The sequence below is a fragment of the Eretmochelys imbricata genome, chromosome 4, assembly GCF_965152235.1.
Source record: "Eretmochelys imbricata isolate rEreImb1 chromosome 4, rEreImb1.hap1, whole genome shotgun sequence".
Lineage (NCBI taxonomy): Eukaryota > Metazoa > Chordata > Testudines > Cheloniidae > Eretmochelys > Eretmochelys imbricata.
This window is the reverse complement of record NC_135575.1, coordinates 82753488-82897666: the sequence shown is the minus strand read 5'-3', so window position 1 is coordinate 82897666 and position 144179 is coordinate 82753488. Positions and strand designations below refer to the sequence as shown.

Sequence of the window (144179 nt, the reverse complement as noted above, 5' to 3'; positions counted from 1 at the left end):
GGGGAATTGAACCTGGTCTCCCCTAGATCATGTGCGTGCTCTAACCATTAGGATTCAAGTTAGAAGGTGGGCAGAGGCAGTACCTCTTCTGCCTGCTTGATTTTGAATGGGACCCAATCCAGTAGGGTTGCTCAGAGGCTGCCTACCAGATCAGGCCTCACATATGATTTAGGTGCCCCAAACACCTGTGTTGCCCCAGTTCATGAATTGCTCTGGGGCTTAGGTGGCAGATACATGTCCAGATGCCTAGAGGCAGGCAGCAGTCTCTCCTGAGGCACCCAGAGGACTTTTATCCTGAAAACATAGGCACCAGGTTCATCAGTTTTGTGGCTCATGGTGGAATCAAAACTGGGATTTAGGTGCCTAAAGTCGAGGTTTAGGTATCTAAGTCTGAGGTTTAGGTGCCTAAGTACCTTTGTGGATCTGGGCCTCCTACTTTCTGTCTCCCTCCCTTTACTTGCCTCGTTTAACATTTAATAGTTTCCTAAGCTATAAAATAGCTAAATAATCACCAAATGCTAACAATGGCAATAAATCTGTAGCTATGAGAACATGTAATACTCTTCACTCCTCTTAGCTGAAGCTTGTAAATTTCTCCATATCTTAGGACTGTATCACCTGGTGTCTCCCAGTCCTCCTTCCATCCCATCATCTGGTTATCCCAACACACTCCACATTATTTCCAGTGCCTTTAGGTCTCCCTTCCATATCAAGCTTCCCCAACAGACTCCACTGGTCTCATGAATTCCTCTCCATAATTTGAGTCTAAGAACAAAACATATCTGGACACTGAAAGCCTTTTAGAGAGCTCAGCTACCACAAGGGCTTGGGGCCTGCTCCTGCAAATCCTTATTATGTCATGCTAGTAGTTCTTACACAAGTCGTACCACTGAAGTCAAGGGAACTATTCATACGCGAACAGCTTGTAGGATTCGTTTGCATTAGTATTAACTATTTGAAATCCAATTTCTCCCCTATTTTGCCTTATTTTTTTCAATAAGACCCTTCAGGCCTTCCAAGCCAGGACTTCACTGGCAAAAGCACTGTGTGTGAGAATTCACCAGTTAATGTTTGTAGAGCTTTTGAAAATACAAACTGTGTTGTAGTTTCTAAATATTGATACAGTATTTCTTCCGGAATCCACTCCTCTTTCTTTGGGGGGGTGGGTGTGAGGGAAGATAGTACAATTCTTTACTCATGAAAGTAGCCTTCTTTTGCAGGAACAGTCCCACTGCCATCAGTGAATGAGGGTTGCAGTACTGGACTCGTGCCAAGCACCTTTTCTATTTTAGATCCAATGTACATTTATCAGAGGAAACATCTCTTTCTCTCTCTCTCTCTCTATATATAGAGAGTATAGGAGTAACACTTCTGATACTAGAGCATTTCTAACTGCCCTGTCCTTGCCCTCCCATGTATTGCAGATGAGGTCATAAAAGGTCAGTTTGGAGCTGATTGTAAATATCTGAAGAGGAAAGTGTTTCTGTAAATCTTGAATACCAGCTTGGAAGTTTTCTGTATTCCAGTCTCACCAGGAGACTCATGTGATCCCGAGTTCCCTGTGAAAACCAAGATCTTCCCCAATTGCTGCTGGCTTCTACGACTGATGGTAATGACTGCCACTTAAATGTGAAGCAAAGGTTTCATACATCAACTCAGTAAATAAACTCAACCTCAAAACCTGCTGTACCCTTAGGGAGAAAAGGGGGAGGGGAGAAGAGCTTGCTTTCTTATCATTTGTCTCCCTGATGTAATCTATTATGTCTGGGGATTGTTGCCATGTGCAGACATCTGGAATTCATCATGTATCTTCTGCTGCAGAAGAGAAGTTTTCTGGATACTAAACTAACATGGGGGTACCCTGCAGATTTTAAAAGAGAACAAATAGCATGTTTTTACATGTACTGTAGGAGTTTAGAAAGTTTTCATTCCTGGATGAAATGAGTGTCCTCAGGGCTTCCAGAAGCTTGATGAATATAAACCCCATGTGTTTGCAGGGAAAAAGAGGTTAGAGGGAACAATTTTCACTTGCAGAGGGGAAGAATGCTGAGAGCTCCAAATTTTTCATTGCTTTTGCAAGCTGGGACTAGTTCCAGGCTACAACGTTCAGAATGACAAAACGTTCCAGATCAAGGTTAACCAAAGACAGAGAGGACTGTCATTCCTTCAAAGTAAAGCATGGCTGGCAATTTTTATTTCTCTTTTTTATAAATGTTATCCCCACAGTCCGACTAATAATCAGCCTGACATTTTGAACTAACAAACTGAAGAGCTCCATTTCATCTTGGGTTTACCCTGCTGCTCAGTTGGTACCTGTAGCTATCAGTCTGATCTCAGAAGGCATGCTTCTCATCTTCAACTTCCCAGGAAACAAATATTTCATTTTCATGCATTAAAATATATGCAAAGATATAATTATGTCTAGTATGTTTGGGGCTTATTTTGTCAATTTTAACGTTGCAAGCTTTTAAATAAATAAAGTTCTATCTCCAAGTTACAGCTGTTCATCAGAGATCAATTACCAAAAAGAATCTGGTTTTATTGTTGCTTTGACCCACGTGGGTATTTGAACGATTAATCTGTCCCTGCTAAATCAGGACATTCCTTATGTCTAAAATTCAGCAACGGTCTAAGCAGTTTTACCTGATACCCTTTTATTACAATTTCTGGTTCAATGAAAGTACATTTCACTACAGGAGAACACTTTAAAAACCAGAGGAGGAATACTTTTGAAACTATTTATCATTCTACAAGGCTTTAGTTTTCTGTTGGCTCTTACTTCTACCACAGAAAGTAGAGCCTCTCTCCTTTTTATAAAGGCATTTTTGAACAATTTGTGATTTGGTGCAGCTGCTATCTGCTGCATATCACTGATGTACGAGAACATTTTTTTCCTATATACCAGGTTATTGGTAATAGTAAAACAATTGCAGAAGAAAGAGATGGCAAATATATTAAGCTACATTATGTCTGAGGGTTCCCAGGTTTCTTCATTAAAAATGAATAATAAATCCGAGTCCCCCAGAGCCTAGTTTAAAGGGACACTCAAGTAGTTGAAAGACACTAGCTATTTAAAAAAAAAAAAAAAAAGAGAAGGAAAGTGAATGCTGTGTGTGTTGGGGGAAGGATTTTACAAAACATAATGGATGTAACTCACTCCGGTGCACAGCCCGCAAGGCTCACTTCCCCAGTTAAGTTCTGCCTTGCAGCTGTGTGAGGAGAGCGGCCAATAGGACAACTTTGGGACAAATCTGTGAATATAGGCTGGTGTGGAACACATGGGAAAGAGAACAGAACCCAGTTACACCGGTGGCCCCACCAACAGGTGACCAGAAAGAGGTAACGTCTGTGGGACATGGGCTGAAGGTGGGCTACAGCACAGGACACCAGTTTCAAGTGATGTATGCCTTCCCCCAGACTTCACTTGGAAAAAGCCCAATTACTTTGCCTTTGTGAGAGTGAAGTGAATTTAATTTAGTACAAACATTATTATTAGCATTATGTTAGCACCCAAAGACTGAGGTCAGGACTGGGGCTTGACTGGGCTAGATGTTATACAAGCATAAGCACGCGCGCACACAGTTTCTCCCCGGAGGCTACAGTGTAACGACAAGTAACATATGGAGGGGTGGGAGAGGGATATATTCAAAATGTGTTCCATTCGTATTTTAGGCTGCAGAAGTGGAGCTGTCTATAGTTTTCAATTGCTTATAACTTTGCAAACAAACTATTGGGGCTGAAATTTTCCATGCCAGTTGTCTGCTTGAGGATGAAAAATTTTTTGGCCAAGTTTCAGCTGAAATGGTTCAGCTCTTTCTTAAAATATTAGGGAGAAATACACCGTGTTGCCAATTTAAAAAAAAAATCTTTCAACTGTTTTGATGAGAAGCTCCAGCACTTCCATAAGTTGGAGTAGGGACTTGAAATTTGGCGGGGAGGGGGAGTCAGGGAACGGGGAGTAGGGAGGGTGTCCTCAGGGTTTTTTGCCATTCCTGTGAAAATCTAGTCAAGGTAAGAGCACCTGAAAATCTGCACATGCTCAGTAGGGGCTTGTTAGAATTTGGCATTTGAATTCTTAGAAGATTCTGTCTTACACTAAGCATGCTCCAGCCTGAGGTTGCCGGGGCTGAACAGGACTTTCTTGTAATTGCTGCTCCGGTACTGGGCACAGAAAAGGTCAGGGGAGACTGTCTCTTCCAAATGCTCTGAAGCCCAGACACTGTGAAGGAGGAAGCAGCTCCCTGAATGGAATGCAGAAGGGTGAGGAACAGGGGCGGGGGAAGTGATGCAGGACAGAGGCTTGGGAGGGAAAGTAGTTAGGAACCTGGAGTTAAGAACAGAAGGGGTCAGAAGGCAGAGGGGAGTAAGAGTAAGAACAAGAGGGAGGGGAGAGATAGGCAGGGCCTGGGGGTAGGGGAATTTAAGAGCAGGGAACAGCGGGGAGGGAGCTGGAGACAGAAGCAGGCGCAGAGGAAGGGGACAGGATGCAGGAGCTAGGCAGGGTGGGGACAAGCAGGAGCTGGGGAGGGTGTATCAGAGCAGAAGGAGACATAAAACTGCTAGGGGGTGGGGCAGAACCTTATTTTTAGCCTTTGGACAAACCAGATTCGTAACCACTAGAGAATACTCCCCCAACCACCCCACTCCCAGAAGCTGGCATTAAACCCACTAGTCCTGAGTCTCAACATACTTTTGCTTTCTGGCAAGCAGCTTTGAAACCCACTAGCAAAGATTGTTTCTCCATCCCTCGCTAGTGCCTGATCCACATAGCAGCAGAAGAGAGTTATCTTCTAACAGTTACTTCACTAACTCAAGTGGAACAGGACTTGCTATGGAGCTGAAGATCCCAACCATGCTGATGACCCATATTAAGAGTCTATATGGTTCCACATGTTGGAAATATTCTTTTTTCAATTTAATTAAATATCCTTTTTTTCAGCCAGGGCCAGCACATTTTTTAATTAGGAGATTACATTGAAAAAACTAGATTAAAAGAACATCATTAAGGTTGCAAAGTCAAGCTCTCAAAATGTTAGGGAATGACAGGATTAAAATTACCCATGCAACCTTAAGTCAGTGACATGACTACAAATCTTTTTTTCCACAGGACCCCTGTCTCATTCAAGATGGATTTGCTCAGGAGATGCATCAGGGCTGTGTGGTAAAGGAGGCTGTTGTCTGTAGTGCTTCTGCCTTATTTGCTGCAGAAGCTGGAAGGTGTGCAGTGAATGAGGCAGGGGATTGCTGGAAGGGAAAGGAGGATCTCATGGGTAAGGTAACTGAATGCCATTCTGGAGAAGTGGATTCTTTCCCTGCCTCTGCCACAGAGTTCATGTATGATACTGGGCAGGTCACTTAAACTAACCTTTTTACAGGTAGTCACTAACTGTGTGATCCTCATTTTCTGGATACCTGATTTGAGATCCTCTGGTCTGATTTGCAGAAGTGCTGAGCACACACAATGGCAACTGAAGCCAAAAGAAGCTATTCTTTAAACATATGAAGTGCTATATATTACTAAGTACTTTGAAAAATTGGGACCTCTGTATCTCAAATTAGGCAGCCAAAATTAGTGGATACTTTTGTCCTTACTCTCTTTGTGCCTCCATTCTCCATCTGTAAAATGGAAGCCTTACAGGATGTTGTGAAAACAAATTGATGTTTGTGAAGTACTCGTACAATATAGTGATGGGCACCATTGAAAAGCTTATGAGGAAATTAATAATTCTATCTTCAGAGCAGAATTTGAGTAGTGTGCAGTAAACAAAGTATCAGAACACAAAATAAACAAACTGAAATAAACAAGCTGAAAACAAAATATCGAACAGCTGCTCATTAAGTGAGCACTATCTATTGTTTGTGTGTAATGACGTAAGGGTCCTGTGGAAAAAACAGTGTGATCATGTAATTAGAGAGACAAGCTGGGTGAGGTAATATCTTTTATTGGACCAACTTTCCCAAATCTGAAGAGCAGCTCTGTGTAAGCTCAAAAGTTTGTCTCTCTCGCCAACAGTGAAGTTGGCTCAATAAAAGATATTACCTCACGTAGCTTATCTCCCTAATATCCTGGGACAGACAACTACAACAAGCACTGCATGCCTGTACTGTAATCAAAGACAATCTCATAATGCAAATCCACACAGGGGTTACTTAGGCAACCTTAATTCTGGCTTTTCCAAACTTTTGGGGTCTTGACTTTGCAATTTCAATCATGTTTTTTTAAACAGTGTGTGTGTGTGTGTGTGTGTGTGTAAAATACATGAGAGACATTGTTGCAACCTACAGCCTAGCAATTAATGATCCCAGGTATTCAGGGAGCTGCTTCAGATACAAGATCCTTCCATTCATTGGTAGCCCTGCAGGTTCAGATACACTGGATCATATTTCCCAACAAGCTGACTAATAGGACCCAGAAGGCACAGAAGGAGCAGGATGCTTAAAAACTAGATTTATGAGTCTCATAGGCTGAGGCGCTGTCTGTGTAGGAGGGAGCCTGAACATAAGTGAGGCTGGGCAGCCAGTTCTTTCCAAGAGCAATTCAGCAGGTATCTGGCAGGCACAATAGGGCACCAGCACACTCATCAAATGTAATCAAGTTTGAGGGATAGCACTCATTTTGTCCCAAGGTTCCCTACATACCACACTAATTTAATGTCCCCTCACATTTATTTAAGAAAATGAAGAAAAAGAATCATGAAACTGAGTTTATAGAGAGTGATTGACACTTAAGGAATGAACCCCACAGCATTTTAAGTTTCTTGCATGACTAATTTGCATGCCCCTTGTTGGATTTTGTCCCACATTTGGGCCTTAGCAGGCTGACTGGCATTGACACCAGGGAGGATGTTAGGGGCCCTAAGAAGTCTTTATGGTGCTACAACATTGGAGACCCACAGACACAGCAGCTAAAAGTGAAAGTGGTAGCAGGCTATTGAGATGTAGAGACCTCTGCTGTGAAGAGAGACAGAGGCAGAAAAAGGCACAAAAGAAAATTGAGGGAAACCTGACATTGAGGAGAAAGCTAGGGAAGGAAGTAATTAGCCTCACCCCACCATTGACAGCTGTACAGAAGTTCCTGATAATGAACCCTGAGCCAAGGTAGGAATCTTAGAGAAACCTGCCTCTAAGAAATGGGGCTGGTGAGAGAAGAATCCCACACAGTGACAGGATATGAAAAGAAGCTCCTGTTGAACAAAAAGGCCTGCACTTGCTGCTTTGCAGCGTTTTCCCCAGGAATTGAAATAAGAGGGGGTAGAGGGTGTTCAAAAATACAGGGGTGGGGTGAGGACTGATGAGGGGTGAGACCATTAGGGCAAAGATGGGCTGTATGGCACCATAGTAAAAACTGAAAAATGTTTCACAACCATTTTATTAGATTTAAATCATCACACAAATTTAAGTTGGCTACACAAGCCTATTATGAAGCACTATATCTACATTCTTCTTGGTTTCTTGTAATTTTGCACAACTCCATGAACTTCTCCAAAGCAGTGCATTCATTTTTGGTGACTTCTCATGTGTCCAGTACTTCCAGTCCTTCATGATATGCTCATGATCACGCAGAAGGTGAGTTCTTTCAGAACACAAAATTCTATTCAGTGAGGAAAAAACGCTCAACTGTAGCTGTTGTGACTGGGGCCTGAAAGAGATGAATTCCTACTTCGTTCATCCTAGGAAAGATAGCACAAAAATTGGGTCAAATCACAACTGATGATAAAGAAGAAGTTGAAGCCAAATCTTCATTTCTTTATCAGATGATATTCCACTCTGTGTTCAAATTCTCTATTCTGTCCTAATCACATGGCAGCCCCGTTGGTGGCAGTACTTCACTCCACTCAACTGTCGGTGTTTTCTAAGACAGGCATCTGTAAAAGTTCCATAGAGGTTGACAGAATCCGGAAGTTGGTGTTGTAGAGATGTAAGAATCAAGTCTGTGTACATTACTTTTTCAGCTGGCTTAACAAAAACTTTTTGTCCTCTTCATTTAAGGAGTCAATATAAGTGCCCTAATTAGTCAACTTCTGAACTCAAGTCTTTGCGTCTTCCAGTACGTTTTCAATGGATATCTCTCTGATTGATCCAAGTGTAGCTTCCATTGCTAGACAGAGATCTACTACTCTTGTAGCAGATGCCCGGATGGCATTGTTTAATGACCCAAGTGGTTTCAACAGTAGACTTACAAGAGAGAATGGTGATTGTCTTCTTTGAACTTAGTAGCAAAAGTAGTCCACCAGCCTCACTACTTAGATCCATCCCATCTCAGGAGATACTTTCCAAGGCCCATAATAATGGTTGCAGTAATTTTAAGACAATAGCCAAGGATCACTTATGAGAAAGCCAGTGGGTTTTCCCAGGTTGGATTAATTTGAACTTTAGTCCCAGTGTATCTTCTATATTTTCCAAGATGTTCTGTCCTTTTGGACTCTTATTGAAAAAAGAGTATAATGAAGACATTAAATTTATGGCTTTTTAAATGGCCTCTGAAGATTCTGCAGCTTGTACTAGCGCTAGTTGGAATAGATGACATCTGCAGTGCGTATAGGAGAAATTAGTTACACTTTTCTCTGAGCAAAGCTTGTACTCCACTATGTCTTCCAGAGAAGTCTGCAGCTTCATCAGATGCACAAGCAGCTGTCTATTTGGGGTTCAGTTTACAAGCATTTGACTCTTCTAAGATGCAGGTTGTCAGAGATGCAGTTGATGTGTCTTCTATAACCTGAACATCTAGAAATTCATCTATTGGCCTACCACTGACATCGATAATGTACACAATGACTTAATACTTGACACCCATTTGTATCAGTTCATTCGTCAGCCATGTATGCACATTTTTCTGAATGTGGTGAGAGAGTTCTTCACTTTTTCACCTGCTGAGACTTTCACTGTTGCACCGCATGCTTCTAACCAGTCAGTTGAGTTTCTTACAGAAAAATAGTGAGCATTTGTTTGTCTTGCTCGGAACTAGTGCTCAACTTCAGGATTAACAAATGATAGTGCACTTCATATTGGCCTCCAGTGTAGTGTGTGGTGTGTGTTGCTTAAAGAGAAAGTACGATGCGATAGCCATGTTTGTTGAATAAACTGTGTCTCCAGCATTTTTAACAGCCTCATTAAGTACTTCTAAAATTGGTTTTGACAATGACTGGCTAATAAGGCTTTCTGCATGTCCATGAAGTCCAGAGGATTGGTGTTTTGCAGCTGTTTTGCATAATTTGTCAACATTGGTTTTGCTGATTGGTCTGGCAAACCAAGCTCCTTCACTTTTATTATATAAATCTATGCTATACTCACATCTCGAATACTGTGTGTAGTTCTGGTCACCCCATCTCAAAAAAAGATATATTGGAGTTGGAAAAGATACAGAGAAGGGCAACTAAAATGATTAGGGGTATGGAACATCTTCCCTTTGCGGAGAGATTAAAAAGACAGAGACTTTTCGGCTTGGAAAGAGAGGACTAGGAGGGGATATGATACAGGTCTATAAAATCTTGACTGGTATGGAGAAAGTGAATAAGCTCCTTCACATAACACAAGAACTAGGGATCACCCAGTGAAATTAATAGGCAGCAAGTTTAAAAACAAACAAAAGGAAGTACTTCACACAACACATAGTCAACCTGTGGAACTTTTTGCCAGGCGGTGTTGTGAAGGCCAAAACTATAACAGGGTTCAAAAAAGAACGAGATAAGTTCATGGAGGATATGTCTATCAATGGCTATTAGCCATGATGGGCAGGGATGCAACACTGTACTCGGAGAGCCTCTGCTTGTCAGAAGCTGGGGGTGGACAACAGGGGATGGATCACTTTATAATTGCCCTGTTCTGTTAATTCCCTTTGAAGCACCTGGCACTGACCACTGTCAGAAGACAGGGTACTGGGCTAGATGGACCGTTGGTCTGACCCAATATGGCTGTTCTTATGTAAAAATAAATGATAATGTAATAAAAAAGTTTAGTACAGAAACTCCCCAAGATAACAACCTCTTGAGATAGCAAAAATGTGAGATAACGACCTTGGCAAATAATGCGTTTAAAAAATAATCTTGGCCTACTAGGAAATGTATATTTATATAAGTTTCTGTGTCACAAATCTAGCATTCTGGAGCAAAGTCACTAAAACATAGTCCAACAAACAAATGGTCCTTTAATGTGTCCCTCCCTTCTCCCTCCACCGTACCCCACTCAGTTGTTGTCCTTGGTCAGTGAAGACCCAGAGTTCAGAGGTGCTTTCGCCTGAGTTCACCTCCCACCCTGGGGAGTGCGGGGGAGAAGTCACCTTTCTTGTTCTTCCAGCTGCTTGCCACTCGCTCTGGCCGCTCACTCTGGCTGCTGCTGTTTGTTGTGCCACCGTTCACTCCACCACTCCATTGCTGATGGCCCTGTGCCATCACCTTCTGCTGTCACCTGCCACTGTGACCTCTGTGGGTCGGTTTCTTGAGGTTCCACTCAGGTCTCAGTGATTTCAGCTCGCAGTGGGGGAACCTCACAGCGAGTGCAGGCCGGGCTGTCTCTTCCACAGAAATGCTGTCCTGCAGCAGGTCTAAGCACTTAGACCTGATTATTAGTGATTTCAGCTCTAGTGGTCACTTAACAAAACAAAAGACTCTCTATGGAGCCTAATAAGCTCTATCTTTAAATAGGAGAGAGGGGGCAAGTCAAATAGTGCCTGTGACTCCTAGGCACAGCCCACACCACCAACCAAAACCCCTGTCCATCCCCCTTCCCCCCACTTCTGTCCATTGGGATCTGCCATCCAAACCCCTTGCTTAGCAAGTGCAGTTCAGTTGAGGGTGACCAGTGCTTAATTTGTAATGAAAGAGGTACCGGGACTCAAGCAAGTTTTTTACTTTCATAACTGACGTGGAAAACCCGATGTCCCGGGGCTATGAACTGCCAAGCCCTGGCAAAATTTAGCATTGAGGGTGACCCCCTCATTCAGGCAGGCTAAGTACAGTTCCGCTGCCCTTTACTCCCACAATAAGGATAACAATATTGTATGACTCCCCGCATTCAATACTAAAATGATTTGTAAAAACCCAGCACCAGCCAAAATTGATCACTTGCACAGCACAGCTCTGTCTGCTGGATACCGAGGCAGAGCAGGTATGTTCATGTAAATACAGTCTGGTCCTGAAGCCTTTTCTCCCACCCCCGGCTCATCACTAGGTGTCAGGGGACAGCTCATTCAGATCTTGCTTACAAATCATAATTTGAAATTATAAGGTTGGCCAACATTGCCAAAACGAATGCACCAACATTGCCAGAAAAAACAAGAGCAGTGTGATGACGCTTGTCTTTGTTCATACTTTTCAAACCTATTATACTTTTTCAAGTACAAGTATTTTATCATACACTATATATGCTTTTAAAGTGTGTATTAATATTTCAATTTCAATTCAAATTTCCAACCAGTGACTAAATTGGCAACACTGTGTAACTACTAGTTGACCACTGGTGGGTACTGGGGAAATTCAGGCAGGGTTTACACCCCCACTGGGTGTGTGTGCAGGGAAATCCCTGTTGGTGAGTGAGGGTAACAGAAACAGGGTCCAGCACACGTTTGCAAGAGATAAGGGGAAGACAAGTGTCTGAGCACAGCACTGTAGCCCCTGAAGAACTGAAATCAACTAACATATCCAGCCCCACAGGTGAAAGCTAGGCTACAGCCCCAGGTCCAACACGTACATTTTAATCATAGTCCCAACAAAGCCCAGACCAGGGAGTTACAGTCATGGTTATTGGGATAGCACCACAGGCAGATGAGATTGAGCATTGTGTATTACACTGGGAGCCTGCTGAGGGAGTGAAGAGTATACTCATAGGCCTCTGTGCCGAATGAAGAAAATGCCTATTTTTAAATGTGACGTGGCTTCCTCGTTCAGTTTTGTATTGCTGCCTGCCTGATGTATAGCATAAATCAAAGGAGGTTGTAAAGAGGTTGTTAAAGAACTGAGCAGGAGAGGTAAAACAATGACATAAGCCAGCCTTTCAAATACACAACTTCAAAGGAGTTAAGATAACAAGGATTGGGGCAAAGAAGTTACCTATCTGGCTCCACCCAGGCTACCATGGGGTACTCTTTCCCAAGACTAAGCCTGGGATCAAAGGGAATTCTAACACCTTAAAGACCCTAGGAAAGAGAGGGGGTTTGGGTGAGCTGGGAGAGGCTACCCGCTATATCAGTGAAAAAGCTGATAGGCTGGGGAGACTCACTTAGCAACAGAGGGAGCATGCTGCAAAGCAGTGCAGGCTGTTTTTACCAACTCAGAAATGGGGAATAAGATAGACCTGCCTGAGAGATGGCTACAGAGATTAAGTTTAGATAAGGCAATGTGTTTGTAGAACTCGTTTGATACCTCAGCCCTACGTGCTTGGCCAAAGAGGATGGTCTTGCAATAAGTCCTGATGGTGGTCAGACTATGGCTTAGCCTAGGCTCCTCTGGAAGTTAGTTCCACCAATGAACACCCTCAATTCAAGAATGCTTTATCTTTGGATCTTATGCACTTCACCCTGGGCTTTGTAAACTTCTATGTCCCCAAGGAGCACACTTGCCTGGATGGATTACAGGTGGAAATGTGATCACTGATGTAGCTGTGTCTTGATCAAGACCAAGGCTATGACCGGGAACTGGTAGACAGCGCACAGGAGTGATGTGCTCATGGAGGAACAACTCATTCAGGAGAGGGGTGTGTTGCACAAGTTGGAGCCTCTGCATTGCTTCCACACTCTCCTGCAAAAAAAAACCTTTTACACTTCACATAGAGGGCACAGGAGTCATTCTACAACAAATTGCTTGTTACAATCATCACCTCTGAAATCCACCAGGCTATGTAGATGGGGCTCAACATATCACAGAAGTATAGATAGCATTAAACTGGAGAACAGAATGGGATCTGTCTACAGAAGACTAGATTAATATGTCATACCTGCTTAACATTAGAAAATGATATTTATCAAGTATTTTTCAGATTTATCAGATTGTGTTTTTATGCAGCATCTTATTTCTTCTAGCCCATCCCTCTGCCAGGACGAGATTGTTGGCGTCAGTCTTTGTTAACTTTTAAAATGAAAAATTATGAATCTGCTTTAATCTTTTGCTTTTGGTGAATATAAACGTTAAAAACTCAAACATGATATTCTCTTTTGTTTCTAAATAAACTTGTGTTGTGTTGCTGTGCACTGTTAAACAATTACCTTGTTTCACTCACCTGGTTATCTTCACCCCAATGTTGGGCAAAGTGATGCATTTATGTATCTAGTAGGGTTGTCAAGCGATTAAAAAAATCAATCATGCTTAATCACGCTGTTAAATAACAATAAAATACCATTTATTTTAAATATTTTTGGATGTTTACTACATTTTCAAATATATTAAATTTCAATTACAACACAGAATACAAAGTGTACAATGCTCACTTTTAATTACAAATATTAGCACCGTAACAAAAAGTATTTTTCATTTCACTTCATACAAGTACTCTTTGTCATGAAAGTGGAACTTACAAATGTAGAATTATGTACAAAAAAACTCATTTAAAAGTAAAACAATGTAAAACTTTAGAACCTACAAGTCCACTCAGTCCCACTTCTTGGTCAGCTAGTCACTAAGACAAACAAGGTTGGTTTCAATGTGCAGGAGATAATGCTGCCTGATTTTTGTTTACAATGTCACCTGGAAGTGAGAACAGGCGTTCGCATGGCACTGTTATAACTGGCGTTGCAAGATATTTAGGTGCCAGATGCACTTAAGATTCATATGGCATTTCATGCTTCAACCACCATTCCAGAGGACATGCTTCTATGCTGATGATGGGTTCTTCTTGAGAACGATCCAAAGCAGTGTGGACTGACGCATGTTCATTTTCTTCATCTGAGTCAGATGCCACCAGCAGAAGGTTTTTGGTGGTTTGGGTTCTGTAACTTCTGCATCAGAGTGTTGCTCTTTTAAGACTTCTAAAAGCATGCGCTACACCTCGACCCTCTCAGATTTTGGACGGCACTTCAGATTCTTAAACCTTGGGTTGAGTGCTGTAGCTACTTTTAGAAATCTCACATCGGTACCTTCTGTGCATTTTGTCAAATCTGCTGTGAAAGTGTTCTTAAAACAACCAACATGAGCTGGGTCATCATCCAAGATTGCTATAACATGAAATATATGGCAGAATGGGGTAAAACAGAGCAGGAGACATACAATTCTCCCCCCAAGGAGTACAGTCAGATTTAATTGATGGGTTTTTTTGTTTTTTTTTTAAATAACGAGCATCATCAGCATGGAAGCATGTCCTCTGGAATGGTGGCCAAAGCATGAAGCAGCATACGAATGTTTAGCATATCTGGCATGTAAATACCTTGCAATGCTGGCTACAAAAGTTCCATGCAAACACCTGTTCTCACTTTTAGGTGACATTATAAATAAGAAACAGGCAGCAGTATCTCCCATCAATGTAAACAAACTTGTTTGTCTTAGCGATTGGCAGAATAAGGACTGAGTGGACTTGTAGGCTCTAATGTTTTACACTGTTTTGTTTTTGAGTGCAGTTATGTAACCAAAAAAAATCTGCATCTGTAAGTTACACTTTCACGATAAAGAGATTGCACTTCAGTACTTGTATGAGGTGAATTGAAAAATACTATTTCTTTTGTTTATCATTTTTACAGTGCATATGTTTGTAACAAAAAATAATATAAAGTGAGCACTGTGCACTTTGTATTTTGTGTTGTAATTGAAATCAATATTGAAAATATAGAAAATCATCAAAAATATTTAATAAATTTCAATTGGTATTCTAATGTTATAAGTGTGATTAATCGTGATTACTTTTTTTAATCACGATTAATTTTTTTGAGTTAATCGCATGAGTTAACTGCGATTAATTGACATCCCTAATATATAGCCAAACTCTGCTCTCAATTACATCTGTGCAGCTCCCAGGAAGACAAGTTGTGTGGCTGTAAATGAAAGCAGGATTTGTCCAATAGACAAGAGACACTACACTTTAGAGTAAGATTGCCATCATTAGCATCACGAAGTCATAATTTTTCTTCGGATAAAAACATATGAGGCCAAAGGTAGCTGGAAATAAATGTGACTCTTTCTGGAATTCTTAAAAAAATGCTTTGGAAACTAAAGTAAGTATTGCACTTAGGCATACTTTATCACTGCGATAACCAAGGAAAGTTGTAAATTTCAAATATCAGCAAACAAAAATATAGAATTGAAAGGATATATAGGCAAGAAACGGTCTCTTCAGAACCATATTCAAGTCCCAAAAGAAAATGTATCACTTGAAATAAAGGGGAATCTCACAATGACCTAAAAAAATTATTAAGAAACTGGTCATCCCTGGTGACTCCTACTCAGACCAAGCCAGAAAAAACAATATGACCTCCCCCAGGGCATTCTTTCTTTCTGATCTTAATTCTTCAATTTGATTTAACTTTGCTTGTGGTCTTCAGCATGGTACCAATGAGTTTTTCTGACAATCCTAAACAATTAAGGGCCTATACTGAAGAAAAACAAGTGCTTAGGTGAAGTTCCCTGAAATTACTAAGGAGAATGAACTGCCAGGCTTGTATGTAGGTCCAGCAGACTCCATGGAGGAAAGGGTGGTCCCATTGTCAGAAGGAGCAGTTCTGACTACTCTACAGCATAAAGCCAAGAGCACAGTTTTTCTTTTATTTCACCAGAGAATTTGGAAGTTATGTAGAAAGGGGTGTGTACAAACCCAAGCTTATTCACCTTGGCATGAAGGTCCTGACCACCAAAGCTCCTGGATCATTGAGATTGCTGCAAGACTTTCTGTACCTTGATGCTATCAGTTGTACCAAGCAAGTAGATCTGAATTGTGAGCTCCCCATATCATAGTTCAGAAAATTTGGTAAGAGACCAGCATCCAGGTAGCAATTTTTGAAACACAACTGGACTTAAACAAAACAACAAAACCCACTTACCTTCCTGCCAGGTGGCTTGCCCTATTGCACAGAGGAAGGCGATGTGGTATAAATATCCCAAAGCTCTTCAGAGACTGGAATTTTAGTCATCGTTACTCAGCTATAAATATACACCGAGAAGTTTGGCAGAAGAACGTATTGCAGGAATACAAGGGTAGTGAGGGAAATGAGGGGGAGGATATAAATGACAGTGCTGATGAAAGGCTGGGGGTATTTAGACACCTTCACATTTTTTAAATCTCAAATCCCGAGCGGCATTTCACAAGACACCTAATGGCAGGAGCTCCTTTCCTGAAGCTATGGTTCAGTTCACCTCAACTGAGTTATTTCAAATTAGCAGGAGGAGTGAAAAAGAGAAAGGGATTGAAGAAAGAGGAAGTTTGTACAAAAAGGATGAGATTTTGAGAGAGGGCAAAGGAGAAAAAATTCAATTTAAAGGGGGAAGTAGGGAACATCTAGAGTCAAGGAAAAGTAATAAAAGAAAATACTAATGGGGAAAATAAGATGCTAAAGGGAAGCAGAATCAGGAGATAATTTGGAAGAGTGAGGAAAAATGGAAGAGATACATTATAGAAAAATCAGTTTGTAGGAAAACTCAGAAACTGAAAATGGTAAAGAGACTCAGATACGGGGGGAACGTGGAGAGAAGGAAGGGCTCACTGTACATTTTAAAAAAGTTACTGGGTTGAAACCACTGTGGCCAGATAAATTGGTTCTGAACCAGGTTAACTGAAACCATGTTTAGACAGAGACCAAGTCTCCTGATGAGATGCCAGCCAGAGTCTGCTCTCTTTAGCAGCTGTCCACATTTAAGCTCCTAGGCAGAAGTAATCTCCTGATATGGAGAGCTAGGGAGACACTCCATGCTATGTCTCTATGCTAAGGGCCATCCCAGGTAGGAAATCTATGCTTAAGAATCCAGGGCTCCAATTAAAGAGCAAGAGAACATAGTTGCTCAGCCCACCCATGGCCATAGGCTAGGAGCTATTGTTAAAGTGACATTGGGCTATCTGTGCATAGCCACATGGATGGGCATTAACCAGGGATCAGTGGCCAGAACCCTCTTTATCCCCACAACACTCCACTTGCCTCACCCTCTGCCCCCTTGCTCCAAACAGGCAGGGGCAGCCAAGCAAGGAACAGCCAGAGCTAGGCACCCAGCTTCAGGCTAACCAGAGCAGCCCCCATCAAATTGCAGGAAGTTGTCAGATGGCCCTTCCAGTCCAGGCCAAGCAGCAGCCAGCAAGACAACTGAACCACATCCCTCCACCCACTCCAGCAGGAGCAGCAGCCAGCGGCAGAGCCTCAAGCTGCCACCGAGTTCTCACAACGCCACTCCAGGGAGATGGCAGAGCACAGCAATCCCTTTGCTTCTAAAGCTCATTCCATGCTGCATCCTTGTCAGGTTTACAGTTCTGCTAATCGGGACACTGGCCACCATATCTGTAAAGTAAAGCATATTCACATATGCAAATTAAAACATGAAGATATTTGCATGAAGTCTCCAGATTTCTGAACCTTCAGCCTGAACAGGTATGAAGCAAGTTCAAACACGGGTTTCCAAATATAGTTCTAGGATGTGTGTATAAAGGGCCTGGGAACACAATCTAGGTTTCCTCCTAGACAATGGCAGGTGAAATCACAGACTAAGAGGTGAAAAGCTATCCCGTGAAGTTCTCCAACACTACAGAAACCAAACCAAACCAAAGAAAAACCAGAAGAGAGGTACTTCAGAAAAAACAAAACAAACCCCCCCCCCCAACACACCTGGGCCAAATTACTGCTGCGTAACAGTAATGGGGCTACCTACTAGACTGTAGGACTGATGATTGGTGGAGCGATTACTGAGGTTGCTTTGCCTACAGGCCACTCAGAACATGGCTCGATGTAGGGCATATCTATATACCCTTTTTTGGAGAAAGGATCAGCATTAGATGAGGGTTAATTAAAATGTATCAGCCAACCCCTGCTGAAATATGACCACTTTTCCTAGTCTAAAAATATTCTTAGGGATGAGATTATGAAAAGCAATAGGGAACAGATGGATGGGTGAAAGGGTGCAGTTTTTCTGGCACTATAGAAAAGAGTATTTGTAGTATTTATAGTTGTATGCATCACAGAGAATTGACAAGTCAAGGAACAGGGTGCCAGAACCCATTTCAAATAGAAACTCTTACTTGATATCCAAAACATTAATACGTATTGCTTTATACGTGACCTTGGGGCATATATGAACATTACATCAGGCAAATGGTGGTTGTTTTGGTAGTCAAGACAAGATTCCAGAGCCAACCCAAAACATTTGGGGTCAAAATCTCTCCATAACCCTTCCTCCTGCCTTTCCTGGGAGGGCAGGAAAATGGCATATGTAAATCTTGCTTATGATTTGTCAAGTCTGTTTCCATGCACAATGTCATCTGCACTTCACCAAAACAATCACCTTGCTAGTGGTTCTTCCTCTCCACTGTCTGTGTACCATGACCTTCTCTGGCCCACACAGATGGCGAAGGGGAAAAAAAGGAAAATTGAAATTTGTCTCCAGTTGACTTTACAATGCTTTAAAGGATTTTGCATTTCATAGAAGTCTGATCCACCTTAACTATATTCTTGTAAATTCAATTATAAATATGTTCACTCTAGTTGCATTAGCCTGTATGTCCAATTCAAATTGGGAGTTTTAAATCCTATACTTATGTTTAGTTTTCACCCTTGCTTCTCTATTACTAGAAATGATCATAGGGATTTCATTCAGTATCCATGAAAATATCAAGCTACAATTACCTTTGTTTTTTGAGATGGCAAATTTGTTATGCACATTTTACTAAATGAGGGCGAGAAACACGGGATGAAACTTAAGAATACATGTGCCCTCCACATCCCTTGAAGGTGCAAAAAAACCCACTGAAAACATATAACCAAATGTTATTTAATATCTTAAAAAGTAACACAATCCAAAATGGATATTTCACACAACACTACGTAAACAACATGTACACAATATTACCATATGGAGGGACTTTCAAATATATAGACTTACAAAAATCCCTGTCCTTTTCTCCTTTAAATTATTACACTAAGCATGACAAGTAATCATCATTTACAGTATGGTACACTGACACAATAAAAACCATGTTACAAATGTGCTGTTATAAATCAGTAACATTAGGGAAGACATTTTATGAACTGTAATTATTTCATATGAAATATTATACAATATAAACAGAACATCCATCTTGGATGACCTTTACAGCAACCAGAGACCAAGTAATTTTTAAAATTTATTTTCAGTGCAAACACATTTATACAAGGCAGTCTTGGCTGCAAAACTCCCTTCTAATATACAGTAAGTCCCACTTGCATTTATTAACTCATTTAAACCTAAAGTGACGGTCACATTCAGTCACTCACAGAAAGTTACCTGCAGAATTATGATCCCTTTAAACATAAGTCTCCTCTATGTATAAAAGTAACGTCTGTGCCAATTACTCTAAGAGCCCTGTTCAGACCTTTCATACTTTCACATGGGCATCCTTTGGGTGGCTCTTATCCACTGTACAGCTTGATGAGTGCATTATACTGAACAGAGATTTGCCCTTCCATTGTGCAAAACAGATGGTTGTGCATTAGCATCCAGGCCGGGGGGGTGGGGGCAGGAGGTTTGCTGACTGTGCATTTCTCTACAGATTTCATATACAGTCATGGGAGAAACACCTGTTTATTCGACCAAAGTCCTATTTTCAAATCCAAGTGTGAGTGGCCTTCTGCCTCTTCTACATATTCTTCCCAGGGAAGGGAAACAAAAACCCTCAGCTCAGAACAAAGCTTCAATGGAGTTAAGGATGGAGTTTGAGCTTAGTTACCTCAGTGTAAATCAGTAAAGTTATTCCAGATATACGCCTGTGTAACTGAAGTAAAAATTTGAAATGCTGCTACCAAAAAAAAAAAAAAAAAAAAAAAAAGTGATAATCCCATTCTCCTTTTACACGAGTGGCACTTCAATAATTCCAGCTGGGCATGTTGTATATAAACAGGAAATCCTGATGCCTTAATAAACTACAGACTAATTAAATTATGTGCATTATTATGGGTAACATTTAAGTATATATGTTTAAAGGAATTAAGTAAAAAATTGCAGCATTTCTCTTTAATACTATACTGTCTTCTTCAGAGGAGCAGAGAGGATTGTCAACTATGGTGTGCCACTAGATTAAAAGAAGATTCTTACTCAGTATAGCAATTTGAAGTATCACCTTGGGGAAAGCCCTGTAAAATGTATTTGAAAAACAAGTTTTTGTTAAAATTGACTTTTCTGAAACCACTATTGGCAGCAGCCCTATTGCTGAAATGTGAACATTTTTGGCACTTCCAATATCAAAGTCCAGTGCAGGACTATAGTTTCTCTCCTACTTTAATAACTGTAACACCTCCGAAGAATATCTTTATAGTATAAACATTAAGCACTTTGGTTAAATATTAAAACATTAAACCTACTGTCATGACTCAAATGAAATAAAGAAACTATTTGATAATCACATTGTTGACTCTGTGTGATCTTGGACATGTCACTTAACGTTTCAATATGTCAGTGAGTTAAATAGGGATAACAAAATTTGCCTACCTCACAAGCTTGTGAGGCTTAATTAATGGTTTGCAAACAGCTTTGAGATCCTCAGGTAAAAGGCATGAAATATAAGTGCAAAATATTATTATAGTTTATTATGGGCTCCAAATACTGTTTATGATCCGACTTTTTCGAAAAATAAACTACCATCACCAGCAATAAGATCGAGGTTTTCATCAAAAACGTTGTTTTCAAATAGATTTTACTGTTTGAACGGGGGTGAGGATTGCTTTCTACCATGTGGGTGTTTACATTGCTCTGCTGAGTCAAATGGATACTATTCTCATTTTTTAAAAAAAATTAAAATATGTACACAGGAAAATTGGCTCATCTAGTGATATTAATTTACATCCGAGTATTGGGATTCTGTATGCTTGAATAAATTCAGGGTTTGTACATAAATTAGAGCTGCTAAGGTGAAGCTTACACTTATTTTCCTTGGTTTTTGAAATTTTCTAGTTTTAAAAAAGGCAACTTGTAATTGGCTATTACTCTACAGCTAACCCCCTTTTTATTGGAAGTCTGCCCAGGTTCTTTGCAGGATGGGCACCTCTGTATACACCTTACTTAGGGACCCAGATACTAATCTCAATAAAATCAATTAAAGTTTCATCACTAATTTCAATGGAAGCAAGCATCTGAGATACATGGGATTAGAAAATGAAGTGTGCATTCTTTAAATGAGAGCTGGATAGCACACAGGTCCTGCCATTTAAGAGAAGTTCTGATTTGATATGTTGGCATAACTGAAGGCAGAATAGGGCCCAAAGTGTTTGAAGGTTGGCAAAAAAATACCTGGTATGTCTTCTGTAAAACTCCAAACTGCCAATCATATTTCATATACTGTAGGTGTTAATAATCTGCTAAATTACAACTATCATTTTCAGAAGGGTAGCCGTGTTAGTCTGTATCAGCAAAAACAATGAGGAGTCCTTTGTGACACCTTAGAGACTAAGGCCTGGTCTACACTGGGGACGGAGGGGGAATCGATTTAAGTTACGCAACTTCAGCTACATGAACAACATAGGTCTACTTATCGCGGTGTCTTCACTGTGGTAAGTCTACGGCTGACGCTCCCCCATCGACTCCGCCTGCACCTCTCACTCTGGTGGAGTACCGGAATCAATGGGGGAGCACTTGGCGGTTGATTTATCGCAACTAGACTAGATGCGATAAATCGACCCCTGCTGGATCGATAGCTGCCCGTCGATCCAGCGGGTAATGTAGACAAGCCCTAAGACTCTAAGGTGCCACAAGAACTCCTCGTTGTTTTAACTATCGTTTTGACTTTCTACTTGATGGCAAGACAACGGAAGGTATTAGGCTTCCATTCACTCTTAACAAAATTATGTGGCCTCATCAAAATCTCAAATTATTAAACTGAAAGCCAAATTTAATACAGGAAAAGGAAATCATGGCAATGAAAACATAATAACTTTGTATGCAAGCACTGATACACAAGAGAACACCATGACCTAATGATACCGAATTTTTTTAACCTTGCTTTTTACAAAACACTTTTTTCATGTTGCTGCATTTCATCAAATTCATGGAGGTAGTTATATATGTAAAAAAAATTACCATAAAAGTAACATGTTGTATTATAATAATACATATTAAAAGTGTGCAAAATGCCAACAGATTTGTGTTGACCCTTTAAAGTTGACACAACACAGAGATTCAACCTAATCTAATTCTGTAAACCTTTAAATTGTAAGAAGAATGATAGATAAGCAACCATGTAATACAAGGCTATGATTTCATTGAAGGAGTAAGGTGACACAAAGCACTCAAGCTCCACTCCCATGGTTTTGTTACCAGAACCTCACAACGGAATTTCTTTATATTTCCCCTGTTGATTTTTTTTTAAAAAAATTCAAGATCAGAATATTCCTATTTGAAACTTCTGCTTACATTCCATATTCTGAGAGTCACATTAATACCAGTAGTATGCCATGTTAACATTAATATGACATTTTATTTTGTCTGCTGGACTATGGGAACTTTCAGAAATCAGAAACTATCCAGTTTTTAAGTAGATACTATGATATTTCTCTGGAAAGATGTCTTCTGTACAGTCAACTACCTGTATAAATTTTAGTAAGTTTATAACAAAGAAAATGTTTTCCCCAAAAAGGTAAAGTTTGTCTTTTCTGTTCACATTTTAATACTGCAATTTGTACTTTCAGATAATCAGCTATAAGTTAAGATATTGTTCAAACATTTTTATTTACTGAATTGATACATACTACTAACATCAGAGCATATCTCAGAAACAAAAATCACAGTCAGCCACTGTATCATATATAACGACGCCTCACAAAAAAGACTCAAGTCTGCATGTAATAAGCAATCCTGAAGTTACATATTTAAGCAATAAGATGGGACAGGCAAAGTATTATTGGGTCACGACATGGCTTGGAAGGCATGATAAGGCAGGAGGCTAAGGGCCAAGTGACTTTAACCAACCAAGAAGCACAATGATTTCCCTTATGTGCACTGAAAGGTCTTATTGCTCTTATGAAATGGAATGTAGGCATAGAAATAAGGAAAACAGTTAGAATATAGACATAGGTTCTGTATGATATACCTGACAGAATCAGAAACCAATTGTGTCCAGAGTTATAAAGCCATTTCATAAATATGTAAGCTATATCCAACTGTGTAATATACAGCTATATCTTTACTAAAGAATTCTGATGACAATACAGAACATGAGTGAAGCTCAAATGGTTTATACAAGTTATACATGTCACCAGAAACTGAAGAAAATGTTGGTTTTTAATATGTGCTGTTGGGTGTAATATCTTGGGTACCAATAAAAGGCAATGTAAGTATTTACATTGCTGAACATCCTTCTTAATGTTTTCGTTTTTCTTCCAGTTCTGATAAAATAGCAAATGTGGGCACTTTTGGAGACAGTTTGCTGCAGTAAATGTTTGCATGTGTAACAGAGCAGAACTTGGCCCTTTATACCTAAAAATTACTTGTGGAGTTTGCCTATCTGTAAGAGTTACTCTGGAGTAATCAAGTTAGCATAAATTACTTTGGAATAACAATTTAAGGGAGTACAAATAAGATACACCACGCCTGCAGAATTAGGATTTCTCGATCAACCATATGAACACATTTAATTTCAAATCATATATAATTTTAAAAGCTATACATGTCCATAAAATGCTGAATTGTAAATAACGCCCATTGACTAAAAGGCCTGAAGTTTATAATTCTCTAAATTTCTCCTTTGATAACCACTGCAATGCACGCTATTTTCAACAGCCTAATTTAGGCACTCTACTTAAAAGCTATATAAAATAGAATTATGTCCTTCCATTAGAAAGAAATCAGCTCTTCAGGCCATGCTTGTCATTTGTATCACAAAGAACTTCTCTTTTGTTCAAATAAATTTGTTATTCTGATTTTTATATTAACAGCACGTTGGAATATCAGACGTGCCACACCAATGAGATCACCTTCCTTAAACATTTGATTTATACTAAAAAAAACCTGTTACGCCTTTTCTGTCACTATTTGCTTTGCCTCAACCCATAGTTAGACTTCCCCTCCTTCCACCTGGATTCAAAGGCCTTCAACTCTGTTTGCAATTATGGAAGGTTAACATAGTAAGTTTTAGACAAGCATCTCATATACTTTTGAAACAAAAAAATAAAATACAGCAATTCTCCCTTACCCACCCCACATACTTAAAACATGCCCTCTTTTGACTTGCTTTTATAGATTCCTGCAAAATCGTGTCATGAAAACTCACAGTGAAAATGACTGATGTATAAATAATTCACAGATAGAGCTGAGGTCTTTACTAGTCATGTTTGGCTTTGTTTTCCCTCAAGGTGACCTAGCTGTTTATTTTTAGTGGTGGCTCAATTTTTGAAATAAAATGATCAACTCTGTCCGAGTTTAACCACTCACAGGGGGCATCACGCATCTGTGGCATTTTTAAATGGAGTTGGCAACTGCATGGACATTGAAAATGCAGATTACACTTACAGTGTCTAGACTTTCATATATGTGCTCAGTTACAATTAAGTGAAGCAAAGGTGTACACATTATTCCTACTGCTATTCTGTTGCTACAGAGCTGCAGGTGTGGAAAGCAATACCTTGAAATACAAGATTTCTTTGTTGTCCCTACATAGCAGCACAGTTTAAGTAAACACCAAAACTGTGGATGAGATGCTCGTTTTTTCCAAAGATGTAAACATCAGTCCCAGTGTCGTAAACTTTGCTGTATAGGATGAGACAGAAGAGCCGAGGCAGAAGGACTATCAAACACTAGTAACAGAAGCTTGTAGGCAGTTAGCAGGTTTCTGCAGTTTTTCAGCTTCACTTGTTGGAGGGTCTGCAATTGCTCGGAAGTTGAACATTGGACCTGCGCCACCATGTGCAGGACTCAGGGCTGGGTTCTGACGTCTGTTACTCTCAACAATACTTGAAGTGTTGGAAGCCAAGCTCTCGCGAGTACTATAAAGCAAAATAAATGAAATAAACAAAACAAAACAAAACACCGCCACCCCCCGTATATCTACCAAAGAGGAAAACTGACTGGGGTGTTTTAAAATGGGCTTCCTGTGTTTGCATGCAGTGTCACATCAATGAAGCATATCAGTTTGATTATTCACATGTTGCTCCAAAAGGGATTGCAAACGTACTCACTGGTTACAGGTTATTGCACAGGTATAGTACTAAACAGACCTGAAGTTGTTCCACAAAGTTTGTACATCTGAGCCAATATCAAACATCTGGATTTTTCATTCAGGCAAAACTTCCATGTGAAATAGATCACCTTTCTTTCCAGGCTGGTGCACTGAATCACAGAATAGTTTCACTAAATCAGCCATGTGGCTGAACTGAGCTATGAGAATTCTCCTTTGGCCAGTATTTTTATGCCTCCCCATTATTGTATATGTTTGCACACAGAACATTTCTGGTAGTTCTGACCAAACTGAAGACACTATTTTCCATTAAAGCTGTAATACTTCCAATTATGACACATTTCTTGGAATGTTTTCTAGTTGCTGGCATCAAAGCCTTGAGATTCTGAGTGCCCACCACTATAAGGACTATCACGATGCAGGATTGGGTCCTTAAACAGCATTAGTGTTGTAATTTCACTTTATCTAATATAGAAAGTTCTTTTAATGCAAGTAAATTGCTCATCTGTGGGAGTGGCTGTGTGCTCAGCCCTTCTGAAAATCAGGCCATTTAATGAGGTATCTAAATAAGGACAGAGAAGCCTAAACTTGAGCCACCAATTTTTGAAAATAGTGGCCATTGTATTTAAAGTGAGTTCTACTCCTTTTATATTATACCACTTCTTTTATGTTCTACCCGTAAGGACCTTTGGATGAAGACAGACTTTATTTTTAATGAATCATTTGCTCCTGCTATTTATTCTCCACCTATAGCCATAATCCTTTGTTAACAACAATTATTTCTGTGGAGATGAGTACAAAACCACGCACAGAGGAATGAATTCAGGTGTGGAATAAACAGAAACAGAACAACTAAGAATCACTGATGCCTTGTGGAAAACTTGTTATAATAGGTATAGTTCTGCTCACCACTGGCCCTCTTCTGCCTTGAGTATTACCCATTTGCTTCAATGGACAATTTACATACCACTCAAGGAGCGTATGACAGGCAGAAACATACCCCCCTTCTCATTTTCTGACTTCTCTTCCTAAACTTTTAGCTGGGGATGGACAGATGACTGAAAAACAGCCTCTGTGTTTACAATTCATGAGTTCCTGCTGTTTATTTCTCACATGAAGTCATATTCAATTTGTAACCATCATTTCCAGATTTTCAATCATTTTCAATTTTGATGTCACAAACCGAGCATGACAACATGTATATCCTGAGATTGCCGTCATCCTGCAATGCGAGCTGTGTGTGCAGATTGATGGCAGGGTTGGGTATGACTCCAGGGGAGGGAAAAGCAGCAGGACTGCATGACCTCTTAAAAAAAAAAAAAAAAAAAAATGTACCTGGAGCCAACTTCAGTAGCCGCATCATCAAAATGTAACAGGAGTCTGACAGAAATTTTTCCAATATAGATGTGTTCAAGAATTCTACAGATAAAATACCTTCGGTGCCTTTTGACTTTAGAAGGAATTCTTTCATTATCAAGATCCTGTTAAAGTGTGTTTTCTTCCAATTTGGCATCCTTTTAAAATATAATTTTCCTTTTATACTGCTGAAATGGTAATTTTGGTTACTCAGGTGTACTAAACACTCCTGCTTCCTAGAAAGGAACTCTAAAAACGAATTTTTTTATTGTAAAGTGGGAAGGGAATAATAGTATTTTAATTACAATTAAAGGGCCACATTTAGTCTTAACTCCATTTACTTTAACTGGAGTTACACTGGGTATGAAATTGACCAGAAGTACCCATTTTAGTCATCTCACAATAAAACTCACTCCTTGGGTACATGAAAGCCCTTGAAATATTCAGAGTACATCCTGACTTTAAAAATAGCTTCCTGAACGTTGTATGTTACTCTTGGCTCATTTTAATGGCTCTTGCCAAAAAGAGATGTTAAAAAGTGGGTAATAAAGGCAGACAAAAAGAGGGATTATACAAGAAACCTAATTTTAAAAACTGCCATTTCTATTTCCCATTTGACTTTATATAAAACTAGTACAGCAGTACAATACATTAAACTTATCTGTTTCATTATCAAGCTAAAAGAAAAGGAGTACTTGTGGCACCTTAGAGACTAACAAATTTATTTGAGCATAAGCTTTTGTGAGCTACAGCTCACTTCATCCAATCCACTTCATTGTTAGTCTCTAAGGTGCCACAAGTACTCCTTCTCCTTTTGTGGATACAGACTAACACGACTGCTACTCTGAAACCTGTCATATCAAGCTAGTTAAACTTTACGATGGACAGAAATAGAGGTTTCAGCTTCAGTGCAAAGAATGAAGGCAGACAGAATATCTCCTTGAACTAACTGAACTGCAAATCTGAGGTAGACAATCACATGCGTGAATCCTGTAAGCTAGCCAAACAGTAGTATAAGAACTGGCTCATATGCAACCAACCCAGAGGAAAAAAAAGCTCTGTATGCCAAATAAGATCAAATTGTTTGGGTGGGAGGTGCAGAGTGCTATATGGGCAACAGTAAGAATAAGCAGAAGTGTACTTCCATTTAAAAAATAAAAGATTAATTTGTAAGAATACAATGCAAGTGGACATACTGCTGTTATAGTGGAAAGATGCTAAGCATCTGCACAACACATGTGATCAATAAAATGGATCAATTCCTAAACCTTCCAAAGTTATATGACCTTGGTTAGCTGCAACAGGTAAAAGAAACAGACACTTACTGTAAACTATGGTTATTTGAGATGTGATGCAGACATGTATTCCACTTAGGTGTGTGTACCTCAGCGTGTCAGAGCTGGAGAATTTTGCCTAACAGGACACACAGAGGGTGGGGCTTGCACCTCATGGCGTAGCTCCTCTCCCTTCAGTTCCTTAGCACCAAACACCCAGAGACCAGACTCTGGTGCAGAGGGGAAGGAGGGTGTGGGCCGTGGAAAACACTTTGGCATCACATCTCAAAGAACCACAGTTTTTCAAAGAAACCACATATCAAATAACCACAGTCATTTCTTCTTCTTCAAGTAGATGCAGCTGTGTATTCCACTTAGGTGACTCACAATCAGTACCCACCCCAGGAGGAGGGTCTCAGAGTCTGCCTATACAAGAATTGCAGGACCACCCTACCAAAACTTGCATCCACTCTGGAAGATGTGATGATGGCATAATCGTTAGGAAACGTATGTGTGGACAACCATGTAGCAGCCCTGCAAATGTCCAATATTGAGACATCATTGAGGAAAGATATAGATATTGCTTGCACTCTTGTAGAATGAGATCGCGCTGCTGAGGAGGTGTCGCCGAAGTTATCTCATATGCAGTCTTGATACAGGATGTTATCCATTTAGAGAGAGTCTGTGAAGAGGAACTACAGGCTAGTCAGCCTCACCTCAGTCCCTGAAAAATCATGCAGCAGGTCCTCAAGGAATCAATTCTGAAGCACTTGGAGGAGAGGAAAGTGATCAGGAACGGTTAGCATGGATTCACCAAGGGCAAGTCATGCCTGACTAACTTAATTGCCTTCTATGACGAGATAACTGGCTCTGTGGATGAGGGGAAAGCAGCAGATGTGTTATTCCTTGACTTTAGCAAAGCTTTTCATACGGTCTCCCACAATATCCTTGCCAGCAAGTTAAAGAAGTATCGGCTGGATGAATGGAATATAAGGTGGATAGAAAGCTGGCTAGATCATCGGGCCCAACAGGTAGTGATCAATGGCTCCATGTCTAGCTGGCAGCTGGTATCAAGCGGGGAGCTCCAAGGGTCGGTCCTGAGGCCGGTTTTCTTCAGATGACACTAAACTGGGAGGAGTGGTAGATACACTGGAGGGTAGGGCTAGGATACAGTGGGACCTAGACAAATTAGAGGATTGGGCCAAAAGAAATCTGATGAGGTTCAACAAGGACAAGTGCAGAGTCCTGCACTTAGGATGCAACAATCCCATGCACTGCTACAGACTAGGGACCGAATGGCTAGGCAGCAGTTCTGCAGAAAAGGACCTAGAGGTTACATTGGACGAGAAGCTGGATATGAGTCAACAGTGTGCCCTTGTTGCCAAGAAGGCTAACAGCATTTTGGGCCGTATAAGTAGGGGCATTGCCAGCAGATTGAGGGACATGATCATTCGACATTGGTGAGGCCTCATCTGGAGTACCGTGTCCAGTTTTGGGCCCCACGCTACAAGAAGGATGTAGAAAAATCAGAAAGCATCCAGCGGAGGGCAACAAAAATGATTAGGGGGCTGGAGCACATGACTTATGAGGAGAGGCTGAGGGAACTGGGATTGTTTAGTCTGCAGAAGAGAAGAATGAGGGGGGATTTGATAGCTGCTTTCAACTACCCGAAGGGGGTTCCAAAGAGGATGGATCTAGACTGTTCTCAGTGGTACCAAATGACAGAACAAGGAGTAATGGTCTCAAGTTGAAGTGGGGGAGGTTTAGGTTGGATGTTAGGAAAAACTTTTTCACTAGGAGGGTGGTGAAGCACTAGAATGGGTTACCTAGGGAGGTGGTGGAATCTCCTTCCTTAGAGGATTTCAAGGTCAGGCTTGACAAAGCCCTTTCTGGGATGATTTAGTTGGTGATTGGTCCTGCTTTGAGCAGGGGGTTGGACTAGATGGCCTCCTGAAGTCCCTTCCAACCCTGATATTCTATGATAAAAGACTGCTTTTATCAAAGATATTCTATGATAAAAGACTGCCCTGAAAACTATCTGCATATGACACAAATGAGGTGAAGCAAAAAACAGTTTAGTCCTGTCCAGACAGCTGGCTAGATGTCACTTGATGTCTGCTTCTCCGGAAATGAATGTGGCTTAGGAAAGAACACAGGTAAATATACTGCATAGTTCAAATGAAACTGAGAAACTACTTTAGACAAAAATTTTGGGCGCGGTAGTAAAGTTACTTTGTCCTTAGAGAACTGTATATAAGGGGGCTCTGCCATCAGAGCCAACATCTCACAGACTCTCCTTGTGGATGTTATTGCTAGTTGGAACCAGTGGCTCCGGAACAGGGGAAGGGGGGGGGCAGAGGAGGGACCCAGCAGGGCCACAGGCCTCCCACTTTTTGAAAGTGGACAGGTCTGGCCCATCCACTTTCCACCAGGGTGCCCTTCCCCCCGAGGCCCCACCTCCTGGCCAGCATGGAGCCTGGCCAGAGAGCCCAGTTGCCCACGATGTGGGGGAACTGAGAGCAGCCCCGTCCTGTGTCATTGCCACCCCCGACCACAGCTCTCCACCCGGCCCAGGGCAGGTGGACATGGAAGGTTCACGATTCTGCACCAGCTTACCGCAGCTGCTCGCGCAGCTCTCCCCGAACCGGCTCCTGCTGTCGTGGGGGGACAGAGTGGGGAAGGAGGGGACCTTGGACCCGGCCATGGTAAGAGCCGCACAGGCAGATGTGGGGAGCCGCAGACCCTCCATCTGCCCTGGACGGGGACATGGTTGGGGGTCTACTCTCAACAGGCCCCTGACACCATGGACAGATGGAGGATCTGCTGCAGCTCCCCACAGCTGCCCGTGTGGCTCTCATCATGGATGGGTTGTGGCTCCGAGGCCCTGCACCCTGGCTAGAGCCACACAGGCAGCTGTGGGGAGCCTGGGTCCCTGCATCTCCCCTTGATGGAAGAGGCAGGGATGCAGGCAGGGGGCTGCTTTTGCCCCCCTCCCCCTGGGCAAGGGTGGGGCCTTGGGAAGGCAGGGGCCTCTGCGCTCCCCCCCCCGCCTTTTGCTAGGAACACAGTTTCATGACACAAAAGTGGAAAGGGACAAGATGTGAGGGGTTCAAGTGGAGGTCCCACTAAAGCCACTAGGACTGTATTAAGGTCCCACAGAGGAACCAGCTCTTGGACTGGAGGATGGAGGCAAAGAAGCCATTTTAAGAATCTTGCTACCACGGCATTGGAGAAGATTGATCTTCTCTGAAGGGGCCAGGGATGAAATGCCGATATCTCTGCCAAATCCACTTCCAATGAAGTCAGCATAAGTCCAACGACTGAAGGTGCAGCAAGTTCACCAAGATATCCTGGATAGAGGCCAGCATTGGTTTTATTCTGCAGGCCCATGACCACATCAAAAACCGTTTTCATTTCATCGCATAGGCTATTCTGGTAGACGGCTTTCTACTGTTGAATAGGATCTGTTATACAGCCACCAAACTCTGCTATTCCTCCTCATTTAGCCGCAAAGCAACCAGTCCGTGAGATGCAGGAAACTGAGCATGGGATCCAATGCGTGACCACGATTCTAAGAGAGTTGGTCAGGATGGAGAGGAAGGGGTATGGGAGGCTGAACTGACAGCGCGAGAAGGTTGGAAAACCAGCACTGTCTCAGATGGGCTGGGACAGTGAGAATGAGCTTGGCTCAATCCACTTTCAGATTGAGGCTGACCTGTGGGATGATCTGGGGAAAAGCATATAGGACAGCCAACTGCTAGCTGAGAAGGAAAGTGTCAGACAGGGAGCCCAGATTGAGGCTCCCTCGAGAGCAGAACAGGTGACATTTCCTGTTGTCTCTCATAGCAAATAGGGAGATCGTCAGAATGCCCCAAGTTGCAAAGGTGACCTGGAGGATGTTTGTCTTCAGAGACCACTTGTGACACAGTGAAAAATTCCTGCAGAGATGGTTTGCGAGATGATTTTGGACTCCAGGCGCATAGTCAGCTATCTGAGTAATGCTTTCCTCAACGCGGAACTGCCACAACCTGATTGCCTCTTGGCAAAGCATCCTGAAGTGTGTTCCTCTTTGCTTAGTCACATAATACATTGTGGTGGTATTGTCGGTAAATATGTGAACCACTGAGCATCTGATATGGTCCAGAGAAGTGTGACATGCATCGTAGATGGCTCGAAGCTCCAGCATGTTGATATACAATGTGGACTCCTGCTCTGACCATAGACCTCGAACTTTCAGCAACCCTAGATGTACTCCCAAACCCATCAGGAAGGCATCGGAGACCACAGACCTGGTTGGCAAAGGCTGGATGAAGGGAACGCCCTGGCAAACGTCTCTGGAGACGTCCACCACTGCAAGGAATCCAGGACCAGGTGAAGACAACAGACCAATCTGCCCAGTGGGTGAAGAGTAGCAAGCCATTCATTTTGAAACAACATGGGAGGATAGCTGACAAGAGTGATCATTTGGAACCTCATGTATCTGATATATTGGTTGAGGCTGCAAAGGTCGAGATTGAGTCTTACCCTGTAAGTGTATTGAAGCCATTGTGCTCCAGAAGACCTTAGCAGGCCTAAGTAGCCCATTGTTAATGGGGAAGGCAACTCTCCGAGGGGCAGATGACTGTGGGATATCCACTAACTTGTGGGTGTTCTCCTGCAGGAACTCCACATGGATATCTAGGGAAGCGGCTACATGCCACAAAAGGTCCTGGTACACCTTGAAATCCTCTAGTACCGAAGGGGAGAAAGGGACAGGCACTGTGGAACTGTCCAGGGACAAAGATGGAGTGGTTAACTGTGCCAGAGCTGGATCCTGCTCCAGAACTGACGGGCCTGGGTGGAATGACTCTGGAGGCTCCACAAGGGGAAGGCTCACTGGTACCTGGGCCTGTGGAGAATGGACAGTCCCCGTCACAGACCTTGTCGGCGAGATGAGGGGTGGGACCTATGTGACCGACCATGGAAACCCACGGGTATGGATAGGGCAGTGGTGACAGTAGGCACTGGGCCAGAGGCGCCCGTCCGAACTGCAAAACAAATGCCAATCTTGGTACCCAGAGAGCTCCATGAATGGCCACCGATGTGGGTCGGATGGTGGGACAGTCAGGATGAAAATCCTGACTCAGATTCCAAAAAGTCCCAGACTTCAGGGGATAAAGGAGGAACCAGCCCTGAGGGTGTGAGCAACCGGTCCAACTCACCCATAGCCTAGAATGACGAGGAAGCTGGCGCCGACGGTTGAAACAGTACAGGTTGTTTCTGGGGATGGAAGCGGTGTCGACCCTGAAGTCGGCTGCAATTCCAAAGTAACTGATGGTGCTGAAATGGAGGGCAGTGAGTGCCAGTCACAATTCACAGGGCTGGAGAGGTCCATTGCACAGAGTCTGGTACTGATCCCAATTCTTCTGACCATGAAAGGGAAACCTCAGGGTATAGTGCCAACAGACTCCCAGGTTCAGTGGGCCGCTCAGCCTACGGGGCTATAAAAGATGCAGCATTAGCTAAGTCCTGGATCAAGGGTGAGCTCAGGACAGAAAGGCAGAAGAGGTCCTGATACACTCCTAGCATGGGAAGAGTCTGTGCTGGCATCGCCCTCATTGGTGTCGGACTCAATGGATGCCCCAGGGCCCCAGAGTCAATGGTATGGGTCTCTGACCTCCTTGCATGGTACTGGGAAGTGGTTGATGGCCTTGCTTCATCCCACACACCGTCATTCACCCTGTGCCAATACACACTCCTTCTGGAAGAGGGATATGAGTCCCACTGGGACCTGGAGCAGGCTTGGTCAGTCTTATGCTATCTTTTCCTCGGCACACTTGACGGGAAAACAACTCCTCCATCTCTTCAGAGAGGCGCCAGTTTCAGGATGTGATGTGGCAGCACTCTCAGAACCAGAGGGTAACTTCTGATCTGACGAGGGCCTCAGTGCCGAAGCAGGCCTCCTGGCCTGCTTGAGCAGGCGTTGCTTCAGATGAAGATCCCTTGCCACGTTAGTCCGTTTGGTGAACTATCTGCAAATAGAACACCGTTCCCTGATGTGACTTTGCCTAGGCACAGCAAGCACTGCATGTGGGGATCGCTCCCCCACACAGTGGACAATGTTTAAATCCCGGTGAGGGCATCACCAGGGAAATACTTAAACTACCGCTAACTAACACTAAGTACTAAGGGTACTAATTAACTATACACTACTAGAAATGTCAGTAAAAATAAAAGGTTTGTGATAGGAAAACTACACAGAACTCTGCCTCCAGCAACAGGTGGTAAGACGGAACCAAGTAGGGAATAGGGCAGTGCTGACTCGTATAGCAAGGGGAGAAGCTATGGCCACAAGGGGTGAGCACTGCTGCCTACAGGTTCTACTTGGGAAAATACTCTGGCTCCAGAGTGCAGGACTGCACACATCCAAGTGGAATACATGGCTGCATCTACTTGCAGAAGAACCTTAATTACTCTTTCTTCCTTTAAAATTATATTTTTAAATTTTAAATGCTAGAAATAATTATCCCCATTAATGTGTCTTTTAAAAAAATAAATTACCCCAGTGATTTGGTGGATAGTGCAGCATGTAGCTAATTGGAGGCAAAGCAGTAGCTCTAAAATTCCTTGAACCAAGGAGGGATAAAAGTGCCACAGAAGAGTTACCCTCAGCCATGGAGCAGCAGGGGAGATGTGAAACAAAACTGCATTTCATTCCCACAGTAAGGCAGCTTTCCCTGACAGGCCTGCGCTGTGAGACACTTGCTACTGTTTAGTAAGAGGAGGGACAAAGATATGCTGAGGGATCAAGAGGCAGCACAGCACAAAGGGCTAGGGAGAAGCCTAAAAGTCAACCTACATGACTCTCATTCTGAGCCTTTGGGTCAAACTCTGCTCTCAATCACACCATCATCATTCTGGTTTAACTACCAAAACCAAGGGAGTTTTCTTTAGACTGACACCGTTTTAACTAAGAGGAGAATCTGGTCATGAGTGTAGAGATCAGGACTCCTTTGCATATGTTCTGAAGCCCCGTACGCCCAACATTTATTTTTTTATTTTTTTTTGTAAATTAACAATTTTGAGAAACTAAATCAATTTTAAAACAGAAACAAATATAATTTCCTTTTACCTAACAAGATTCAGATCTTATTTGTTGTAAAAGTGAAGGTGATAAATAACTAAAGTCTACAATAGGATACTGCAAAAGAACTACCACCTGTACACTGTTACTTTGTCTTAAGACTCATTGGTCTGGATTAATTGGTTGGTTTCTAGGATAAACAGTGAGACTCAAGACCCAGTCTACCAGGGCCATGGCTTCCTCTGGGATCAGAGAGGAGAAGCCTCAGTGAAGGATTATTAAACTGGAGATGACACTGTAAATCTTCAGGGTGGGCATATATCAGCAACTGTCTCTTCCCATATGTTTCTAAAACTTCTAACACCATATAGAATCCTTACACTCTTTTCCTAGACGTTACAGGCTAGACACCTCTGTTGATGCACTGTTTGGACAACTTCAGGGACCAAACATCGTTAATACCTTCAGGGCTGTGGTACCTTCCTGAACCTCTCTCCACTCTTCTTCTAGGTAGAAGAGACTGCTCTTCAAATCCTACCAGTTTGACCTGGTGACAGACACGGCTTCAGAAAGAGGATTTAAAAAATACCAGAGAAAAGTATAAGTGGTATCTCTATGTCCCCTAATCACCTATCTGTAATGTCTCAGCCAAAGACACTGTCACTACACTGTATCCGTTCTTCCAGTTTATCTTGCTGATGATATTTTTGAGCCACCCACCCCAATTCTAAATACAACATAAATTAATCCGAAAAAGTGATACAGGAAAGTTTGGGGTGGAGGGACAATGAACCTTTGGCAAAAAGGCAGTGGTAAGATTTGTTGCTGTTGCCTATGTGAGGGAAAGAAACCAAGCCATCGGTCTGGATAGAGGCTTTCTGGAGGCTGCCTAAAAATTTTGTCTAAAAGAATGTCTGAAACAGTTTAACACAGTCCCACAATTGTTCACCCATACAAAACACAGTAATAACTGAAAACAGAGCATTCTAGAGTAGTCTTTATAATTAATTTTACAGTCCTACCGTGGAGAATTGAACCCGCTGTCTACAGTAATGCTGCTGCTGTCCATGCTGTCCAGTCGAGCTGAATGGGTGGCTCTCTGGCTGCTGCTGTTTTCAGTTTCCTTGGGGGTGAGAAGAGTGAGATTCTTCTCAAACTTTCTTTGCAGATCCCTTTCTTTTTCCCGCTCCAGCAACCACTGCATAGTGCCCACATCATCCCTGTTTTTTTCTTCCTCAGCATTTTTATTTGTTCCTTCCTCTGAGTCATCATCATCAGAAACATTGTAATAATCAAAGGTGGCTTCCTGGTTCCCAGCTGTCTCTTGCTGTCTCTGTGAAACGGGTAAAACTTGTGTAACTGAGGTTACTATAGCTTGTTCAAGTTTCTCACATCTGCCTGGCAGTGTGTCAGAGGGTGTCTTTTGATGGGGTTTTAGTAGGGGCGTACTGGACTTGTGATAATTATTCACAGACAGTGTATTGTGTAGAGGTTTAAAAAGTGTATCTTTGCTAAATATTTCTTTCCTTTTGTCCAGGCTGCTTGATTCAGTGTTATGGTGTTGAACCAGTCGCCCATTTGCGATCACCTCAGAGGTCTGGCCAGCAACAACTGGACCACTACTTGGCCCTTTAGGGGACTCCTCTTTGTGTACCCCAGGTTCTCTGGCTATGTGTTGGGAATGTCTTTCTGAAGGAGAAAGTTTTTTTATTCCTTCTGTTAAAGTCACTGTGTCATGGTCCTCTTTATTTTTCCCCAGTGGTGATGGAGCAGTAAGTACAGTCTCACTCGAAGTGTTGCATTGAAAATAATCATCAATTGCTGATTTTGTTGTGCAGGAGTTGAGCTCACTATAAGATGGTAAATTCTCTGTAGGCTTGATTTGTTCCAATAAGCCACAGGAATTGGGGGTTTCTACATTGCCACTAACTATTTCGGGTACACACACATCTTTATAGTTTGCAGATGAAATCAGAGCCCTTTGATGACTGAGTGACTGTGAAGGCCTTAAGGTACTGTCATCAGTATATGCTTGGCTAGTTGTTGGGTCATCGGGGCTACACCCTTCAGCTACGTCTTCAGGTGTACCTAAAGTAGCAGAACCCAGAGGTCCTTTAGAGTTGTCCATTGACCTAGACCTTTCCTTGGCTTTGTTAGACCTCTCGTTCCTTGACCTTCTATCTTGTGTATGGCTGTGGCTTCGATGGACCTTGGAGTGGGAGCTTCCCCTTGAAGGTTCAGGAAAAGGCATCTCAGTTCTTCTTTTGGCCAATTCACCAGATACATCCCATTCTGGTGTCATGGGAAAGTGAGACTCAATCACGCTAGGATTGCTGTGCATGATAAAATTATCTCCTTTGTGTTCTATTATGAAACAGCCTTCCCGTGGGGACCTAGTAAGGGGATCATAGAACTCATACTCTCTTTCACCTGGTATATCCAAATGGGAACCATCTGAAGGGTCTCCTTTGGACACCCGGGTCTTGCTGTGTGACCGAGATTTTCCATGAGGCTTTCTGTGATTCCTACTCTTTTTGCTTCGCCCACTATGGTGAGCTGAAGATCCAGCTTTGCTTCTTTGAGCTTTTTCTTCTTCAAGTTTCTTCATTAGTGCAGTATGCCTCATTACATTTTCCACAGTCAAGTCTGGGTTAATGCGCCTAATAATCTCCATTTCTACCTCCCTGGGTATAGTGGTAGGGGTGTCTTCATCCCGCAAGGGCCATTCCTCAGGAGGAAACTGGGCAGAGAAATTGGCCAGCTGTTTTGCCTTGTCCTTTTTAAAGCTTAGTCGAAACAATTTTAGTCCAAACTTTTTAGACTGCTTTTCTACATCTTTAGGCTTTGAGAGTGTCTCTGCTTTATAAGAAAAATTTACAGTACTTTTACTTTTTTCACTGGGTGGTACCTGACACAGAGAAGGAGGGCAATATGAGTCTTTACAGTCTTTTGTGGATTTCCTCTGTAGGGTGGACGCATGCATGCTGTGCATGTCTTCTCTGCAACAATGGCAAGAGTCGCAGTGGTTTTTGGGTAAAGTTCGGTCCCTGACGCAGCCTGAGGTGGAGGGAGTTATAGTTCCTTGCTGTGGAGAGGTACACTGAGACCTGTCAGGTATCCTCTCATCCAAATGGTACCATTTACTGTTAGTTCTTATGAGGGATGGGGTTATAAAATAAGTCTGTGGGGTCACGATGAAATAGCCATCTGGAGTTGGATATATTTTCCTCTCTCGTACAAGCATGTTCAAGGTATGCCGAAGAATTTCAGGACTGGGAGTTGGAACGCCTAAAACAACAGTAAATACATATGAGCTACTGTATAATCATGAAAAGTTCTTCGGCTCCCCTCCCACCATCCCATACAGAGTTTTGCCAACACAAAAGTTATAGCATGTTGAGCAAACAATTCAAACTGAGCACATTGATAGGCATTCTCTAGTCTGTATTTCCACTTATCTCCTACACTTCAGTCACATTAATTATTAACTAAATAAAAAGAGGACATTAATAGAGTGTAAAAAATAACACTTTAGTTACTTCCATTGTGTAGGTGACTGTAAACTACAAAATGGAAAGAATACAAAGAAAAGAGAATCAAGGGAAAAGATTTCATTTTTATTATTCTAGTCAAATATTTACATCCCAATTTATCAATATGTATGTATTAATTGTGATTTACAGCAATGTATAAACAGGTGCCCATAACATTTTTTTCCAGATAAAAATGCAATAGAAACAAAGCACACAGGAGAACCATACCTCCAACACAATTCAACAGGCAGGACTTTCCCACCAAACCATTCCCACATAAACAACTGCCCTCATCAGGCTCTAAGCTCTTCAGCCTCTCCAAGAAAAAGACTATTTGAATTACACAGATCTATTTTACTCAAAACAAATGTGTTGACTATGCTGGATGATATTTGTCTTCTAAAAACTTCCCCACAAGAGTCGCTTGGCCTTTAAGTGGGGTCTGATGGACCACATGCTTGAGTGCAGATATCAAATACAGGCAGATACCTTATTATTGACTACATAAAATCCACATAGGTCATTTTGTGGACTGGGCCTTCAGGCCTGATTCTGTACCTATTGAAGTCAACGTAAAAATGTCCATTGACTTCAGTGGTACAGGATCAAGTCCTTAATACTTCAAAGTACTACACCAAATAAGGTGCTGACTGATGTGTAGTATAAGCAAATGGCTCGGCTGCTCTCTTCTGTGTCTCTTACTGTATGTTACCAACTCCACACATACACGTTTCAGAGGTCAGAGTTTGCAGTTACACTTTGCTACTTGCGTTTGAGTACAGCAGGAGGACAACATGGGACCAGCACAGTGAACAATATGCTGTCCAAGAGCTAGCATGCTGTTGTGGCAATTACAAACTGACTTCAAACACTGGCTCTTGGTGTTACGACATAACTGTGAGGGGAAGGGATAACAAAAATGTCCACATTTTGGAGCTTCACGTGCTAAAATGAAGAAAAGTATTTCTGATTCCTAAATGACCAAATTAATCTATAAGGCTAGAGTTTAGGAGGAGGATCAAAAATAAATACAGACACTCCCCAGGTTATGCAAGACCCGACTTAATGCAAATTCGCACTTACGGAAAAAGTTCCATAAGCTAGAAATAGGAGTTTTTTAGTTGGGCTTTTTTTTTTTTTTTTTTTTTTGCATAACGTTCGGTTATACGTTTCCAACTTATGCAAAATTCAAGTTACGCGAGGCTTTCCGGAACGGAACAATTGCGTAAATCAGGGAGCATCTGTAAATGAAATAAATGGCATTGAACCGGCCCCTATTATTCACCACTGCTTTCTTTCAAGACAAAATGGATGCAGCAAACTCTAAAACACACCCCATACATGAAATACAATAGTTGAAACAGATGTTTATACAACCACCAAAGAAGAAGAGAAAAAATGTTCATGCTCAATATTGAAGGAAACCTGTGTGATGCGGGAATCAGTCTGCTTTTGCTTAATGAATTGGAGACTGCTCAAGAATAGTTCACTGGTGCAAGTTAATCAGCTCATTTAGTGCTAACAGGATGAGACCAGATCCTGCAGTAAAAGTTCTGGTTTCACCAGCTTACTCTTCAGGGAGAGTTATAAAAGGGAGTCTTTTTTTCCACTGCTGAACAGATTACAGGACAACAAGCACCAAGGTTTAGGACAGTCCTGAAGTTCTTGTTGCATGTACACCTTAGGGAGAGGAAGGTTTTCCATCCATTTGTTCCCAGGACCCCAAATAATCTCATCCCTGGTCTCATACATGGGGAGAACAGAACCCTCCTCATCTCTAACCTTGAAAATCTTTATTTTATTTTGTTTTTTTAAAGGGTGTTGAAACATTGGCTTCTGCTAATTCACTGCAGAAAAGACTAGTTGGATTAAGTTCCTAACTAGAATTTATCTGGGAAATATGAGGTAGGGGGAAGGGGAAAGGCCCAGTTGAAGTCCATTCCCCTTCTTCTTTGATGAATTCAGTGGGACCTTCACCCATCTCCTGATATGCCCATAACCTCACAGAAGAGCAACCTGCTTAATGCTGGAGCCATACTGGGGAGATCTCCTGTGTATGACTCTAGAGGAAATCTGCCTGTATCTGCCTTGCTGTGGCTCATGTGGGGGGTGGATTCTTCTCTATTTCCTCTGCCGGCATCTTCTAAAAGGCCTTTTTAGTAGGCTGTCTAAGAAAGTGTTAATGCAAGTAGGTTCCAAGCCTTCATTACATGTGTGACTGATTGCTGGTAGTAGGCTTTAACCTTCCAAAGGCCAAAAATCTCCCCCACTCTCCATGTTGGGAAGGTGAACCCAGATGCTGCTCTCTCAACTGGGAGAAGGGTTCATGCATCGGAGACACAGATAGCTCTTGCTGCAGAGACCTTTATGACTATGCTGCAGTCTGGGCAGTATCTCCCTCTCCTTTACTTCCTCAGACAGCAGCCACCATGCTGACCGAAGATGTGGGTGTCTGTCTGGAGACAGACCTTGGACTGCGGAAAATGAGGAGGGATGCTAAGAAGTAAGTGCCAACATTTCTTTATTCCTCATTAGTTTTGTCTGTGTTAAAAGGACATGTGGAGCAGTCACCACTCCAGAATCGGGAGTCCAGAGCAGAACAGAACCTTCTGGCATTCAACTACTCAAGGTTATTTAAAAAAAAATTAATATGGAAAGAGATGCAGTGCTTCTTTTTCAAGATTTGATGGCTTAAAAACAAAAAGCAACAAAAAACTCTAGTTCCACCTGCACCATAACGAACATTTTTCTTGTGGCCTTTTCAGACAACTTTAGCAAAAGGCAATTTTAAAATTTCTTTGTGAAGTAAGTCATTATCCCCTTCTTTCTTTACAGTCAAAAGCTCTCCTACATAATACACATGTTCTTAATAGGTGCTTCTAGAGTGCATTTTACAGAATAGAGGAGTAGAAATTAAAGTGTTTTTCTCTCTTTCATACGTGAAGAACATTTCAACGACAAAGCTAAGCTATTGCTGTCCAAATTTTATTAGAGTGGATTCTAATGTATGCCCGTGTTTCACTATTTTCGCAAGTATAGTTGTATGTGTTTCCACACACACAGCCCTCAAGCCCTCCTGAAGTTTTGACATAAGCCAACAATAGCCAAGATAGAGAGAGCTCATGCTAACGAGAGAGAACTCATTATCCCTAACTCACCCCATTAGTGGGTACTGTATTGCAGTATGTATAGTGTGACGGGGTAAGGCCAGATGGCTATAAAAAAGTAGTGGGAAATAGATAAATTAGCTCCAGGCTAAACAAATCCCTCGTACCAGGATAAGGTAAATGGCAGCTGCTCCAGGTCAATTAAGACACCTGGGGCCAATTAATAACTTTCCAGAAGGCAGGGAGAATGCTAGGTTGATTGGGACACCTGAAGCCAATCAGGGACTGGCTGAAACTAGTTAAAAGCCTCCCAATTAGTCAGGTGGGTGTGTATGTCAGGAGCTGTGGGAGGAAGTTGCGCTGTTGGAGTACTGAGTAGTACATACCATATCAGGCACAAGGAAGGAGGCCCTGAGGTAAGGGTGAAGTGGAGCTTGAGGAAGTGGGGACTGCTGGGGGGAAGTAGCCCAGGGAATTGTACATGTCATGTTTCTAAAAGGTCAGCTACCATAGCTGATACTATTAGGGTCCCTGGGCTGGAGCTCGGAGTAGAGGGTGGGCCCGGGCTCCCCCCTTCTCTCCCTTCCCCCCCGATTAATCACTGAGACTGGGAGACAACAGAGATTGTGCAAGGGAAGATAGCTTCTCCTCACCTCCCTCGCTGGCTTATGATGAAAATGGCTCAGTAGACTGTGACCCTTGTCTCTAGCGAGAGAAGGGTTACGTGGAGGGTCACAGTGAGCCTCTGAGGCTAGCGAAATCCGCCAGGAAATGCGGGACCCATGGAGACAAGGAGAGAGCTTTGTCACAATAGTAACTACTCTCTTATCTGGCTTTGGATGATATTTGTATTTAGAGGTGTTTTTACTGGGTCAATTACCAGGAATATTTGTCAGGAAAGGTTTATAATGGAGCTGTTAAGAAGTTGAATAGGAACAATATGGACACAAAAGTGAGAGCAGCAGCAAAAAAGAAGTGGGAGGAAAGGAGTACTCAGGGCTTGTCTACACGACTGCTTAAGACACTCAGGATTGTGAAAAAACCACCCCTCTGACTAATATAAGTTAGACTGACTTAAAGCGGTGTCTACATCACTCTATGTCAGGGGGAGATGCTCTTCTACAGACACAGCTTCCGCTTCTTGTTGAAGTGGCGTATTTATGCCGACAGGAGAGAGCTCTCTCGTCGGCATAGCACGTCTTCACCAGAGGTGCTACATTGGCACAGCTGCATCGATGCATCTGTGCTGACGTACAGTACATTGTGAAGCACTTGTGAAGACAAGCCTTTAAGATTCCAATCTTCCTTCCCCCATCCCAAATTATGGGTCACATACTTTTCATGAAATAATCATCAAGGTAAGGCAAGAGAACTCAGATTTCCCTCTCTCCCTTTCCAGTGGGAGTACCCTCGCTACAGGAGATCATCCTGGAAGTAGTAGCAGAGACACACACAACCCTGAATGGGCAGGGCACACCAGCAGTAGCAACAAATGGGAACATCTAAAAAAAAATAAGCAACTGTGTACTGGCGGGTGGACAACAAGAGCTTAGCACACACACTGAGAGCTCAGAGCCTTGTGTTATCTCCCTGGGTCAACACAAAATAATAATATGCAACCCACATTTTCTGGACCTCAAGCATCTACAATTAAAGAACTTGAAAACCATACCCTCAGCTTAAGCAGGCTCTTAGCATAGGGCAGAAGTGCCAAGAATGAATACAGTGCACACAGAGCAGATATGTATTATCTGTTTATGTTTAGTTCATACTATTTAAGTGCCTGCTTTGCTAATGCTGTCCCTCCGTCCTCTACCCTTAGCTTCGTTGCCGGTGGCAGTGAACCAGAAAGCCAGACTCTCTCAGCTTTTCTTTGTGTCTGTGTACAAGATGCACTGCACGATTTAGTGTTACTCCCGCTGAAGTGAGAGGGTAGCAGTGCAGAAGTCCCATTTCATGCTCCCCTTTTCATTGTAGGTTTATTTACACCAGGAAGCACTTTACACCAAGTTAACAAGAAGCAGCCATGAGATCATCATTATTACTGTATTGTTTAATTTAATATACAAATGTAAATGATAGAAGGAGAAAATGCAACAAACAAAACTGGCTGTCAAAAGGTAATTTTTTTCCCTTTAAGTTAACACTTTTCTGGTCCTTCTTTCTCATCATTTTCCCTACCTATCCATGTCCTTTCCACACTCTTTTTACTTCCCTCCAGGTCAGCCATGTTCTTTCCCCCAAACCAGTTGCAATACGTTTCTGTTAGCATTTGGTTTCATATCTGAAGTGGGGAGAGTGGCTGAGATTCTCCCAGTGTATTATAAACAATATCAACAAAAATATCTCACCCTAACTGAGTGGTTAAAGAGAGCCCTCCATGTACACTTGGACTTTTCATACTGTCTAGCCCTACTGCTAGCACCAGATGATGTGCTGGTGGACATAATATTTGACAACAGTAGATAAAAAAAATGTTTCTGGTCTACACTAATACTTCCAAAGTTCCTAGCAGTGACGGAGTTGAATAGGGCTAGAGAAACAGTGCAAGAAGCTCTGGGGTAGACAAGGCCATCAGGTGGAAATAGGATCCTTCTATTTAGGTTATCATAATGTGCTCATCACGGTCGTATTTGAGTACCTTCCAGAGTTAAAAAGATAAATAAAGTGATAAAAACCTGTAAAGTGGGGATGAGAAGGGCTCAATCCTGCTCGCACTGAATCACTGGCAAAGCTCCCATTGACTTTAGTGGGAACAAGAAAGGGCCTGAAGGAGGAAGATAAGTCAAAGCTCTAAAAATCCTCATTTTTTCACGTTCCCCTCCATTAACCATTTGATAGCGCTATTCACTTTGCCTTTTGTAAGTTTTGAAGCTTCTGCTGAAGGGAATGAGAAGCCAAGTTGGTCTTTTTGCTGCTGCAAACAGCTTGGTTATTCTGAGTGCAGAAGTCCAAGTAGATGGATTTGCATATTCACTGTATGACGATTGAAAAATAATGGTACAGTGATTATACAAATATCTCTGTTCTGATTCTAATAATAGTTGTCCACCAAGCAGAGTACAGATATTTGCACATTAGTTTGAGATTAGCTACAGACTGATGATTCAAATAGGATACCCAGAACCAATCAAGGTTCAGAGCTGTTGGTATTGGAAAAAGTTATGCTTTCATATCTGTACAGCATCCTGCCATTCTGACTGGTGAAAACAGTTCCATTTCAGTAAAACATATAACAATTGCCAAAATTCATTTTTTAAAGTCAACCCCTTTCTGAGTTAGATCTATATCCTCACTCCATTTCAGTAATGGGATTCCCAGTTTCTTTGGGTAGTTACATGTATGAATGGATGGGACACCAAAGCACTTTACAAAAATTAATGAACTGAGCCTCATAACTCAAATAATGAAGAGGACAAAATTACTGATACAGAGCAATAAGGACTGCTTGGTAAGCTGGGCGCAAACGAACAGTATATGTGTTTCAACACAGCTGACTGTTAAGTCATACATCTAGTAGATTCTATACTCCTGAGGGAATTCTGCACACAATATTTTAAAATTCTGCATATTTTATTTGTCAAAATAACGCAATATAATCATGCTGGTTTCAATTATTTTGGTAATTTATTTAAACTACAATACAATGGATGGAGAATTGGAGTGGGAAGCACTGGAGGAAATCCCCAAACCCACTCTGTCTAATACTAATGGAGCTAGTATTGACCCTTTACTTCTAGTTATTAGTCAACAAATATATGTAGCCATATGCTCAGTGTTACATCATAGGTAACTGAAGAGCAAGTGAGGGCTGGGGACTCAAACTCACAATTTATATTGGCTGCTGACCATCTCCAGAAAGGTCAGTAGCAAACAGTTCATGGAGCACATTTTGATGGGAAAAAATTTTCAGTCCAAAAATTTAAAACCAGTTCTAATCCCTAAAGCACCATAAGCATTTATGGCCACACTGTCTTTTACAATAAGCCTCTGTTAGCCATTCTGGCAATGTAAAGGGGCCTTAAAATTTTTACAACTCTTTTATATTCCTGGGGGAATTCACTAAGAACAATGGGAACAATTCACTAACCAGGCAGGCTGCTACTTTCTGCTCTGCCTGAGGGGACAGAGCCTTCCCCACACCTACCTTCTCAGAAACACCCCAAAGCCCTACTCCTCCATACCAAGTGGGCTGCAATAGTGAGCGAGAGGGACAGTGTCTCTCTCTCACTCACACAACTGCCTAGCCTCACCCCTTAATGGTGATTTACATCTCTACCGGCAGCTCTGGGTGCCCACACCGACCTGCCTGCACTGCCAGGGAGGAGTGCATGACTGCTCTTGCAGCTTCCCTTTGCTTCCCCATCAGAAGTCATTTTTCTGCAGGGAAGAAAAGAAATCTGTGGGGGCCATGAATTCTGCACATGCGCAGTGACACAGAATTCCCCTAGGATTATAATATCTAGGAACACACAAAGTAGGCTATACTTACAGAATAGGGGACTCTATGCTAGGAAGCAGTGCCTCTGTAAAAGATTTGGGGGTCTTGTTGGATAATCAGCTGAACATGAACTCCCAGGCAACGCTGTGGCCAACAGGCTAATGTGATCCTTGGATGTATAAAAAAGGGAATCTCAAGTAGGAATAGAGAGGTTAATTTACCTCTGTGCCCTGGTGCGATCGCTGCTGAAATACTGTGCCCAGTCCTGGTTTGAGAAGGATGTTGATAAATTGGAAAGGGTTCAGAGAAGAGTCATGAGAATTGTTAAAGGAGTAGAAAACATGCCTTTACAGTGAAAGATTCAAGGAGTTCAATCTACTTATCTTAGCAAAGAGAAGGTTAAGGGGTGACTTGATCACAGTCTACATGGGGAACACATATGAAAATAGGCTCTTCAGTCTAGCAGACAAAAATAGAACAAAATCCAATATCTAGAAGTTGAAGCGAGACAAATTCAGCCTGGAACTGGATGTAATCTTTTTTAACAGTGATGGTACTAACCATTGGAAGAATTTACCAAGGGTCATGGTGGATTCGCCAACACTGACAATTTCTAAATAAAGATTGGATGTAGTGTTTTTTAAAAAAGATTTGCTCTTGTTCAAATGGAATTATTTTGGGGAAGTTCTATGGCCTGTTATACAGGAGGTCGGACTAGATCAGTGGTTCCCAAACTTGTTCCGCCGCTTGTGCAGGGAAAGCCCCTAGCGGGCCAGCCGGTTTGTTTACCTGCCGTGTCTGCAGGTTCGGTCAATCATGGCTCCCCCTGGCCGCAGTTCACTGCTCCAGGCCAATGGGGCTGCTGGAAGTGGAGGCCAGTACGTCCCTTGGCCCGTGCTGCTTCCAGCGGCTCCCATTGGCCTAGAGCAGCGAACCGACTTTAAGGGCTCTTAAAACTGGTTTCTGTACTCCTCCCCAAAGCATGGCAGCGGATGTTCCTGGTGTTTGCTGGCATTCAAGCAACATCCGTTCTTTATCTCTCTGTGTTATCCTCAGGAGAGTGATATCATTCATGGTCACCTGATTGAAATAGGGGAATTTTATTAAGGGGACATTCAGAGGTGGCCGTTCCTGCTGGGATGTTTGCCCGTGGCTGAACAGAAATCATCCCCACTGTTAGCCACGCGGTGGGGGGAGGGGTGAAGCAATCATCCCAGAGAATTGGCTGTGTGTCTGTGTGTGAGGGAGGTGGTTAGTTGGGTTTGTGCTGCACGTTAACCTGAAAACCGCAGTCCCTCCTTTTAAATGGCCAACCCATTTTAAAGGGCCAACCCAATGGGTGCTTGGTATGTGAAATGAGGGCACTGCTGTTTGAAATCATTCCCACATGTTAGGAAGGTTAAAGAAGCCAAAAGACTGTGGCTTACCATGTCTGCCTGCAAGCCAAATTCTGTTGCCCGCCGGCCCTGCGTGTGTGATCTCTCACACCATACTGGCAGGCCCTCGATATAAGAGGCAAAATGCGACCTTGTAAAGAAAGCACACGTGCTATGTAATGTTAACAGCTTGGTTTACCGTGAAAGAGTCTACCCATTGTTCTCTAAAATGTCTCTTTTTAAAGACTAATCTCCCCCTTTCCCCACCCGCAGCTGCAAACATTTCATCGCTCCACGTACCATCTCCGTCCCAGAGGCTATCAAAGATTAGAAGCAGAAAAAAAGCACTTGTGATTAAATGTTCTCTGAACTCATGCAGTCCGCCCACACTGAAAGAACCCAGCACAATGCGTGGAGGGAGACAATGTCAGAGTCCAGGAAAGCACAAAATGAATGTGAGGAGAGGAGGGACGAGTGAGAGGAGAGGTGGCGTCAGCATGATGAGAGGAGGCACAATGCAATGCTGAGGCTACTGGAGGATCAAAGTGATATGTTCTGGCGTATGGTGGAGCTGCAGGAAAGGCAGTAGGAGCACAGACCACCGCTGCAGACCCTGTGTAACCAACAGTCCTCCTCCCCAAGTTCTATAGCCTCCTCACCCAGACACCCAAGAATGCGGTGGGGGGGCCTCCGGGCACCCAACCACTCCACCCCAGAGGACTGTCCAGTCAACAGAAAGCTGGCATTCAATAAGTTTTAGAGTGCAGTTTGGCCTTGCCCTTCCCTCCTTCCCCCCTCCCTCACTCCACCCGGTGTTTCCTTCCTGCCCCACCCCTCACTGGCTACCTTGGCAGTTCTCCCTGCATTTGTGTGATGAATTAATAAAGAATGCATGAATTTGAAACAACAATGACTTTATTGCCTCTGCAAGTGGTGATCAAAGTGGGGAGGGGAGAGCGGTTGGCTTACAGGGAAGTAGAGTGAACCAAGGGGGCAGGCTGTCATCAAGAAACAAACAGAACTTTCACACTGTAGCCTGGCCAGTCATGAAACTGGTTTTCAAAGCTTCTCTGATGCGCAGCGCGCCCTGCTGTGCTCTTCTAACCACCCTGGTGTCTGGCCACGCGTAATCAGCGGCCAGGCGATTTGCCTCAACCTCCCACCCCATCATAAACATCTCCCCCTTACTCTCACAGATATTGTGGAGCACACAGCAAGCAGTAATAACGATGGGAATATTGGTTTCGCTGAAGTCTAACCGAGTCTGTAAACTGCACCAGCGCGCTTTTAAACATCCAAACGCACATTCTACTACCATTCTGCACTTGCTCAGCCTATAGTTGAACAACTCCTTACTACTGTCCAGGGTGCCTGTGTATGGCTTCATGAGCCATGGCATTAAGGGGTAGGCTGGATCCCCAAGGATAACTATAGGCATTTCAACATCCCAACAGTTATTTTCCGGTCTGGAAAGTAAGTCCCTTGCTGCAGCTGTTCCCACAGACCACAGTTCCTAAAGATGCGAGCGTCATGTACCTTTCCTGGCCATCCCACCTTGATGTTGGTGAAATGTCCCTTGTGATCCACCAGTGCTTGCACCACCATTGAAAAGTACCCCTTTCAGTTTATGTACTCACTGCCTTGGTGGTCTGGTCCCAAGATAGGGATATGCATTCCATCTATCGCCCCACCACAGTTAGGGAATCCCATTGCAGCAAAGCCATCCACTATGACCTGCACATTTCCCAGAGTGACTACCCTTGATAGCAGCAGCTCAGTGATCGCGTTGGCTACTTGCATCACAGCAGCCTCCACAGTAGATTTGCCCACTCCAAATTGATTCCCGACTGACTGGTAGCTGCCTGGCGTTGCAAGCTTCCACAGGACTATCACCACTCACTTGTGAACTGTGAGGGCTGCTCTCCTCTTGGTATTCTAGCATTCAGGGCAGGGGAAAGCAAGTCACAATATTCCAAGAAAGTGGCCCTAGTCATACAAAAGTTTTTCAGCCATTGGGAATCTTCCCAGACCCGCAACACTATGCGGTCCCACCAGTCCGTGCTTGTTTCCCGGCCCCAGAATCGGCATTCCTTGGCATGAGCCTGCCCCATTGCCACCAGAATGGCCTAACTGCCAGGGCCCGTACTTTGAGAGAAGTCTGTGTCTATGTCCTCATCACTCTCCTCACCGCGCTGCTGTCGCCTACTCATCTGCTTTTGCAGTTTCCGGTTCTGCATATACTGCTGGATAATGCGCGTGGTGTTTAGAGCTGTCACAACTGCCACGGTGATCTGAGCAGGCTCCATGCTTGCCGTGGTATGGTGTGAGCAGGAGAGCAGAGTGACAGTGGAAGCGGCAGGTGGATGACAATGCTGACAGCAACATGGCGCCCACACAGAAAAAGGTGCGAAACGATTGTCGGCTGTTGCTTTCACGGAGGGAGGGAAAAGCAAGGGGTAGGCTGGCAGCAGACAGTGCTGCTGGCTGGGAGAGCAGCCTGAGGCAGAATGGCCCCCTCAAGGATTGAACTCACAACCCTGGGTTTAGCAGGCCAATGCTCAAACCACTGAGTTATCCCTCTACCAATATTCCAGGAAGGACTGAATCTCCTTAGACAAAACTTAAAGAAGAGAATGACCTAAGTCACTCCCATTTACGTCCAGGCACCCCTGACAGACCTCACCAAGATCTGCCAGGAGCACCCATGTCTACCCAGGTGCCCCAACCGACCTCACCGAGGCCGGCCAAGAGCACCCAGGAGACGATGAGGACGGTTACTAGTCATACTGCACTATCTGCTACCACCAAGCAATGAGCTGCTGCTGTGTAGCAATACAGTCCCACGTCTGCCAGCACCCAGGAGACGTACAGTGACGGTGAGCTGAGCGGGACCCATGCTTGCCGTGGTATGGCATCTGTACGGGTAACCCAGGAAAAAAGGAGCGAAACGATTTTCTGCCATTGCTTTCATGGAAGGGGGGGGGGGCTGACGACATGTACCCAGAACCACCCGTGAAAATGTTTTTTGCACCATCAGGCATTCGGATCTCAACCTATAATTCCACTTGGCGGTGGAGACTGCGGGAACTGTGGGATAGCTACCCACAGTGCAATGCTCTGGAAGTCGATGCTAGCTTCGGTACTGTGGACACACTCCTCCGACTTAATGGTCTTAATGGTTTTAAGTGGGGACACACACAATTGACTGTATAAAATCGCTTTCTAAAAAATTGACTTCTATAAATTCAACCTAATTTTGTAGTGTAGACATACCCTGGGCCTCAAAGCTCAGGCCTGAACATCTACACTGCAATTTTATAGCCCTGCAGTCTGAGACCCACAAGTCCGAGTTAGCAGACCCAGGCCAACCACAGCTACACCGCGGATCTTTTATTGCAGTGTTAGCCATACCTTGTATGTTTGGGACCTGGAAGAAGCGTGAAGGCACGAGAACAGGAAGAGGTGTTTGCTGGCTAGTGTCCCCCCCCACTCAGAGAGCTAGAGCCAGAGGGCTCAAGGACGGAGGAACGGCAGAGGGATTTCCTGCTGGATCTAGGCCAAAGAAACCAAGCTAAGGTCCAGAGAGGGCTGAAGACAGGAGAGCAGCAGAGGAACTGACCTGCAGAGGCTGGACTCTCCAAGGCTGCAGAGCTGGACCCAGAAGAACCATGAGAGGGCCGGGGGAGTGACGGATGCTCCCAGCAGAGAGATGGTGGGTGTGTGGGGGGTCCTGCTGGGAAGAGCAGGGTTACACTCCAGCTCGGGGGGCTGGCATCACTGTCCTGGTACATGGATAGGAGAAGGCTGTGCTGAGCGGGGGCATGGTGAGGGATGCCAGGGCTATGTTGTATATACTCTTTGGACTATAATGGGGAAAATATGGACTATGATTATGGGACTTTTATTATGATAAATGTATACAGAACATTTGCAATAACTGAACCCCACCAGGACTATATTTATACTTGAGAACACTCTGGAGACTAATTCTGGGGATTCTGAAGGAGAGAAACTGGGGCAGGTGTGCCTGTCATGATGTGGCCTGCCACAGAAGGGTGCTCCTGTTGGGGCTGCCCAGTGACACCCTGACAATGCCCTGTTTATATGTAAACTCCCCCACCATCTCCAGAGGCTGGTCATATTTCTTTCTTGTTCCACTCCCCCACTAAATAGAAGCACCATTAAAAAAAATATATATATATATATATAAATATATATATATATTAGAGAATCTGGCATTTAAAATACTGCATGACAGCAGCGGTGTTATTTAAGATTATGTAGTGCTTTAATAATTCAAAAGCAGAATCTGTCTGGACATTGAATCATCAGACATGTACATTTGCTGCATCTCAAGAGAGTCTACTGTGCCTTCCACAGAGTTTCCAGACAGAAGATTATGTCTTGTTTGTTGCTCACAAAGAACAGTGACCTAAGGTGAACTCGGTTAATGTAAAATACATCATTTCACTGCTGCATATACAGTGGGCATTCAACGTAAAAATGAAGGTACAGGAATTATGTTGCAGAGTAGCAGCCGTGTTAGTCTGTAGCCACAAAAAGAAAAGGAGGACTTGTGGCACCTTTGAGACTAAAATTTATTTGAGCATAAGCTTTGGTGCATGTGATGAATGTATCTGATGAAGTGAGCTGTAGCTCACGAAAGCTTATGCTCAGATAAATGTGTTAGTCTCTAAAGTGCCAGGAATTATGTATTTTTGAGGTGAACTTTACCTCAGTGCAGCAGCCATCTGAATATCACTTCTTTACTTCTCAAGTGACTATTAACACAGGGGCATATATTCTGTTACAGAAATTTTCAACACTGTAAGCTAATTTGGTTAACAACATTACAAAAAAATTTGGAAAAATTATTAAAAACAGCAAAGTCATAATATACCCATAAACTTTACCTATAAGCTTTGTTAAAGCCAGGTTCATATTCACTAGAGGGTAGGTGCCAAACGCAGGAAAAAGAGGTTAAATTCTTAGCTATTATCCTGGATTTAATAGATTTACATTTAGCATATGAGATTTTAAATCTGGTCAATAAACATAATGCAGGATTTCATAAACATCTTCTTGCACGATTCTAAGTTAGAATATTACAATATTCACAGCAGTAGCGCTCTCTCTTTAAAAAGAAAAAGACTGACAAAACACAATACACATAAATAAGATGTGTATTATTACTACAAACATTTTTTCCCAATACTAGTGTATACATTTATGAAAAACACATTTTAAATAGCGTTTAACTGGTGTTAAATCTTCTAAAATGATTTTCTCTTGAGCTGGCACTATGGCTTAACAAGGGATAAAAGAAACACTCTGATTGGCTCATGAAATACTAGTTTAAGATGTAGAGTGGTTGCTATGTGATGTTATAAATAATTAGCATACCTTATTTCAGATATAGCTGTGGCCCAGATTTATGTTTGCACATTGGCTCAGCAAACTACAGGGCTAGTACGCAACTGTAAGATCCTGCACTGAGGAAAGAGGTTTATTTTTCCTCAGTCTGAGAATGGCAACTGTGGTTACGAAGTTTACACATGCCATAAAACCCAGGGAAGTACCTGTCTTTACAGCACAAGTGACCTTGTGACAAGCGGCTGCTGTGAAGACACTATGCCAACTGGAAGGGTTCTCCCCTTGGTTTACGTCAGTGGCTCTCAACCTTTCCACATTACTGTACCCCTTCCAGGAGTCTGATTTGTCTTGCGTACCCCCAAGTTTCATCTCACTTAAAAACTACTTGCTTACAAAATCAGACATAAAAATACAGAAGTGTCACAGCCACACTATTACTGAAATATTGCTTACTTTCTCATTTTTACCATATAATTATGAAATACATCGATTGGAATATAAATATTGTATTTATATTTCAGTGTATAGCATATAGAACAGTATAAACAAGTAATTGTCTGTATGAAATTTTAGTTTGTACTGACTTTCCTAGTGCTTTTTATGTAGCCTGTTATAAAACTAGGCAAATATCTAGATGAGTTGACGTACCCTCAGGGTACGCGTACCCCTGCTTGAGAACCACTGGTGTAGAACCACTCTGAGGAGAAGTAGCTAGGCCTACAGAAGAATTCTGTCGACCTAATGCTGTCTACACCGGGAGTTGGTTGGCTTAGCTATGTCGCTCGGGGAGTAGATTTTTCACACCCATGAGCGATGTAGCTGGGTTGACCTAACTTGTTAGTGTAGGTCCTAGACATGCAAATGTTCCTACATGATAAGAGAGAAACAAATTATTTGACAGTATTGAGTTTAGAATTATCTACTGAGTAATGCTCTCCTCTCTCTTAGTTCTTCACAATCCAACTGGGGAAGATAAACTATTAATATATAAAAGGTTATGGGATACTTTAAAACACCTATTGAGAAAATACTGATACTCAAAAGCTGGGACTCATTAATTTTTACAAGGGGTGGGGAGATAAATGGAAAGATCAGCCAGCACCAAGAGTGGTCCCCTTCACTGGATGATGCGGCTCTCCCTAAGAGAGCTAATACAGTGATATTCAATATTTTAATTATGTTATGGACTGGAATGGAAAAGAGTTCCTTTTTAACAGCAAAGAAGTAGAACAGTGATGGGGAAAAAACTAGTTTAGGACAATAAAGGCTGGAAGATTTTGGTTTTTTGGTGGGGTGGGGTGGGAAGGATGGGAAATGCAAGATACTCCTTTTCTTAATCTCAGACTTCAGAAAGACACATGCTCCATGCTGGAAAAAAAGGGAGAGGCAGCAAGAGACTGTGACAACTTGCCTGGGGATACTTGCAAGCACAGACTACAAAATATTCCAGTCTGTTGAATTATTTGTGTGTGTGTGTTTTTGTCTGATAGGAACAGCAGAAATACCAAACCAACCAATACCCACATACATAAGAAACTCAAGGGATGTATCTAATAATTTTGAATTTCAAGTACCTAATCAGGTTTTTGATAATGCTATGGATTACAAGATTCCTCCCAATGCTTCACTCTTTGGAACCTTCCCTGTACGTACGAATGTAGTGTTACCGAAGTAAGCCTGACTTGGAGAAAATAACTAACTGAGACAAACTACACTAGAACTAGAAGTGTGAACTTTGATTGCCCTCTCCACCTTATGCCCCACATAATGGATCATTAACTTTTCAGTATGCAGAGATCACTGGAGAAATTTTATAAATAAAACCACAGGCTGAGACAGAAAACTAGTGTTTACAAAATATACTTACCATACTTCCTCCAAATGTATCAAAGGGCAGAACTGAGCTTCCTTAAAAAACCTCAAACACTGTTATTATTTGAATGGCAGACAAAAATCTTTATTTTAGACATAGTTCCAAATCCAGATTTTTTTTTTCTTTTCAAAATCTCAAGACTTACTATCAGTCATAGGGAAAGTCCTACCCACTATAAGGCTATATGACTCCACATGCTCTGTTATCCTACAGTCTAAAAAAGACCCCAAACCCCAAGAACAAAAACATATAGACATACATATCTAACTATAATAGGATTTCCCAGGAGGAGAAAGATATATATTTTTTTAAATATAGAAATTTCAGTAATTAATCTTTACACCAGCAATGGGAGGTAGGTTAGTAATATCAACTTGTTTAAAGATGGGGAAACTGAGGCACATGGTGGCTAAACAACTTGCCCAAGGTCACCGAGCAAGCGAGCAGTAGAGCTGGGATTAGAACTCAGGAGTGCCTGATGGCCACCCCGCCCCCATTCCTTTTATATTACACTGCCTAGAGAAGCCTACATAGGGTGCCTTTTGCATCATTCACCAACCTCAGATATAGGCTGTTGGTATGGAGACGATATGCCCCTGAGCATTATTTTTAATATTTTTCCTTTTTTAAGTGTTACTGTGTCTGGGCTATTTCCATGTCACCATTTTATACAGAATTATTAGCATATGTGGACATGAAAGCCTCCTGAATTTAACAGAAGAAAAATGCATTTTTATGAAATGCATCAACAAGACTGGTTATGACAAAATGGCCAAATCTACAGCAGCCAAAGACTTGTGGGAGAGGTGTCAGTTCCAAGAACGGGCCTCCCGGCTTTAGAAGGCAGGACCAGCACCAGAAGTCTGAAGGTCCAAGAAAAAACAAAAGCTACTGACCTCCTTTAGATTTAAACATAAGCCCCCTGAGGCAGACACTAATATTCTTTATTATTTGTACCATGGCACCATAGTTTTGGCAGCCTGTCCAAAGTGGCTGGGAGGGCAACTAATTCAGTAGATGGGAATCCTGTTCTTGGAGATGGAATGTTTTTGCACATGTACATGGGGTCTCTATCAGAAATGATTGCATGAGGAATGGACAGTTCCTTTTGGTCTGTGATTAAGTACATAAAACTCTAAATGACCTAGTAAAAGCCAACATGGAATTTACCATGTGGAGTAAGTGCACTTAGTTCCTGACTCACACTTTCTATCCCAGCATGCCCCCTTTCCAATTTTAGGGATTAAAAAGGCACAGTGCAATCCAGTGCCATATGTACTTTGCTGATTAGCTTGTTTGTGCACCTTTAAGTGCTATGTAAGCAGGCTATTCAGGGTATATGCAGCGAGTAGCTGTACCTATCTCACTAAATACAACACTGGACCCTAAGTGCTTTAAACTATGATCCTGCAGAAGTTTCAGATATTTCACGAGAAATATTGGACATGCATATTCTGACGTCAATTAAAAACAGAAAAGAAAAACAATAGGCCAGAATATTATACTGATTTGTAAATGTTCAGTACAACCTCTGTAAATTTCTTCAAATCCTTCATTGAGTTAGGAATCAACCCTATAAAGTTTAAATCATGCGAGCAACCCTCTTGAAGTGAACGTGATTATCAGTGAGAGCAAGAATAACTCATGGGTATAAGAGTTACAGAATCAGGTCTTAGGGTTTCTGTAAATTTTGCTTCGAATCTCAGGATTAATTGGAGCTGAATCTATTTCCCTATGTTAAGTATCCTCACACCTTCTTGTCAACAGTCTAAATGGGCCATCTTGATTATCACTACAAAAGTTTTTTTCTCCTGCTGATAATAGCTCATCTTAATTAGCCTCTTACAGTTTGTATGGCAACTTCCACCTTCTCTGTATTTATATACACCTCTACCCCAATATAATGCGACCTGATAAAACGTGGCTTCGCATACAACACAGTAAAGCTCTGACACACTGCTCTGAGCAGCATGTTAAGGGTGCTGTGCTGTGTCGGGGCCGAGGGGTTGGATAAGGGGCAGAGGGTCTCAGGGGTGGTCGGGGCTCCCCTACCCCCCAGGGTCTGGGAGGCAGGAGCTGTGGGGAGGGGGCACTTTTGAGGGCCCCGCAGTCCCAGAATGGCCCGGGGGATTAGGGGGGTGCTGGGAGCAGCCCACTGCACTTCCCTCACCCCGGCCCCAGCTGTGTCACTCAGGGGAGGGGGCTTGGGATCCCCCTTGCACTCACCGGCAGTGGTGGAAGTGGAGCAGCCCAGCCCCAGCCTGCTCTTCCAGCTCCCGTGCTCCGCTTCCCGCCACAGGTGAGTGCGGGACCTTTCCCCAACCCCAACCCCCCTCCCCCGCCAGCCCCAGCCTGCAACACAGCTGGGGCCAGGGCAAGGAAAGCGGAGCAGGCTTGGGCCATGTCGCTCCGCTTCCTGCCACAGGTGAGTGCGGGGGGCGTCCTTTCCCCAACCTCCCCGCACTCACCAGCAGCGGGAAGCGGAGCACCACAGCTGGGCGGTGACGGAGGGGAGTGGACTGGGGCTGTGTTGCTCCACTTCCCGCCGCTGCCGGTGAGCGCCTGTCAGGGGGCAAGGGATGTGGATGGGGTTGGAGCAGTCAGGTGACAGGAGCAGGGAGGTTGGGGTCCTGGGGGTGATTAGGGAAGGGGGTCTCTGGAGGGGGCAGTCAGGAAACAAGGAACAGGGGGGGCCAAAGCAAGTTAGATATAACACGGTCTCACCTATAATGTGGTGAGATTTTTTGTCTCCCGAGGACCGCATTATATCGGGGTAGAGGTGTATGTATCTTCTTACTATATGTTCCATTCTATGCATCCGATGATGAAGTGGGCTGTAGCTCAAAAAAACTTATGGTCTACTAAATTTGTTAGTCTCTAAGCTGCCACAAGTACTTCTGTTCTTTTTGCAAATACAGACTAACACGGCTGCTACTCTGAAAACCATCTACAACAGAGACTCTCGACAAGATTTGGGGCTTGTCGTGGATAACTAGCTAAACATGAGCTCTCAAGGTGATGGTGTGGCCAAAAAAAAGCAACCTTGGGATGCATAAACGGGAATCTTGAGTAGGAGTAGAGAGGCTATTTTACCTCTGTATTAGGCATTGGTATGACCACTACTGGAATACTGTGTCCAGTTCAGTTGTCCACAATTCAAGAAGGATGTTGATAAACTGGAGAGGGTTCAAAGAAGAGCCACGAGAATGATTAAAGGATTAGAAAACGTGCCTTATAATGACACACACAGAGTTTGATCTATTTAGCGTAACAAAAAGAAGAATAGGGGCTGACTTGATCACAGTCTAAGTACCTACATGGGGAATATATGAAAATAGGCTCTTCAGTCTAGCAGACAACAATATAACACAATCGAACGTCTGGAAGTTGAAGGTAGACAAATTCAGACTGAAAATAGGGTATAATTTTTTTTACAAGTGTGAGTGTTAACCACTGGAAGAATTTACCAAGGGTCCCAGTGGAGTCTCCATCCTGACAATTTTTAAATAAAGATTGGATGTTTTTCTAAAAGATATGTTCTAGGAATTATTTTGGGGAAGTTCTATGGCTTGTATTTTGCAGGAGGTCAGATTAGATCATCACAATGATCCCTTCTGGCTTTTGAATACATGAATAAGCAAAGCAGGTTATCTACCAAGCTTCCTTTTCTAAAGTAACAAAAATTGTAACCAACCTTTTACGAGGAATTCTTTGACTGTTACTTAAAAAATCCAGGTTCATATGATTAGTGATACATTAGTGCATGGTTACCTGGGAAGCAGGTTGTTAGGTGTTCCATTAGAGCTTCTTGTGTGACTTGTTTTCGCGCAGAGTTCATTGCAGAGATGGCCAAGCAAAGGATTTCCCCAAGTGGAATAAACTGTGACTGACTGATGGGAGACATATTGATTGGTGATACATCACCTGTAGAAAGACAGTAGACATTCAAGGAAGGCTTTCATTTAAACGTTGTTCACTGATCATATACAGAGATGTGTCCACTGCAATGTGCACAATTTTGTATAGTTTATATTGCTCTTGCGATAAAACCTTCAAAACTAGATCAACAACTTATTAGAGAAGTCAAAGACACAATACATTTTTGACATTGAAGGTATATTAAAATGTTCAGGAAATATTTTTGAAGAACAATCCAATACTTGAACCCAAAAAACCCAAACCCATTGCAGCTGCAGAACCCCAAGGCTGTATGTCCAAAGTGACAACTGTACACACAAGCATGAACTTGTGAATGCAATGGGTTCATACACATTTTTGCAGGCACAAGCACTGCTCTCTCTTTTCAAATCCTGGTTGTATGGGTCATCTAGAGTTTGTACTAGAGAGAATTTCGAATTTTTTAAAAATTGCAACAAAAATTAGAAAAAGAAAATTCTGCAAGTGATAATGAGCCATATTTTTAGCTTGCTGGCCAGCTATATTATACCCTCTGCTCAGTGGCACAAAAACATCAAATACCTAAAGAGTTAAAGAGCTCCTTCCTTGGTCTGCAGATGTAATGACTTTGCATGACTGTAGTTTAAAAAGAGAAATTTTGAAGTTTTGTTGAAGAAATATGAACAAGTACAGACAGTTGTGTTATCTGCTTTAGGTGAACTGTATTTTTACTTGCCAGGTTACTTATCCAATTAATTTTTCCCATGAAGTTTTTTAAATATATTTTATTAGCCAATACTTTAAGAGCACTGAACAACTTTTAAACTTAAAAGGTTACAGGATGAGAAACAATTTGATGAGATAAGTATATAGTACATACACATTTAAAGTCTGCTCTTTATCTCCTGTTTCAGTGGTAATAGTTCCCAGATGGTCCCAAAAGTACGGCAGTGCTTCCTACGTAACCAGTGAGAAAGCAGAAGGATTTGAGGTTTCCTTAACCATAACAGAATACTAAATAGTTACAACAGGCTAAAGAGTTGGTGTTAGGATTCTGATCAGCTTTGGACTACAGTTCAGGTCACAGACTGATCAATCACTGGGTTGCAGGTTTAGATTAAATGGCTTTGAAACTTCATGAGCTGTTCTCATGAGATTTCAGCGAATTTGAACAACTAGAATGCAGTTTTGGATCAGATCAGAAACCACATATATGGAAGTGGGTTCAAATCTATGAATTCAGATCCAAACCACTCCTGAAATTGAAAGGGATTAGATGTTCTGCATGTGGCCCCATTAATTTTAATTGTCTTGTTTTTTACTAAGCAGGTACAGTGTGCTCACACAGGGCTCACAAATGGAAAATCAAATGCATCTCATCTTAAACAATACTCAGAATTGTTGCACTGAGTATTTTGTAAAAAAGTTTTCATAATTGCTTTAGGTTAACCCTATGTGTAATATTTGTTTTTCAAATACGCCAGTTGCATATTCCGTTGCGCAGTAGGGACACATGAACAGAGATGCATTAAGGATTTAAAAAATCACACATACAAATATGGAAGTGGATTTAAAAATAAGTTTATTTATGCTGTATCTCTCTGGAACACTGTTGCCTACCACCTAAACAGGTCTTCATTCTGCAACTGGATATATGCTGGCAGACCTTAGAACCTATAGAGAGCCCCATTACCTTCAGTTGGACTCCTTGTAAGCACAAAGATCTGCCCCATGTATGTTTGACTTCAGCACTGGGGCCTTGAATTAGAAGCTCATTGGGACATTTTTGTTTTACCTGTCTGCAAAGTCACTGGGACATTACAAAGTAATAACCAACAGCAATCTGGAAGATGGTGGACATCTGATTAGGAAGAATAGTAGACAGGCTTACAAATGACAGGACGCAAAAACAGGTAGGCACAGCATTCCTAATTTTTTAAGAGGGGAAAAAACCTGAAGAGTTAATTATACTATTGTTAAGACAAACAAATATTTTATCTGTCAACAGGTAAAATTATGTATATAAACATATGAAGATAAAATCTTTAAAATCAATGAGACATAAATATAAGAAAGTAAGTGTTCAAATGTATCTAGATAATACTTAGTCCTGCCATGAGTGCAGGGGACTGGACTAGATGGCCTCTCAAGGTCCCTTCCAGTCCTATGATTCTACCTACAAAAATGAAATTGTATTGGAGAGAAGATGACATTGACCTAATTGGTCTCATACCTGAAAAGCATCAGAATTGGTATGTACACACACTCCAAAGGATTACAACTGGAACACGAGATCTTTCTTTTTAAATAAGCCACTTAACCTAAGGAATCATTAGGATTTAATAAATGATCCGTTACAATTTTTAATTAGTCTTCTGAAGGAAGAGATTGGATTCAGAATGTTGTGAATTGTATGTTTCAGTTGGCTGCATACTAGTCATCAAGTAGTAAAGTTATTTTAATTTTAGAAACACTTGGTGCTTCCTTTTTATGTCGAAATATCTGTGTATGCTGTGCATGAGAAACGGTTTTGTAAAGTATGCAAAGTGCAGACAAGGCCCTATAAGCCCCCATTTTCAAACGGCAAGTCTGCAAATATTGTTCTAAAATTGTGAGCTTAATTTGCACAATTAGTTACCACTAAAGCATCTGGAAATTGGGTTTTTTTATGTAAGCAAATCAGATACAATTTTCAACAGGAATCCATACACATTTTAAATTCAAAAGGAATGGCTGACATATATTAGTTTCGTAAAAGGCTATCATAATTCACTCCTTGCTAATCCCTTTGAGAGTTGGTTAACTTTGACATGGCAACCCTCATTCATCTTCACTGCTGTCAGAATTAATTCTATAGTTAAACCTACAGATGCCAATAAACCATCTACTGGAGATAATTTGCGATTCTTCAAACAGAGGAACAGAACATCTGTAAAACTTACAATAGACCTAGTAATAGAGAGCCACAGAGACCAGCACTTATGGAGGTACTAATTTGCCAAGTTTTATCTTAAACACCCTTGGGCTCTGGGAAGTTCCAAGTACTCTGTGGTTGAAGTTAAGTGAACAAATTCTTTGACGCACAGCAACAGAAAGTATCTTGTGTTTACAATTTAATTTAATATATTATCACCAATTATATGTGTAAATACCATTTAGCCTTTTGAATACAAGATTTACAACAAATCTTTTTAGGAAAGATCTGTTTTTAAAAAAAATCAAGTATTCTTTTCCTAAAACTTTTTTTTTTTGGTAGACCTCAACACTTTATAAAGGATTCAGCATATGGCTCCCATTAACTCAGTCTGATGCTTATTTCAAGCAGCTTTCTTTTGAAATCAAATTACTAGACTTGACTTTCAAATGTTTATGTTCAAAATTAAAAGGAAAATAGTGAAGCCCAGAAAGCGGCATTCATCAGCTGACTGTATGTTTTGTTAAAATACCATCAGCAGCTAGAAGTACATGGTTTCAATTCCATTTCAGTGGAAAGAAACAGTCAAACTTTATTAAAAAAAAAGAATGATAATAAAATCAAGTTTCCCGGTATTTTCTTATGTACTTCATAAGCATTTTGAAAATGTCTAAGCACCTAACAAGTAATTAATGGGATCTGGTCTCTCGTTGATGACAATGGGATTTACATAGATAATTACCCTTTTTAATGGGCGCTATTATTTAAAAATTAAGAGTCCAGTTATAAGTAAAATAAACACATGCTCTTAAATAGCATTTTTCTTCCATGGATCTCGAAGCACTTTACAGAGATGAATAAACATTATTATTCCTACTTTACAGATGAGACCCCACGGCACAAAGAGGTTAAGTGATTGCCCCAGGTTACACACAATCAGTAACAGAGTTGGAAATAAGAACCCATGCTTCAGTGTCCTATTCACCAGCTCTGCTATACACCATTTAATTCAGTATACCTGCTCCCTGTATGTCTGAATCTCATCTGTTTATTTTACTGACAAAAAATATTTTTTAGTAGAGATCACCTTATGACAAAATGTTATGAAAGACAAACCTAGACTGCATTCTGCTCTATGCATTAGCAACAAAACTGTCAGCTAAGTTCTGACAATAGAATCTTTATTACTGATTAAATGGTTAGAAAGAACAAAGTTTGACTTCCCGCTCTCTGTCTCAGTTTGCAGGGACAGCAGTTAGAAAAATCGTCTTTGATTTATAAATGGAGCCAATTCAATGCATCCATTGAGAGAGAAAAATATGAAAATACTACAATGTTTTTACAGAGTCACTTTTCAGAGTACAACCACACTTTATTAGAATTTATACACTTATTTCCTCACATATGGGGAAGAAACCCCCTAAGAGCACTTCTGCAGTGCAGTGAAATGTAAGAAGCCCAAATGTAACCAATTCCTCCCCTTCTCCCTGTCACTCAGAGCTCTTTAACCTTTTGTGGTACAGCAGTTTTCTCCAGATAAACTTTAAACATACGATTTTATTAAAAAGGAAATTTCAAGTTATGACATTACAGCCATTTCATGATATCTAACTACCACAGGGAGGGTTTGCATTAGAAATGCTTTAGATAGATTTCCATGCCAACAGACTGATATCTTCAGCACACGATTGTGACTTCACTATGGGATCAAGCAAAAGTAGAAGCTTGTTTGTGATAGTGGAAAAAGCTCTTCTTCGAACAAAAGATAGCTAACAGCAGCAGCTGGGGACAGAGAAAATTACAGACAGAAGAACAAACTCCTCATATAAATATTCTCTTTTCGAGCTTACCTAAAATCCCTTTTTGAAGGGACACATTTGCAAAACTACTTTTTGTGAGCCTAACTGGCGAATACTGGTGGATAAACTGAACAAGTTATGCATTTGACTGGGGTTGCATCCTCATTCCTAAATTTCAAGGTGAGTTCAATCATATTATTTCCAGAATAGCCCACATCATAGGCTAGCAAACAAACACTTAAAAACACCAATTCAAAACAACAATGTACAAGTGCATATCAAATTGCCACTTGAGGCTATATGGCACCTTTTAACCAGATTAAACAATCGTGAGAACTGGAAGAACATGCAGCTTCTGATAGCATTAAAAATGCTAGAAACATGAGATCTGTGATATATTAACATATAAATGAACATATGAGTCAACAGTGTAACACTGTTGCAAAAAAAGCAAACATCATTCTGGGATGCATTAGCAGGAGTATTGTAAGCAAGACACGAGAAGTAATTCTTCCACTCTACTCCACGCAGAGTAGAGCTCAACTGGAGTATTGTGTCTAGTTCTCGGTGCCACATTTCAGGAAAGATGTGGACAAATTGGAGAAAGTCCAGAGAAGAGCAACAAAAATGATTAAAGGTCTAGAAAACATGACCCCATGAGGGAAGATTGAAAAAATTGGGTTTGTTTAGTCTGGAGAAGAGAAGATAGAGAGGGTACATGATAACAGTTTTCAAGTACATAAAAGGTTGTTACAAGGAGGAGGAAGAAAAATTGTTGTTCTTTACCTCTGAGGATAGGACAAGAAGCAATGGGTTTAAATTGCAGCAAGGGCGGTGTAGGTTGGACATTAGAAAAACTTCCTGTCAGAGTGGCTAAGCACTGGAATAAATTGCCTAGGGAGGTAATAGAATCTCCATCATTGGAGATTTTTAAGAGCAGGTAGGACAAACACTTATCAGGGATGGTCTAGATCAGGGGTTGGCAACCTTTCGGAAGTGGTGTGCCGAGTCTTCATTTATTCACTCTAATTTAAGGTTTCACGTGCCAGTAATACATTTTTAGAAGGTCTCTTTCCATAACTCTATAATATATAACTAACCTATTTTTGTATGTAAAGCAAGTAAGTTTTTTAAAATGTTTAAGAAGATTCATTTAAAATTAAATTAAAATGCAGAGCCCCCCCCCCGTGGCCAGGACCTGGGCAGTGTGAGTGCCACTGAAAATCAGCTTGCGTGCCGCCTTTGGCACGCGTGCCATAGGTTGCCTACCCCGATCTAGAGAATACTTAGTCCTGCCATGAGTGCAGGGGACTGGACTAGATGACCTCTCAAGGACCCTTCCAGTCCTATGATTCTATATTTTACTGACCACGACTGAAATTTAAAAAAATATGTAGTCTGCCAAGTCCCAACTAAACATACTTATTTATTTTTAATCACTTTTTCAGACTTACTTTACTGATATACACATAACATCAAAGTGTAGTATCAAAAGAAGACTGCAACTGGATACAAGAAAAACTTTTTAGAAAACAAACAAGCAATTTACCCTGGTTTAAGAGAAGGCTAAGCCTTATTTATGTACGTTTTAAAAGAGCACCCTAATAGTTGGTAAGAATTCCATTGACTCTAAAATAAAAAGATATCCCTACGCCTCTAATCAGTTTCACAGACAATGATGGTATAAGCCTCTATATGCTTGCTAGCACAATGGGATCCTGGTCCATGACTGGGGCTCTTAGGGTCTATGATAATAAAATAATAATAATTATTATTATAACAGAATCTTGCATGCATCTTACCAGCTAGTCAATTTTCCACCACTGAAAAAGTATGCACACCAAAACATACCTTCTTCTTATAGACACATGCCACTGTTTCATAATGCAACCCATACTGCAAGAATTCAACTATACGATATGACCATTCAAACTATTTTTGGCCTTGGGAACTACACAGAAATCCCAGTGCTGACCTACAGTATGACAAATATTTGCTTCATGTGTTAACGTTCTTAGGGTAGCTTTTGAATGCTGCTAGTGATTAACTCTGATTCAAGCATGTAAAATGACCTATTCCATCCTTTGGACCTGGTTAAAAATGACCCTGCAGATGTAACATACCAAATGTCAGTAACTTTGTTAATATGTCCTGAAGTGCACGCACACACACACTCAACACATTATGACAGAAATATTTCAATGTATTTTGCTTCATTCATTTACCATAGCCAGCTGACTCCTGACTCCCCAGTCTGTCCAAAGCTATGATCACAAAGCGTCTATGAAAATCTATGGGACTGTCCCAGAGAATATCAGGAAATTCCTTTTTTATAAAATATATATAGTGAGCTTTTAAAAAAGCTACCCAAACGATTTTTCAATTTCTTTTGCTGAATTACTATTTTATACTTTCAGCACACAATATGTTAAAAAGGGGATTTACCTGAACCCCTATGCTCCATTACAGTTCTACAGTAGCTGTGATGTCACAACATTGCCAGGGCATTACATCATAGTGGAATCTGCCTGGCTGCAGCAGAGATCAATGCCACAAGACCTGAATAAAAATAAAGCATGCTTTTAAATAATATGTTGAATGCTCATCTCTTACCAAAGCTACTGGGGGCCTCCAGACCATAAATGCTAATGCATTAACTGTGCGGGTCATCTTTAAGGAATTCTATAATACTTGAATCTTCCCATAATTTTGTACGAGAGAGAGAGAGAGATATAAACATTGCTAAGAACTAGGGGGGGGAATCTCTAAAGAGCTCTGCAAATATACCTCCTACTCAGTGTTATGAAAACACATCTTCAAAAAAATCTCTTCTTTCACCCTATATTAATGGAACAGTTGGAATCACACCCTACCACCACCCCCTGTTTTGAAGGCACTCACAGTCTTAGTAAAGCAACTCTCCACTGCAATGCCTCAGGATTCTGCAGTGTCACTCCTCTTCTGCCTGGTTCTCTGCAAAGTGAAGTCATAGGAATGGATCAGCCAACCTGCCTTTGCACTACCCTGCCCAGAATCCTTTGTGAACTGAAATGAGTCATCGTTCTGAGAAAAGCTACAGTTCGATGTTCCAAGGTTTCTCCGTATGTCTGTGCATGCTTCTTTGTCTTTGCAATGGAATGTCGCTGCTTTTGTAACAGTGCACCGCTGCACTGTACAAGAGTAACAAACCAGTCTCCTTACCAAGTGGGCAAAAAAGCCACTTACATGCATTAGCAGAGACGCGTTAAAGCTTTAACTCCTAGACAAGCTACAAAATTTACATCTAGCAGCATATATTCCTGATTTAATACAGACACATACATACACACAGCATTTATTTCTAAAATCACTTGCAATTTAGCTCACACACTTACCCGTGTTTATTATAATCACAAAAAAAAATTGCCTTCCTTTTCCATGTCTGAAGAAAGCTGCAGACCTATGTGTAATACAGATGGTTCTATTGTACACTGGATCAAAGTTGTGTAGCTGTGAACTGTTCGTCAAAAATTCATATTGGGGAACAAGTCCTTTCAAGCTTATGTCTTGTCATCCCATTCACCAGCTAGGTTCACAATAAAGCGAGTCCTGAAATCATGCCAACGAGCCAGCAGAAATCAAACTGCTCCAAGTGCCGAGAGCCAGCGGAGCTGCTGCTGCTTCTGCTGACAAAGAAGGTAACGTTCAGAATGAGGTCACTGTGTCAACATCTCACTCTCAATGTGAGGCTTCTGTTTGCTTGGTAAGTGCAGGCTAACTTAGGCTTTTTGGGGTGGAGAAGGGTACATTTATTAGCCTTGAAGAAATGTTTAAATTGTTTTAATTTGGGGGAAATTTTATATCCAACTGTGACTTGTCAAAGAGACAGAAACAATGCACAGGAAAAAGGAAAAACAAAACAAAGGCATTTTGATATGGGTTTTTCTTTAAAGGCATATTTTATTCTGCATAGAATACAGTGCCCTCACTTTAAAAGTACTTAGACTCACAGGTCCATAAAATCCTATAACACTATTCCTTGATCATCATCAGACCCCATCTACACTGCAGTTACAACTATGCAAGGTAACAGTACAAGACCAAGGTTAAGGTCTTATCAAGGCTTTATCTCAACTAGGAAAACAGGTGTTTGGATATTGTTTGAGTTAGCCATGTAAAGGTAGCTTATCCCACTGTAGATTCAGTTGAACACCTTTAAAATCATACCAGCTGATCGCGGCTCCCACTGACTGCAGTTCGCTGCTCCAGGCCAATAGGAGCTGCTGGAAGCAGCGGCCAGTACATCCCTCAGCCCGCGCAGCTTCCAGCAGCTCCCATTGGCCTGGAGCAGCGAACCGCGGCCACTGGGAGCCATGATTGGCCAAACCAGCGGATGCGGCAGATCAACAAACCGGCCGGCCCACCAGGGGCTTTCCCTGCACAAGTGGCAGAACAAGTTTGGGAACCACTGTGCTAGAGGAAAGCCTAGGGCCTACCCTGACCAACTAACCATTTTAAAGGCAGTAAACTGAATCTGCAGTAGATGCCTACTGGTTTTCCCAATGGAATTAGCTACCTAGAGGTAAATAATTTGATTAAACAACCAACCAATCCAAACATTCTTTTCCTAGTCTTGACAAGGCTCTATACTGTAGATTGTTGTAACCACAGTACCAGGTCATGTGACAACAGTGGTGTAAACTGGGTGTCTTGACACAACTGTAATTATAATGAAGTAGGGGCGTCAGAAGGTATTTGAAGCTCTAAGAACTATACTTTTGCCATACTTACACCCAGCCATTTTATACCTAAAAAAAAACAAAAAACAAAACCCTATCCTGTGGTACTTAGCCAGGAAAACATCCATTGATTTTAAGAGCCTTTTGCCTACTCAAGGGCTGCAGAATCAGGCTCAAAGTTTCTAAAAGACAGATTAATCCAACATGGCAAATTGAATTAAACATGTCCCCCAGAATCTTTGTGAAGAAATCTCTGCAGTTAATCCATCAAATCCACATCTATTTTCTGATAAATATTTTTTATATTTCTGAAAAAAAAAAGCTTACTGTGGGCACTCTTACAATGGAATTACAGCAGGACATACTGTAACAAAAACCACCAGAGCTTTTTCCTCTAGTTTTTTTTTTTAAACTCACAAATTACTATTTCAAAAGTTGAAAGGGACTGAAGATGAAGAACAAGACAAGATTGCCACCATTATTATTATTACAGCATGAGCTAAGAAAAGGAAAAGTCCACACAAAATAATATCTACTGAAGTCCAAATTAGTGAAGTGGTTCAATTATCACATTCCTCCGTCTCTGACATACACATAGGACAAAGTGATAAGCATTCAATAATAGCAGCAACAGCTGACAGTATGTATTAAATTGCCATTGTATGGCCATCTGCCATATCAGACGATGACATCATGACCGCTCGTTTTTTCTATTATGGCTGTATAGTCTGATCTGTAAGGAGCAAAGGTTGTGAACAGATGTCACGTAGGAATGTGTAGGCTCCCACTGAAGATTTGTCATGACATTTGGCCCTTTTTTCAATCAGTTTTTCTTGTCTATCATTCTCAAAGAGTTTACAACTTTTATTGATAGTTGCTCTCCATTCAGGTCTATCCGTGGTAATGTCTTCAAAGTTTTCATGAGTTCAGATTCTGTTTAAGCATGTCTTTGAAATATTTACGTTGACCAACCTTCCTGCACATTCTGAATTTCAGCTCACCACAGAGGACTTTTTTGGGGAGCGTATCATCATCCATTCAGGTAACGTGACCTGTCCATCTAAGCTGAGCTTTGATGATCATTGCCTCAGTGCTGGTTGGTGTTGTTTTTTCAAGGATGTTAATGTTTGACAAATTGTCTTGCCCGAGGAACTTTAGAATAGAGCGAAGACAGCACACGTGAAATTTTTCAAACTGCTTGATGCGTATGCAGTAAATTGTTTACATTTCACATCTGCATAAAAAGGGATGCTATCACTGCTGCACTGTATATCATCCATTTTGTTGGCTGTCTGATGATATGCTTGTTGAGTATCTTGTGGCAAAGTCTTCCAAAAGCCTGGCTTGCCTCTTGTATTCTGTTTGATATTTCCTGATCTCACATGAAACAGTACTGCCACTGTAAAGCAACTGACATTCTTTATTTTTGTAACATCAGTGCTGATATTTGGCTCAGTGGTGGTGATTGAAGGGACTGTTTGGAAAAAGACTTCAGGTTTTTTTCCAGGCTGGTGGTGAGTTCAAACTGTTTAGTTGCCTCTGGGACCACGTGAAGAATAAATTTTAGGTCACTTTCACTATGACTAGATGGAGCACAATCAACTCCAAAAAGACCTTCACACACAAGTTCCTCACGGATTTTTGTCTTTGCAGTAAGCTTTCAGAAACTAAAGAGACTTCCATCAGTTCAGTCCCTTACATATATGCCCTTTTGAAGGTTGTCAATTGCATAATGCAGAACGGCTGCAAAGAAGAGTTTAAAGAAGATCGATTCCAGCACAAGGCCTTGTTTCACACCATTGTACATGGGGAATGGGTTAGAGAGGCCACCATCTGAGAGTACTTGACCAGTCCTATCTTCATGGATTTGGCGTATGATGTTAACAAATCTATTTTGAGTTGTCTCCTCCCTGATGGTAGTCACCTACCCACATAACATGGAGCCTAAAGAAAAGAGTCCTTTGTTGATCTTTACCTTAACTTGTACAACACATCCTCCCAGGCCAGGGCTCTGAGATTTTATGGCCTTTATCACTGCCCTTCTATCACTACAGGAAACTCAGAGAAGAAAAGGAATATACTGGACTGTGCAAAGAGGAGAAAAATTAAAAGTTAAAAAACAGTGAAATATAATGGGAAGGTTACCATTATGGATGAGACAATTCAAAATAGATGTGTATCACTTCTACTGCATTCCTAAATTTTGAATACTTAACTCAGTTATCACACAGAATTGGAGTGAGGCACTGAAGAAATTCCAGCTCTTTTCTTATAACTTCTTTTTGGTCCCAGAGATTCCCAAATGGACTTGGTCACCTCATCCCCAGAGGGATGCTACCTGCTACATCATAACCCCTACATGCCCCCTCTTCCTCCCAGCATAAACCCCAGTCTCTCCCACCCACAGCCTCCTTATCTCTAGTTTGTTCCTGGACCCTGAGTTTCATTACTCGCTGCTAAGCTCTCCCGCTGAAGGCAACTATCAGTAACTGATATTAATATCTGATACACTTTGATAGCTACTATTTCATATCCAATAAGTCTGGAAAAACATCCCTACTTATCACATATCTAAAATGTGCCACACAAACAAAGGAAAAATAATTACCAATCCTACCTAACCCAAGGCAAAAAAAACAACCGATGCCTCGCGCACAAACAGTAACAACCTGGAACCATGTGAAGAAATGCTGAAGCATTAAGTTGTTAGTCTTAAATAGCAGAGTCTGAGCCCCGGTCTACACTAGGACTTTAGGTCGAATTTAGCAGCGTTAAATCGATGTAAACCTGCACCCGTCCACACGATGAAGCCCTTTAGTTCAACTTAAAGGGGTCTTAAAATCGATTTCCGTACTCCACCCCTCACAAGTAGATTAGCGCTTAAATCGGCCTTGCCGGGTCAAACTTGGGGTACTGTGGACACAATCCGACGGTATTGGCCTCCGGGAGCTATCCCAGAGTGCTCCATTGTGACCGCTCTGGACAGCACTCTCAACTCAGATGCACTGGCCAGGTAGACAGGAAAAGGCCTGCGAACTTTTGAATCTCATTTCCTGTTTGGCCAGCGTGGCAAGCTGCAGGTGACCATGCAGAGCTCATTAGCAGAGGTGACCATGATGGAGTCCCAGAATCGCAAAAGAACTCCAGCATGGACTGAACGGGAGGTACGGGATCTGATCGCTGTATGGGGAGAGGAATCCGTGCTATCAGAACTCCGTTCCAGTTTTCGAAATGCCAAAACCTTTGTCAAAATCTCCCAGGGTATGAAGGACAGAGGCCATAACAGGGATCCGAAGCAGTGCCACGTGAAACTTAAGGAGCTGAGGCAAGCCTACCAGAAAACCAGAGGGGCGAACGGCCGCTCCAGGTCAGAGCCCCAAACATGCTGCTTCTATGATGAGCTGCATGCCATTTTAGGGGGTTCAGCCACCACTACCCCAGCCGTGTTGTTTGACTCCTTCAATGGAGATGGAGGCAACACGGAAGCAGGTTTTGGGGATGAAGAAGAAGAAGAAGAAGAAGAAGATGATGAGGTTGTAGATAGCTCACAGCAAGCAAGCGGAGAAACCGGTTTTCCCGACAGCCAAGAACTGTTTCTCACCCTGGACCTGGAGCCAGTACCCCCCGAACCCACCCAAGGCTGCCTCCTGGATCCGGCAGGCGGAGAAGGGACCTCCGGTGAGTGTACCTTTTAAAGTACTATACATGGTTTAAAAGCAAGCATGTGAAAGGATTAATTTGCCCTGGCATTCGCGGCTCTCCTGGATGTACTCCCAAAGCCTTTGCAAAAGGTTTCTGGGGAGGGCAGCCTTATTGCGTCCTTCATGGTAGGACACTTTACCACTCCAGACCAGTAACATGTACTCGGGAATCATTGTACAACAAAACATTGCAGTGTATGTTTGCTGGCGTTCAAACAACATCCGTTCTTTATCTCTCTGTGTTATCCTCAGGAGAGTGAGATCTCATTCATGGTCTCCTGGTTGAAATAGGGTGCTTTTCTTCAGGGGACATTCAGAGGAGCCTGTTCCTGCTGAGCTGTTTGCCTGTGGCTAAACAGAAATGTTCCCCGCTGTTAGCCACAGGGAGGGGGGAGAGTTGAGGGGTAGCCACGCAGTGGGGGGAGGCAAAATGCGACCTTGTAACGAAAGCACATGTGCTATGTATGTAATCTTAACAGCAAGGTTTACCCTGAAAGACTGTAGCCACTGTTTTACAAAGTGTGTCTTTTTAAATACCGCTTTCCCTTTTTTTTTCTCCACCAGCTGCATGTTTTTCAAGGATCACAGGATCTTCTCCTTCCCAGAAGCTAGTGAAAATTAGAAAGAAAAAAAAACGCACTTGTGATGAAATGTTCTCTGAGCTCATGCTGTCCTCCCACACTGACAGAGCACAGACGAATGTGTGGAGGCAAATAACGTCAGAGTGCAGGAAAGCACAAAATGACTGGGAGGAGAGGTGGCGGGCTGAAGCTCAAATGTGGCGGCAGCGTGATGAGAGGAGGCAGGATTCAATGCTGAGGCTGCTGGAGGACCAAACCAGTATGCTCCAGTGTATGGTTGAGCTGCAGCAAAGGCAGCTGGAGCACAGACTACCACTACAGCCCCTGTGTAACCAACCGCCCTCCTCCCCAAGTTCTATAGCCTCCACACCCAGATGTCCAAGAATGCGGTGGGGGGGCCACCGGCCAACCAGCCACTCCGCCACAGAGGGTTGCCCAAAAAACAGAAGGCTGGCATTCAATAAATTTTAAAGTTGTAAACTTTTAAAGTGCTGTGTGGCATTTTCCTTCCCTCCTCCACCACCCCTCCTGGGCCACCTTGGTAGTCATCCCCCTATTTGTGTGATGAATGAATAAAGAATGCATGAATGTGAAGCAACAATGACTTTATTGCCTCTGCAAGCGGTGATCGGAGGGGAGGGTGGTTAGCTTACAGGGAAGTAGAGTGAACCAAGGGGCGGGGGGTTTCATCAAGGAGAAACAAACAGAACTTTCACACCGTAGCATGACCAGTCATGAAACTTGTTTTCAAAGCTTCTCTGATGTGTACCACGCCCTCCTGTGCTCTTCTAACCGCCCTGGTGTCTGGCTGCGCGTAACCAGCAGCCAGGCGATTTGCCTCAACCTCCCACCCCGCCATAAACGTCTCCCCCTTACTCTCACAGATATTGTGGAGCACACAGCAAGCAGTAATAACAGTGGGAATATTGGTTTCGCTGAGGTCTAACCGAGTCAGTAAACTGCGCCAGCGCGCCTTTAAACGTCCAAATGCACATTCTACCACCATTCTGCACTTGCTCAGCCTGTAGTTGAACAGTTCCTGACTACTGTCCAGGCTGCCTGTGTACGGCTTCATGAGCCATGGCATGAAGGGGTAGGCTGGGTCCCCAAGGATACATATAGGCATTTCAACGTCCCCAACAGTTATTTTCTGGCCTGGGAATAAAATCCCTTCCTGCAGCTTTTGAAACAGACCAGAGTTCCTGAAGATGCGAGCGTCACGTACCTTTCCCAGCCATCCCACGTTGATGTTGGTGAAATGTCCCTTGTGATCCACCAGGGCTTGCAGCACTATTGAAAAGTACCCCTTGCGGTTTATGTACTCGCCAGCTTGGTGCTCTGGTGCCAAGATAGGGATATGGGTTCGGTCTATGGCCCCACCACAGTTAGGGAATCCCATTGCAGCAAAGCCATCCACTATGACCTGCACATTTCCCAGGGTCACTACCATGATATCAGCAGATCTTTGATTGTGTGGGCTACTTGCATCACAGCAGCCCCAACAGTAGACTTGCCCACTCCAAACTGATTCCCAACTGACCGGTAGCTGTCTAGCGTTGCAAGCTTCCACAAGGCTATCGCCACTCGCTTCTCAACTGTGAGGGCTGCTCTCATCTTGGTATTCATGCGCTTCAGGGCAGGGGAAAACAAGTCACAAAGTTCCATGAAAGTGCCCTTACGCATGCGAAAGTTTCGCAGCCACTGGGAATCATCCCAGACCTGCAACACTATGCGGTCCCACCAGTCTGTGCTTGTTTCCCGAGCCCAGAATCGGCGTTCCACAGCATGAACCTGCCGCATCAGCACCATGATGCATGTATTGGCAGGGCCCATGCTTTCAGAGAAATCTGTGTCCATGTCCTGATCACTCACGTGACCGCGCTGACGTCGCCTCCTCGCCCGGTATCGCTCTGCCAGGTTCTGGTGCTGCATATACTGCTGGATAATGCGTGTGGTGTTTAATGTGCTCCTAATTGCCAAAGTGAGCTGAGCGGCCTCCATGCTTGCCTTGGTATGGCGTCCGCACTGAAAAAAGGCGCGGAACGATTGTCTGCCGTTGCTCTGACAGAGGGAGGGGCGACTGATGACACGGCTTACAGGGTTGGCTTCAGGGAGCTAAAATCAACAAAGGGGGTGGCTTTACATCAAGGAGTATTTCAGGCAGGACTTCACAGAGGGTTCCAATAAGAAATGGTGCACCTAAGTTATTGTTCTTATTGGAACAAGGAGGTTACAATGGAACTCTGATTGATACATGGCTAGATTTACCGTGCTGCACCTTCTCTGTGAGTGACTGCAGTGTGACCTAGAGGAATGAGTCCCCTAGACGGGGGATGGAAGGGGAAGCAAATGAGTACAAAACAAATCTGGTCTATTTCTTGTTTTGATCCACTCCATCTATCTTTTACATCTTTGGCTGGCAGCAGACGGTGCAGAAGGACTGCATGCCATCCACATCTCATGGCTGCCCGGCAGAAGATGATGCAATAGGACTGCTAGCAATCCGTATCGCCTGCCTGCTCACCATAAGACGGTTCAATAGGACTGACTGCAGGACTAAAGAGAATGACCTGGTCAAGTCACTCCAAATTTAGTCCCTGCGCCCATGTCTGCCCAGGCGCTCCTGGCCAACGTGGCCAGGAGCACCTCGGACATGACGAGGATGGCTACCAGTCGTACTGTACTGTCTGCTGCCACAAGGCAAGGGGTTGATGCTGCTGTGTAGCAATGCAGTACCACGTCTGCCAGCACCCAGGAGACATAGGGTGATGGTTACCTGAGCGGGCTCCATGCTTGCCGTGGTATGGCGTCTGCACAGGTAACTCAGGAAAAAAGGCGCGAAACGATCGTCTGCCCTTGCTTTCACAGAGGGAGGGAGGGAACGGGGCCTGACGATATGTACCCAGAACCACCTGCAACAATGTTTTAGCCCCATCAGAGTGCTCCATTGTGACTGCTCTGGACAGCACTCTCAACTCAGATGCATGATTGTTTGCCGTTGCTCTGACGCAGGGAGGGGCGACTGAGGACATGGCTTACAGGGTTGGCTTCAGGGAGCTAAAATCAACAAAGAGGTTGGCATCAAGGAGTATTTCAGGCAGGACTTCACGGAGGGTTCCAATAAGAAATGGTGCACCTAAGTTATTGTTCTTATTGGAACAAGGTGGTTAGTCTGGCCTCTGATTGATACATGGCTAGATTTACCTCACTGCACCTTCTCTGTGAGTGACTGCAGTGTGACCTAGAGGAATGAGTCCCCTAGACGGGGGAGGAGGGGGGAAGCAAATGAGTACAAAACAAATCTGGTCTATTTCTTGTTTTGATCCACTCCATCTATCTTTTACATCTTTGGCTGGCAGCAGACAGTGCAGAAGGACTGCATGCCATCCACATCTCATGGCTGCTCGGCAGAAGACGGTGCAACAGGACTGCTAGCCATCCTCATCTCTTGCCTGCCCGGCAGAAGATGGTGCAATATGACTGCTATCCATCCTCATCTCTTGCCTGCCCAGCAGAAGATGGTACAGTACGACTGCTAGCAATCCGTATTGCCTGCCTGCTCACCATAAGACGGTTCAATAGGACTGACTGCAGGACTAAAGAGAATGACCTGGTCAAGTCACTCCAAATTTAGTCCCTGCGCCCAAGTCTGCCCAGGCGCTCCTGGCCAATGTGGCCAGGAGCACCTCGGACATGACAAGGACGGCTACCAGTCATATTGCACCGTCTGCTGCCAGAAGGCAATGGATTGCTGCTACTGTGTAGCAATGCAGTACCGCGTCTGCCAGCACCCAGGATACTTAGGGTGATGGTTACCTGAGCGGGCTCCATGCTTGCCATGGTATGGCGTTTGCACAGGTAACTCAGGAAAGAAGGAGCGAAACGATTGTCTGCCCTTGCTTTCACGGAGGGAGGGAGGGAACGGGGGCCTGAGGATATGTACCCAGAACCACCCGCGACAATGTTTTAGCCCCATCAGGCATTGGGATCTCAACCCAGAATTCCAATGGGCAGCGGAGACTGCGGGAACTGTGGGATAGCTATCCACAGTGCAACGCTCCGGAAGTCGACTCTAGCCTCGGTACTGTGGAAGCACTCCGCCGAGTTAATGCACTTAATGCACTTAGAGCATTTTCTGTGGGGACACACACACTCGAATATATAAAACCGATTTCTAAAAAACCGACTTCTATAAATTTCGACCTTATTCCGTAGTGTAGACATATCCTGACAGAGAAAGGGGACACTTCTAGAAATGATTATTACCTCTCCTATGTTTCCTTGACCTCTAAGGGTATGTCTTCACAGCAAAGAAAAACCTGCGGCTGGCCTAGGATTGCCAACCCTCCAGCATTATTCTGGAGTCTCCAGGAATTAAAGATTAACCTTTAATTAAAGATGGTCATGTGATGAAACCTCCAGGAATACGTCCAACCAAAACTGGCAACCCTAGGCTGGCCTGTGCCAGCTGACTCGGGGTCGTGCCAACTGACTCAGGCTCACAGGACTCAGGCTGCGGGGCTGTTTCATTGCAGGGTAGACTTCCGAGTTTGGGCTGGAGCCCAGGCTCTAGGACTGGGCAGGATGGGAGGGTCCCAGAGCTCAGGCTCCAGTCCAAGACCAGAAGTCTACACAATGAAACAGCCTTGGCCACAGCCCAAGCCCGAATTGCCTGACATAGGCCAGTTGTGGGTTTTTCTTTGTTGTGTAGACATACCCTAATAGCTACTTCTCCAAACTCTAGATCATTGACAAGAACTAAGGAAGAGCTATTACAAAATATCCAAGGAATCCGCTAACAGCGTCCTCAACTTTGAGGGCAGAGAAAAGCAAAGCGGTGATCTGCATTGCTCAACAATGACCTCTACGGAGTGCTGAGCAACAGTACTGTTGATCTCCAAAAAGGATTCTGTCCATTTCTTTCAGTTGACAAAAAATGCAATGGAAGAGGGTTATAGGAATCATCTGAAGTCCGGAGAGGGTGAAGTGGGAGAGAAAGCAACACCAACAGAAAACAACCACTAATCTATACTATGCCAGGCTGATTTCGAACAGAAGTTTTATAAAGTACAACAAAAATATCCTTTTGTGAAAAATGTTGGAAACAAAATTAAACAAAATCATTGCAACAAAATGTATCGGCTGGCTTAGCCACACACTGTTCAGTGTCTAAGGTATTTCCACTTTGGTTTAGCCAGGACAGATTTTCAGTGCAGCTGGGGATGTTGCAACTAACAGAAAAGCAAGCCTGCTAGTGATTAAAATTCCTAAAGGTGAGGGATGCCCTGAATTATCAGGGAGAGGGCCCAAATGAAAAATCATTGCACTTCCATTTCTAATGACAGTGATAAGTATGGGAGAATTTTCAGCCAAAAGATGGGGCTGCAGTAGCTATAGCTTTAAAAACAAATAATGATGACCGATGAATAACTTCAATTCAAAAGGAGAGTCTGCTACACACCGTGAAAAGGATCCCCTTTATGTGCGTCCCATGGCATCACAGCAGCCTTTAACAGCCTAGTCTTTCCTACACATGAGAGAACTGATGAAAAAGCCAGGCATGGAATCAACTAAAATAGAGCCAAAGTAGTTTTAAAAAAATTAAAAAGGTTAGACACTCTGAAGTTTTAACAGTCAAGAGTTTATTAGGTCTTTTTTCCCCTCTGGGTGGAAGGAATAATTTTCATTTTGTCTGGAACTGATGCAAGAAAGAAGAGAGAGGAGCACTATAACACTTAGGGAAGCAATTCTGATAAATTATACTAAGTATTAGCTAATCTAGCATATTCTGCATCTATGGTCTACTGTTAGAGGAGGCAAGTCCACTGCTCATGTTGTCTTGTGACACACTAAAATCCCTCCATTTAAAATGTCCAGAGGCTTGAATCAATGACTGGACTGTGAACACAAGAAATGCTGTACTAGAACAGATCACTAGCTCACCTGCCCCAGTAAGCCTTCTCTGATGGTGGCCAAGCTGTTACAGAGGAAAATGCAAAAAAATCCAAAATGCACCTGGCCAACTGTGCAATAATGCACCATCGGAGGAAATGCTTTCCTGACCCCAACTGGGGATAAGTTAATTCCCGAAGATCCTCAAGGATAGGGAGCCCTCGTAATTTTTATCTCAAGTAATTACACAAACATATCAACATTAAAAAAATTAAACTACTTTCCTTGATAATATCTTGATCCAGGGAGCCCACACAAGTTAACTATACATTACATTAAATTAAATGTATTTCCTTCTACCTGTTTTACATATTTTGGTTTTTAATTTTATTGAACATTCACTTATTACCGTCAACTAAAACCTTTGACTTGCTTTCTATAATCATTATTTTATATAACATCATCCCTACTCACTCTTCTCCCTTTCAAACCTAATAGTTCCAGGAATCTGAAAAACTCTTTGTATGGGAAGCACTGAAACGGAAGGTGAGGCTGTGACTCTCCATGTCTGGAGAATAAGACAGAAAGTGTCAGGCTGTGTATCTACCCCGCTATACAGCATAATAGCCACTTACTTTTTTGCTACCTCTGAGTGTGGAACTGACATCTTCATCATTTTGACTATGGTTACCTAGACAATTTTCCTAATTCAGAACCCAATCAGTATGAACAAGCCGTTTAAATTCTTTTCAATGTACTTTATATGGTGCTGGCCTACACTGAAATTGTGTCGCCCAGTTACTTAGCTTTGTTAGATCTTCCTCAAATTTTTAAGGGTCCAGACTAACTTAAATAATTGTGGATTGGCAACAAGTGTTGCCACTGTACTATATGCTCCGTCTTTCAGATGTTTAATATATTTATTAACAAAACAATCTCAGTACTGATTCCCTCTGTGAACTACACCATCAACTCCTTCCAATGCTGAGCACTGTCCCTTTATTTCTATTTTTTGCTTTCTGTACTTCAACTAGATTTGACAGGACTTTCTCTCTCAGTCTTTCATTGAATAATACTATGCCTACAAAGCACTAGCCTGGAAGGTTATGTCTACACTGTACACTGAGTCTTGGCTCTGACACAGGTTTACGCCCAAGTCCCTCTTTCATCCACACATAAATCACTCTGATTCGGTGATCACTTAGTACTTGGATCCTAGGGCCATGCTAGTGGGACAGGTAAGAGACAGACTCAGGTCCAAAACCTGTCATCTTGCAGTGCAACACAGCTCAAGCTGCAGACCTGAGTCAGAAGGCCTGACTAGTGCATTATGGACGCCTTAGCAAAGCTGTGAGACCAGAGTCCAGCAACTGTACACCCAGGTGTACAATGCAGTCTGGACACTCAACACTGAGTCCACAAGCGTAGGTGCCACTGATGCAGGTTTACAGTACAGCGTAGACATACCCAAAAAAGTGTCCTCGCGCTCCTGGAGTGCCATTGTGACTAGCACCTGTGCAGGAGAAGATGAGTGTGTGGAGGGAAAATTTCTTGTGCTCTTAACCACCTGCTTAGGCTTAGTCACAATCTAGCCCATAGCTTCTTGGGAAGAAAAATACATATATATCTTCTAATAGTCTATTAGTCACTATTTTTTTTCCTAACTTTAAAAGAATTTAGAACATCAGTGCATAGAAGAGACAACAAAATAGAGCTGTTGATTTCATTAGGTACTGGGGCTGACCTCCATTTAAACCAAAGCTGAAACAGATGGCTGCAAACAAGAGAGGTTTCTGCGTGATTATCTGAACTACAAGCTGAGAGAACACCAATAGGTGCGCAGGAGCACTCAGTTCAGACACAGTCTGCTAGGAACGGAAGCAGTAAAGGGGGACACTATGGTACACATCCACTAGGAACAACAAAGAGTGATCGAATAACGAGTTTTAGTAAAATGTCATAGTATTAGAAATACAAACGCCAATGGGTATATTAGAATGCCTGGCATTAGGAGGAGAGCAATATAAAAATGACATTTATCCTGGCAAGAATCAATAGCATACAGTAAGTCCTGCCTATCAGCTATACAGAAAAGATAGGTGACTCATACCGAGCTGAGAGAATACTTTTGGGTGGAGAACACCATCTCACAGAGCCTGTATGATACATGAGAGAAAAAATAAACTCAAGAGGGTTATATTTATGATCTGTAAGATCATAGTGAGGTCAGAATGCTGAGAAGGATCAGAGAACACATACCGCAAATTTATATTAAAACAATAATAATAGGTACCTCCAGCTAATATAAAGTGGTTGTATGCCATGGCAGAACACGGTTGGAAGAACAATTGCTTGATCTAAAAAAATATATTCTTGAACATCTTATTCTTGAGCATAAAACAGGAAAAGCTACTGTTGATTTACACCTAAGTAACACATAAGAATTGGTTCAAGAAGTAGTGTGTGGAACTACTAAGAAATAGTAACCGTAACAGTAATCATATAATTAACATGATCAACATTCTCACAATGGAACGTAATCAGCGGCAGTGTTAACCCCCGGGACTTGACTGTACCTTTAAAACTCACAATCTGCACTGGGGCTAGCTGAGTGTCACCCTGCCAGACCAGGAGCTCCAGAATGCACAGTACCTTTCAGCAGCTCAGTACAGCATTGATTATACACAACCTTGTTGGACGGTGCAATAGATGTATCTGAACAGCTCTTTTGGGAGGTTCGAACGGCTGTGGGCGCTAGCCTTCTGAAAGTCCTGGAACTGGGTCTAGCTAGCCCTGACACTGGGGTGCAAATAGCCTGGTGAAATTTCCTTGTGTCATCTAGCCCCTTACCAGTGCAGTAGCCAGTAATAATCTGGCATGTAGAATTAAACTGGAGTTGCTTTAAAAGAATTTATTTGTAATCCAGAACATACAAATGAAATAAAAGAAAGAAAATGGGGGGGGGGGGAGAGAGAGAGAGAGAGAGATGGTATGACTAAATGGTAAAGTAGAAGGGCTAATTTGGGCCAAATGAATTCCTTTTAAAAATGGGAAATCCAGAATAAGTCATGCTAATAGAATGGAAGATAGACAGGTAAGAACAGTTAAGAAGGCTAAAAGGGAATTTGAAGAATAACCAAATAAAGCGATGACATTTTAGTACCTCAGAAGTAGGAAAGCTGTGAAAGGCTGGGAGTCCACTAGATCACTGGGTTTCAGTGAAGCAGAAGGAAGGCAGGTTAGAGTAGCTGAGTGGAGTAAAGGAAAGAGCAGGAACCGAGCTACTTTGTGGGGGCAGAAAGCTAATCTACATGCACTGCCTGTGCACGTAGTGGGTGCTTTTGTTTTGTTTTCTTTTTGCCCTTATGCACTAGTCTGACCTTCACCCTCCAAATAGCTTATGGCAGCATCACTGCCATATAAAAGATTCAATAAAAGCCTCAGTTAAAAGCCTGACAGAACAAATGTGCCTTGTACTGCACCCTGAAGCTCAAACGCTAGTGCTAACGAACCGCCAGAGGGAGCATTTTCTATAGGCAAGTCATTTCATGAAAATGCCCAGCTGCTGCTCCTAGCGAGTATTCATTCTTCACTGACTTTCAACGAGTTCTTATATGCTTTGGAGGGGTGTGAGGGAAGGGTGTTTCAAAAGAAAATATCCAAACTGCTCCCCCCAGTGACTTATTCCCAAGCTTTCACAATGCAAGATCAAAACTAGTTCAAGGAGAACTTTCTAGGACAATTAAAGAAACAAACAGCATGCATATTAATAATCACTTATTCAATGCCATTACATTTAGACAGCATGCAAAGGGTTCATCAGTTTGTATAAACATCCAGACAGCAAAGGAACAAACACTCAAGAGGGCTATTGTAACAAGACAACACCAAGACTGCCTTTAAAAGTCCATTGATTCATTTGTATTAAAAACTCTTCCACAGAATGACAGCGATCTGAAAGGGTTGGAGAAACAAGGTAAGATGGAAATTGACCTCAGGACTTGACCACATGAAGACATTTACTGGCATAGTTATATCACGATAACTCTCTGTGTGGGCACATTTTCTGGATTAAGTGTACCTTTTTTCCAGTTTAGTTCATATCACTTTGGAAGCAGTATAAGCTAAACTGAAAAAATATACTCTTTATTATTCTGGAATAAGTTTCCACACAGGAAGTTATAACAATATAACTACAGTAGTATAATATGTTGGTAAATTTCCCAATGTAGACAAGCCCTCAGAGTGTACATAAAATGGGGAAACCTAATGAGACTGAGAATCCAAAACCACAGTTACATGCAACAATGCAACAGTATAAATGATACTATATGTATTAGTGGTGGGAAAATATTTTCACATTGGTACGTTATACCTTCTACTGACGCAACAGAAAGGAAGGAACAAAAAAGTATATGTAACTATTGTTTTCCTGTAATTATGCTTTCTCCTGGTGCATGGCAACTTATCTCTGGAGTACTCAAACTTTCTCTTTTAAAGTTCAAATTAAGTTCCATTTCTCAAAATATTTTCACTAAGGCCAAAAGCAAGATATTAAAAAACAGGAGCCTTAAGTTCGGAACCTGTGTCCATAGGCAAATGTATACATGAGCCTGATTTTCAAAACAGCAGATAACAGGCAGCTCCCATTAATTCTAACGAGAGCTACTGGAGGCTCAGCACTTCTGAAAATCAGGTCACTTATTTGATAGCCTAACTTTAGACACGCAATTCTGAAAATCTTGCCTAAAATGTTCAAGTCTTGAAAGTCAACAGGACTTGTGCTCCTAAGTCACTTAGGCACATTTGAAAAAATTCTACCATGAATGCTTAAAGGGAGGCACCTATATTCATATTTAGATTTAGATATGGATTGGTCCCTAACTTTAGGCATGCAAGTTTGAACATTTGACATAAGTTTCCATTACATTGAAGGGTAGTGGGAGGGAGGAAGGGAGGGTGTCTGACCCTGTAATGTGCTGAGTATCTCTGCAAAGAACCAACAGGAGCTAAGGTTATCAGCTTCTCAAGAGCTCAGGGCTTCAGTTCACACACAGGTGCATTTCAGAAGCTATTAGCCTCTTTCTGAGAAACAACTGCACTCTCAGTAAAGTCAGTGAGAACTGCGGGTTACACCTCTCGGGATCAGATCCACTAAGCAGCATAACCACACCAAAAATGACCTTAAGAGGTCTTTCCACAATTATTTTATTACTGGTATTAAGCCAAGTATCTCAGTAAAGCAATATCCTCAGGAAAATTAGCTGTAAATCTTTAAAATAACTATTTTAATAATAGACAACTCCACAAACGTATAGACTAACCGTTTAAGAATCCATGGTGCTGCTTTCTTGTGGGGCAATGGGAAAGCTTGAGGATCTGAGAATTCTAGTCACAGAGATGATAAAAGGTGCCTATGCATTACCATCCAAAACAGAAAATGAAGTACTAGTTTCTGGCTATAACGCCTGTAACTGAGCACTGAAAATTCACTGGACTTGTTCTTAACAAGTTAACACAAAGCTTAGAAGTTTCACTGCATGTGTGCTATCGCTACTTTTCATTTAGGCCTCATTACTGAAGGACAAGTGCATGAGAATTTCCCCCGAGATTGTCAACCACTAATAATTGATCAACAGAGTCTTGATTTCAATTTGGCAGGGACTGAACAACACGCATACAATTATTTTACAATGTACATTTCCTAAAATACAAAAAAATCTTCAGAAACCCAGTCAGTTCCCCTAAACCTCAGAGGCTAATATGTTCATAATAGAACTCTCACTTTTTGGAAACTATATAAGCTGTCAGTCAGCCTTAGCAGCACATTTTGGCTAAGTAACGCCATCCACCAATTTACTAGTTTCATTTGAGGCTATTGGGGATTAAAGCAAAAAACATTAGCATACCTGTCACTGTTGCCTCATGACAAGGATCTACCAAAAACATAAGACACTTACATCAATTATAGGAACTGATCCACCCTGAAGCAGTACTTTAGCGTACTGTTGTGACATGTACACAATCAGGCTAGTTGAAACACATGTTCATTATTTTGGAACTATGTTAGAGGAAAATGTGTCATACTGCTGAAAACTTTTAACTGTAATACATTCCTTAATCTTTCATGCCATATTTTCTAACTATTTGTGATGTGGGATTTAAGAATAATGTCTCCCTCTCTTTTGTTAATAAATAATTTTCTTTATCATTCATTGGATACAGAGGGCTTTAAGCTGGACCAAGTTTGTACTGTACAGAAAGACTGCCCACTCAGGGCATATTTCTGAAGGGTATACTTTATGATCATATTGAATTTGTGTTTGCAGTCACTGCAAATCTGGAATTTCTGTACCAAGATGCCTGATTTGCACATGCAAATGGACATATGTATGAAAAAAGATGCCTTTAAGAATGCACCTCATGCAGAAATACATATGGAACAACAATTTAAGTTATCATGAACTAAGTATTTTAATGTCCATGTGCAGTAAAAAATGTAACATTTTAATGAGGTACAAAGGAGTTTTACTCAAGAAGAAGAGGGAGAGAAGGACTGGAAGATGTGATGGATAGGAAGCTGGAGGGAAAAAGGAGAGGAGATGGGAAAGAGATTCCACGTCAGAAAAATCAGTATTTTTAGGCAGATTGATTCTATTACTTGATGTATCTCTTTGCCAAGCATGAGCATGCCTTGCGTACATTTCCCAGATATCACATTTGAACTGGCTCTTTTTGGTAGTGTGATCTTTTCTACCCAAGTGAAGGATCAAACTTGCAGTGTGTAATAACCACTCCCTTCGCGCTCTCTCGCATCTATTAGCTATATAAAATGGCATCAACACCCTCATCCACTAAGTAAGCCTTCTTGCCACATAGGAGGAGACTCAAATGGCTCTCCACTGTTCCTTAGGAAGAGTCTGCTGATGGCTGTGTAGCCTATAGCAGAACATCAGAAATACACAATTCTCCTCCATACAGAGAGCAGCTTGTCTCCCTCAGCCCATTGCTCCAACCTACAGTGAAGTCACAATACTAGCTCTGTGATATCACTATTTTCCATAGCAACAGATTCTGAGGTCACAAATAAAGGATTATGACTTTACTGAAGGATTAAGGAAAATGAGAAGCTGGCCTGTGAGGGAGATGGGTCTTATTCAAAATAACGGGAGCTAAGGGAATGCTGAAAATAAATGGCTTAGTAAACTGTCTCTGCTTGAAACTTCCCCCTTTTTCAAGGGCACTCTAGATATAAAGTGCTGCTTTCTTCTAAGGCTTCCTAGGGTCCCACTGAATTGGCAGCCATCTCCAAAGCTACAACAGGAGAAACTGATTCTGGAGCAACTGGCAGAATTTTTGCCCCCTCTATCATTTAGTTTCATAAAGTGTTTCACAGGTGTCAGTCATACTTGCTCTCTTAGATTCCTTTGCTGGCCAGTTTCTGCATAGGCTTCAATGGCAGTTCAGAGTAGGCACCTAAGCTGTAGCTCACGAAAGCTCATGCTCAAATAAATTGGTTAGTCTCTAAGGTGCCACAAGGACTCCTTTTCTTTTAATCTGAGGAAGTGGCCCAAGATTAAAAAAGGAATGGGAAATCTGCAGGAACTCTGCCTCAACACACCTTTATGTCAGGGAGCGGCTTTGTGAGGGGAATTCCAGGTTAGGAGACAGTAATCCCTAAAAAGTACAAATCACAATATTATAAATAATGCGATAGGTATTCCACATGGACAAAGGCGATTACATTTCCTGTGGAAACCTGAAGGCTTCCATGAAATTGCACAGAGTGCAGAGGCAGTAAATTCTTGAGCTTTTAAAAGCACCTCGACTACAACTGAGCTTTTGATTCCGAGACTTGGTGAAGAGAAAACGGAGGAGACTAGAAAGACTGGTTTATGAGCAGTGACCTACATTGTGATGCATTCTTAGTGGAGTTTTATGGTGTGAAAATGTCTTGCAACTTCCCCAAGATTGGGAGAAAAAGTCTCTCTGTAGCTTATTCCCCCTCAAAGGAGTGATTTTTCACCATTACAAGTGCACACGCTAGTGCCAATTTCCATTCCACAACTGCGAGAGGTTGTGGGACTCTGCAGTGTCTAATCAAGACTTCAATAGGAATTCCGTGTATGAAGGGTTAGTAGACTTGGCACACTAGGTAGTAATGGGTGATCACCAAACCTCTTCTCTTTACTTCATTATTTTTGGCAAATTTATTTCATGGTTCTAAATATGTTCTGCATTTTTGCAACATGTAAAAGGAACATATTTTGTGCTTCGATCACTGGCTGTGCATCCAAAGATCCAGAGCACTTCTAACAAGAAGTCCCTGAACTGCATCAGACTTGCTTATTTCACCATTGAGACCTAAAACTCTCTACGCCTGCAGACATGCAGACAAAGGGTTAAATTTAGCCCTGCTGTAAAGTGGCAAAGCTCTGTTGTCTTCAACTGTGGGTATGTTTTCACAGCAAAAGCTGTGCACCAACTACTTTGAATCCAACTAGCACAGGTAACAAAAGCAGTGAAGTAGCATATAGCACAGACTCTTGCTATACACTCAGCTTATTAACCTGCTCTGGAGCCAATGCGGCACTATCTTTACTGGTGTTCAGAGTAGCAGCCGTGTTAGTCTGTATCCGCAAAAAGAAGAGGACAACTTGTGGCACCTTAGAGACTAACCAATTTATTTCAGCATAAGCTTTCCTGAGCTCCAGCTTGTTGTTACCCAGGCCAGCGAGACTCAAGCTGGCCCATGTGTAGACATACCCTGAGTTGTGGCTGCTTACTCCAGAGCTGAATTTGGCCCAGATCATCTACATTAAACCAGCTTTTTACCAAAGAGACTAATACATTTGTTCAACTAATGGACAACAATTAGGAAACCTAGGGTGACAGCCTGCACACAAAAGCAACAGGGCTATTTAAACTTCCCAGTAGCAAAGAATACAAAAATTGGCCTGCTCCGTCGTGTGTCTGATGCCAGTGCAGCCTCAGAACCTTCATCCTCCTATAGGGTGCTGTGCACCTCTTCAAAATCAGCCAACATGCAAGACTTAAATGAGTAAATTGTGTGAATGCAATTCCAAAGTCCCCACCCTTCCCCCATAACAACCACTCAGAGACCAGCCCTTTATTGTGGGTTAAAAAAGGATTCAGCACCTTAACTTCACTCTCAGTATTGCAAGGTTATGCTAAAAGCAGCTCATACAACATCGTATCAGTCATTCTGCCTGCAGACACAAGTTAAAATGCTCACCTCCAATTCCTACCTCCTACCATATAAATAGAGTCTGTATAAAGCCAGTTATTGTTACAAAACTGCTTATATAGGATACAGTGGGTAATTAGTTCAAAAGGGAATGAAAACACTCTACACTACAACCTTTCAGAGATCCAGTTCATAATCCCAAAAGATTCAGAAGCATTACCTCACTGCAGCCTTGAGACAAATTGAGCAATCACTCTGGGTCTTACCCAGCATACCCTAGTCTACACAAAGACAAGAGAGGCGTGACCAATCGCATTGTGGCTAGCAGGCAGGGTTTGAAAGCTCCCTCCCTGCATTGCCCATTGACATGCTAGCTGGCAGCCTACTGAACTTGTTGTCATGGCAACACATCCCAGCTGCTCTCGGCGGAGGCTTGTTACGTTCCCTTTTTTTCTTTTCACCACTTGCTCTAGCTAATTAAAAATTTAGACCTGTGTTTTGCATGTTGGATGCAAACAGCAAAAACACGGTCTCCTTGTCTCGGCAGAGCAGAGCTGAAGACGCGCTGCAAAAAAAAAAGCTGGGTCCTATGAAGTCTCATTACAACCAATCAACAGAGACACAGCTGGGTAGACGTGGCCAGATGGAACTTGTCGCTAAAGCTCGTCTGCTAACAAAACAAAAGCATGCATGTAGCAACAGAGACTCCTCCCCGTTTGTAACATACAAACCTACTCATGCAACATGCTATGATATTTCTATTCTTTCAGGTCAACCTGTTATTTAAATATTCTTCTCTGATACACTACTGCACTACTGATATAAAGACACTTCACCCATAATTCCATAAGGTAAAACACAATAAAGATGTCAACATTTCTGGGCCAAAACAAAAGCTACCTAATCCCACATCCCTAATACAAATATTGAACACAACACATTAGATCTTTGCAATTCACAGCTCCATTGTTAGCGACAATGGGCCAAATCCATCCAGGGTGTAATATAAGAAAGTAATTTTCTTTGCTAGCATTAGGGTGGGTTTCTTCATCAGCACTCTACATTCACTGAAACATGCCATTCTGCCTGCTTGTGGCAAAGGTTATGCAGATTCTTGACACTTCAAAATGCAATAAAGACATGGAACTCTTCTCCCTGTCTGAGATGGAACATGCTCTGAAAATCCAGCTGATGCCAAATAGTTTCAATCATAAATCTAAGTGATTGCAGAAATAAAATCCATCCCCTCTACCCTTTACTTAAACACAAAATATTGTAATTAAAAATACATCTGACTTTTTATTCAAATGACTTCTGAATTATTTGACCTATATTAAAAAAAATAAATAAAAAAAGTCACCAAATACTCTTCCTAGTTGCAGTTAAGGTGGGATCAGTGTTTGCATTAACACTGCCTGATTTTCCCTCTTGTATACACTAATGTTTAAATAGGCAAACATAAAAATAAATACAAATATTTTTACATAAAAAAGGTTGCAACACAAACCTTTGAAAACCAGGTAGACCAAAAAGTTACGACTAAACTTTATCTTCAATTGACATGACTATTCTTAACACAAGTGGTAAAAATAGCGATAAGTATGCCCACTGTCATCCACTGAAAAGCATGATGGTCTGACAGGACAAACTAGCATGTCAGGACCATCAAAGTTCTGGCTGCCGGGTTGAAGCCACTTTCCTGATCAAGCATGCTTTTACATGAAGCTGAAGACAGTTTTGAAAGTGGACATGAGAATTATCCCACTTGTAAATCCAAAATGTCCACACTGCAAGAATTGAGGGGTTGGAATTTCACAGCCAACATGATGCAGGTATTGGTAGGTGTCATGGGGCTCTGCACTCTGCTAGGCTAGATCTACACTTAACACGCTGTCGCAGCACAGCTGCACTACTGTTGCACTTCAGTGTAGACACTCACTACAGTGACAGGTGGGGTTCTCCATCACTGTAGTTAATCCACCTGCCCAAGAGGCAGCAGTTAGGTCAATGGAAGAATGCTTCCATTTACTTAGTACTGTCTACACTGGGTTAGCACAGATACTTCTCTCAGTGGGTGTGGATTTTTCACGTCCCTGAGAGATGTAACTATGCAGATGTCAATTTTCAGAACAGACCAGCCCTTAGACAATATCACACTGACTTTCACTGACTCCTCCAGTACCCAGACACAACAAGGGAAATAAAGAATGGATTAGCAATCAATTCATGACAAATTCAGCCTGAACTTGAATACCCTTTCACTTCATGGCTTCACTTACCCTTGGCATGACTTAAATGGAAGCTGTGTAAACTTTTTAGGGCCATAATTTGATGCATTAAGTTTGTTGGGAAAGTTTTGAGAATCTATCTTAAAAAAAAAGAAAGATAAATATCTTCCACTTGAGTGAGGAGAAATCAAGATAATGCAACACACACAATGGGGTTTTTATTTGGTTGAGTTTTAAAGGCATTCTTTTAATTTCAGAAGCATTCAAAACAGTGGTTCTGAAGAAAAAGATGATTGATTGCCAAAGAGAAGCAAAATCAATGGAGGAAGGCCTCCAAAAACATAACATGAAGAGGGCAAGATCCTTGCACCTGCTCCAGCCTCCCTATTCCAAGTAAACGGTCCTGAGTGGCATAAAGGGGCCCTTTAAGAGGAGGTTATTTACCTGTAACTCCAGGTTCTTCAAGATGTGTGGTCCCTATTTGGATTCCAAAGATGGGTGCGCACGTGCACCAGGCACTGGAACAGTTCTGTACCAGCGTCTGTTGACCTGCATGTGCGTCAGCCGCGTTTACAGGCCGCTATGCAGTCAAGGAGGGAAAGCCATCAGCAGACAGAGGTGTGCAGGGTGCGGCGTAAGGCAGTAATGATAGAAGAAGGAGTGGCAAATCAGTCTGGCGGGAGGAAAACTCGGGCCGTGATGGAATCCAGGTGCATACCAATAAAGGTGATCCGGTGGGTAGGGACAAGGAACAGCTTTTTCTCATTAATGCAAATCCCGAGAGCAGAGAAGATACCATGAAGGTTGCGGATTACTGAGAAGAGGTACCCGCGGGATGGCCCGAGGAGCCAGTCGCCCAAGTTGGGCAATACCGAGTGACCAAGACGTCACAGTTGGGGCACAACAACTGCAAAGACTTTCGTGAAAACTCAAGGAGTGGTTGTGATACTGAAGGGCAGGACACAGAACTGATAATGGGAGTGTCCGACCATAAAACGGAGGAACTTACGTTCAGCTCAGTGAATGTCTATGTGGAAATAGGCATCTTTCATGGCGAGAGCCACAAACCAGGTTCCCTGGAAAAGGGAAGGGACAATCAAGGGAAGTGTCACCATCTGGAACGTGAATTGCTTTATAAACCTGTTGAGCACTCAGGCGTCCAGAAGAAGGCAGGGGCCCCCACTCTTCTTCAGAATGAGGAAGTACGGGGAATAGAAGCCACGACCCCTCTAATGGAGGGGAACCGGTTCTATGGTGCCATTTCAGAGAAGGGAGTCTGCTTCCTGTTGGAGGAGATCATGAATGATGGAAGGGATCTCCCTGGTCACCTCAGGACGTGAAACGAGGGGGAACAAGAGGAATCTGATGGAGTACCCCTAATGGGCAATGTCTAGCACCCAACAGTCTGTGATGATCTTGCCCCAATTGCTGGTGAATGGGGCAAGATGGCCTCCCGAAGATGACATGGGGCACCATGGAGGGGAGAGGAGAAGGTTTACGGGTCTCTACTTGGAAGTCAAAACTGTTGTTTAGGCTGGCAGTAGGGGAGGGTTGAAGCAGTGGGAGAAGTAATGGAAGAGTAGCGTGGCTGCTGGGAATGTTGGCGATGTCTGGGTGGCTTCTGCTGGCATTGAAAGTAGGGCAGATGGGGTGCAGGGACGGGGACAGAAGGACAGTCTTTGTTGCTGACAGCTCAGAGCGTAAATGCCAAGCAATCTGAAAGTGGCGCAAGAGTCCTTGTGAGAATGAAGGGATTCATCGGTCCTGTCACTGAAGGGTGCCAAAGGAGAGGTCCCCAAGAGTGATCTGGACCTCTTTAGGAAAGCATGATGATTGCAGCTGGGAGACCCGGCAGAACATGACGCCGGTTGCCAAGGAGTGGGAAGCAGTATTGGTGGCATCTACAGCTGCCTGAAGGCTCACCTTGGCCATGAACTGGCCCTCATCTACCAGGACCTGAAATTATTGCTGCTTCTCCAGTGGCAGAAATTCTTTAAACTCCGCAAACTCGAAGTAAGTATGAAAATTGTATTTCGCCATAAGTGCCTTGTAGTTGGCAACACGAAACCGGACTCCTGTGAACCTTCCTGCCCAAGAAAGAGGTCCATTTTCTTCACTGCCCGTCTAGAGGAGTGGACTGAAGATGATATTGGTGAGCACACTGCATCTCTGTGTGGACCACCAGCAAGTGAGGGGATGGGGAGCAAACAGTAAGTCTGCTCCCTCTGACAGGATGAAGTATTGCCTCGCTACCCATTTGGGGGTAGGAGTACAGGAGGCTGGCATGTGTCAGACCATCTGCGCTGGCTGCAGGATGGCCTCATGGATGGGAAGGGCGGTGCAAGAGAGCCCTTGTGGTTGGAGGATGTCCAGAAGCTGGTGGTGTGGCTTCTGGTCATCTAAAGCAGTTTGTGGTATTGCTTCTGGTCATCACGAGGAGAGAGAGAGGGTGGAATGAGCACCTCATCCTGCAAGGAGGAGGTGGCACTGGTGGGGACCAGCAGAACTGGCTGTACTATTTCATCATCTCCTTCATCAGAAACCAAGGAGGGTGCGGATCGAACTGGGGACGGCCTGTAGGATGTCACCGACGGTATGCCATGGTCCTGGTATGGGTCTCATGGGGGCCAGTAGGGCCAGGCATAGGGGTCTCTGGGCAGCAGTGGACCCCATGGGTACAGATAGCATGGGTCATAGGCAGGGTCGTAAGCTGTGGGATGATGTGGTCTGCACCTGGGATCCAGACTGCAAGCCTGGGCAGGAGACGAGGGGTCTGGTTCCAAGAAATCCTCAGACTCTGAGAATGGATGCGGGAACAGCAGAGCTGACGAGGCCTGTGGTCCGTGGGGGGTGGAAGGCAGAGCCTCTCTGGGAGGAAGAGTAAAGGTTTATCCGCTGGAGAAGGCAGAATCTAAGTGCCAGGGGGACCCAAATGTAGCAGTGAACCTGGGTGTGGCAGCAGCAACTTCGCAGTGGGCAGCAGCGGTTCCAGGCCTACAGAGGACCGCTTGTGGCAGATCGGAAGGGCTCTGTGGTGTGGATGGTGCCAGCAGATGACCGAAGTCAGCTGTGGATGTTTTACTGCAGTGCAGACATACCCACTAAAGACAAGGCTGGGATGGATGTGCTTGGACAGTGTGGCGATTCTTTAAAATGTGTATCAATGCATCGTGTCCATGGTACTTGCATTCACTCCAGAAGGACTGCGTGATTTCCAGAGTAACACTGTTTTGAACTGTTTACATTTTTATGAGGTCTCTGAATGCTGGCAATCAACTCTGCCTCTCTAAAGTAACTGAATCACACCACTCTCCCAGCCAGGTGCAAAGAATGATGCTTTACTGAGTGCCGTCAGGTTGCATTGCTTGGCACTTTACAAGACTACAAAGAAGACAGTCCCTGCCCCAAGCAGCGTACAGTCTAGTTCAGACACAGCCAAAGCATTTCAGATACAATCTGCAATGGGGTGTCGGTATGATAGCACTTCTTTCTTGTCAACTACAATTTTACACACATCAGTTTTTTTAAAATTGCTTTTAAAAAGACTCCGAATGTTGGCTTTGGGTACAACAATCAAATATTTTCCATTATTAAACATTCATGCTTTTTTCCCCCCTGAGATGCATATGGAGGAACCTGGCAAACAACAAAAACACAAAATGATTGACAACAGCTTACAGTTAAACTAACAACTGCTCAACCAAATTGCATAAGTCCTTGAAGAAGAGCCACAATGGTTAGTTTAAAGATAATGAGCCTACAGAAGAGTTGGGCAAACTACGGTCCATAGGCCCCTCTTGGCCGGCCCCATAGCTCCTGGCCCAGGAGACTAGCTCCCGGCCCTTCCTCCGCTGTTCCCCCTCCCCCGCAGCCTCAGCTCACTGCGCCACTGGCCCCATGCTCTGGGCGGGGGGGCCTGCGAGCTCCTGGGGCAGCGCAGCTGCAGAGCCCAGCCTGACCTGGTGCTCTGTGCTAGCCGCGCCACTAGCCACCGGTGCTCCAGGCAGCGCGGTAATAGGGCCGGGGAGTTGGATAGAGGGCAGAGGGAGTGGTCAGGGGCCGGGGGTGTGGACAGTGGTTGGGGCAGTCAGAGGGCAGGAAACAGGGGGGTTGAATGGGGACAGGGGTCCTGGAAGGGCAATCATGAAGGAGAGGAGGAATTGGACGGGCTAATGGAGGGCAGGAGTCCCGGGGGGAGGGGCTGTCAGGGGGCAAGAAGTGGGGGGATGGGTCAGATAGGGTCGGGCCACGCCTGGCTGTTTGGGGAGGTACAGCCTCCCCCAATCAGCCCTCCATACAATTTCAGAAACCCAACGTGGCCCTCAGGCCAAAAAGTTTGCGCGCCCCTGGCCTCCAGTCTGAAAATATGGTTTCTACTTGGCGTCACTCTTATTGTATTTAGAGAGATTATAAGGAGGGAATTGTTGCACTCATATTTATGCAATATCTACACACAAGGCGTCTCTTTTTGTCTTTTGACTTTATGGACTAGTGCTTTTAAGGTACTTGTAGCTGGAAACCTGAGACAATCTAACTACTTCTACATAAAAGGTCTCGCGCAAAACAACAGTTACTGAAATTTTGGTTCATCTCTGGAGGGCCACACATTTTTTGTTCGTTTCATATTTTCTTCTTTCCCCTGTAAAAAGACAATTACTTTGACATTGGCAACAGTTCAGTCAAGTACTTCATTTATTCTCTCCTCCTACTGGATCCAGGTCCAGAGATCACACAAGATGGCTCTGATTATCAAGCAACGTATCAAGCTGTGGCAAGTAATACAAATGAAGCTTTGCTCCTCCCTGCAATGAACAGCAGTAAAGCCCTCAGAAGAGTTTGCCTGGCAAGGGGGACAATCAAATGGTGTATCTCTATTAAGACACCCTTTCTCTGAGCACAGAGAGTGTGGCTACAGAAAAGCTGTGCACCCAAAAATCCCTAGCTCCCAGAAGGGAACTTTGGGGCAACTGGTGCAAATTAAAGTAATCTTCAGTCTGATCTAATTTGCACCAGGAGAACAGCGTGACACCAAGATCGGGGAGTGGAAAGGTGTCAAAACTACAATCTAGAACTCAGCATACCCTAGTCCACGAGTGGGCAAACTTTTTGGCCCAAGGGTCACATGTGGGCGGGGAAATTGTATGCAGGGCCATGAACATAGTGCTGGGGCAGGGGTGCAGCAGGGAGTGCAGGGTGTGGTGCAGGGTGTGGTGCGGTGTGCAAGAAGGGGTTCAGGGCAAGGGGTTGGGGTGCAGGAGGAGAGCTCAGGGCAGGGGGGTGGGGTGCAGAGGGGTGTGACAGGGGGCTCAGGGCAGGGGGTGCGGGGTGCAGGAGGGGGCTCAGGGCAGGGGGTTGGGGTGCAGGAGTGGTTCGCAATGTGGGCTCCGGCCAGGCACCACTTACCTTGAGTGGCTCTGGGGTGGCAGTGGCGCACAGTGGGGCTAAGGCAGGCTCCCTGCATGCTCTGGCCCCATGCCACTCCTGGAAGTGGCCGGCATGTCCGGCAGTGGCTCCTGGGGGTGGGGTCAGACAGGTGGCTCCGCTGCACGCTGCCCTCGCCTGCGGGTACCACCCCTGAAGCTCCCACTGGCTGCGATTCCCCGTTCCTGGCCAATGGGGGCTGTGGGGGGTGGTGCCAGCAGGCCAGGGCAGCACATGGAGCCCTCTGCCCCCCCCACCCCCCAGCGGCCGCAGTGCCATCCGCTTCTAGGAGTGGTGCAGGGCCAGGGCAGGCAGGGACCCTGCCTTAGCCCCGCTGCACCATCTGACTGGCAAGCCTGCGGGCTTGGATTGAAAGCCCTGACGGGCTGGATCCAGCAGTTTGTCCTCCCCTGCCCTAGTCACACACTTGTTCATTTGGACCATTCATACTTATTCTCAAGAAATTTTGAAATTATAATACTCATCCTATGTAAAATTTTACAGATTAGCCCATACCAAAAAAGAAAAAGAAAAAGAAAAAGAAAAAGAAAAAGAAAAAAAAGAAAAAAAAAATTAAATGATGTGCCATATCCTCCATTTATAATAGGGAGCGGGAATTAAATAGACAATATGTATCTATCAAGATGTTATTATTGTTCTCACAACATGGTACCTAAGAGTCTATAAGCAAATACATACTCATGTGGAGAGAAATACATTAGAAATTATATATTCTATATCTACACCTAAATTTTGTCTACACTAAGAAATTTACCCATTGTCAAGAACACATCTGGTGCCTATAATGGATGCTGCTGAACCAATGCTGAAAACTGTTTAACCGCAAGCGTAGACAGGACCAAACCATTTAGCTCCACTTCAGAAAGCATGGCTGTGCCCTGCTCAGGGGACAGTTCAAATCATTCAGTACCAGTTCAGTCACATATATAGCTGATATCCATTGTCAGCAATGGGTAGATTTCTGAGCGCTGACAAGGCTCCAGACACCAAACCGCTCCAGCCTGCCCAACTTTTTGAAACAGAGCCATTTCTAACAATGATTATCAGCAAAAGGCTTTCCCTCAACTAATATTGAAAGTAGGTAAAGCACTAGTGTAGACAAGACAAAAGCAATTTTCTATACCATTTCAGAGGGTGTTTAGCATGGTCTATACTCGAAACATTTTGCAAAAATTCCCCTTCATTGCTAACACAGTTTTAGTGCCATTAGTGTTAGCAGCATTGGGAATCCTAATATAGACATGCCACCAGCTGTCACTGACTTTTTAAGTCCAGTGTCATCTAACATAGCTGTTCACAGCAAGTTTAATCAACATAATGTTCAATACCCTGAGAGCTCACCTATGCTACAAGTGGGATTTTCAAAGGGGCCTAAAAGAGTTTAGTTCCTAAATTCCACTGACTTTCAAACTTAACCCCCTTTGAAAAGACCCAGCTGAAATCTTGATCTTGAAATCCTCTGCAGAACAGAATTTCTCGTCTCAGCCCTATTCCATACAATCCACTGATTTTTATGAGACATATGTTTCAATACATATCTTAAGAAGATAATCTAACATCACACTACTTCTTGTGTGAGAAGGACGGTCTTACCATTTTAATTCTAAACTTCCATTCTATGTACATACGATTTGTGGTTTCCCAGTTGTTGCTGTATTTCATATCCTCATCATTTGAAGGTTCCTGTCCCATCAACTTTCTTTGTGAACTGAATATTCTATTCATTTGTATAGGTTTAAAAACATGTATGCAAGTAATAGAATAGCAAGCCTATGATAATATCAGATCAACCTAAATAGCTTTCTATTGTTTCTCTCCTCATTAATTTCCGAATTCCTAGCTTTATAAGGTTCATTTATTTCTCTACCAATAGCAGAAGTTATTCTAAATGTGTTTGACAAATATATTTCTACCATAGCTGCAGCTACAGATCTTTAATAAAAACAGTGGAAATATCTAACAAATATTCTTTAATTTTTGTAAAGCCATTTACCCTGCATGCGCATTTGTGTGGAAAATGTTTAAATTGCTCCATTAGAAAAACCCTACAGTCCTAAGGGAGCTTTTAGAGTTATATACAAAACAGTTTCACAGAGATAGAGGGCATTAAGCATTTCATGCATGCACGGGGAAAAAAAAAAAAGCTTGAAGAAATGTTCCAAAAAGAAAGCAGGAATATTTTAAGTCTGAGACAAAGATCTCATACAACAGACACAATGAAAACCAACTGAGAAGAAATTAAAGGAAACACAAGATAAACTACAAAACAGATTATTTCTAAAGCCTTAGTCAATATCTAATATACACGATTGTCATAGGAATTTTTTTTCTAATCTAAAACAAGATTAACCTTAAAAAAGTAACAAACCACACAACTCTTGCAGTTCTGCATTGAACAGGTTTGTCCAACCTTCAGAAAAGTTGATAATATCATTAAACTGGGCATTTCACAAAAGTTGTCCACACTTGATTTGAAAATACTCTTTCTACAGGCCAGCAAAATATGAAAAGTGTGAAACTAGTAAAAGTAAATCCATAACAAGCTGAACATTTCTGTCATGAAAGAGAATGGGTTGCCCATTAAAAGTCATTGAGGTAGTCACTCAGGGCAAAACTCTCGGTAGAAAAGAGTGAATGCTATTCAGATAACCACCATGAATGTCATTAGGGCACTGTGACACAACACTGGGCCTTCAGGTGTAAGTACGTGTCCCAGTGCTCCTGGTATGGCCCTCGGGCCCTTTAAAACTGGGCGCTGTAGTTGTTGGTCACATGCCTGCTCACAGTCATGTGTATAGGAACTTCCTGCCTCTTAGGCAGGGATGCAGACAGTACAGATGCAAGGTTACACAGACCAGGAGAACGGGTGGGGTGGGGGTCTCCACATCTGCCACCTGAAAGGGATGCAATTTCAAGGAGCAGGAGTCAGCTGGGAAAGAAGCCTCAACTGGGGAGAACTGTGAAGTCCTGGAAAAAGGGCTGTGAGAATGGTGAAGCCCAGGAGACAAAGGCTAAGACAAGACTTTTGGGGTCTTGAGGCTGTGGAAGACTGTAGAGCGAACAGGGTTTTCCTGGTTCCAAACGCAGTGGCTGGGGATTGCAAGAGGGCTCTGTGTTAAACACAGTGAGTGAGCAGAAAGAGTCTCTAGGGTCCCTGGAGAGAAGCAAAGGCAAAAAGATATCTGGTTTTTGGGACAAGGGCTGGCATGCCTTACATGGGATTTCTGCTGAAGAGGGCTGACTGTACACTGTTTGTTCTTGCTGCTGTTCATGGAATCAGGAAGGGTGTAACTTTCTGCAAAGAAACAAGTTACACTAAGAAAACATCATAACTGTTTCACTCATTTCTAATCCAAATGAAAAACACCCTGCAAAGACCTGAATTTTGGCTACCCTAGCAATAGATTAATAGATTCCAAAGCCAGAAGGGACGATTGTGATCATCTAGTCTGAACTCCAGTATAAGACAGGCCATAGAATTTCCCCAAAAAATAATTCCTAGAGCATATATTTTAGAAAAACATCCAAACTTGATTTTAAAATGGTCAGTGATGAAACATCCACCAAGACCCTTGGTAAATTGTTCCAAGGGTTAATTACTCTCACCATTAAAAATTTACATATTATTTCCAGTCTGAATTTGTCAAGCTTCAACTTCCAACCATTGGATTGTGTTATTCCTTCCTCTACTGCACTGAAGATTCCATTATTAAATATTTGTTCCCCACATAGGTACTTATAGACTGTAATCAAGCCACCCCATAATCTTAATCCATAATCTTCTCTTTGTTAAACTAAATAGACTGAGTCTATCATTACAAGGCATGTTTTCTAATCCTTTAACTATTCTCACAGTTCTTCTCTGAACCTCTCCAATGCATAAACATCCTTCTTGAATTGTGGACACCAGAACTGGACACAGTATTCCAGGAGAGGCCACACCTCTGCCAAATACACAGATAACAACCTCTGTGTTCCTATTCGAGAGTTCCTGGTTTATGCACCTCAGGATCGCTTTAGCTGTTTTGGACACTGTTTTGGACACATCACACTAGGACACACTTGAATCATTTAGCTGGGGACTGGTCCTGCTTTGAGCAGGGGTTTGGACTAGATGACCTCCTGAAGTCCCTTCCAATCCTGATAATTTATGATTCTATGACAGAGGTCAGCAAACTTTTTGGCCCGAAGGCCACATCTGGGTGGGGAAATTGTATGCAGGGCCATGAATGTATGGCTGGGGTAGGGGGTTGGGGTGCAGGAGGGAGCGCGGGACGTGGGAGGGGCTGCGGTGTGCAGGAAGGGGCTCAGGGTAAGGGGTTGGTGCAGAGGAGGGGTGCGGAGTGTACGAGGGGGCTCAGGGAAAGGGGTTGGTGTGCAGAGTGTGGGAGGGGGCTCAGGGCAGTGGTGCAGCAGGCGGCTCAGGGGAGGGGGTTGGGGTGCAGGAGGGGTGTGACAGGGGATTCAGGGCAGGGAGCTGGCGTGTGGGATGCAGGAGGGGTTCGAGCTCTGGCCCAGCACTGCTTACCAGGAGCGGCTCCGGAGTGGCAGCGGCACGCAGCAGGGTCAGGGCAGGCTCCCTGCCTGCCTGCCCTGGCCCCGCGCTGCTCCGGGAAGCGCGCTGCTCCGGGAAGCGGCCAGCTCCACGTCCCTGAGCCCCGGAGGGGGAAGGGGTGGGCAGAGGGCTCCATGCACTGCTCTTGCCTGTGGGTACCTCCCCCGAAGCTCCCATTGGCCACGGTTCAAAGACATTAACTTAGTTTGACAGAATCTATTTGCCATTAATCCATCTTGATTTGTATTAATAACACTGCCCTCCTTTAATTCTTTACGTAAGCAGTGTCAGGATGAGCTCCACCCTGACATCTGGTGGTGAGGTGTGGCAAGTTGTGGAAAAGAACTTCAGGGGCCGATGTCATTTGCATAGGCACACCCACCACGCCTAGAATGAGACCATAGCTGCTCAAATGGTCACTTTGGCTGCTGTGGGATCCCCAGCTTCTCTGTTATTGGGGCAGGAAGAATAAATTGTTATTACCCTGATTATGGGAACTGTGCTTGGAACTGTACGTGGCCTTTTGTTATGATGGAGGGATTCACCATCAACTAAGTAGCACTCGCTAGGCAAGGGTCATGGGTTCCAAAACTGTGTGAATAGAGAGAGGCTGGGGACAAGTATTAATACTTGGTGGTATGGGCCCCTTGGTGAGGGCCTTACATGCTAATTGCACTTCCTCCTCTCTCCACTGTGGAATATCAGAGCTAATTTTGATTTCATTAGAAGTCTAGTTATAGGCTGCTGAGCTCACTTTGGGCTGACAGTGCACCAGCACTGGGGCTCCCCTACTACAAGCGGAATTCACCTAAGAGCTGAAATCACTGAGTGTTGTGTTAAGTAGTGGGGGAGCCTGAAGATATAGTGTGGAGCAGTTCGACGCGGAGCAGTGTGTGGATGGCAGGAGCTGCTTGTGGGTCGTGGAGCTGAGCGAAGGAGTTCGTGGGGCAGCTAGCGGAGCGCAGCTGAGCGAAGGAGTTCGTGGGGTGGCTGGCGGAGCGGAGCGCAGCGGAGCGAAGGAGTTTGTGGGGCCGCTGGCGGAGCGCAGCGGAGCGAAGGAGTTTGTGGGGCGGCTGGCGGAGCGGAGCGCCGCTATGGAGCTATGGGGCGGTCAGCTTCAGATCATGTAAGGTGCCTCTTACCCCCGTCCCATTTCCACCCAGGTTGGGAGGTAAAGCTCCGCAGATAAACTTTCGAACTCTGGGGCTGCCCTGACCAGGGACAGAGACTTTTGGGGCATTGGACTTTTGGGACTTTGGGTGATTTGGGGTTGCTGGACTCAAGAACCAAAGGGAAAAGGGCATGCCCCAATTTGCCTGGGGTGGGTTTTTTTTTGCTCATGGGTTGTGTTATGAATCCTGTTGGTGGTGTTTCCCCAACATAATGCCACATTGTTTCTCTCTGTTATTAAAAGGCTTTTGCTACACTCAGGCTATGTGCTTGCGAGAGGGGAAGTATTGCCTCTTGGAGGCGCCCAGCGGGGGTGGTATATATTTGTCCCAGGTCACTGGGTGGGGGCTCGAGCCGGTTTGCATTGTGTTATTGGAATGGATCCCCTAGATATTGAACCCGGCCCTCGTTGCTGCCAACTCTGACGGGCAGAAGGGTTACATTTTTGGGGGCTCGTCCGGGATAGCCTGGGTCAGTACCCCTCGCAAGCACCTGTTGAGTGATCCACTACATTGGGAAACAATTTATATTTTTTTTTGTTTTGTTTGTGCTTATATTTTGAGGAAATTACTGTTTGTATAATGGCTAATATGTCAGGTTTGTTGGGCCCTGGCTCAGCAGCTTCTAGCTCAGGGGCTGCAGCCTCGGCTGATGATTGGACAAAAGCTCTGGGGCAAATATTGGAAAAGGTTGTGCTGCCCCATGCTGAGTCAGACTCTTGTCGTAAGTTAAGATTATTTGCTGGGGTAAGAGAAGAGGTAGACACAGCTGCCTTAATATGCCCTGACCCTAAAGGGACTTCTGATGTGTCTGTGCTGATAGGGACCAACTCCAGTCTCTTCAAGGTACTTGCGGATTACTGCAGAAGGCGGGCTGGGGACCAATACCTGAATACCCTGATGATCCATACGCTTTGTGCTGAAGCCTATAGGAAAATTGAGAGCGCTAAAAGGGACACATCTGAGCTACCGCTTGGGGCACTGAAGTACGCGGGCACAACCCCCTTAGTAGTGCCTGCAAGGACGGAGCAAGAAGTGCTTGTCATGAGTACCTGTCTGAAAGGCAGTAAAGGGACGTTAGCAATGATAGAGCAGCCGATGGGAGGAGAGCTCCCTGAAGGAGTGTTGGTCCCCAGTGGAGTCATAACCCTACCTGCTGAAGCCCAGGAAAGGGTGACTATACTGATTGCTAATGAAACGAGTCGTGATGTTGTTGTGAAGCAAGGACAAAAGATAGCAGACCTCTCTGAGCCTGAGTCGATTGTAAAACCCCAGTGTGAAACTCAAGTTCCGACAATAGACCCAGCAAAGTTTGACTTTGGAGATTCACCAGTGTCCGAGGACTGGAAAGATCGCCTGAGGAAGAAACTTTGTGAAAGATCCAAGGTGTTCTCACTGCATGAGTGGGATGTGGGATGTGCAAAAGGAGTAGAGCACAATATCAGACTACATGACTCTCGACCTTTCAGGGAGAGATCTAGGAAGATTGCTCTCTCTGAGATGGAAGATGTGCGACATCATCTTCAGGAGCTGGCTGCGAATGGCATCATTACAGAGTCCCGTAGCCCATACGCCTCACCCATTGTGGTAGTCCGCAAAAAGAATGGGAAAATCCGGATGTGTATTGACTACCGCACCCTAAACAGCCGTACTGTGGTCGACCAGTACACTATGCCTCGAGTGCAAGATGCCTTAGACTGTTTGCTGGGAAGCCAGTGGTTCTCTGTGTTGGATCTTCGAAGTGGATACTACCAGATCCCTCTGGGAGAAGAAGATAAGGAGAAGACAGCCTTCATCTGCCCATTAGGGTTTTATCAGTTCGAACGCATGCCCCAAGGGATTTCTGGAGCACCTGCCACCTTTCAACGTCTCATGGAGAAAGTTGTGGGAGACATGAATTTACTGCAAGTGTTAGTTTATTTGGATGACCTGATTGTGTTTGGAAGAACCTTAGAGGAGCATGAAGAAAGACTTCTTAAAGTGCTTGATAGGTTGGAGGATTATGGTCTGAAGCTTTCAATTGACAAATGCCAGTTCTGCAGAACCTCAGTGAAGTATGTGGGTCACATTGTGTCCCAAGAAGGTGTGAGTACTGATCCTGATAAAATAGAAGCACTCACTACATGGCCACGTCCAAGTAACTACAGAGAACTCAAGACCTTTCTTGGATTTAGTGGCTACTACCGCAGATTTGTGAAAAACTATGCTATGATTGTAAAGCCTCTGAATGATCTTACCAGGGGACATCAGTCCAGCAAGAACAAATCTAAGTCCAAGAATAAGGGGAGGTCCCCAAAGCCTCCTGTGCAGAGACACAATGGCCCCTTTGCACCATTTGGGCCACGGTGGGATGAGAGATGTGAAAGGGCTTTTCGAGAAATCATTACTTGCCTAACTCATGCTCCAGTCCTAGTTTTTGCTGACCCAAGCAAACCATTTATCCTGCATACTGATGCCAGTTTGGAGGGTCTGGGAGCAGTCCTGTACCAGGAAGTGGAAGGCAAATGTAAACCTGTAGCCTTTGCCAGCCGAGGATTGTCTGATAGTGAAACTCGCTATCCCACCTACAAGCTGGAATTTTTGGCCTTGAAATGGGCCATCACTGAGAAATTTCGAGACTACTTGTATGGTGCTCAGTTCCAGGTGTGGACAGACAACAATCCACTGACTTATGTGTTAACAAGTGCTAAGCTGGATGCTACAGGGCAGAGATGGGTGGCTGCCTTGGCTAGCTATGAGTTCAGCATTCAGTACCGATCAGGGAGAAGCAATGTAGATGCAGATGCATTGTCCAGGCGTCCGCAGGCTCCAGAAGTTGCTGTGATACCCACAGATGGAGTGAGAGCTATTTGCAGTGTGAGTCGCCGAGAGCCAGAGGCCCGTGAGGGCTTTCAGGGATGTGTTGCAGAAGCTTTGGGCCTGCCCCCTGAATGCATGCCTTCTGCTTCAGTGAACTATATTGCATTAGACCAATCTCCTTTGCCCATGCTCAATGCGGCTGACTGGCAAGAAGCCCAGCGGCAAGATATTGACATTCGTGATACACTACTTGCCAAAAGGGAGGGGCGAAGCCCAGCTGCGGTTGTCCCACCTAACCCGGAGGGTAAACTACTATTGAGAGAATGGACCAAACTAAAACTGATTCAGGGAGTGCTACACCGAATGACCACTGACCCTTTACAAAAACAACAAGCACAACTAGTACTGCCAAAAAAGTACAGAGCCCTGGCCATGAGGGCCCTGCATGATGACTTTGGGCATTTAGGGATGGAGAGGACCCTGGAACTTATTCGTAGTAGGTTCTATTGGCCCCGAATGGCTGAAGATGTTCGCAGGAAATGTGAGACTTGCGCTCGATGTGTTCAAAGGAAAACTCTGCCCACGAGGGCTGCATATCTCAAGAACATCACCAGCAACAAACCTTTGGAGTTGGTATGCATTGATTTCTTGTCTGTAGAGGTAGACAAGAGGAATGTTGGAAACATTCTAGTAGTGACTGACCATTTTACACGGTATGCACAAGCATATCCCACACGTGATCAGAGGGCCACCACCGTTGCTCGAGTATTGTGGGACAAATATTTCTCAGTCTATGGATTCCCGGCTCGGATACACTCTGATCAGGGGCGGGATTTTGAGAGTCACCTTCTGAAGGAGGTGCTGAAGATAGCAGGAATTAAAAAGTCTAGGACAACGCCTTATCACCCCCAAGGTGATCCTCAGCCAGAGAGGTTCAATCGAACCCTATTAGATATGTTGGGAACTTTGCGACCAGAGCAGAAGGCAACCTGGAGCCAGCATGTCGCATTTCTGGTGCATGCCTACAATGCCACAAAGAACGATGCTACGGGAGTCACCCCATATCTCTTGATGTTTGGGCGAGAACCAAGATTACCCATAGACTTGTGCTTTGGTGTATCAGAGGACGGAGATAGCTATGAAACTCATCAGCAATATGTATCCCGACTAAGAGAAAAGCTGCGGGGTGCTTATCGCTTAGCTACCGCTGCGGCTCGGAAGAACGCAGACCGCAACAAACATCGATATGATGCTAGAGTGCGTTCGCAGGAGCTCCAGCTGGGGGACAGAGTCCTGCTGCGAAATTTGGGTATTGCTGGCAAACAAGATAGCTGACAGATGGAAGGCAATACCTTACCTGGTGATGGAAAAGCTGGGAGATCTGCCGGTCTACAAGATCAAACCTGAAGACGGTCCAGGGCAAATAAAGACGGTGCATAGAAACCTTTTGCTCCCTGTGGGGGAATTGGTAAGCACCCCTTATGAGATGGGCCACGGCAGGGCCGCCGGGCAGAACAGAGGTGCTAGACCAAAGCCGCCATCCAACACAGACAGTGGGCCCCCTGCAGCTAACTTACCCCTATTCTGCACATCTGAGAGTGAGTCTGAGGAGGAAGACACAACCCTGGTGTATCCTGGGATGGAGACAAGATTTCAGTCTCGATCAGCTGAACCAAACGAGAGTTTTCCCTCTTCCGCCCTAAACCCAATGGCGGAACTATTTAGGCCCCTTTCTGATACCCCAGTGCTGCTGATGAGACCCCCCCTGTGATGACACACACAGGTTACTGGACAATGGGGACAGACAGGTAGAGGATGTCCTGGGCACCTTGGACCCTCCAGCGTTAGAACTAGGAGTGCAGGGGCCTACGCCAGTAGCCGAGGGACCCTCCAGGGAAGCCTCTCCATCCGTCACTCAAGAGGATGTTCCCCCTACCTCGGCAACAGAGATTCTCAATAGACGAGACAGGGTGATAAGACCAGTGAAACGGTTAACTTATGATGCACCTGGGGTGACTAGTGAGGAGCCAATACATTTAGCACACAGGCTTGTGGAAGCTAAAGTGGGCTTCCTGAGGCCCTTTGGAGGAAACCAATGAGTTGGTATAAAGGGGGTGTGATTTGTCGGGACAACAAAGTCTCGGCTGGGGGGAGGATGTAAGCAGTGTCAGGATGAGCTCCACCCTGACATCTGGTGGTGAGGTGTGGCAAGTTGTGGAAAAGAACTTCAGGGGCCGATGTCATTTGCATAGGCACACCCACCACGCCTAGAATGAGACCATAGCTGCTCAAATGGTCACTTTGGCTGCTGTGGGATCCCCAGCGTCTCTGTTATTGGGGCAGGAAGAATAAATTGTTATTACCCTGATTATGGGAACTGTGCTTGGAACTGTACGTGGCCTTTTGTTATGATGGAGGGATTCACCATCAACTAAGTAGCACTCGCTAGGCAAGGGTCATGGGTTCCAAAACTGTGTGAATAGAGAGAGGCTGGGGACAAGTATTAATACTTGGTGGCATGGGCCCCTTGGTGAGGGCCTTACATGCTAATTGCACTTCCTCCTCTCTCCACTGTGGAATATCAGAGCTAATTTTGATTTCATTAGAAGTCTAGTTATAGGCTGCTGAGCTCACTTTGGGCTGACAGTGCACCAGCACTGGGGCTCCCCTACTACAAGCGGAATTCACCTAAGAGCTGAAATCACTGAGTGTTGTGTTAAGTAGTGGGGGAGCCTGAAGATATATTGTGGAGCAGTTTGCGGCACGGCTGGTGAAGCAGTTCGACGCGGAGCAGTGTGTGGATGGCAGAAGCTGCTTGTGGGTCGTGGAGCTGAGCGAAGGAGTTCGTGGGGCAGCTGGCGGAGCGGAGCGCAGCTGAGCGAAGGAGTTCGTGGGGTGGCTGGCGGAGCGCAGCGAAGGAGTTTGTGGGGCGGCTGGCGGAGCGGAGCGGAGCGCCGCTATGGAGCTATGGGGCGGTCAGCTTCAGATCATGTAAGGTGCCTCTTACCCCCGTCCCATTTCCACCCAGGTTGGGAGGTAAAGCTCCGCAGATAAACTTTCGAACTCTGGGGCTGCCCTGACCAGGGACAGAGACTTTTGGGGCATTGGACTTTTGGGACTTTGGGTGATTTGGGGTTGCTGGACTCAAGAACCAAAGGGAAAAGGGCATGCCCCAATTTGCCTGGGGTGGGTTTTTTTTTGCTCATGGGTTGTGTTATGAATCCTGTTGGTGGTGTTTCCCCAACATAATGCCACATTGTTTCTCTCTGTTATTATTCTCTCTGTTATTATTTTGCTACACTCAGGCTATGTGCTTGCGAGAGGGGAAGTATTGCCTCTTGGAGGCGCCCAGCGGGGGTGGTATATATTTGTCCCAGGTCACTGGGTGGGGGCTCGAGCCGGTTTGCATTGTGTTATTGGAATGGATCCCCTAGATATTGAACCCGGCCCTTGTTGCTGCCAACTCTGACGGGCAGAAGGGTTACATTTATTAATCAAGTCCTGTATCAGCCACTCCATTATTTTTCCCAGGATCGATGTGAGGCTGATAAGCTTATAATTACCCGGGTTGTCCTATTTACCCTTTTTAGAAAATTTGGCACAACATTAGCTTTCTTCCAGTCTTCTAGAACTTACATAATGCACCTAGACTTATTGAAAAATCAAGCAATTTCCTCATCCAGCTCTTTTAAAACCTCTGGCTGCAAAGTTATCTAGACCTGCTGATTTAAAAATGTCTATTTTTAGTAGCAACTTCCAAATATATAAATGGAAGAGTAAAGATAATTCTACCATTTTCATCTAGCAATGGCCCAACACCATTGTCAGGATTCTTTATGTTCCTAACTTATTTTTAAAGACTCCTTCTTATTGTCCTGACCTCTACTGGCCATAGATTTCTCCTTGTGTCCCTTGGCTTCCCTTAGCAATTATCCTAACTTCTGAGTTATATTCATTACTATCAACTTTCCCTTTTTTCTTTTAAAAATTTTTTTTTCAGCTGACTTACTTTCCCCTCTAAACCATGTTGATTTCTTAAACAAGCACAGCCTTCCTTCCTCAGTTGTGGGATTGTGAATTTTGGGGCATGTAGTAAAGTGTTCTTAAATTATCCCAATTATTATTCACACATTCTTTTCATTAAATTCTTCCTCCCAGCTGATTTGGCTCAGAATTGTTTTAGCTTTGTGAAATGGGCCCTATTAAAGCATCAAGTATATATGGTATTAGGGTGGATTTTATTCCGCTTGCACATTATATATGCGATCAAGTCATGATCACTTGTACCTAAAATACCATTAACTTTTAGTTGTGTGATCAGTTCCTCTTTATCTGTTAGGACAAGGAAGGTCTAATTTAGAATTCCCCTGTGCTGGCTGTAACACTTGTTGAGTGAGGAAATTGTGATCTATAATGTTTAGAATGCTACTTTAAAGATTTGGCATGCCAATTGGAACTGAAAGAATTTATGTGGACGTTCAACCCAACTGGATCTTTATGAACTCAAAAAAATGATGTTTTTGGTGTAAATGCATGCATAAAAAGAGTACCTGTTTTAAATAAGCACCAGGAAAGGCAGGAGCTGCTTGGCTGACAAATTCTTGATTTGCGGACATCATATTTGGTGTAAATTTTGGTGCACCTCTCTCACTTTTCATCCATCTTTGTCATTTATGACAAAGTTCTTCTGGTCAAGGACTTGGATTACCTTGCACATCTGCCCCCGACATGGCACATTCAGATGCTATTAATGTATAAGAAAAAGAAATTCTGCAGGGCGCTTCCCGCCTCCCATGAGGTGGTGAGTGTACTCCACTCCTGCTGATTTCCCTAGGTGTTAATGGTGAATGACAATTCATAAGGTGTAGTCAACATATTGCAGGATCAGGTCCAAAGGCTGCCTTTGTGCATGTATCTAGTAACAATACAGGTCAAGACTCATGAGGCAACTACACTAAACACTGCTCGGGTGGCGAAACACAGGGACTTTTGGCCTGAAGCCTCAATCTATGTGGGATCTAATTAAACCTCACATCATATAATGTGTTGCTGCTTCTCCAGTTACCACAGAACTACAGCAATCTATGAGGCTTCTATGGAGTTAAAAAGACCATATGACGAGACCTTTCCAAATAGCATAGAGTGCCACAAGCAACTGTCCTCAGGAATGCTCTCTCTAGTCTTTGGATCAAATGTTGTGCTCATTTACTTGTACAATTCCACTAAATTTCATAAGACTGCATGGGTACAAGTCAGCACTGAATGTGGCCCTGAGGTTTGCCAAAATGAACGGCCAACTGTTTAGATACACTGACTTCCTCCATTTGCTGATGTTACTAGCCTGGTTCTCTGACAAGAGGCAAAATGTTGACCAAAAACAACAACGTGACTCACACCAGATATAAAAAAACAGTTAAATATGTTTGAACAATGCATTTAAAACCCACATCCCATTTGCTTTCCTATTCAACTAAACTTCACAAACAAGTTCAAAATGTAAGTAGGTGAAACTTACAAAGGTGGCGAGAGCTTGCCAGTTCTCAGGAGATAATGAATCAAAAAGTTAACTTTGCTTTCAAGAGGATTCTGGATTGTTGCTTTAGTGAGTCGGCTTTCAGTCTCACTCTGTCCCAATCCTGGCACACACTGCCACAGAACACACACGGAGATCAGAAAGACTTCACTTAAGATTCAGAAAAGGAGATGAAAAGTAAGGATGATTAGCAGTGTTTTCTATCAAGAAGAAATGGGGGAGGGAGAACAGGCATGAGAAGAGGCCAAGAATACAACACAGGGAAAAAAAGAGAGTAGATGATATAATAAGAAAGGGAAAATATTGTTCCAAAATGAGATGGGAAGATGGAGAAGAGAGATCTAAAGGGTTATGGAAAAAAAAAGGAATGCAAAGTGGCAGCTTTTGAAATTCTAAGAGAAAAGCAGTTAAGAATATTAGGGAAATAGAAAAGGTAAAAACAGGAAAAAAAATTAAGCTAGAGGAAGAAAAGGGAAAAGAAGAATTAAAGAAGGAAGTAAGGGATTCATGCATGGTTTTCTTTTAAAAAATACTTAACAACTGCACAATTGACCCCTATGCTTTTCTTTGTGGTTGAAGGTAGAGGCCCTGCAGTAGGAGGAAGTGGAAATGTCTCTCCCACAGGAAGTTGGAACAGCTGGGAAATAGGGGGAACCTAACAAACAAACAAAATAATTGTCCATTTACTTACATGCATCTTCAAATTTAGGAAAGTGAAATAATTGTTTTACATCTGCACTTGAATGCACCCCTGGAGCAGTGGCAGGATTGCACTCACCAGAAGCTCCTGTTGGACTTCTCCCAGTGCAGCCTTCCAGGGCTTGCCAGCATGCAGCAGGACCTGAGCCATGGTCTCACCTGCCTACACCCATCTTACCTGTGGGTATGGAACACTAATGCCTGCACTAGCCAGTTCCCATTGTGCTCAGGTGGTGCAAATAGCCAAATTATAGCTGCTCCCTGCCTGGGACCACCTGGAGGAAGGGGGAGAAAGAGAATCTTCTTGTACTTGCAGTGTAACTCCCTGTGCAGAAATACTCCATGTGCATGCACGCAGGACTTCCTCCCAGCTAGTGCAATCTATGCTTGTTCAGCCTTTATTTGTCCATATTCTTCTAGGACAGACTCCTGTTTAGTGTGGGTACTGGGTAGATTAATACTAAGCCATTAGAGAGGGGAAAGCTGACCTAATGCTAAAAACATGCAGAGTTTTCTCACAACGAACAGGACAATACATTCCAGATTTTATTATTTTTTTAAAACCGTTTCTCCATTTCTCTTAGTCAGGACAAAGATTTAATACTGAGACATAAGAATCTTTCCTTGCACATTTTTTCTTTTAATATTTCTTTTTCTCGGAGAACAAAATGGTTTGAATTGTATCTGAGTCTGTGAGTAGGTCTACACTGCAATTGGAGGTGTGACTGCAGCATACCTGATCTGGCTTTTATCCAACTAGTATGTGAGCATCAAGTGTAGAGAAGCCACTGCAGCACAGACTTGAGCAAGGGCTAGCAGCCCAGCTAGGGTCCCAGGCGGGTTTGTACAGCCCAGGCTGCTATTGTTTCACAGCTATCAATACCCTCACTAGTTAGCTTAAAGCTAGCGCAGATTTGTCTACAGTGCTGCAATGACAGCTCTGACAGCAGTGCAGACATAAGGGGGGAGGGCAAGGAATTTTAGTTAACGGCCCAGAGAAGTATCTCACAAGAAAGGGTTTGTAATGGTAATGGCCCTTTTGCAAACAAGGGAGAGAAGTTTCAAGTCTCAATCCTCCATTCCTGTGCACTCAAAAATTCCAAGTGAAGGTCTCTCTTTTAAATGTTATTCAGTGTTCTGGGTCTTCCTTCTCCTTTGCTGTATTATTCCACTAACAAAACGTATAAATATTACGTATGGAAAACTGACAGGGAGGCCCCAACATCAACACCTACATGCCAACCATAGGAACAAGACTAAAAAAAAGTGATTGGTGCACAAACACAGGACTCTTTGTGCCTACCACCGGATTGCAAGTCCAGTTACTCCAGAGTCAGAATAAGGAAATTTTCTTAAAGAAATCAAGGAAAATTTAAAAAATGAGGGGATAAATTAAAAAAAAAATACTCCAACTTCACTGAACAGAGAAATCAAATTGCTGTCTACTATAGTGACTAACACGGACCAAAATGTTAATGGAATGGAAGGGTACCTAGGAAACACCAGAGAGATGACAAAGGAAGTAATTTTGTTAAAAGAAACCAGTAAAATAGTCTTCACTGTCCTAAATGGACTAAACCAGGGGTTCTCAAACTGGGGATCGGGACCCCTTCGGGGGTCACAAGGTTATTACATGGGGGTCGCAAGCTGTCAGCCTCCACCCCAAACCCCGCTTTGCCTCCAGCATTTATAATGGTGTTAAATATACAAACAAGTGTTTTTAATTTATGGGGGGTGTCACACTCAGAGGCTTGCTGTGTGAAAGGGGTCACTAGCACAAAAGTTTGAGAACCACTGGACTAGACACATTCTAGGCTTCCCCCACTTGGAGCACTAGGACTCATGTATCTCCTCCTCCCCCGCCCCCCGCACAACTCTCTGAGCCATGTGGGCTTGGGGAAGAAAGAAATTCCAGGGAGGAGCCAGCCCCAGAGAAACTCTAATTGTCAGAAGCAATAGCAAGGTACCTCCGCAAGGACCATCAGACACTGATAATGTCATAAAACTGCTCTCTACAGTTTTCTCTCAGGACTGTTTGCTCCAACCTTCACCTACCCCCGTCTTACACCTCTCCACCTAAACCTCACTCCACCTGCCATTCATGCTCCCCTCCTTATTCTCCCTTCTCTATTGTCCCTTCCTTTGCCTTTCCAATTAGATAATCCCCTCCTAATAAAACCCACCCAAGGCATTTTTAAAAAGAAATGTCAACCCTCACCCTGTTCGCTCTGCTTGTATGTTGGATCCCTTTCCCCTACCCTTTGTCTATCTTGTCTGTTGAGACTGCAAGCTCTTCAGAGCAGGGATTGTCTATTATTTTGTGTGCCGAGCACAATGGCATGCTGATCTTGGTTGGACACCTAGGCACTACCGAAATACAATCTCTGCTCCACACCAGGCCTGCTAAGCTCAAGTGGAACCCTTCAGCTTATGGAGCCAAGGTTTAAACTCCTGTTCATGGCCAATGAAGGGTCCATGTCTTTGGAACTCACTCCACCAGAGGTCAGGCTGAGTTCACATCTCACCATCTCTAGATAAAATTGCAAGATTGGAGATCTTTGTTTGCAGAGGAGCCGTGGCCGGTGCCAGGAACCCAGAGTGGAGGCTGCTTTGGCCCCTCAAGCAGCGACCAGCTCCAGGATGGGTGAAGGGGCAGCATGGGCCTGAGTTACAGCCTGGGTGGACAGATTCCTGCTGGGAGGAGCAGGGGCCTGTTTGCCTGGTTTGTCCTCTGCCCCAGGTCCATGAACTTCTGCCCCAGGGCCAGAGAGAGGACTGCCCGGGACAGCAGGGAGAAGGGACAGGCGAGTGTCACAGACTCTGCCAAGAAGAGCAGCCCCTGCTGCAGGGTCGGTGTGACTCAGTCAGGGAGAGGCAAGGCTCAAGAAGCTGGAGCCAGGTGCTAGAGCCCAGCTCCACTTCAGAGCTTGGAGTCCAGGCTCAGTCCCAAGAGTGAGTGGATAGTTGCAGCTGGGGCTGGGTATATCTGGCCAGGTTCAGAGCAGGGGCTCTGGTGTGAGAGGAATAGCTGGAGCTGGGATAATGAGGCTGTTTGTGTTGGGAAGGGGCGTGCAACTGGAACTTTGGAGTGTGTGGGGGGATTCAGAGCTGGGGTTTTGGATGGACATTTGGTTTGCGAGATCCATGTTCAGATTCGACATCTTGGGTATATTTGGTGTTGGAGCTGGGGAAGTTGAAGGAATGTCTGAAGTTGGTTGCTTGGGATGTGAGTAGGGCTAAGATATGTTTGAATGTGGGGGGCTGGATCTGGGCTGCACCTGTCGCTTCTCCCTGGAGTCCTGTGTTTTCTCTGGACGATCCGGTCCCCCTTTCACCATGTAGCTGTATTTGGCACTGGTGCGATCGCTACTGGAATACTGTTCTGGTGCCCACAATTCAGGAAGGATGTTGATACATTGGAGAGAGTTCAGAGAAGAGCCATTAGAACAATGAAAGGATTAAAAATATGCCTTATAGTGAAAGACTCAAGAAGATCATTTAGATTAACAAAGAGAAAGTTTAGGGGTGACATGATTACAGTCTATAAGTGCCCACATGGGGAACAAACATTTAATAACGGGCTCTTCAATCTGGCACAGAAAGCTATAACATGATCCAATGGCTGGACGTTGAAGCTAGACAAATTCAGACTGGAAATAAGGCATAAATACTTAACGGTGAGAGTAATTAAATATTGGAGGAGCTTACACCAAGGGTTGCAGTGGATTCTCCATCACTCACTATTTTAAAAACAATTTTGGATGTTTTTCTAAAAGATCTGCTCTAGGCATTTTTTTGGGGAAATTCTAAGGCCTATGTTATTTGGGAGGTCAGACTAGATGACCACAATGGTCCCTCCTGGCCTTGGAATTTATGAATATATTACTTGAAAAGAAATAATTCATGAAAATAATAAATAAGAGGGATTTTTTTAAATGACAGAATGATAGTTACTAGAGAAATGAGCTGCTTCAGGCCTGTGTCAGCTTGTGTGGGTGCCTGCTGGACCAGAGGACCCAGACCCAATATGTTTCATAGTAAAGTTGCCAAGAGAAATACGGCGACTATATATAGTACCAATAAAGTAGTTGCAGTATATTTACGGGAACACCAGAAAGTTTTTTCTATAGGGTGCAATAAGAAGATAGAGATAACTTAGCTTCAAAGAACACAACATACTTATTTTCCTGATTTTGAGCACCCTCACAGAGGTTCAAAACAAAGAAAGGTTTTACCAACCAAAATGTGTAAATCTTATTTACATACCCACCCAAAGTTCAAATTGTTTAGAAAACTAGCTCCTATGTTTTCTGGGACACTGCCTCAGCCAAACATCTACTAAAAAAAAGTGTGAGAAAAATGAAGTGGCTGACTCAGTCTTTGAAGAATTCAATACTAGCACTGGGAAAAATAGTGTGAAAGCAATTGCGGGCATTCATGCAAATAAAAATGCAAATTTTCTTTTATAATATTCACATCACACTTTATTAGATTTCTGAGAAAATGAGTGACTAGATTTTGGTCACAAAAATGTTTGCAGAAAGAGAAAATGTAGTGAATGCTTATGCAAATATTCATAATTGAAGGGCTCACAGGGCCATCATGAAAGGTTTCGTGCATTTGGGAGTAGGGTTGCCATACCCCCCGGTTTTGCAGGAAGTCTCCCGGAATCATGCCGTATCTCCCAGAGGCTACTGAAGCCAAACCAGGAGATTTTAGGTGCTGAATGGCCAACAGCGCAGTGGGGCTAAGGCAGGCTCCCTGCCTGCCCTGGCTCTGCGCCACTCTCAAAAGTGGCTGGCATGTCCCTGAGGCCTACGGGGGTGGGGGGGTAAGAGCCGACTCCGCAGATCCTATTGGCTGGGAACTGAGTCCAATGGGAGTTCTGAGGGCAGCGTTTGCACCCCCTCCTGCAGCCCAATGCCCTGCCCCAGCCCCCTTCAGCACCCAAACTGCCTCCCAGAACTTGCACCCCCCACCCCCACCTGCACCTCAACCCCGTGTCCCAAGATCAGCCCAGAACCCCCTCCCACACTCTGAACCCCTCAGCCCCAGCTCCCAGCCCAGAGCCCACACCCGCTCCTGCACCTCAATCCCCTGCCCCAGCCCAGTGAAAATGAGTGAGGGTGGGGGAGAGCGAGCAACAGAGGGAGGGGTGATGGAGTGAGCTGGGCGGGACCTCAGGGCAGGGAAAGGGGCGGGGCAAGGGTGTTTGTCTAATCACACAAACCCAGTTGGCCACCCTATTTGGGAGTCACTGGCTAGGAAGCCAAAACATTTATGGCACATAGACAGCCAAACATATCACAAAACGCAAAATAAGAGTTATGAATATTCAAAGCAAGTCATGGAGAAAATTAATGAGCAATTACAGGCTGAAATATGTCTGCAGAAGACATTCATATTTATTTACATTCATATTCAAAAAAGGTGCCTATCCAGGATCCTCTCACATAAAACTGTGAAATCCATGTGTAACCTAACAAGCTAGTCTACATCTAGCAGCCTCGCCATACCACAAAGCTCAAAAGAAAGACACCTAACCAACCAAAATGCTAAAATACATGAAATGATTTAGAATAAACAATTCATAAAAGTCACAAGTCTGAGAGTGGTAAATGTAGTAACACAAATAAAGAATTACATTCGTTGAATAAGTGTTCACTGGAGATAGCTGAACCAGATAGCTCCAGTCAATGTTGACTTTTTCTGTGCGGGACAGAAGGACATCACAGAGATTTTTGATCTGTGCCATTTCTGACAATGGCTAACAATATCTTGCCTGAAGATCATGCTAATTATGTAGCTCCAAGTAGTTTACAGCTTTGGGTGTGATCAAGCTATATGGTGCTAAGCGATGGCATATGTGACAATAATGCTAACATGACAGCTTAGCAATACATTTCACTGTGAGATACATTATAATCAGTATAATCATTATACAGTAGTTACCTTAGTTATGCAATGAAGCGAATTGCCTTGGCTTTTTTATATGAAGGTTACAAGTCCAACATGGTATCTACATTCTTGCCCTTTTTGCTTTAATGTCTAAAGAGTTTCCCATAGGAGCAGTGACATCTGGCATCTTGGGAGATGCTCCTTTTTCTTCTCCCTGCCTGCAAATGGAGAATGGTTAATATTTATACTGGGTGAGATTCTGTGCTGAGCTTTGAAGAGGCGGCACAAAACTCACAACCCGGGAGGAGGTGGGCGAAGATGGGCTTTATGCCCTTCAGCCACCTTTGCACCCTTCCAACCTCAGGCTGCTCTGCGGCTCCCAACACAATTTAATTACCCAGCAGCCTTCCCAGGCTGCCTTATGGGCCGCAGAAGTTCTTGGAATCTCGGCTGTGCAGCATACTGAAGCCTCACTTCTACACACCCCTTCTGTCCTTGGTACTGTGGCTTATGAAGCATTCTTGGAAGGCAGCTTTAGGGCTGTTCTTCATGGTTTCTGCACTGAAGGAATCCTCCCCCAGGCAGATCTGGGGCTTTTAAAGCCCCTTGACACCACTCTGATCCCTTTGCTCAGTGTCAAGGGGCAGAGTGAGGATGAGGACCTCCCCCCTGTATTTAAAGGATAAGAAGGCATGTCTTAAGTATTAGTGGTCTTAACGGCCACACTTTGATATTTTCTATCAATGTAGTTATTTGAGTGGAGATTGCTTTAAAGTGTTGACTGTCTGGATTGGTGATCTGTTCAAAAAAGAAAGTAGTATGGACTTCAAGGACAATTTATAAAATAAGAATGGAAACAGCCAAAGGTCCAGAACTTTGGCTGCATTATTAAATGCTCCTATAATAAATAAATTAAGCAACATATTCACTAAAATGGACTATGGCCTTCAGGCCTTGGGGAGGTAAGAACACCCTTGTGTTACATGTAAAAGTCGTTGTTCAGGTGTTACATTTAATTCCCCCACAACCGCATCCCACATTTTTTAACATGCAATCCTTCCTTCAGATGTGGAAATGACCCTATGTAAAGTCTTAGAGATCCAAATAGGTTTCCAGTCACAGTTTGCATTTATGTAGCAGCCATTTGCAGCAGTGACAGTATAAGGGATGGTAATACCAAGAGCAAAATATGTGGTGGACTGATTGGTAAAAGCGCAACTGTTTCCCTCCCAACGCATCTCTGCAAAGTAAGCAAGAAGGCAGTAAGGTGCCTGAAAAGGCCATGTGCAGTCTCTCTTGTGATTTGAAAACCATCTATTAAAACTTGCAGCAAAGCTGATAGGGAAACACATGTAAGACAAAAAGAAAAGGAGTACTTGTGGCACCTTAGAGACTAACCAATTTATTTGAGCATGAGCTTTCGTGAGCTACAGCTCACTTCATCAGATACCAAAATGAGATAGACATCACATCCCTCCTATAGACACATCCCATTCTGCCAGGGAGTGAACAGACAAGACAATTTTGCTCCTGTCTGGTACGTCAGCTGCCCTTGTTCCATCTCATAGCTGGTGATTAATTACTCTTCAGTAAAGCAACTCATCCAAGACCAGTCTTAGAAACAGAAAAACACTGAAGAAATCTTACACCTCGCTGGGAAGTTCTTTGCCCTACCTGTGAAACTGAAAGTAATGCAACAAACAAATCAAGTGGAAACGTAAGGCAACATTTCTGATTACTGAAAGTTTGTGCAGGTATCTAAGGACTTGCAGCAGAGGAAAGAAAAAAACAATTATGCTGGTTATATGAACTATTTAAACAGCACTGAGTACACTTTTTGCACCATGAAAATAATACAATAAAAGTAATTCTGATGGAAATGAAACTTCTTTTGAAATCAAATACACAAACGAACCTGTTTTATGAGCAACATGGTATTCTGTGACACAGTGTTTTGCTATCCACACTTAGTCCTGGCTTTATTTCAATATAGTATGAACTGGCCCCTCTACTGTTCTGTTACAGCAGAACCTCAGAGCTATGAACCCCTCAGTAATGTAGGTTATTCATAATTCTGAAATGTTTGTAACTCTGAACAAAACATTATGGTTGTCCTCTCAAAAGTTTACAACTGAACATTGACTTAATACAGCTTTGAAACTTTACTATGCAGAAGAAAAATGCTGCTTTTAATCATCGTAATTTAAATGAAACAAGCAAAGAAACATTTTCTTATCTTGTCAATTTTTTTTTTAAACTTTCCCTTTATTTTTTTTTTAGTAGTATACATTTCACACAGTACTGTTCCGGGGAGGGAGAGAGAGAGAGAGAGTGTGAGTGTGTCTCCCCTGCTGCCTGATTGCACACTTCCAGTTCCAAATGAGGTGAGTCGTTGACCGGTCAGTGTTCATAACTCTGAGGTTCTACTGCAGTTTGTTAAGTTGACAGAGTTTGTAATTCATTGAATTGCTGCCATCTCTATGTTGCTTTCTTACTTCACACTATTTGTTACAGCTTTGAATAAAAACTAGCCTTGCTGTAATTCTAATTTAGAAGACTAAATTATCCAGATAACGCCATATATGAATGCAATCACCAAACATCCCTCAGTAAGCTAAATTAAATGTACTGTCGTAATAAAATAACGAGAAGCATTCTTTCAGGCATATGCAAAGTCTGGTAATAGTTATGCTGTATGGAAAAATTTAGTACTATTTAGTAACAGTTATGGATAAGTTCAGAACTATTTCACCTCTAGATGTAAAAAATAGGATTTGGGAGCTGTTTTTCAAAAAAGCAAAATTTCCTTCTGCTTCCCTTATTCTTGATAATCAAGATATTTCTTTTCTTTGTATATTTTATTAATTGGACATAGAACAGCATACAAATAGGAGTAATAGTATTAAAGAATAAAACATCATCATCATAAGAGCCATTATTAGAATACTGAATGGTTCAGAGGGGCTGCTAATGAGATATTTCTAGATCACCTATTCAAATCTGGCCAAAGTCAGTAGTGACTAAAAACTGGGTGGGATCTATGAAGTAAGCTGGCAATTCACACCAATAAGGGGCTTTGCTGACCCCTTACTCATGGCAATACATAATTTGCACAATAGCCTTAATATGCATCAAGATTAATGCAAAAATAAAATAAAACGGAGCATGTGTGTGTACACAACATAAAAAAAACTTCACAAGTCACAATATGTCCCAAAACTAAAGGACTGGTTTGTGTTCACATTTTGACTTCAATATTTGTTAGTAATCCTGTGAACATAAGTACATGATAGTTTGTGCAAGCTAACTGAGATCAGTGAAGACAGAGCCTGGCATCCAAGTCTGGGAAATTCCGATTGTAAATATATGTAAGTTTTCAATCTAGATCGTCAGCCTAAACTTAGAGACATTTCATACAACAAATCAAGTACTGATTTAGGTCATGATCTCCTGCAAACACTTACATACATGCTTAACTTTACTGATGTGAGGAGTACTATTAACTTCAATGAGTTACTCACAGGAGTCAAATGAAGCACAAGTGTGTGTTGGATCAAGGCCTAAGTGTGGTCAGCTTTGTTTCTTTTTTGAAGAATATACTTAAAATTAAAATATAACAATAAGAAACCTGTTTGGCCATTCACTGTCTTTTCCAATAGATTTTTTAGAGGGGGTTAGGAGGTACCAGATGAGTATACAACACATAGTGTATTGCAAAGTGGATGATGTGAAGGACTAGCTAGGAGGGGCATGGATGTGTATGGAAAATGTGGAAGATGTATAATTTAAGATGGGTTGGCCTTTAATACCACATGGCAGCATATCATTTTCATGAAGGGAGCCGAACTTTCAAAAATACGGAAAATGCTGCAGCAGACCTGGATTTTACATACTTGACAGAACCCCTTTATAACCAGCTGTGTCTGAAAATCAGGAAGATCTGAGTTATGAGTGACTATATGCTTATCCTCTGTCCTAAATCTGTGGCCAATTGACCCTTTTTGCACATTTAGGCCACGAATAAGTGACCTGATTTTAAAAAGTGTTGCGTTTCCAGCTGTTCCCATTGTATTTAGAAGCCTAAATATGGATTTAGAAGCCTGACTTTATAATCCTATTTTTGAAAATCTTTGTTTGAATAGTTTTTTTTGCTACAGTAGATAGTGATTTTCTGTTCACTATATGCTACATATTTTAGTTCAAATATTAAAAGTCTGACCACTCTCCCTAAAAAAACTGAGGCGACTCAGAACTAAAGCAAAACTATGAGCCCTGTTTCTCAAAATTGGACCTACACTTTGCAGCATAAATGGTACACAACATAAATAAAAAAATCCAGATGAACAAACAGAACATCCAACAAACTTGTATCCTAGCATGGAAGATCTGTTACCAGAAAAAGTTTCAGCCTTAACTGTGAATTGCTTTTTTTCCAGTTGACAATCTGAACTTTTTTTTTTTTTTTTTTTTTAAACTCTCTCAGCTCCGTGACTGCCCACTGGAAAAAGTTCCCAGGATCCCTGCCTCCGATTGCTCTGCCAAACTACCTGCCCCTTGCACTCTCTAATTCCAATATCGAGCAGAAGTTAGGAGCTTTGTTATGTATCCTGCTAGTGCATTTGGGGGGGGCGGGGGGAGAAGAGACTAGGAAATTCTCAGACACACAAAAAGAAAAGAAAAGGAAAAGAAGAACTTTGGTAGGCTGGGGTGTGAAACCTAAGAAACAGAGCTGAGTTTAAACTTAAAAGAAACCAAACACTGGAAAGTATCGTCATTAAAAACTGTATTAAGAGAAGCTGAACATCCATTAAAAATACTTCCCTAATAATACTTTTCCATGTAAACAATTTCTGCAGTTGCCACAGGATGCTGTATGACTACAAACAGGAGAAGAGGTGCCTGCACAATTGTGAAGAGGAAGGGAGGCACCAATGTGACACTCTGACTATTAATATGCAGTCGATACAATGAAAAAATTTAAGAATCTCTGCTCTACTAAGCCATACAGAGGTTGCGCCAACCATGACCTTCTTTATAGCTACATGGAGTCTACAGGAAAAAAAAACAAACTCATACTTTACTGTTGTGTCATGTATTTTGCTTTTCACACAACAAAAACAATACCAAGAACTCATATGGGCACAGCTGCGTCCAAATAACTGTGGTCATTAATGATAGACAAGCATGCCAGGCCTCACTAAATACGTACTGCTACTCTGGTTTCAGGAGGGTTCTACAACTTAGAACACAGTGAGCCGAAGAGGATTCATAAATTAACGACCTTACTCCCATATGCTACATTTATGAAATCCAGATGATGCATTAGCCCAGTCCCAACCACCTTGCCATGGCAGAGCAGAAGACATCACTGAAGATCTGGGCTTTGTGATACGGAAGGAGCATACCCTCCCTATGCACTTGGTGCCAGAGCCCAGTCACTCTCCTCAGGGCAACGGAACTGCACCAGGACTGCTGCTGTCGGGGTGCTTTGTGGCTCCAGAGGAGGGGGAAGAATTTGCTCTCATAAATAAAATGTACATAAATAATATATGATGTGACTGTATGGTGTAAACCTCCCCCACTCCACCCCTCCCCCGCAAATTCAATATGTGGATGTCCAGATGTTGGAGAGAAAAATATACGTAAACTACAAACGTCAACACTTTGGAAACTAAATCCAACAGGCTTTGGCCTTTTGAAGACACAACACACAAAAATAGATAGTCAAAAAGTAAAAGAAATCAGAACAAAAAAAATCCCTGTAATTCTAGGAGCTGACTCTGCAGAACCTCTTGCACAGAAAAGCCACGCGCTTAATATATTTCACTCCAACTCTAACTTCCCAAAATGCAAAGCAATTTAAATGTGTAAGCCTCTTAACTTTAGCTGAAGATATGCGCATGTGATAAAACAGGTATAACTGTTCACGGTAATATCTTAGTGAAATCATTTAATGTAACCATTTGCTAACACTGCACTTTAAATACTCCATTTCAGAGTTGTATAATTTCTACTGAAAGTTCCAACATTTAGACATTTGCTTTCTCTGTGGTACATTCCTTGAATATTTAAACACTCAGGATTATCAGTGGTGCTGAATTAAACAAGTTATCCTAACACCTAAAGTATTGACTAGGCAGTTGACTTCTCCATGGAGATCACTTCCAAGGGGTTGTTATGGGTTATACAGGTTATCCCCTTTCACCACTGAAGAAGTGGAGAAAAAAATCTTAAAGAAATGTTCTCTCACAGTTTTTCTGTTGGGATTAATACAACAAACTTTTTATTTGTAATTCTGAAGCTTTGCTTACTATAGTACAGTAGTTTTACCACAATCTAATTGTTTAGTAAGTTAAATACCCTAAAGTTAAGTCTTTTAGAAACCTACTTGTGACTTTTTCTTAACTTTAATAACTTCATGGGAATAATTATTAGGGAACAAATCCTGCTCAGAACAAACTCCAGCGGAACACTGGATTTAGCCCTTCATTGCCTCCAAAACTATACAGTTACTCTCATTTTACTCATACATAAATTACTGGTTCAACCTGCCACCGCAAAAAAAAAAAATCTATTGAAATGAACAGGGAGTTTTGTGTACAAAACCAATGGCAGGATATGTCTCATTCATAAGAGGGAATGGTTATCACTTTATGGTACCATCTACTTATTTAAGGCCAGATTCTGATTAAGTAGTACCCTACCCTGAGAGCAGTACCATTCATTTTAGTGGTACTACTCCTGGCGTATGGTACTGCTCAATATGAGTAATGATATCAGAATCTGGCCCTTAAAATTAAGATAAAAATGAGGAATGATTCTACACATATTCCGCATTAAAAGTCTGCTGATTTCAATGTTTGCAGTTGATCTTTGATCTTTCGTGACCTTTTGACCATGATCAAGTGAACTGTGAATTTGCTCTTTGGTACTTTTTCTGGGAGGAAATATCCTGCATATGCAAAGGTGTGGACTCAATGGGCCTGATTCTCCTTTCACACATGTGTAAACTGGGAGTTACTTCATTGTAATCAATGGCATTAAATTAGTACGCGAGTACATGGAGAATCAGACCCACTGATCCAATAGGTCTTTTTCAACTTTAACCTCTAATCATAGTGCCGTGATAGAAAAGCCAATATATGGAAAGAAAACATTAAAATATTCACCAATGTATTGCCACTTCTAAGGTCAGCTGCTGAATTTATGACTCATTTCACTATCTAAGATTACAGAAACTTTTAAAAAAAATCAGTAAAACATATGTAAGTAAGTTTATGGGTATTTGATATATTCTTAATAAGAACCAGAGCAGCAAACATTAAACTTCCAATACGTATCAGAATGACGCAGGGTATAGAATCACAATACATCTACGTTGGAGTTACTCTGTGTACTTAATTAAGTACACACTATGAAGACCGAGTTTTAAAAGTAGACAGACAGAAACAGGAACATACAGAAGTCAGCCTCCTGTGATTAATCTAAATTTTATCATGGTGGTTAACAGCATTTCTACAGGTCAAAGAAATAGTGGCTGGTTTTCAGATTTTTTGGGTTTGAATTCTTGTGTTTTCCAGTTAAGCTTACTTTTATATAAAGCGCCTTAATTTGCTGTAATTTTTTTTGTACTTTGTTTTGTACCCTGCATATGTCATGCTACTTTCACTATTTTTCCGAACATTTATGTTTTTCTTTTGCTAAGAAAATATTGCCACAACACTAACTAATTACTGACATCAATGTCTAAATAAAACACCTGGGCATGCGCACAATCCATACATCAACAGAACATATTCATGTCAATACATAAAGATTTCATTTCCACATGCAGTATTTGATACACAGATGCTCAGATACTATGGTGATGGGCACATTATAAAAAACTAGTCAACATAAAGGTGCAAGTTAAAGAGAGGCAGCCTGCACTTTTAACCTTAAAAAGGATAAAATTATAATTATATGAGTATATATACCATCTTTACCTCTGTTATGCACTTGCATTCAGTAACACTATTCACTTCACATCACTGTTGTATATTTTATATTTCTGCATCATCATTTATAGTCAGACAGGGAAAGTCTGTTTCCATTTGACGTATGCTTGTGCAACACTAGCAAAATTCAGTCTCCTCCTCCGTTGCCGTCAAACCAAAAATGGCAACTTCAGTTCATGTATCCCATGCAGAGTTTGAGTTTTTAGGTTCATGTTTACCAAGGAGCAGTGCCGGAAAACTCTGGCCTATGGCAATTGAGGTGAATAATTACATCTCTCTAGGGACCCAATCCTGTTAAGTGCTCAGCACTGTCAGCGTGATGAAAATGGTTCCTTTGGGGGAAGAGAGAGACTCCAATCCCGCAGTCTTTCTACAGGAAATTTCCTAAAATATCAAAGGAAGTTTTGCATGAGGACTGATGAAGAACTGGAGGAGGTGGAACCTAGTAGCAACAGGACACCAAACCCGATGCCCAGTATGAATCAGGAGTTGACATTATACTTAACTACGAAATATAAGTTTATTCCAAACCTTCCCTCCAAGATGAGGCCTAGGATTCAGAAGGATTTTTTTTTGGGGGGGGGGGGGGGGGGAAGAGGAGGAGAAAGGTGGGGGAAAGGAAATTGGCTGGATAAGGGGATAGGTGGAAAATGAAATTGGTGATTGAAATAATAAAAATGAAAATAAAACATTCCTTTGGGAATGTCACAACCTGCTGTGCAAATAGAGAATGCGTGATGATCTTCATGCTATTAATATGTATGATTAGAAGATTCTGGAACGTTATGTGAAGCATTTGGGGGGAGGGCTGATAGCAGGCTATGAGTTTAAAATGTGTAAAGCCTCTGATCTTCTTCAGCTCTGCGTATTTTCCACATTTGTGATAAATGATCTCCAAAAGAGGCGTGGGCGGCACCCAAAACAAGCAGATTCAACAAAGAGTAACACAGAGTTGCCACTCTGATTTTCACAGGATTGTGACATATTATGTAAGGCTAGCCCTTCCACTCCCTCCTAACGCACACAAGTGCCACAATTTATTTCTGGTAAGAGGAAAAGTCCCTCCTTTAAAGCTATCATCATCATCACCATCACCACCACCACCACGACAGAATTCCCTATCTTGGGGTCTTGTGCTTCCACAAAGAACTCTCCTAGCTCTCAAAAGTATGGCCCTCCAAAGGATTAGTAGGTATGTCCCTCCCCACTCCCATCCATTTAACCTGCCATAAATTGAGTCCTACTTTGAACTTTCCAGTCAATCCTCCTGTGCTTCAAAACATATAATGTCATATAATGATAAACTGTCACAACATTAACTTTCAGGGGGAATAAAAACCAATTTTTATTTTAAATTAAATATATTTAATAATACATTAAATAAACATATTTAAAATTAAATATGAAATGATGATGCTATGTTAAGGTCAAAACTTACTATATTCTATGAAAATCATTTAAATTAAAAATTTATATACTAAAGCACAACACGTTTGCTGCCAAGTTTTAAAGAAAGTCAATCCTCTAAAGTGGTGGAAGTTACTGGCTAAGCACCTGGACCCAGAGTTTACTGGAAGCACTCAACCAGCTTTGGATAGAAGCAGACTCTTCTGTAGATGCAGAGAGAATATTTTCTTCGTTTCAGTTTATTCAACTAGTTCAGTTTAATGGCTAGTTCATTCAAAGTTGAGAAACCGCCTGGGAGTTGAAAAGGCAGGCAGCTTGTTTCCCTCTTTCAATCTATTAATGAAAATAGTGCGAGAGGATGAGATCCACTAGTTCTCAAATCTTGAAGGACATGGTGACCAGAAACAATTAGTTGAATTCACTAACTTCAGATAATACTTCCTTTGTTTAATAAATCAGTTTGTTTTAAACAAAAAACAACATTTTGATAAGAAAACAAAAGTTTAGTTTATGTATCCAGCATATTTAAGGTATTTCTATTTAAGTAATAAAAACCATTTTAAGACGATAATTTATGCATTTATAATTGACTTCCAATTTCCATCCAAATGCAGCTGGACACAACTGAGTAAAAAAAAATTAATCATCCAGTATTAAGAAATGCATCATTCACCTTTCTTTTAACAGAAGTGCAAAAATTAAGAATCTGAATAAATGTATGTTAAGCTATATAAATGCTTAAATAAATGCATACATATATAATGTACCCCTCTTGGCTAGCAAAAAGAATTATCAAATTATAACAGCAAATGAGAACCAACCTTTCTTCAGAAAAATAACTAAAAATCACAAATGCAATACAAGATTAAAATCAATGATTTAAAAAATAAGGTTTTCTGCTTGCCTGATTTAAATTATTTGGATCACCTGTTAATTTTGATCCTCAAGACTAAATAGCAACCCTATTACCACCATCCCTTACATTAATATAATACCCAGGTTTAATGCTTCTGATCTGAAACGGGCAGATTTGAAACCAGTATATTGAGTATAAATTATAACTGAATTTAGGTGGAACATGTTCTTGAGATTCCTCAGGTACATTGCCAATAGGGAGCAGTCTGTCAATATTCAGTTGTATACAACTTTGGTTTAATACCAAGCCAAATGTAAAAACCAGCAGCCAAGGTCACTGTGTGAATTTGTGGCATTCCTTGAAAGGCATGGCCCCTCCACTCCAGGAACCAATGAATGAATTAGGATGATCCATAAAAGTGAAGTGGTTTTTTTTCTTGACTTCTTAACTAATTAATCTTCATTTGAATATTAAATCTTACTTTAAAAATTATCCCAATATAATTGAATATAAGTTACTAAACTGAAGCATTTTTCATTTTACTCTAGTACATTTCTTGAACATAAAAATGAAAATTGTTTAGGTAAAATGGTATAATTCTTAATGATTGGATATATTGTATTGTTGGGCTATATGTTACTCTGACTGTATTAATCAACATTAGAATAAAATTGCTACCCCATCTGTATATTAGATTGAAGCAGTATATTATTTCCCATACTTTGTAAAGTGTTTAGAAATCCTCAGGTGAAAGGAGCTGTGGCCTTGATGCAGATATGCCAAGTTGGCTAAATCACTTAGGCTGAAATCTACAGGTGAGTTAGGGAGGCAAAATTCCCTGGGGCCAGGATGCAAGGCTACAACGCTGCTCCCACACCATCAGTAATTCTGCCCAGGACTCTTCCCTGACTCACTCAAAACCCTCCACGCCAGCCTTATGCCGGCCCTCTCCACTAATGGTGAATGTCCCTGCCTCAGTTTCTCTATCTGTCCACTGACTAATCTAATCGCCTTTTATCATGAGATTACTGGTTCTGTGGATGAAGGGAAAGCAGTGGATGTATTGTTTCTTGACTTTAGCAAAGCTTTTGACACGGTCTCCCACAGTATTCTTGTCAGCAAGTTAAGGAAGTATGGGCTGGATGAATGCACTATAAGGTGGGTAGAAAGCTGGCTAGATTGTCGGGCTCAACGGGTAGTGATCAATGGCTCCATGTCTAGTTGGCAGCCGGTGTCAAGTGGAGTGCCCCAGGGGTCGGTCCTGGGGCCGGTTTTGTTCAATATCTTCATAAATGATCTGGAGGATGGTGTGGATTGCACTCTCAGCAAATTTGTGGATGATACTAAACTGGGAGGAGTGGTAGATACGCTGGAGGGGAGGGATAGGATACAGAAGGACCTAGACAAATTGGAGGATTGGGCCAAAAGAAATCTGATGAGGTTCAATAAGGATAAGTGCAGGGTCCTGCACTTAGGACGGTAGAATCCAATGCACTGCTACAGACTAGGGGCCGAATGGCTAGGCAGCAGTTCTGCGGAAAAGGACCTAGGGGTGACAGTGGACGAGAAGCTGGATATGAGTCAGCAGTGTGCCCTTGTTGCCAAGAAGGCCAATGGCATTTTGGGATGTATAAGTAGAGGCATAGCGAGCAGATCGAGGGACGTGATCGTTCCCCTCTATTCGACATTGGTGAGGCCTCATCTGGAGTACTGTGTCCAGTTTTGGGCCCCACACTACAAGAAGGATGTGGATAAATTGGAGAGAGTCCAGCAGAGGGCAACAAAAATGATTAGGGGTCTAGAACACATGACTTATGAGGAGAGGCTGAGGGAGCTGGGATTGTTTAGTCTGCAGAAGAGAAGAATGAGGGGGGATTTGATAGCTGCTTTCCACTACCTGAAAGGGGGTTCCAAAGAGGATGGCTCTAGACTGTTCTCAATGGTAGCAGATGACAGAACGAGGAGTAATGGTCTCAAGTTGCAGCGGGGGAGGTTTAGGTTGGATATTAGGAAAATCTTTTTCACTATGAGGGTGGTGAAACACTGGAATGCGTTACCTAGGGAGGTGGTAGAATCTCCTTCCTTAGAGGTTTTTAAGGTCAGGCTTGACAAAGCCCCGGCTGGGATGATTTAACTGGGAATTGGTCCTGCTTCGAGCCGGGGGTTGGACTAGATGACCTTCTGGGGTCCCTTCCAACCCTGATATTCTATGATTCTATGATGATTCTATGAATGACCCTCCTGATGAAGCGGCAAAGAGTCCTGTGGCACCTTATAGACCCACGGGACTCTTTGCTGCTTTTACAGATCCAGACTAAACACTGCTACCCCTCTGATACTTGCCCCTGATGAAGAGGGTTTTAGCCCACGAAAGCTTATGCCCAGATAAATTTGTTAGTGTCTAAGGTGCCACAAGTACTTCTCCAAAAGCAAGCCTTCTGAATTTGAGTGGAAAGCTACTCAGGTGTTCTGTTCCAAGCTGTATTAACACCCCTCATTAGCTTTTATTACCATCAGGAAGGACACAAGGTGCATGTGTAGAAGAGAAGGCTAAGGTATACAGGTGGGGCAACAGCAGGGATGCAGTATGCTTCCTAGGCCTGGTCTACATTGCCACTTTACAGCACTGCAACTTTCTCACTCAGGGGTGTGAAAAAACACGCCCCTGAGTGCTGCATGTTTCAGTGCTGTAAAGTGGCAGTGTAGACCGTGCTCCCAGCGCTGGCAGGTAGTCCCCACATGGGTGTGGTTTTTTGTAAACCTGCAGCACTTTAATGTTGGTAGTGAAGACATACTCTTAGTTACAAGTCAGCCATAATTTTACTTACTTGCTTTTCTTATCAAAGAGGAAGAAATTAGTCCTAAGAGCCCTCACACATTATTACTGAAAATGAAACCAAACACATCCAGATTTTGCAATGTATGTGATTGAATACATTTTCAAAATGATAAATAGGCCAATACGGCAGATTATAGAGCTGACGAACAGCTACTGCATATGGTTTTAAAATGAGCATTATTTACATAGCTGTTTCAGTCTCTTGTGTAAACAGATATTTAAGGACATGTTTAAAAAAATAATTTCCAAAAGATGCCTGAATTTTATATTAGGGGCTATCGAATCACATTTATTAGACTAATTTAATTCATTAGATTGAAGCTAAATTTGAATTAAATAAAGGGGAAAAAATTCCAAAGAAAATAATGTTGCTAGACATTTAGTAGAGCGGTTGGAAAACAGAGAAAAACTATTCATGAAAACATTTGCTTTTGTTTTTTGTCAAACTTTTACAACCAGACTTACTTTTTATGATAAGCTCCTCTATAGGAACCAACTCCAGTCCTACTATTTGTTCCAAGAGAGAGACCCCTACATTTGTTGAGAGCTCCACTGACTCCATGGGACCCCACATCGGCATGAGGGTCCCTCTGCAATGATCAGGGTCTAACTCTTAGGCCCTTCTTAGAATTTGTCACCATTTCCATTGTGATAAATATAACACACAAAATATTTATTTATAATGGAAATAAATATATATTACAGGCAGGCCTTGTAGCACTACCTATTATTAAGGCTACCTGACACTTGCCATTGTAAGACCGTTTTCAGTTGCTTATAACTTTTCCAAACTTAAACCACTTGTGGTGAAATTTTCCATGTTCAGCATTCGCTCCTTTTTTTTAATTTAATTTCAGCCAAAATAGTTCATATGTTTTTGAGAACAAAGTTAGGGTAAAATATGTTGCTTTGGGCCTATTAAAAATTTTTGGTGATGTTCTCTTTGAAAAGTTCTAACTTCTAACCCATGCAGGGACTTAAAACTTGGCAAGGGGTGACGGCCTTTGGTCAGGGAAGGGACTTTTGCACTCCCAACTCCAAGGCTCAAGTTGATCTGCAGTGTTCCAAGGCCTGTAGCGTCATACAAGCTACTGCACAGGAGCCACTGAGCACAGACCTTCTTGCTGATCCACTCCCCATCAGCACAGAAGGTGGGCTGATGCCAAATCAATGGGAAGGGGCCTTTCTGCTTAAGCCCCAGCATATTAAGGGTTACGATGAGGCAGGGAACCTAATTCTATCTCATACTTACTTCTTGGTTTGAACCTTTGTGTTAATAAAATCAAAATTGAGAATCGGACCTTGGGCTGAGCTGTAACTGAGGACTTTATTGTACCGTTACTAATTGGTGTATCTAGCCACGACCTTCCAAAGGGAAGTGCAGAAGCATTGGATTTGAACCTGGCGTTGCAGGTATTTCAGACTTGATGTTTAGGCCACTAAACTATTCTCTGCAGCTTTAATTCCCTCCCCCCCCCCCCCAGCTATGCAGCTCTCACTCCTAAAAACTCTGATCAGAGGGAAATCTTTTAAAAATACTTCAGTTTCACCCCAGACCAAAGTATTATTTATACACAGGCTTATGGATGGTAGAGCAAGGTCATCACAATATCAAAGAATACAAATTCCCAGCTGATAATCAGGGGAACTGAATTTAGTATCTATACGCTTGGAAGGATTCAATATTTATCTGTAAATGTTGATAAACACTGATTTCCCTGCACACACACAAACCAACAAAAATATTTCCATTGATGATCATCAAAATTTACAGACAGGCAAAATAAGAAAAATGCTGCTTGAGAACTGATTTAAGGATACTTACTTTGTCAACATCACATGTCAAAATACACAATTTGTGTATTTAACAGTTAAAAAGCTTTAACTTTTTGAATTTCAACCTCTACTGCCATTAGATAATTATTGTCTGACACCCTTGATTGTCTGACCCCCTCAGAAATTCCTGCAACTGTGAAACTTTAAATAAATGCTTAATAATAAAATGTCAAAAACTATAAAAAATAAAAATCAAATTCTGCCAAGCCTTACTATAACAACGAGATTGATATTTCACTCTAAAATGCCGTATAATTTTTTGACAGGCAAAATGAGCATCATAACAAAGTTATGTACATCACTTCTATAAGACAAAGTGAAGCAATCCAATTTATGGTATTTGGAATGTTCTCTCATATGGTCAGAAGTTCATTTTTCTGAAACTAGGTCACAGGCCATCAGCAGGAAAATTGTAGGGAAATGGGGGTGGGGAAGGAATGAAAATAACATTAAGAAGGCATGCAAATTAGTTTAGATAATATAGACTTCCAAGAAATGGATTGTGATGAACTCAGATCTTTCGTAAAGATCTTTGGCTTTGCCAGGCCAACATTAAATCAATACTTTTAAATTGTCTATTAAAGTCTTTACTGCCTGAAATTTTAGAGACCAAACTTTTCCACAAAGGTTAATTTATTTTTAACTGATCCTGCTTGGGAAGGAAATGAAAACAGAAAAAACAAAATGAAAATGTTTAACTATCACCAAAAGTTTCCCCTTAGTGGCTCTTGCAATGGGTGGGATTTACCCAGTACCCCAAAGTGTAGTAGATGCTTCACAACCAAGCTAGCATGTCTCTGCCCTGAGGAACATACCATCCTGCAGGACAGATCAAGAAGAGAGTCTCAAATTGCTTCACTTTGAGCATCTCAATCAAACCAGCTTTCAGAGTAGCAGCCATGTTAGTCTGTATCCGCAAAAAGAAAAGGAGTACTTTTGGCACCTTAGAGACTAACAAATTTATTTGAGCATAATCTTTCGTGAGCTACAGCTCACTTCATCGGGTGCATGCAGTGGAAAACACAGTAGGGAGATTTTTATATACACAGAGAACATGAAACAATGGGTGTTACCATGCACACTGTAACGAGAGTGATCAGGTAAGGTGAGTATTACCAGCAGGAGAGAAAAAAAATCTTTTGTAGTGATAATCAAGGTGGGCCATTTCCAGGAGTTGACAAGAACATGTGAGGAACAGTAGGGGGGAAAAATAAAGCCCACTGCCAACTGTGTCCACATATCTATTCAGGGGACATCATCACAGGGCCTAATCACATCAGCCACACTATCAGAGGCTCGTTCACCTGCACATTACCAATGTAATATATTCCATCATATGCCAGCCATGCCCCTCTGCCATGTACAATGGCCAAACCGGACAGTCTACGTAAAAGAATAAATGGACAAAAATCAGATGCCAAGAATTATCTCTCAGGTCACTTGATTACAGATCTAGAAGTGGCAATATTACAACAAAAAAAACCTTCAAAAACAGACTCCAAAGAGAGACTGCTGAATTGGAATTAATTTGCAAACTGGACACCATTAAATTAGGCTTGAATAAAGACTGGGAGTGGATGTGTCATTACACAAAGTAAAACTATTTCCCCATGTTTATTCCCACCCACTGTTCCTCACACATTCTTGTTAACTGCTGGAAATGGCCCACCTTGATCATCACTACAAAAGGTTTTTTTTCTCTCCTGCTGGTAATCGCTCACCTTACCTGATCATTCTCATTACAGTGTGTATGGTAACACCCATTGTTTCATGTTCTCCATGTTATATAAAATCCCCCTACTATATTTTCCACTGCATGCATCCGATGAAGTGAGCTGTAGCTCACAAAAGTTTATGCTCAAATAAATTTGTTAGTCTCTAAGGTGCCACAAGTACTCCTTTTCTTCTTTCAATCAAAACAGTAACTGCCCTTGTGAGGCTTGAACATGGTAAGTGATGGGAGGAAGGATGTCAGCTTCAAAAGAACTTTGCTCCATTGATACAGTCATACTGGTGCCCTCTTGATTTAATATTCAAGGTCATTAACAGTGGATTAGAGCTAATTAGGAATAAAACACTTTTATTCCAGAATAAGACTGTCCACATGGAGTAAATCAGGAATAGTTAATCCGCTATAAATGCACATGCTACTTTATTCCAAATTAATTTTCACATACAGCCCTAAAACATCCCCCCAAACCCACAATCTCAGCAGGTCACAAACAAAAATTAAGTAAAATAACGTGAAGTATACAAAACACGAGATAAAAACAGAATTTTTCCGTCTCTGCTCTCCAAACCTTATTTCTGTTCTGCAGAATCCTGCTTTTTGCTATTCCATTGGGGGGGGGGGGGAGGGGAAATAGAATAAATATGAACAATTCTCACATACAGGGCCTGATCCTGATCCATTTTGGTTCATAAGGCCTGATTTTACTGGGAAATGCAGGTGCTAAGTATCCCCCAGAATTTGTCCCCTTGACTGCTATAAAGAAAAAAGAACTCCATATAAATAAGAAATTATAGCTGGTTTTCTATTCAAATACATTCTCTTTTATTTTTAACTTTCAAATCCTATATCATCCAGCTAATACAACACAGTTTTACAAAAGGTAGATCGTGCCAAACCAACCTGATCTCCTCCTTTGAGAAAGTAACAGATTTTTAGATAGACAAAGGAAACACAGTGGATCTAATTTACCTAGATTTCAGGAAGGCGTTTGATACCGTGCCACTTGGGGAATTATTAGTTAAATTGGAAAAGATGGGGATCAATATGAAAATTGAAAGCTGGATAAGGAATTGGTTAAAGGGGAGAGTACAACGGGTCCTACTGAAAGGTGAACTGTCAGGCTGGAGGGAGGTTACCAGTGGAGTTCCTCAAGGATCAGTTTTGGGAAAAATCTTAATCTTTTTATTACTGACCTCAGCACAAAAAGTGGGAGTGTGCTAATAAAGTTTGCGGATGATACAAAGCTGGGAGGTATTGCCAATTTAGAGAGAGACCGGGATATCATACAGAAGGATCTGGATGACCTTGTAAACTGGAGTAATAGTAACAGGATGAAATTTAATAGTGAGAGGTGTAAGGTTATACATTTAGGGATTAACAACAAGAATTTTAGTTATAAGCTGGGGACGCAGCAGTTAGAAGTAACAGAGGAGGAGAAGGACCTTGGAGTATTGGTTAATCATAGGATGACTATGAGCTGCCAATGTGATATGGCTGTGAAAAAAAGCTAATGCGGTCTTGGGATGCATTAGGAGAGGTATTTCAGTAGGGATAAGGAGGTTTTAGTGCCGTTATTCAAGGCACTGGTGAGACCTCACCTGGAATATTGTGTACAGTTCTGGTCTCCCATGTTTAAGAGGGATGAATTCAAACTGGAACAGGTACAGAGAAGGGCTACTAGGATGATCCGAGGAATGGAAAACTTGTCTTATGAAAGGAGACTCAAGGAGCTTGGCTTGTTTAGCCTAACTAAAAGAAGGTTGAGGGGAGATATGATTGCTCTCTATAAATATATCGGAGGGATAAATACCGGAGAGGGAGAGGAATTATTTAAGCTCAGTACCAATGTGGACACAAGAACAAATGAATATAAACTGGCCACCAGGAAGTTTAGACTTGAAATTAGATGAAGGTTTCTAACCACCAGAGGAGAGAAGTTTTGGAATAGCCTTCCAAGGGAAGCAGTATGGGCAAAAGATCTATCTGGCTTTAAGATTAAACTCAGTAAGTTTATGGAGGAGATGGTATCATGGGATAACATGATTTTGGTAATTAATTGATCTTTCACTATTCAGAGTAAATAGGCCTAATGGCCTGTGATGGGATGTTAGATGGGGTGGGATCTGAGTTACCCAGGAATTTTCTGTAGTATCTGGCTGGTGAATCTTGCCCACATTCTCAGGGTTTAGTTGATCGCCATATTTGGGATGGGGGAGGAATTTTCCTCCAGGGCAGATTGGAAGAGGCCCTGGAGGTTTTTTGCGTTCCTCTGTAGCATGTGGCACGGGTCACCTGCTGGAGGATTCTCTGCTCCTTGAAGCCTTTAAACCATGATCTGAGGACTTCAATAGCTCAGACATAGGTGAGGTTTTTCACAAAAGTGGGTGGGTGAGATTCTGTGGCCTGCGTTGTGCAGGAGGTCAGACTAGATGATCATAATGGTCCCTTCTGACCTTAGTATCTATGAATCAAGATCTATTTGTTTGGTACTCCTGGAAAATCATAACTGCAGACTGAAATTTAAAATAAGTTATGAATTTGCAACGATTCCCAGGAGTTAATGTTTCCTGCTGAATTAATAGGAGCCCTTCCCCACTCTTTTCAAATTACCGGAATCACATCTTCTACAATTTGATGAAAAATAGAGCAATTTTTGGTTTGTGAAGAGTTGGTTGACATGGTAAAAGTGATAACAGTCTTTAATAACAGTCATTCCACATCATTTACTGCTGGCACTGTATTATGAACAAGTTGGAGTCTTTTTCAGCTAGCATGAAGGAGGGATGGAAATTTCTAATGTGTGCCACAGAATCCAGAAGTTGATTTGAAGGATTCTATTTGCAGAACCTCGATTTCTCTTTGCACGCTAAGGAACATATTCTGGCTGCTCATCATTATTTATATTACAATATCACCAGCTGAGATCAGGACCCCTTTGTGGGAGGCACTGCATAAGCACATAATAAGAGCTCTTGCACCAAAGAACATATTTTAAACGGACAAACAGAAGGGGGTGGGAAGAGAAACAGACACAAATAGGTAATTTTTTTTTTTGCCCCAGGTAACAAAGCCAGCCAGTGGAACAGATGGGAATAGAACCCCATCTTCTGACTTCCAATCACATGCCCTATCCACTGGGACCATAGTGCCTCTCACACATGAAGCCCTCAGGCTCAGGGGAAGAGGGTAGGCACACTGAGCCTTTCTTTTCCCACTCTCCCAACGTCCCTGTGCAGGGGCAGCAAAATCCTAGTCCTTATGCACAAAGTATGAGGACGGATAGCTCAATGGGGAGGGATAACTCAGTGGTTTGAGCATTGACCGGCTAAACCCAGGGTTGTGAGTTCAATCCTTGAGGGGGCCATTTAGGGATCTGGGACAAAAATTGGGGATTGGTCCTGCTTTGAGCAGGGGGTTGGACTAGATGACCTCCTGAGGTTCCTTCCAACCCTGATATTCTATGATTCTATGTGGTGTGGCAAAGCGTTAGTATTCCTAACTGACTAGACATCCCAAAGTGGGTATGGTAGAGAATTGGCCAAGGCCTCATCGCTACCAACTGGTGGCTATTGATAGCCCCTGAGAAGGGCACACACTAGATCTTTTTAAAGCGTAGTTGTAGTTGCCGTCTCGGAGCATTCTCCCTCAGAGCCCAGGACTGTCTTTGGCCTCAGCCAATAGAATGCCAACAAAAACTTCTGCAAGAGCATGGTTAGAGGTACACAGTGTTGCTGTAGCTTTAAAAAGCCACCACATAACCCTGTTTCATCTCTTTGTATAAAAACCGCCCACTATTACAGGAGTTCAGGGTGAGATTGTGGAGATTTAGTTTTCAGTGTCAAACGTGCAATTTTTTAGGAAATTAAACCCAAGTTACTTCATATAATATTGTTCATCTCAATTATTTCTTACAACAAAAGGGCATCCTTCATTTCTATACGCAAATTTATCCACCCAAACCAGATGTTATCCAACTCTGATTATTTTTAAATGATTGTAATTAGTAACACAAAATGATCACCCCGCATCTTCTCTTGGTTTATGTATAATGTTCTTTAGGCGAGAAGTTAATCCCATATTATTTTAAATTCCAGGCACACTTCATTTTCCTGGTGTGCCTTCACTTTAGGCCTTTGTCCCACATAAGCCCTAAACTTGACCACAGTTTCTCAACATGCTTTTACCATTGCTTGGCCTCTTCCAGCTAGCCAAACCACATTAGATAAGAGTTCAGAGGAAGTTAGGTTTTTGAACTATATTTAAAAACGTTACGAATCCGATGAAAAAATGGCTTCCTTCAAACATGGACTGGGCCACAGATTTTGGTATCAGGAGATTGTGATACCGTTGTTATCAACAGACGTAAATTGCAAATTTTTACGATCTGAGGAAACCTGAAACACACCTGTGCCAGTCTACAAAAACCCCCGTGGAACACTGCAAAAAAAAAAAAAATACACCTTTGGATTTGGAAGAACGCCACAATACCCTTAGCAAAGTTCCAGCTTTTTTTTTTTTTTTTTTTTTTTTAAAGCTGGTGCCCCAGTATTAAAACTGTACACAGAATTTTACAGGAGAAGATAGTTTAATCCTCCCTCTGATCCCCTGTGCTTTCTAAATGAGTGCGTACATGAATTAATTCTCATTGTGGTGACAATTAATCAGGGCATTGGGCTGGACCAAGACGAAGGGTGAGTCCTCAAGCCTCAGCTTCCTCCATCTCCCCTTACCATGCAACGCGTTTTGCAAAGATGTGTTTTATATTCAGTTCCAGACTGGCAAGATATTCCACCTTTTCCAGGTTTATCAAATCAACTTCAGAGATTTAGTGGGTATTAAAGAGAGAAAAATCTTTACAAGAAGGCAAAGAGTGTAGTTTTTACCTGTGATTTATTTATTTACCTGTAATAATTTATGAATACTTTGTGTTCTATATTCTTGGGGCAAGGGAAGGTCTGTATCTTGATTGGGTTATTGTGATATTTGCTGTATGCATATATTGAGTCAATTTAATAGCAGAACTGAGAGGAAATGCACCTTGGAGTGGCTTAGAAACAGATATACACTTCTCAGTGAACACTTCAAAGACAATGCAAGAGCCATTCATTTGGATGCCCCGGCTTTGGGCCCACCCCCACCGGCTCCGACCCCCTGCAGCGCTCATTAAAGATATTTTGGGGCCTGTGAGCTGGGAGAATGAGAACTTTGGCTGGTTTTAAAGAAAGGCAATTAAGAATAGGGGCAGAGGGAGTTAAGGACAACAGACTAAGAGCTAGACCCCCAGAGGTTATGAGTCTGAGTTAGACAGATCTGTCTAGGACTCTAAGATAGATAGGCATGCATGTAGACCATTTGTTGTTTTAAAATCTATTAATCAACAGTAAAAACAAAGCATAATTTAAAAACACTCTGGTTTAAGGCGGTTGTTTTGGTCACTGTATTCACAAAAAGAAAAGGAGTACTTGTGGCACCTTAGAGACTAACCAATTTATTTGAGCATGAGCTTTCGTGAGCTACAGCTCACTTCATCGGATGCATACCATGGAAACTGCAGCAGACTTTATATATACACAGAGAATATGAAACAATACCTCCTCCCACCCGTATTCACAAACGGTCACAAGCTTCTGAAGGGAAGAGCCACAGATATCCAAATCCAGTCAGACCTGTTGAGCAGGGTACTATAGACTAGGACCTGGTCTAAGAGTGGGAGAATTCACCCTTCCAGAGGGGAAGGCATGAAGCCTGAGACCTGAGGGAGTGCACTCAGAGAGACCAGAGAAGGGGTAAGAGAGACACGATTATGGTGACCAAATAGCAAGTGTGAAAAATCGGGATGGGGGTGGTGAGTAATAGGTGCCCATATAAGACAAAGCCCCAATTATCAGGACTGTCCCTATAAAAACAGGACATCTGTTCACTCTATACACGATATAACAGTGACATAGTGGTATCAGTGTTGTAGGATGGTGACAGTGGAGAATTTCCAATAAGTGAGCACAGCAGTAAAAACAAGCATTGTAGAAGGAAAAATCTAGAGAAAAAATGTCTTGTGTTCTTTTCAGGAAGAAACTAGGAAAAGATAAATAAGAAAAATGAGCTATGAGCAGCTCAAGAAAGATTAGCTAGCAGATTTATACAAAGAAAGGAATCTTCTAAAGAACTGAAAAAGTCAGTGCTGGTGACTTTGCTGTTTGAAGCTGACCGGAGGCAGAATGGGTACCAGACCAGTACAGAGTAGGGTCCCAGTTCTCTTGCAGAGCAGGAGGGTTCTCCAGAGGACAGAATGGATGGGTAGGGCCAGGGGTGCTGGAACCATTTTTATAGTGAGGGTGCTGAGAGCCATTGAACCGCACTATAAACCCTGTATATAATGGAAACCATTTCAAGCCAGGGGGTACAACAGCACCCTCAGTTCCCCTAATTCCAGCACCTATGGGTAGGGCCAGGAGCTTTGACAACAACTTTCAGAGGGAAATGAGGAAGAGGGTGTCAAGAGTATAGGCAGTGAACAAAGGAGCAATCTGGCTCCATCCAGACTGGGTTCACCGATTCAGCAGCAGAGGAGGAAAAACTAGTTTGAGAGAGAAAAGCTGCAATGGAGGCCAAGCACCTTGCTGTTCGGAAGCCAGAGAGACCAGAGATGAGGTCAGAGGTGCAGCTGGCCCTGCAACTGTAACATTAACAGGTTCAAGATTTTTACTGGTCCATTAATGGGCTCAATCTAGATCATTTCAGAATCCACAGAGATTGGTATAGTGCATCACTATAAAGCAGCAGAGTTAGAAAGTGTCTTAGTTTCGAGCTGAGACAAAGTAGGTGATGTAATGCTGTTTATTTCACTAACAATTACAATACAGCAACTTTCATGCCAGTATATGTATCTTCAAATAATCAACTGAAGGGAGACACCGAAGCGAGCCCCCAAGCTTTCGCTATTGTTGCAGTCCCTCAGCTACAGTAACTTGTGTATTCTTTTGACCATCAAGCCTCTACCGACATCTCCCATTTATTACTAATTTGAAAGGGTCAAGCTTAAGAAAAGATCTAGGATTCTCCGATTCTCTCAGATAACTCCCTGGCTCCCTCTGTTAAACAAAGCTGAAGAACCAGTACTATAGTTTGTGTCAAAATTTAAACCCCAAAAGACAGAGAGAGCAGCAAGCTTTTTCCTTCAGAAGCGAAATTTGTTAGCACTGGGCAAAAAACTGTTTGAATTTTTTGTCCAATTTTTTTTTGGGGGGGGGGGGGGCGCTAATAAACTTTTTGTAAAGATAGTAGCTCATAATGGAACATCGACTGACTTACACCAGATCTAAATTTCATCCACTATGCCGTTATTAACTTCTGAGCTCAGAACTAACTGCAAACTTCTCAGAAAGTAACCTTTCTGTAGTTCCAGAAGGTACTCATTTAAAGTCCTTCAGACATGCCCTCATGCTGTTTACATTAGACTGTTTCTTTATGATGAAATGGGATAGGTTTTTTCCAACCTCAAATTAGTAAATTACCTGGAACCCCAAAAAGCTTTAATTAAAACAGCACAAAGAGAGTTGGAATGGTATTCATTTATAACTATATAAAAGCCAATCTCATCCAATTTTGGTAGCCTAATATAACAGCTGTGTAGACCACAGCACATGGATCATCTCTCCTGATTAAACAAAAACCCAACAAACTTTCTTTAAAAAAAAAAATGCTTCTGACACTTGATGAAGTATATATATTACCCTGTGTGGTTTTTCAGAGTTCCCCTTCCTGAGTCTAAGTAACTTTCAGTCTGCTTGGGGTTTTACAGGACTTTATTTTCCCTTTGATTAAGTAATAATCAATAAAAAATATAAAAAGTAAAATCTCTCTTTTTTGGTGATGTGTGCAAAATGTATTGCACCCAGTTGTTCAAAATCTCTCTCATATGCAAGGGCAAACAGCTTTATTGTTATAGCTTTTCTTCAGTAATAGAAAAGCTTTTTTCCTTAGTCAGTCTTCCACTGGCAAATTAATATTCAACATAAACAATGAACACACTGCATGGCCTTTGAACCCAGTGGTTGCTAGGAAGCCTGAAGAAACTCTGGATTACAGCAGATTAGATAGCCAGCATCAAGAGATTATTCACCAGTAAAAATGTGAGATTTTTCTAGATTTATATAATTTTAAATTCATTCTTCATTGATCTGCCAATCTCTTTGTGGGCTTCCCCACATAAATTTCATCCATATTTGCAATAACTGCCACAGCTTATGGGCAGTTTGCCCTGAAGGTATTGAAAATGCTAATACTAAACATCAATGCTTCTTACTATAAATCAAATTTCAAAACTGGTTTTTATTCATTACTAATGAAAAGACTGTTTAAAAATGGTGCACCGTCACTTCTCTCGTTAGGAGCCTGCACTTCTGCTTTAATAATAAACTAGATTCCATTTAGAGACTGCATTTTTCAAAAGCTTTACTTGTAACACAGTTCTTCATAGCACCACCTAGTATTTTTGTACTGTTTAAAGGAATAATGTGTACATACCCGATTTTCCACAAACAATTCTGAGTTATATTTACAGTGTTTATTTGTTTAAGGTTTTTAGTGCCATAGTAAAGAGTCATTTGCTTGTTTGCCTATCCCTATCTTATATCCCTGAACTAAAGCAATCAAGCCAGAAAACAAGCTTTCCCTCTCCTCTCCCCACTCCCAAACAATGCAGCATTTAATTTAAAATGACCACAACAATACTAATGGTGATTAGGTTAAATGACTGGACAAACAGAATGCAGAAGTCTGAAAAGCCTATGTGTTTCAGGCACTTTCTCCTGTACAACATTTTGGGTGACAAAGAATGTATTTGTAGTCAGAATCACAACTTTTATGCAAGAAGACTTCCTATGGATTTCCTGTGAGGAAGAGATTACTTTAAATAACTAGACGTGCTTAGATATAGTACGCATTCCTCCCAAATCTACTATTTGGAAGGGCATTGGACAGGGCTCTTTTTTTAAAAAAAAAAAAAAAACAAAAAAGCAAGCCACGCACCAAAAGGCCACAATTACATTTACAGCTAAAATTCTACCTACTAATATAAAAAAAATCTTTCTGGTTTTCATTTCCATTTTGTTATGCCTTTAATAACTTTACTAGATTACTCATACTAGACGTGACACCTGCTTTTCTTCCTCCATTGCTGTGCTATAACATTAGAAATCAGTCACCTGTATATTCATAGCTGTAACATCCCTTTTTGGGATCATTTTATAACACATTTATAATGAATGTTACCCTTCCACCCCCTATCTCACACACAGAGACATCTACTCTAAAATACAGATAGCTATATATTTGATCCTAAGGTGGACTCAAATTTGATCATACAGACCCTGTCAGGATAATGCTTTTGTGAATTCAGACTGTTTCCAGGAAGAATGTATCTGAGTTGCACTCCTGCGTTAAAAAAAATATTAAATAAATAAATAAACCCACCAACTGTCAGAAACACTACTGAAAGATTCTTCTGCTTCAGACCTGGTTTCCATACTAAAAGAAAAGCTTAAAAGTATTGTCTGAGACAAAACTGACAAGGTGCATCTCAAACTAAGAATATCAGAAAAGTCATAAAGAATAACTGTTTAGATTTTAGAAGTACATGCTGGAGTCAGATCTGGCTTACAGATTCTTTTCTAAATCTGCTGCACCATCACCACTCAGAAAATATACCAACCATTGTAGCTTTCTTCAGCTGCTTAAGCATAAGTTATACTTGTCATTTTCCTTAAATATGATCCGTCCCATGAAAGAGAAAATCAAAAAGACTATTGCCAAAACAGCACAATATCCTTATCTAGGCAGATTTGCAATATAATGCACATTATTTCCTTTAGGTTTTGGGGTTAATGACAGAAAAGTCATGAGACCTTTTTAAAACATGAGAAACCACTCCTGGCTAAAAGAGACATGTTTATTAGGAAGGACGATAATAAAGTAAGAATGTAACTGAAAACCACAAGCTTTGGTTCAACCTTTCGAACATAGATGGGACTGGAACTGTTTTCAACTATGCATGGTAAAATACCTTCATTTTCCCTCTCCCTCCTCTTTTTTCCCTTTTAAAGGAATCTGCCTACTCAATCTAAATTAAGCCTTAGAGGAAAAATGTGCCTTCATGATAAATTGGTATTTGACATCATAGTAATGAAATGTTCTGTCTGATCACAATAATCAAGCAGTAGAACAACAAAGAAGATTTCCAGGATTCTCCCCCCTCCACAGCATTCTCTCAAGTATTCTTCCTGTGTTTCTCGAATTTCTGAATTACATGGCTGATAAGATTCATTTAGAAATACTGAGGCTTTTTTGATTACATAAAACCCTAATTTGAAGAGTAAACCCTTCCTTATTTTTGCCTCTCTCTGTTTTTACATTTTTGTGCTTCTTTTCTGCCATTCACAAACATTTTGATGCAGGGTCCATTATTTCCATACAACCTCAGTTTAAAACAATGAACCGATGAATAAACACATGTATACATACGCATGCACACACACACTCTTTATACGTAAATACAGCATTTATATTCATTTTCACTACGGATACACTTCTCTGTATGGAAATATGCTTCTGAAACCCGACGAGCTTGGAATAGGGCAAGAGCATTCAGAATTACAGGTGGCACTTCTCTCGAAAATGCAATATAGATATGCCCCCATTGAGATAACTGAACTTAACCGGTTGGAAAGGGAATGTTTGGTTTGATAGTAAATATTCAGCACATACTTATTCATAAGCACAAGAGCAAAGGGGCCGCTCTGATCACAACACCCAGGTCATTTTTATCTATCCTGAGCTGAAAATATAGATATGAAAAATACTTCCTTTCATTTATTTTATTTTTTATTAATATATTTTAAACACCATATTGAGAGGGCCCTGCTGTGAATCTTGCTGAGGTACAAAATGGTGGATGTCTGCTTTTTTTTTTTTTTTTTTTTGCATTATTCACAACTTATGCTATCAGTCACCGTATACCCTTTTACCTATCAACACAGTATTGGCGAGCCAAATAAACACCCAACACTGAGCCTTGCAATAAGCACAAAAATGCTGTTACAAACCTGATGTCATGTAGCCCCGTGATGCCTGGGCAATAAAAGCTGGTGGGAAGTGTTTGTGCAGTCGGTAGTCCTTTTCACTGCGGGACCTCATGCGGTCTGAGGCCCGGTCAGAGAAATCTGAACTAGGCCAGGCTCGCCGTAAGGTTGTACTCCGTGTCTTCTTCATTTTGAGGCTACCTGCAGTCTAATCCTCCAGCAGCAGTAGCATGAGTCAGGCCTCACGGCGTGCTTGCGATGCTTCGTTTCATTAGTCTACCACAGCCACAGCTTGGGTAGAATCTGCAAACATTTTGCCACTACCTCTTCTATGAAGCAAACTGCAGGTCTGTTCCTTTTTTTCCCCCCCTCGAATGATCCAATTTTTACACACGTCCCACAATGCATTACACTTCATTTGCAATCAGTCCAGCTTATAGCTTCCAGATTCATGTGGAGGAAAGGCACATTATGTGGCTTCTCAGGCAAGGGGGGTGAGGGGGTAAGGGACTGCAGCGTGAAAAGCTCTAGGATCCCAAACAATAGCTCGATTCAGCATAGGAGTGCTTAGTCAAGTGTGAGCCAGAACACAAAAAGACCCAAACAAATTAGGAAAGCCCCACTGCCTTTGGTTTCGACCCAAAACACAGAGCGCCCAGGAACTGTAGAAAGCAGGGTCAAATATCCAATGGCACAGGATTAGAATGATGCTTTGATAACAGTGAAAGTCATTTTTCTTCACCTATCAGAATCCAAGCCAAGA

At 42.5% G+C, this 144179-nt stretch overlaps 1 protein-coding gene across 1 annotated transcript; it reads right to left on the bottom strand.

Annotated features, from left to right (window-relative positions):
- Window positions 1-24858: 24858 nt before the first annotated feature.
- Window positions 24859-143606, bottom strand: STOX2 (storkhead box 2). Its single transcript, XM_077814533.1, has 4 exons — window positions 143441-143606; window positions 58413-58565; window positions 35961-38226; window positions 24859-25054 (listed from the first exon to the last, which is right to left on the bottom strand). The coding sequence occupies exons 1-4, from the start codon at window positions 143604-143606 to the stop codon at window positions 24859-24861; spliced, it is 2781 nt and encodes a 926-aa protein (XP_077670659.1).
- Window positions 143607-144179: the final 573 nt, after the last annotated feature.

Bases quoted from the DNA above. Each gene is read 5' to 3' on its own strand.
- STOX2 (XM_077814533.1), bottom strand. From the start codon at position 143,606: ATGAAGAAGACACGGAGTACAACCTTACGGCGAGCCTGGCCTAGTTCA. The intron at 58,566-143,440 runs GTTTGTAACAGC...GTCTTTCTACAG, and splicing joins ACGGGGCTACATGACATCAG to GTGATGTATCACCAATCAAT. The intron at 38,227-58,412 runs GTAACCATGCAC...CTGTTGTTTTAG, and splicing joins CCTAACAACCTGCTTCCCAG to GCGTTCCAACTCCCAGTCCT.